This window comes from Cucurbita pepo, chromosome 10 (assembly GCF_057944985.1).
Source record: "Cucurbita pepo subsp. pepo isolate OVF chromosome 10, ASM5794498v1, whole genome shotgun sequence".
NCBI lineage: Eukaryota > Viridiplantae > Streptophyta > Magnoliopsida > Cucurbitales > Cucurbitaceae > Cucurbita > Cucurbita pepo.
In genome coordinates, this window is record NC_141807.1 from 17,684,257 (window position 1) to 17,827,216 (window position 142,960).

A 142,960-nucleotide genomic window follows, 5' to 3' on the forward strand; every position below is an offset into this window, starting at 1 on the left:
TATGATCAAGTGTTACTTGTGTGGAAAATACGGTCATTATGCGAAAGAGTGCCGCAACAAGGAGCGCAATAAAGAGCAAACCTCATGTTCTTGGAGGATGAAGATCCCACATTGATGTTGGCCAAGGAAATGTCCAACGCGTTGATAGAAGAGAAGGTTATGGCGAACCCTTTGATGGAAGGAGAAGACTAAGTGGAGACCAGCACGTGGTACCTAGACAACGGAGCGAGTTACCACATGACCAGAGAGCGAGCAAAGTTCAAGGAACTTGATGAGAAGCTCGTTGGAAACGTGAAGTTTTGCGAGAGATCAATTGTAGCTATGCAACTTGACAGACAATTATTTACCGGCTCGGTAGAGAAACCCATAGTCTATAAAAGTCCATCTTTCTCTCTTTTTTTTTTTTCTTCCAATTAAACCAAAAAAAAAATAATATTCTTTTATATCTTTATATACTATAAATACATTTACCTAACAACATTTTTCTTTCACATAACCTCTCTTTTATTATTATTATATTTTCTCTAAAAATGGTTTAAATTATAACAATTTTACTTTTCCATAACTTCCATCCCTTTATCCATTTTCTTGATAAGTTTTAATGATCTAATATTTTTTATTATCATTATATTTTTCACAACCAATTTAAACTATATTTTATTAATTAAAAAATTTTACTTACTTAGATGGTTAGAAATTTTAGCTCTTCAATAACTCTGTTACCGGCCGCCGTGGTTGTTACTTGATTTTCGATTTTTTAATTTAAATTTTCAATATTTATTTTTTGTAGTAAACTTTAATTTTAATCACGGTTATATTATAAAAAAAATTATTTTATATATATATATGAACTCGATGCATAACAGATTAGGCCAGACCGATAGAAGATATTATTATCGTAATTAAACATGTTTTCATTGTTTGAAAAAGAACATTTTTTACTTTCTCTCATAATTAAATAAAGAATAATACTATAATTTTCGTTGGTAAGTAACAACATTTTGAATCACTTTCCCATCACCACCATCCTCATCCTTCTACTCGTTGATTCAGTATTTTCCATAATTATATTTTACATAACCTCTTTAACTATATCTTATTAATTAAAAGAATTTAATTTTACTTACATTTACTAGAAATTTAGCTCTTACTATTCCGGTGTTGGTTGTTCCTTGATTTTCGGTTTTTTCATGTTGTCAAAGAGTTGAACAATGGTTTTTTTTGTGTTGTCAAAGAGTTAAACAATGAAAATAGATGGCGAGTGCCTAATCGAATTGATCGCGTCAGGTAGGAATCTACCGGTCTGTTCGAATGCTTCAACTGCATACATCATTGGACACCTATCGTGATGATAAACGGCTCATCTTCCCGTGATCTTCTCTTGAATTCTCAAAACTTATGTAGCTCCATTCTCGTAGGGACAGAGAACCCATCGAAGTTTAGATTTCCAATATTTATTTTTTCATATACTTAATCAAACCGTTAATAAAATAAATAAATTATATTATAAAAAAATTGGAGTTTAGATTTTCAATATTTATTTTATTTATTTATTTATGTTTTGATCGTGATCAAGCGCAACAGTTAATAAAATAAATAGATTATATTATAAAAAAAATTCGAGTTTAGGTTTTGAATATATATTTTTTTTAATGTTTTAATCTTGATCCTTAATAAAATAAAAAAGTTATATTAAATAAAAAATATTGTATAGTTAAAATTGAAACTTTTTTTTGGTAAACGAATAATGTTAGTAGCTATATTGTTTGGAATATTGAGTTATGTATCTTTTATATAGATTATAATGCAAGGAATATTATCACTAGCCTAGTTAAGCCCAATCATTATAGGAGAGATTAGGATTCAACAGACACTATATTTACAAAATTAGGATTTTAATAATAAATTTAGTAAAATGATTTAGGAATAAATTTAGAAAAATGATTTCTAGAGTGTTTTGTAAATCTCTCCCAATTGTTACAAAATTATTACAAATTCATTTCAATTATAAGATTTTATTTAGATTTATAAAACTTTTAACTATTTTTAAAAATGTTACTCACACTTTTTATTAACATTTTTTTATTTATTACATTTATATATATATATATATATATATATATATATATATATATATATATATATATATATATATATATATATTTAAATGAAACATTAGTCTATAATTTTTTACGATAAATTTAAAAATAAATAAATATTATTTTTCGTGGTCACATTTTAATGGTCCGCTATTTAAACTCATCAATATTTTTCACACCACAACACACAGAACATTTGTTTCCTCGATCTAATTTTTTTTTAAAAAAAGCTCCATTATTGCTCTCTCCAAACTTCCAATTCTATTATTTTTAATCTTATTCATTAAAAAAAAAGAGTTTTATCTTATTCATTAGAGAAAAAAAAAAAGAGTTTTTATCTTATTCATTAGAGAAAAAAAAAGTTTTTATCTTATTCATTAGAGAAAAAAAAAAAGAGTTTTTATCTTATTCATTAGAGAAAAAAAAAAATGTTATCTTATTCATTAGAGAAAAAAAAAGAAGAGTTATCTTATTCAAGAAAAAAAAAAAAAGAGTTTTTATCTTATTCATTAGAGAAAAAAAAAAGTTGTTTATCTTACTGAAAAAAAAAGAGTTGTTTATCAGAAAAAAAAAAAAAAAAAGAGTTGTTTATCTTAAACAAAAAAAAAATTGTTTATCTTATTCATTCGAGAAAAAAAAAAGAGTTTTTATCTTATTCATTCGAGAAAAAAAAAAGAGTTTTTATCTTATTCATTAGAGAAAAAAAAAAGTCGTTTATCTTATTCAGAGTCGTTTATCTTATTCATTAGAGAAAAAAAAAATCGTTTATCTTATTCAGAGTCGTTTATCTTATTCATTAGAGAAAAAAAAAAGAGTCGTTTATCTTATTCAGAGTCGTTTATCTTATTCATTAGAGAAAAAAAAAGAGTCGTTTATCTTATTCAGAGTCGTTTATCTTATTCATTAGAGAAAAAAAAAAGAGTCGTTTATCTTATTCATTAGAGAAAAAAAAAAGTCGTTTATCTTATTCATTAGAGAAAAAAAAAAGAGTCGTTTATCTTATTCATTAGAGAAAAGAAAAAGTGTTGTTTATCTTATTCATTAGAGAAAAGAAAAAGTGTTGTTTATCTTATTCATTAGAGAAAAAAAAAAAAAAGTGTTTTATCTTATTCCTCAAAAAAAGAAAAAAAAAAAAAAAGTGTTTTATCTTATTCCTAAAAAAAAAAGCCTATTACTTCATATTGTTGCTCTCGGGAAGCTTCTAATTCTATTTTTTTTATCTTATTCCTCTCCAAGCTTCTAATTCTATTTTTTTTATCTTATTCCTCTCCAAGCTTCTAATTCTATTTTTTTTATCTTATTCCTCTCCAAGCTTCTAATTCTATTTTTTTTATCTTATTCCTCTCCAAGCTTCTAATTCTATTTTTTTTATCTTATTCCTTAGAGAGTCTATTACTTCATAGTGTTCAGTGTTGTGGTGTGTTGTAGATGTCTATTACTTCAGTGTTGTGGTGTGTTGTACTGGTTTGATCCTGAGTCGTGGAAAGGATTGAGTTTGCTCTTGAACTCGTAAAAAGAGCGGTGTACCGGTTTGATAGGTCGAGTTTGACTGAACTACTATAAAATTTTAAGTTATGTATAAGTTTTCCTATTTTAAATTCTAAATTTTAAGTTATGTATAAGTTTTATTGTTATTAGAAAAAAAAAATTAATAATTACATTGTTCAAACCCTATTCACCCCTCTGGGTTGTGAGGGTTGTCGTATCGATCCAACAATGTAATTATTAAATTATTTTTTTGAATAACAATAAAACTTATAACATCCAAATTTAACTTATAACATCCAAATTTAAAATTTAGAATTTAAATAGGATTTTTTGAATAACAATAAAACTTATAACATCCAAATTTAAAATTTAGAATTTAAATAGGAAGGGGTTAGAAAATATAACACCGTAGTTTTATAGTGGTTCGGTCAAACTTGACCTACCTCACTCCCCAAGCACCTCTTGAAAATTTGAATATAACTTTTGACTCTTTCCTCGGATCAGAGCCCAACCGCTACACCGCTCTTTTTACGAGTGCAAGAGCAAACTCAATCCTTTCCACGGTTCATGATCAAACCGGTACACAGCTCTTTTTACGAGTTCAAGAGCAAACTCAATCCTTTCCACGATTCAGGATCAAATCGGTACAATTGTCTGAAATCTTATAGAAACACACCACAACACTCTAAATAATAGACATCTCTATCGGGAATAAGAAAAAAAAAAACACCACAACACTAGATAATAGACATCTCAATCACGAATAAGAAAAAAAAAAAAAAAAAAATATATATATATATATATATATATATATATAGAATTGGGAGCTTTCTAGAGAGCAACAATGTAAGCTTTTTAAAAAAAAAATTAGATCGAGTAAACAAATGTTATGTGTGTTGTGTTTTGAAAAATATGAAGAGGTGATGAGTTTAAATAGCGATCAAGTTGTAAAAATAGGAATTGATACGGACCACTCAAACGTAAACCGAAACGTGGACCACGAAAAATAATATTTATTTATTTTTAAATTTATCGTAAAAAATTATAGACCACATGTTTCATTTAAATATATATTATTTTAAATAAATATTAAAAAGATTTTAAATTCATTTTTATTATATATATATATATAGATATATATATATATAACATATTTAAATGTAATAATATGAAAAAAAAAATGGTAATGAAAACGGTGAGTAACATTAAAAGTTTTATAAATTTAAATAAAATCTTGAAATGATTTTGTAATTCAAATAATTATCCTTATGAAAACTAAATGAAATCTTTAAAATTTGTTTCCATTTAAAAGTAACCGAAAACTTTTATAAATGTAATTGAAAACTTCATGTGTTGCTCTACCAAATTTATAAATGTCATATTTCGATTGGTCTATGATGTCAATTTTGCCGCTGGTCCATGATGTCAATTTTGTCACTACATTATCAATTTTGTCACCATATCATCACGTCAGGTATCTTATTTTGAATTTGATTGGTCCATGATGATATGAACCAAGAGACATCAATCATACAATATACTTCAATGAAGATGTGAAGAAAAGGTTGTCAAAATTATCAAAAGATGTTTCAATTCATGCTACATTGAAGAAGAATGTTTGATTGTTGTAAATTTTGGGTGGGTTACAATTTAGAATAATTTAGAGTTACTGTATTTTAAGACTTTTTATTTACGTTACATTTACATAATGGCTAATTATGGTCATTAAATATGAATGTTACAACTTTTGGTATGCCTTTAATAGTTTAATTTTGAGGCTATATAAAGCCATGTATGTTGTATTCGTAAGCAGGCTTGAAAAATATAGTAAAAGAAGCATTTGTGCTTTCTTTAGCCAATGGCTAAGTTTCTTTGCAATTCTATGTAGTTTAGGTTGCATGTAGAATCATTCAAGCTCGACATGATCAATCTTGCTTGTGGAGTGATTCGAATCTCAATCAAGTGTTCTTGTCTTGAGATATTTGATCAACAAGAATCATTCAAGTTATACATGATCGATCTTGCTTGTGGAGTGATTCGAATCTCAAACAAGTGTTCTTGCCTTGAGATATTCGATCAACAAGGTAATCCGAATCTTATTCCCCTTGTATTGATTCCTTATCTTATCACATGATGTCAATTTTGCCACCACATCATCACGTCGGGTATTTGTTTTGACTGGAACTTCTTCGTTTTATCTCTAATTTGAGTGAACCAAAAAAGACGTTGAAATCGTTATTCCTAACCTTACACTGTGGACAAAAATACTCAGAATTGTTAATAATTAAAGGTAGTTTTGTTATTATCAAAACATCAATTAATTAATTAATTTGAGATTAAGGCGAAAAAGCCAATAGTGTTCAAACAATCTGGTATCAGAGCGAGGTTAGTGTAGGTTATCTGATCTCTTGGAATTCTTAGTATGTTATGTGGTTGCGGCTCTGTCTGATCTTCGACATCAGAAACGATTTCTTGAGATTAGTAGTGAGTGAGTTTCTTTTATGTCGTGAGTAGTCTATGACTCTACAAGTCTTGTGTCAAAAGAGCTTGTTTGGTATTACTAATGTATAGCCAACATGATGGGTGATTTTCAAATCGTCGAAGGAATCAAGAAACACAACAATAACAACTACAACACGTGGGCAACATGCATGATGTCCTATTTACAAGGATATGATCTTTGGGAGATTGTTGGCGAGTGCGAAACTACCCCGTCAGAGGATGATTCTATTTAAAAGCTCTCTCCTTCAAGTAGTCTTCTTTTATTTGTTTCGACATATTTTGATCGTGGGTCATATCCAACATTTAGTATAGAGCTCCCAGGATGTCGAAACAAATGTCATCACCATACAAAGTCGCTGGAGCGTGGGGAGTGTAACGCTCCAGTACCCATTACTCACGAAGAGTAACTACGCAACATGGTTGATAAAAATGTGTGTTCACTTACACAGGGTGTGTGGAAAGCCATTGAACATGGTGATGAAATTGAGGAGAGTAAGGACAGGATGGCTCTTGCCGCCATCTACCAAGCAGTCCCGAAAGGTGTCCTCATGTTGGAAGAGAAGGACTCGGCAAAGGCAGCGTGGGAAACGCTGCAAACAATGAATGTGGGTGTGGAACGTGTCAAGTGTGAATGTTTGCTGAATCACCACACCTAAATGGGGTGAGAGTTCTATTATTTATAATCATTTACATGATATAGAAAATGGTAAATTACAAATAATATGGAAATAGTAATAAAAGGAAAGAATAATAAATGAATGCAATATATTTGCCTTTAATAAGAGGGCAAATATGGTAACCCGTAATGTAAGGCAAATATCTAGATATTTGCCTTATAATGAACGGTCAACTATCCTTAACACCCCCCCGCAAGCTGAGCGTCGGATTTGAACGAACGTGAAGCTTGGATCTGAAAAATTCAAAGAGAGGTCGAGAAATACTCTTTGTGAAGATGTCAGCAACTTAGAGATGAGAGGGTACATATTGTGTGCGAAGTTTGCCAGCGATAACAAGTTCTCGAAGGAAATGATAATCTAGTTCAACATGTTTGGCCCGCTTGTGAGAAACGGGATTAGAGCTCAAAAAAATAGCACTTTTGTTGTCAAATAAGAGTAAGGGCTACTGTGAAATAGGGACCTTGAGGTCATGCAAAAGATGCGTAACCCAAAGAAGTTCAGCAGCGGTTGTGGCAAGAGCACGATACTTAGATTCACAGCTGGAGCGTGAGACAGTAGGTTGCTTTTTGGCACTCCAAGAAACCAGATTGTTACCAAGATAAATAGAATAGCCGGATGTAGAACGACGAGTATCGGGACAACCAGCCCAGTCAGCATCCGAATAAGCGACTAGCGTACTAGGAACAGTGGATGGACGAAAGGTAAGACCAAAGTGGAGTGTTCCTTTGACATAGCGAAGAATACGTTTGACAGCAAGAAAGTGATCTGCAGTAGGGGGATGCAAGAATTGACTGACAGAATTGACAACATAGGCAATATCTGGACGCGTAATAGTCAAGTACTGAAGGGCGCCAACAAGAGATCTGTAGAGAGTAGGATCAGAGAAAGGAGAACCATCAGCAGTCAGGTGTTGAGAAACAACCATGGGAGTGTGAACTGGTTTGCTATCGAGCAACTGAGCACGAGTAAGAATATCTCGAGCATATTTTAACTGACTAATAAAGAGACCATCAGGAGTGGGTGAAGCTTCAAGACCAAGAAAATAACTGAGAGAACCCAAATCTTTGGTAGCAAACTCAGAATGAAGCTTGCAAGTAAAGCTATCAATAAGAGATGAGTTGTTGCCGGTAACAATAATGTCATCAACATAAAGAAGCAAATAGATAATGTTAGATTGCTGATGAAAGACAAAAAGGGACGTGTCAGCACAACTGCAAGAAAACCCAAGTGTGAGAAGAAATGAGCTAAAACTCTGAAACCAAGCACGAGGAGCTTGCTTTAAACCATAGAGGGCTTTCTTTAATAGACAAACATGAGTGGGAAATCGAGGATCAATATACCCAGGAGGTTGTTCCATATGAACACGTTCAATAAGAGTTCCATTGAGAAAAGCATTCTTGACATCAAGTTGTCGAAGAGGCCATTTATTTGTGACTGCAATAGAAAGCACAACACGGACAATGGTAGCTTTGACAACCGGACTGAAAGTGTCAGTGTAGTCAAGACCAGGAACCTGATTATAACCTTTGGCAACAAGACGAGCCTTGAAACGCTCGACGGAGCCATCAGGCAAATATTTAATACGAAACACTCATTTAGAGCCCACCATGTTGGTGTTGGCAGGGCGAGGAACCAAAGTCCAAGTATCATTTTGTTGTAATGCTCGAATTTCTTCATCCATGGCAGCCTCCCAAGCAGGATTCTTAGCCGCAGATTTGAATCCTTTTGGCTCAGTGGATGCAAGAAGAGCAGAAAGAAGTTCAAATGAGCCCAAAATACCAAGATTTGCTGGATGACGAGTCTTGAATATACCAGCTTTGGCTCGTGTGATGATAGGATGAGTGCCCAAAGAAGAGAAATCAACAGGAGGTTCAATAGAGGTCGAATTAGAAGTCGAGGGTGGCAAAGTGGAACCTGCAAGAGAAGTATCAACCTGCACAGACTCATCTACAAGGTCAGAACAAATATCACACGGGGATGAACTGGATCGAGGAGTTTGCGGTGATGAAGTGGTAGGGGGGATGAATCAATATGATGAAAATGTGGTTCTAAGAAATTTGAAATAGGAATAGAGGAAAGAGGTTGGGTCTCGGAGCTAGGGATAGCAGGAAAGTGAGTTTCATCAAATTGAGCATGACAGGTGATATATAGCTTAGTGGTGGCGGGATCAAGACAGCGAAACCCTTTATGAGCAGGACTATAACCCAAAAAAATACAAGGAATGGTGCGGGGAGAAAGCTTGTTAGGCATATAATCACGCAAATAAGGATAAACACGACAACCAAAGGGAAGAAAATTGTCATAATGTGGAGTGTAGCCATAAAGGAGTTCAAAGGGTGACTTACCTCCAAGAAGTGGAGTAGGCAACCGGTTGATAATATAAGCTGCAGTGCTGAAGGCGTCAACCTAAAAACGAGAAGAAAGATGAGAGTGAAAGAGAAGGGCCAAGCCAGTCTCAGTCACATGACGATGTTTTCTCTCAGCACGACCATTTTGAGCAGGTGTATATGGACAAGAGAGTTGATGGTGGATGCCAGAATTACGTAAATGAGTTTTGAAACAAGTACTAGTAAATTCGGTACCACCATCGCTTTGAAATACCTTGATACGAGAAGAATATTGATTTTCCACAAATTTTTGAAATTGAAGAAAAATATCAAAAAAATCAGATTTAAAATTTAAAGGGTAAAACCAAGTGAATCGAGAATAATCATCAATAAAAATAACATAATAAAGGAAACCCGAATTTGATTTGACGGGAGAAGGACCCCAAAGATCACAATGAATAAGATCTAACACATGAGACGACCTACGTTCATTGCGGGAATAAGGCAATCGATGACTTTTCGCAAGCTGACAAGTATTACATAATGATGGAGAAGGCAATAAAGACGTAAGAGAAAGATGACATTTTCTATTTAAAAAAGAAATAATAGAATGATTCACATGACCTAGACAAGCATGCCATAACTCATATGAAGCACGTAAAGATTTGTTTCTAAGGGCTGAAATAAAAGCAGAGTTGCCGCGCTCCAGCACATATAGCCCTCCATCTCTTTTACCGGTTGTCACCACCCTTCCTGTTTGACGATTCTGGATAGTAATAAGATTATTAGTAAATGTAACGGAGAGAGGAAAATCAGACGTTAATTTACTTATGGAAAGAAGATTTTTAGTGAGGTGAGGGACAACCAAGACATCTAACAAGTGAATATTTGGAACAGGAGAAAGAGTATCGGTGTGGGTAATGGGTAGGGATGCACCGTTTCCTACAATCACAGAGTCCTTACCCGTGTAATTTTTAGACTGATCCAAAATAGATGGGTCGGCAGTCATATGGGCCGAAGCTCCAGTGTCCAGAAACCAATCAGCAGCATCGGGTCCAGCAATAGAACATGACGTGTTAAAGGCTTCAGCAAGGTGAGCATGAGAAGAATTAGGTCGAACATACCGTTGGTTGCATGGTCAGCATAATGGCCCTCTTTGCGGCATATTTGGCAGTGAGGTGGTCGACGACCTTGACTTGAGTGGGTTCGTCCTCGATTAAAAGAGTTGTTTTTGTGAGAATAAGAACGACCTCGCTGGTTGGTAAAGAAAGCAGGGTGACTTCCATGGGTGCGACCACGATTAGTGACTGTGAATGCTGTAGGAGTGGAGTTAGAGGACTCAAGGAAGAGTTGAAACAACTCAAAACTTTCAGCTTTAGAGACTAAATCTGCAAAACAGGGGATAGAGGTGAGCCATCTGAGCAGTAGAAAAAGCTGAAAATTCGGTGCCGAGTCCACGAAGGAACCAGTGCACTTTATCAATGTCCTCGACCGGTCTGCCAATGGCATGAAGTTGGTCACAAATTTTTTTGAAGGCACGGGCATACTCAGCAACAGGTTTGGTGCCACGTTTCATCAACTGCAAGTCATCCTTGAGTCTCAGTTCACGAGCTTTCGACTGATGGCTGAACGTAGTTTCCAACGCAAGCCAAACATCACGTGCAGTAGAGAGACCAACGACAACATCCATGGCTTTCTCAGTGAGAGAGGAGAGCAGAAGACAGAGAAGTCGTTGATCGGCTGCTCTCCATGCCAAATATTTGGGGTTGAGTGTTGAAGAGGTTTCTGGTTCAAAGCGAGGTGGTGGAACCATAGTTCCATTGACATAGCCCAGCATGTCTTGACTCTCAAGAAGAGGGAGAAGTTGGCTTTTCCAAAGAAGATAATTGGAGGAAGAAAGTTTCATGGTGATCATATGGATTAGAGTATTGAAAGGAAGAAGATGATAAGAAGATTCGGAAGCCATAGAGAAGAAAGGATCAGGGTTGTTAAACCGAAAGGGCTCTGATACCATGTGAATGTTTGCTAAATCACCACACCTAAATGGGGGTGAGAGTTCTCTTATTTATAATCATTTAGAGGATATAGAAATATGGTAAATTACAAATAATATGGAAATAGTAATAATAGAAAATAATAATAAATGAATGCAATAAGAGAGCAAATATGGTAACCCGTAATGTAAGGCAAATATCTTATAATGAACGGTCAACTATCCTTAACATCAAGGATACAAAGGTGTTGACCTTGAAGAGTGAGTTCGAGGCTATCTGCACAAAGGACGGTGAGTCAATAGATGACTTTTTCCATGAAGTTGACGACGATCGTTAGCGGCATTTGTTCATTAGACAATGCGGTGGAGGAGAGATTTCGTGACTAAGAAGACAAAGAGGAGAAGAAATACCTCTTACTCACACACGAGGAGTGACTCATTCACACTGACGAAAAAGAAAGAAGCATATGACTCTTCTTTTTCAAGTACGAGGGAAAGTGGCAGCCATAACAAAGAAAACAAAGGTCGTGGACGTAGTCATGAACGTGGCTGCGAACGTGGTGGCAAAGGAGGTCGTGACAATACCTCACAAACCCATGAAAATGCCAACCCTTAAAGGATAAGAGTATGATCAAGTATTACTCGTATGGAAAATACGGGCATTATGCGAAAGAGTGCCGCAACAAGGAGTGCAATGAGGAGGCAAACCTCATGTTCTTGGAGGATGAAGAGTCCACATTAATGTTGGCCGAGGAAATATCCAACTGGTTGATACTCAATAAAGAGAAGGTTATGGCGAACCCTTTGATACGAAGAGAAACTTAGTGGAGATCAACATGTAGTACCTAGACAACGGAGTGAGTAACCACATGACCGAAAATCGAGCAAAGCTCAAGAAACTTGATGAAAAGTTTATTGGAAAAGTTTATTGGAAACATCTAGATCAATTGTATCATACAACTCAAATATCTATCTTATTTAGACATAAAATTATTTACAGGCATAGATAAACCATTCTCTATAAAAGTCCATTTTCTCTACTCTCTTCTCAAATTAAACTAAAAAAATAATATTTTCTTTCTTATCTTTTAGGTTGTCATCTTCCTATTGGATACTATCAATTTTTTAACCAATACATGTACCTAACAACATTTTCTTTCACATAACCTAATTTTTTTTATTATTATTATATTTTCCTTAATAAATGATTTTAGATTAGATTTTTAATTTTTTTTTTCTTTTCTAAATTTTAATTTTGATAAGTTATATTATAAACAAAATTTAGAAAAATAATTAATTTTATATATAAGCTCTGCACCATACAAATTTCTCACTTTTTTTTCAAAATTTAACCCAAAAAATAATATTCTTATCTCTTCTCCTTTACTAATTATTTAATCTAATTTTTATTAATTATTATATTTTTCGCAATCAATTTAGAGTATATTTTAATTTTATTAATGAGAAGAATTTTACTCTACTTACCTTTACTAACAGGCGCTGTGATTGTTACTTGATTTTCGATTTTCAAGTTTAAGTTTTCAATATTTTTTTTCTTAAACTTTAATTTTAATCAAACTTTATATTATAAAAAAAAAATTAGACAAACAATTAATTTTATATATGAACTCTTAATAATATGCCCAGGCCAAGACTCGGCCAATAGGATGTTAATATCGTAATTGAACTAAACCAAATTAAACATGTGTTCATTGTTTGAAACAAAACATTTTTCTACTCTCTCTCAAAATTAAATAAAAAATAATATTATAATTTTCGCTATCCCGCTATTGTTACTTGATTTTCGAGTTTAGGTTTCCAATATTTATTTTTTTCATATACTTAATCAAACCTAATAAAATAAATAAGTTATATTGTAAAAAAATCGGGTTTAGATTTTCAATATTTATTTATTTATTATTTTTATTATTATTTATTATTATTATTATTTATTATTATTATTATTTTTTTTTTTTTTTTTTTTTGTGTATGTTTTGATCTTGATCCACAGCTACCGTTAATAAAATAAATAGATTATATTATAAAAAATTCGAGTTTAAGTTTTCAATATTTTTTTTATGTTTTAATCTTGATCGGTTAATAAAATAAATAAGTTATATTAAAAAAATTGAGTTTAAGCTCGGGACCTAGACCACCTACTAATTTTGTATCGTTGAACCTATTGAAACTCTATTTTGTATCGTTGAACCTATTGAAACTCTTTTTTGGTAAACCAATAATGTTAGTAGTTATATTGTTTGAAATATATAGTTATGTACCATTTTTTACCTACATTAATATAAAAAAATTATCATGTATATATGGTTAAAATATCATAACTAGCTCAATAGAGTTAAAGCTCCGTTAAACCCAACCATTGTCTTAGTGACTATATTTATGTTAAGAAAATGATTTAGGATGGTATCAATAAATTTAGAAAAATATTTAGGTATTTTAGAAAAAAAAATTGAGAAATTTTAGGAATAGATGTACTATAAATACCCCTTCATCCCAAGATATCCAAGCAATACAAAGTAGTAGTTATACAAATTGTTTTGTAAATCTCTTCTCTATTGGTCTTAACAAAGTGTGCAAAGTATTTCCCACACAAGGAGTTGTGTTCAACAATCTGGTATCAGAGCGATGTTAGAGTAGGTTATCTGATCTCTTGGAATTCTTAGTATGCTTTGTCGTTGCAGTTCTGTCTGATCTTTCTCATCAGAAACGATTTCTTGAGATTAGTAATGAGTGAGTTTCTTTTGTATCGTGGGTAGTCTATGACTCTGCAAGTCTTGTCTCAAAAGAGTTTATTTGATATTACTGAGGTATAACCAACATGACGGGTGATTTCTAAATCATGGGAAGAATCAAGATACTCAACAACAACAACTACAACACATGGGCAACATGCATAATGTCCTATTTACAAGGACATGATCTTTGGGAGATCGTTTGCAGGTGCGAAACTATGCCGCCAGAGGATGATTCTAACGGCGCCTTGCGCAAATGGAGAATCAAAGCAAGCAAAGCAATGTTTGCCTTAAAGACCACAATCGGAGAAGAGATGTTAGAGCATATTTGGGATGACAAGACACCGAAAGAAGCATGGGACACGTTCGTGATGTTGTTTTCAAAGAACAACGATACAAGGCTACAACTTCTAGAAAATGAGTTGTTGTCAATTTCACAATGTGACATGACGATTGCTCAGTACTTCCATAAGGTCATGTCGATCTATCGGGAGATTACTGAACTAGACCCAAAGTCTGCAATTGGAGAAAATCGAATGAAGAGGATCATAATCCACGAATTGCGACCAAAATATCGAAGCTTCATTATTGCTGTACAAGGATGGCCCACTCAACCATCACTTGTAGAGTTCGAAAATTTGTTAGCCAACTAAGAAGTCATGGCTAAACAAATGGGAGGCATCACACTGAAGGGGGAAGAAGAAGCAATCTACACAAGTGAACGTCGGAGCAATAATAGGCCATCTATCAAATGTGGATACAATGGTGACAAAAGAAGAAGCCACCAAGGAACTGCACAACCTGGGAGAACTCAAAAGAATGAGTTGTCAAGGGAAAAGATTTGAGGGCATTTGCTACAATTGCGGGAAGAAGAGGACCACATGTCTAGAGATTGTTGGTCCAAGAAAAAATCTGACGAAAGCAATGTGGCATCCTCCAACATGGAGATGGAGGAGGAATGTGATGCAAAGGTACTGTATGCCATAGAAGAAGATGAGCTAGCACTCATGGCGATGATGAGAGACCATATCGATTATGAGAATGATTGGATCATTGATTCAGGATACTCAAACCACATGATTGACGATCAAAGTGGAACAATGGAAGAGGGGTGACCCTCAGAGAAGGAAGTATTACCAGGCCATGAGCAAATTGAAGAATTCTTCTGACGGGAGAGCAAACTGAAGAGATTCTTCCATGGAAGACGGGGGAGAAAACTGTACACATTTGTTTAAGTGTTGATGTGCCTGAAGATTCAAGTGACACTAGTGTTGGTGAACAAGAAGTGACTCAACCAAGCGAACCTAGTGCAAATGAAATGACACCTCAACAACTCAAACGGTCAGAAAGAATCCAGAAGCAAAATCTAAAGTATGTCGAAATAGCTATTATAGAGGACGAAATTAAAGAGCCAGAGACGTATGTAGAAGCATCACAAAATACAGCTTGGCAGCAGGAAATGGAGGAAGAAATTATAGCCCTGGAGCAAAATCAAACTTGGGAACTAGTACCAAGACCAGAAGATGTCAAATTCATCTCTTTCAAGTAGGCTTACGAAATAATGTGTCTCTCAGATGGATCAATCGAAAGATACAAGACTCAATATGTAGCTCGAGGGTTCTCTCAAGAATATGGACTAGACTACGATGAAACGTTTAGTCCAGTGGCGAAGATAACTATCATACAAATTCCTCTAATACTTGTGGTAAATAAAAACTGAAAATTATGGCAAATGGATATGAAGAATAATTTCCTGAATAGTGAGTTAAACAGAGAGTTCTACATGGACCATCCAAAGAAATTCGAAATTGAAGTTGGAGTCATTAGTCAATATATGCAAAGTTCGAAGAAGCCTCCTTTGGACGCGGCTCGACGGACCTTGAGATATGTTAAAGGTACAATCAATTACGATCGTTTGTACAAAAGAAGCGAAGATTGCAAGCTAGTTGGATATAGTGATGTGGACTATGCAGGAGACCATGATTCCTGAAGATCAATCACTGGGTATGTGTTTTGAAGGGAATGAACTTTTCATCCACGTAGCGGAAGCATTGGGAACCGTTTTGATTTTTATTATGAATTAAAACAAAAGCAATAAATACAAAAGTAAACAATCTACCTTTGTAGAAACCCTAGCTTGCAAGTCCTTGAAATTTTCCAACCGTGCAAAAGCTCTTCAACATTCCACGAGATCTTCCTTGCTATGACTCGAACACAAGGTCAAGGCTTGTGGGAGCCTCTTAAAAGAAAATCCCTAAAAGATTGGAGAGGAATAGTTTCGAGCATTCGCTGGAGATGTAATTTCATTCTCTAGAGAAAGTGGAAGAAATTGGTGTAATTTGGCTCAATATGAGGGTCCTATTTATACGGGCTTTTGGAGAATATTTGCCAAACAATATATTTGCATATTTGATATATTAGGATGTTATACCTTATACTTATATCAATCATATTTAGATATTATAAGATATCCTAATATATATTTAACCATTTGAATCTCATTTAAATCTCATTTAAATTTTAAATATATTTTTATTTAATCAATACATTAATTGATTTGATACTAATGGAATAAATATATTTTTTTCTTTAATATATCTAACATATTAAATATTAATTTCAAACATTTCAATTAAATATATTTCTTCGGTTTATTTAATATATCTAATATATTAAATATCAATTTGAAACCTTCAAATTTTCTTTCAAATAAATAGAACTTTTTAATGTTACTATGAACTAGCAAGGGGACCTTATGAACCTATAAATTATAAGCTTCAACGACACAAAATTAATTAATTAAACTCTTTGATTAATCAATTTTCATTTATTAACTATAGGTCACTCCACTATAGACTTAGAGTTGCACTCTTATGCAGTGTAGGACAAGTTATGTCCATTGATATAATAATTACAAGCAAGTCGATCCTTCACGAGTTGTTCATAATTACAGCTGGGTCAAAAGTCCGTTTTACCTCTGTAATTATATCTTTCACCTTAAGTACCACTAGTTCTCTAATAAACAATTTGGTTATGATCCAATCATAAACCAAGTCCCTCTCGGGCCAATGAGAGGGTGGGGCCCATTGTGCAAGTCCCGAAATCAATACTTAAGAGAACAACTCATCTATTTTCCTTATATGGAAAGGAGTGAATTCCATCTCATGATATTATGTTCTCAACTCCCTATTTGGTCAAGTCCCAAAATGGTAGGCATATTGAATCGGCTAAGAGAGTCATTCTCACCCAGGTAAATTAAAGGACAAGCCCTCACAGGCCGGAGTTCATAACTCGCTCAAGATTAAGATCGAGTCGCATATGATCAACATGTGAAATATTAATCTTCTCAATTAACGGATTTATAAAGAGAGATTAAATATTTCTTGGTCCAGTCTTATACAAACTCATTGTATAGGATACCCCCACTTACATGTCTCCACATAAACGATTTGGATCAAATCATTTGTAACGATTACAAAGTGGGTCATATCAATAGTGTTACCAAGATAAGACACTCAACCTTATCCATATACTATAGACTCTTTAGGTTATTACTTGAACATGATTTCTTGTATGTTAACCACATACTATTCAAGATCACATTCATAATCTTGGATTTTCATACCATGGATAACAATTAAATTACAAATAAAATAATAAAAATTATTGTTAAAAACTAAATAATTAATTACGAGGCTTTAGGACATAAATCCCAATATGTTCAAGCTCGGTTCGAGAATAATTTCTTGGTGTAACAAAAGACAACCAACTATATCATTGTCAACTAGAGAAGCAGAGTACAGAGTGAGTAACGGCAGGAGCAGCTCAAGAATATACATGTCTGAAAATTATTTAGGATTTTAGGAATAAATTTAGGAAAATGATTTATGTATTTTAGAAAAAGGTTGAAATTTTTTAAGAATAGATTGAATACCGTTTGTATAAATACCCCACCCTACTTACGTCATCATCCCAAGAAATACCAAGCAATACAAAGTAGTAGTTTGTACGTGTTTTGTAAATCTCTTTTCGATTGATTTTAATAAAGTGTGCGAGTATTTCACACAGAGAGTTGTGTTTATATATATAAAAAGCTAAAATTTTACATGAGAGTATTTTATGATATTTTACATTTTTATAATAAAAATTATATTAAAAAATAATATATATATCATAAGATACTGTAGTGGAAAATTTTAGATTTAAGATTTATATATATATATATATACGCGCGTACGTATGTATGTACATAAGTATGTATGTATGTACGTATGTATGTATATAGGAAAAAGATTTCTACGAATTCTCTTTATATAACCTCCGTCTTGGTCCCTTTAAAAATAAATGAAATTTTTTACGTAGACTAAGAATGAAATAGGAGGCACAGACGGAAACAGATAAAACTTTCTCGTCCTTGCCTCGTGGATATTTTTAACCTAACTTTGTTCATCATCATTTTAAAAAGTTTTGATAATTAGTGGCCATTATATTTAAAATCTAATTATTACAAAGTTTTTAATGGTATGATAATTTATTTTGAATATATTTGTTAATGTAGTAACGTGGAAATATATTATTTAACATAATTATTATTAAATAAATCTGACACGTCATCAATAAAATATTATATTGACTTCAGGTACCCATCTAACTTCATCATGATATTTTAAAAATAATTTTGGTGCGTTACATAGTTATTGTATTAAACATTATTGTATAACTTAATACAGCGATTTTGATGTTTAAATAATTCAAAACGTATTTAAACGCAAGTATACAAAGCAACTTCTAACCAGGTAAGACAAAGCGGGCTCTAAGCAGCCTCTTTCAAAAGAGAAATTAAAACCCAAGATGCAAACAAAATCTCTTAACGATATTTTTTTCACACCATTATAAAAAGTGTTTCGTTCTCCTCCCCAACTAATGTGAGACTCTCACATTTCACCCTCCCCTTCGGGGCCCAGCGTTCTCGCTGACACTTCTACTCCTTGGGCTTTCCCTTTCGGGTTTCTCCTCAAGGCTTTAAAACGAGTCTACTAGGGGAAAGTTTCCACACCCTTTATTAAATGGGGTTTCGTTCTCCTCCCCAATCGATGTGGGACATCACAATCCACCCCCCTTTAGGGCCCAGCATCCTTGCTAGCACTCGTTACTTTCTCCGGGGACCCCTACCAAATCCACCCCCTTCGAGGCCTAGTGTCCTTACTAGCACACCGCCTTGTGTCTACCTCTTTCGAGGAACAGTCTTCTCGCTGGCACATTACCCAGTGTCTGACTTTGATACCATTTGTAATTCATTACCGTGATTAAGAAAATATTAAATTTTTTGAAATCTTTCCTCTTCACTTACTCATAACTACAAAAATCATAAATTTCGTAACATTTGTCCCATTAGAAAATATCCCATAGGACATATTTCCCCACAAGCATCATTTTTTTTAAATGCAAATTAAAAAAGAGTACCATAAAGTCCCTTACAAAATAGAGTACCATAATGGATGGGAAGAAAATGACAGCCTACAACAACTTTTTGGATATCATAATAATTCTCCCATCATCAATTTCAACACAGCTCACACGTCTCATGATTTTCCTCCCTATCTCGGTTTGATTCATTTTTTTTAGTGTTAGCCTTTACTTGGAATATAAGAGTAGCACAAGACTTGCATATTTTAAGAGATACTTGGTACGTGACCCCACATGCAACGTGAATGAGATCTATCATTTAAAATCATATTCTCTTAGGTGGTCTCTAGTCCGGATAAATTTGGATGTGTAGTACTTCTCTACACACAACTTACATGTGCGAGTGTGGGCCCACCAGGCGGGCTAGCACACCCCCTAGGCCTGCTCGTCGAGCTAGTTTCTCTGGGCTGTAGTTGGACGTCCGTGCTCGCATACCCCCTAGGCCTGCTCGTCGAGCAAGTTTCTCTGGGTTGTAGTCGAATGCCCAGAAATACAAACACCGTCATGCACCATGTCAAAGAACCTCAGAGTCACTCGTAACTACCACATTGAAGCTTAGAGGAAATCTTTGAAACATTGTCTTCCTTGGCTCCTATACTTGAGAGAACCTTTGTTTCCTCAAGTGTAACCCTTGTCATTGTTACCTTCGTCAGTTCCTTATATTCAACAAATAGCTGCATGGTCGGATCATATCCTCTTATGAAAACTAATGCGTTTAATAAAAAACGCTAAGGTGTCAATACTAATGCTAGAAAACCTTAAATACTTCATTCAACCGTAATTCCCAACTTTCCCACTTCCCTCAATGTGACTTACCGTTTAGGTACCTAATTGTGTAGTGAAGACTTTGGTCTGGAGTTTTGAGCTATTATCCCTTAGACCCTCCCCGGAGAGACATGTGGGGTACTATGCTAACTGAACAACTCAATTCTAACCTGTGCCTAGGGCTTCATGCATTCTCTGGACATAGTCTAATACTTGCATCCAAGGCTTCATGCATTCCCTATGATACAATATGTGTACCTATATCCAAGACTTCATGCGTTCCTTGTGACATAGTCGGGGTACCATCATACATCATACAATTCTTCAAACTCCAACTATAAGGTCACTTGGTTGGCCTAGGCCGAAACTACTACGACTCCTTAATACTAGTTTAACGTTGTTCTCTAAAATTTAATTCTACCTAAGTAATCCCACAATTATAAATTAGAATTCTTCTATGGGAATTAGCTCACCTCGTTTTGCATCAGATAATTTAAACTTGACTCCAAATAATTTAAACCAGCTAAAACTAACCTACCCAAAAGATAATCAGACTAACGTTAAGCGTTTCCAAAGAGTTAAAACTAGTAAGAAAGGGTTCAACCGTATCAGACCTAAGCCAGACCACCTGAAATGTTGACCTAGAGGCGTCAAAAAGTGTATTCTCCAACTCGGTTCGAACCATTCAAATGGGATGAAAAGAGCAATATATCCGATGTGGGACAACTTTTATTTTGTTTTCCTTTTGTCTTTTTTCTTATCTTTCCAATTTTAGGTTATTACATCATACACATAACTTTATGTCATCAAAAGTGTCTTAATCTTGGAATTACTTGGGTACTTCTCCATCATCCCTTTCTTTTATTCTCACATAGGGGATGGTTTTGTAAAGACCATTTTCCTAGTATAGAAGACCTTCACTTCCCAGGCTAAATTTCTTATTGATCTTCTCTCTTAACTTATGTCATAGTCTATCTGTAAGGACTCGTAATCTACCACGTGAGTCAGGTTATCCAAGTATTTGCAAAGCATAGATACATGAAATACGGTATGAACCACGAAGAGAGATGGTGGTAGGACTAAATTGTATGTCACCGATTCGATATGATCTATAATATAGAAGGGTCTGATAAAGCATGAGCTCAGCTTCCCCTTTCATCCGATCATTAAGACGCTCTCATTAGAACACCTTTAAGAATATCTTGTTGGCTACCTCAAATTCTAAGTTGCTGCGCCTCATGTCGGCGTAATTATTCTATCTATTCTAAGTCGTCCACATTCTATCCTTGATCTCTTGGGCCTCACTGGTGACTTGGACTAACTCTGGGACCAATAGTTCACATTTGCCTACCCTGTCCAAGCACACCAGGGCCTTCATTGTTTCAATATCAAGTTTCGAAAAGTATCACACCAATGATTGTCTAATTTGTGGCTGTAAATGATTTTCGTAAGATCTAACTTGAAATCCCAACTGCTTACGAAATTGAGGCATTGCTGCTACTATTAACACTAACATCACACAGTCACGTCTATTCTCCAAGACTGAGATTTTAGCCGAAGTAACCTATGTAAACATATGGGTGCAACTATCCACCCCTACTTGAATGCCAGTGTGACCTTTCACTATCTTAGGTAAACCTAGAAGGAGTTCCATGACATAACCTCTCAAGCTGCTGAACCTTTTAGTACCCCTCAAATTCACTTACGAGTGGTTTGGACATATCCTTTAACAACTTTTCACCTGATCTACCACCGTGAAGAACTTAACCAACCTGGGATTCACTCATTGTGCATCAATAATTTAGTGTAAAATCAAAATTAAGGATGAGTAAAAAAATCTCATGTTCCTTTGGTAAATATGATGTAGGATGCTTACTTTTTAAGTTGTGTTAGTACTCTAACTAGTTATTTCTTCGTAACATCATTAAATTATACTAACTTTTATAGATCCTCCGACACATCTTTATGCCATGGTTGAGGCCAATAAATTCCTAAACTTCCAAGAGCTCTTCTCACGTGCGAGTTGTGCTCGCATGAATTGATTAGTTAAACTCGAAACATTTGAACAAACCTTCTACATTGTCAAAGCGAGGGAACTTACAACTTAATATCTCCAAACAAGTCTAGATCAACTACAAACCGTCCCTCGTTTAAAATGGTTCACTAGGCTACATTCTATAACATTCAATGTCTAAAGGAAATGTTTTTGTTCAACGAAGACTCATAATCGGAGAGCTTGACATAACGCTCACTCCATAGAGATATCAAGTTGGCTTAAGAGCTCATCTTGTTATCCTAGAAACCTCCATGAATATCTGATTCATGGGTATTACTTAAGCTAGGGGAAATTAGTGAGTCCAACGACAACACTCTAATTCACACAACTATGTCGAACTCGCCCTTCTTGGTTCATATACTTCACGGAACCCTTGTTTGTGCATGTTTTTTTTAGATAAGCTTTTAATGTTCAATATATCGCCGCGTGACCCAATTCTTTCCTCTTAATGACCAGAGCTACTGTGCTCTCTGAAAAAATGCTAAGGAGTGTGAAGTATTAACTTAGTAGCTCATATCTCTATGGCTCGGTCTACCTCAACTCTGCCAAATTGTCATGTACATAATCTTAAGAATTGCAACTAGATCACGACTTGATTAGTCTTTATGTATTACTTTATCTTTCAAGTCACACACTCCAAACCTTGCTAAAGTGTCCGATCATTAACCAGTTTGCCTATACATAATCAATTTATACATACATTTTTAAAATTTTTATTATTATTTTATTAATAAATTATTATAAATATATAAGATTTATAAGTATATCTCATCTAATATAATTTACTTCGTCATATAAAATATTTAATTTTTAAAATATAAATTTGCCCTAAATATTTAAATTAAAAATTTAAATAATTTTATTAAAAATATTTATTTGTTGATAATTATCCAGATTTATTATAAAATAAATTTAAAACCTAACATTTTAAGGTATATGAATCAAAATTAAATTAAAAATTCAATTAGATAAAATTATTTTAAATAATTTAATTTAATAAAAATAAAATAATTAATCACAATTAATTATCTAAAATTTTGATAGTTTCTTGAATGGAGAGGTGAGAGATCATCAGACCAAACAAACTAATTTCTAAATTTAGGCGGCACTCTCCGCTGCCGCAGTCTCCGGCTTCCGACGAAATCGCCGCCCCCCTCTCCCCTCTCCGAGCAATCACAGTGGATCCAGCCCATAATCCGCGTCGTTGATGAGATTGCGCCGCCGCCGCCGCTCATTTTTCAGATTCTCGAGGTTTTATTTTTTGTTTTGTTGGGTTATGTTGGTTTAATTTCTTCCATGGAGAAAATTGTGAACAATTTTTTTCTTGTTTTTTGTTGATTTCTTCTTCATTCAATGTTCAACTAGTCTAAATGAAAACATAAAACTAAGAATGTATATACATCACAAGTTAGTACAAAAAACAGATTGAATCAATAAATAAAAAGGAACAGTAAAACATTGAATCAATAATAAGGAGGAAATTTTGTTTAAGAAAATTTGTTAGGAACCGCTACACTCCACCATAGCATGATATTGTCCACTTTGTATAAGCTCTCACGATTTTGTTTTTGGTTTTTCCAAAAGGCCTCGTACCAATGGAGATGTATTCTATACTTATAAACCCATGATGATCCCCTTAATTAGCCAGTGTCAGACTTCTTCACGATAATCCTCAACATGCTACCCTTTCGACTATATATGTAGATGAATAGCTGCAGGGAGTCATTTAATTTTCATATGAACTGCTGTAGAATTGTTAAATGTTCGATTAAATTCCTCTTGGAATGTTGCATTGTGTCATTATTTTGTGAAATGGTGTTGGCATTAACAAGTGTGATGAAATGCACTTTAGAATGTCAATTTGCATTGCATCATTATTTTACTGTTTATTGTTTGAAATTATTCATGGCCTGTTCTTTGTCTTCTCTTCTCAGAATTCCTGGATTCATGTCTAAGAATCAGATTGAGCACTTGTTAGAGTTTTGATTGAAAGCTATGCCGAACCGAACACGACCTATGACTGCGCTTCTTGTATTTACTGGGCTCAATGTTTTGCTAGTATCAACCATCACTCCAGTCTATGATTTCATATGCTTTCATCCATATTGGGAAAGAAGGGTATTTTCCAAAATCACTTGCAAGTTATTTGCATTGTTTTTTTCCTCGTGTATACAAGCTTGTTATACTTATGATAAATATGCATTGTTCTGTGTTGGTGTCTATTCTCATTGGCATAGTTACATAGTTTAGTTATGCCCCCACAATCCCACCATCCCACATTGGTTGGGGGAGGAGGACGAAACACCTTTGTAAAGGTGTGGAAACCTTCCCCTAGCAGACACATTTTAAAAACCTTGAGGGGAAGCCCGACATCGGGCCATGTGCTAGTGAGGAGGTTGTTCCCCGAAATGGGGTAGACACAAGGCGGTGCGCCAATAAGGACGCTGGGCCCTGAAGGGGGGTGGATTTGGTGAGGGTCCCACATCGATTGGAGAAGGGAACGAGTGCCAGCGAGGATGCTGGGCCCTGAAGGGGGGTGGACTGTGAGATCCCACAATCCCACATTAGTTGGAAGGAGAACAGAACACCCTTTATAATGGTGTGGAAACCTTCCCCTAGGTTACGCATTTTAAAAACCTTGGGGGGACTCCCGAAAGGGAAAGCTCAAAGAGGACAATATGTACTAGCGGTGGCCTGGACCGTTACACATATTGTGAGATCCCACATCAGTTGGGGAGAAGAACGATTGTGAGATCCCATATCGGTTGCGTGAGAAAACGAAACATTCTTTGTAAGGGTGTGGAAACCTCTCCCTAGCAAACGCGTTTTAAAAACCTTGAGGGGAAGCTCGAAAGGAAAAGCCCAAAGAGGACAACATCTACTAGCGGTGAGCTTGGACCGTTACACATATGAAGGGCTGATGTTCTTTAAAGCTTTGACTATGTATTCTATTTTTTGCTCTATCCACTTCGATAATCAATTACTATCAGGCAACAATTACTTGATGGGGCCATTGTGTTGCATTTTTTGTAAAAGAACAACGAAGGATCTTGATCATACTCTTTTAGTTTAGTGGGTAGGTCATGTATTACCTTTCCTGAGGTTGAAGATTTGGTCTCCTACTTCATTTGTTGAACTCAAAAAAAAAAAAAAAAAAAAAAAAAATCATCAAGAAACATTAAAGGCATTAAATTAAAGATGTAGGCTGCTTGAATTAAAGAGAGAGATTAAGATTATAGGCTTTAATGGACAGACTACTGTTAATACCCAATAGTAGGAGTTGGACCAACAAAATCTTTTTAAGAGGAATAAGAGGAAGATGGAGGACGAACGTGAATCAGTATTGAAGAAGGGAACATTTTCCTTTATGGTTAATATCGAACCATAGTAAGGAGGGATAACATTGAAGTTATTAATTGTAACAGCCCAAATCCACCGCTAGCAGATGTTGTTCTTTTTGGAATTTCCCTTATGGGCTTCCCCTCAAGGTTTTAAAATGCATCTACTAAGGATAGGGATAGGGAAAGGTTTTCACACCCTTATAAGGAAGGTTTCGTTTCCCTCTCCAACCATTGTGGGATTTCACAGTCCACCCCTTTTGGGGCCCAACATCCTTGCTGGCACACTGCCCGGTGTCTGGCTCTATCCTCTTTGGACTTTTCCTTCTGGGCTCCCCTCAAGATTTTAAAATACGTCTACTAGGGGGAGGTTTCCACACTCTTATAAGGAATGTTTCGTTCCCATCTCCAACCAATTCGGGATCTCACATTAATTTACAAATTTTTTATTTGAAAACAAATTTTGTTTAGAAAACATTGTCATTTGTGAGAATGATAGACCCCTGGTCCTTAAGATGCATGTGTGTGCAAGAAGTGGTTAAGGGGCCTACTGCAGAGTAGTGAATGTTGTGTTATTGTGTGTCTTGGAATTCCATAGTTAGTTGTTTGGCATCGTTATGGTTAAGGGAGGGAGTATATGAGTTGGGCTGCTGACCGCATTAGGTATATTTTGACACTTTTGGCTGAGTGAGTATTGAGAGTGATAGGGAGCTCTCGGATTTTGTAACAGCTCAAACTCATCGCTAGCAGATATTGTCCTCTTTGGGCTTTCACTTCTGGGCTTCCCCTCAAGATTTTAAAATGTGTCTACTACGGAGAGGTCTTCACACCCTTAAAAGGAATGTTTCGTTCCCCTCTCCAATCGATGTGGGATCTCACAATCCACCCCCCTTGAGTCTCCAGCGTTCTTGCTGGCGTGCCGCCCGGTGCTTGGCTTTGATACCATTTGTAACAGCTCAAACCCACCGCTAGCAGATATTGTCCTCTTTGGGCTTTCCCTTCTGGGCTTTCTCTCAAGGTTTTAAAACACGTCCACTAGGGAGAGATTTTCACACCCTTATGAGGAATGTTCCGTTCCCCTCTCCAACCGATGTGGGATCTCACAATCCACCTCCTTGGGGGTCCAGTGTCCTCGCTAGCACACCGCTCGGTGTCTGGCTCAGATACCATTTGTAGCAACCCAAGCCCACCGCTAAAAGATATTTCCTCTTTGGACTTTCCCTTCCGGGCTTCCCCTCAAGGTTTTAAAACGCGTCAACTAAAAAGAGATTTCCACACTCTTATAAGGAATACTTCATTCCCCTCTCCAACCGATGGGAGATCTCACAGATCTCCTTCCGCTTGTTCTTATTTTTCGTGAAAATGAATTAGTACTCATCAAGAACATACTAAAAGGAAAACAAGAAAGAGTGGCAATGCAATCATGCTTTTATATAACTTATTGCTATAAAACAACGTAAAACTGTCCTGAAAACAGTTTTCTTCCTGGATTTCTTTGTGTTCTAACCATCCTGTTTCTTCTAACATTCCTGAGTATGTAAGTAAGCTGGCTTTGCTGCTGTTTTGTATTACACTTACCTAGCCATCTGCTTAGACAGCAAGTTCATGAGTTTTTTGCTTGACATCCACAAACATGTTTATAACAAGAACATTTATTATTATCAGATCAAAACTTCAAAAAAAGACATCTCTGTTATTTTGTGATAGATGTTCTTATATTCTAGCTGCAGAGAGAACAGTGTCGACAGCAACTCGAAGCTGCGATCGGGAAGAGCGTTTAGCATACAGACGAGCATCTGCATTGCATCTAAGTTCCCCATACTGTGATCTTTGTAGGTGAGATTTTCTCTTATCCTTTCAATCATTCAAGAAATGAAGATAAGAATGGGATAAGAAAGCCCTTTGGTTGCCAACTGCAGGATTTATTGTCCACTGATTGCAGAATTGGACCATTAGATTCACAAGCTGTCATGATTGATATGTCATAATCAAACTACCTTCTCTTCTACACCATTTTGATTTTGTTAATATCTGCTTTGCTTGAGAAGTTTGCTCATCCAATGATATTGATAGTCTACTCTAAGTTCATATGTTCTTCCACATGTTTTGAAAAAGTGGGTCTGAGAGTGATGTTTTTACTAGTTGAGGTGTGTCTGCAATTATGTTGAAATGTAAGGTTATATTTGCAAATAAGGTTGCTATGTGGTTTTACGTCGTATGTCACCGCGTGATCAAAACACGAGTATTGGTTTCTTAGGTTTGAGATTGATATTTATTTGGTCCTTGAAGTTTCAAAATGAACGATTTTAGTCCTTAGATTTTGTAACGATGCAATCCGTCTTGGGCGAAAGAGAGGATACCTCGATCGAGGAAGATCCTAGATTTCGTTCGATTTTCTAACTCTCTGACTCAGATCCGTTTGCTACTTTGTAACGCCCAAGCCCACCACTAATAGATATTGTACTCTTTGGGTTTTTTCTTTTTAGGGTTCCTCTCAAGGTTTTTAAACCGCGTCTACTAGGGAGAGGTTTCCACACCCTTGTAAAGAATGTTTCGTTCTCCTCCCCAATTGATGTGGGATCTCACAATTCACCCTCTTTCGGGGCCCAGCATCATCGCTAGCGCTCGTTCCTTTCTCTAATCGATGTGGGGCCCTCCAATCCACCCTCGTTTGGGGCCCAGCGTCCTTGCTGGCACACCGCCTCGTGTACACCCCCCTTCGGGGCTCAACCTCCTCGCTGGCACACCACCCAGTGTTTGGCTCTGATACCATTTATAACACCTCAAACCCACCGGTAGTAGATATTATCTTCTTTGGGTTTTTCCTTTCAAGCTTCTCCCAAAGCTTTTAAAACGTGTCTGGTAGGGAGAGGTTTCCACACCTTTATAAAAAATATTTCGTTCTCCCCAACCGATGTGAGATCTCGCATACTTCCTCTTACTTTCTTCTTTTTGTTTAACGTCGCCGACGGGGTACTAATGCTCGAGTTTCTCTTCTTCCTCCCTTTTTGGTTTCCCTTTTTTTTTCTATTTCGTTTCTCTATGTTTTTTTTTTTCTTTTCTTTTTGCAGGTTTACCATGGTGGGACTTGCAGAAGGGCGTTATGTAGGCGTGGGTGAAGCGGGTTTGAGATTGATACTTATTTGGTCCTTGAAGTTTCAAAATGATCGGTTTTTTAGTCTCTAAGTTAGAAAATTTTGTTTTAAATGGTCTCACTTCATTTCATCGTTAGTATAGCGATGATATAGCGATGAAAATGACATGGCATTGACATCATTTTTTTTTTTTCCAATTATAGACTATTTTAATATCATGTGGCATTTTTTTTATTAAAGTCAAAGATTCATTTTGGACCCTCACTTATCCTTTGCTCCCCATTGTTGGCCATGGCAGCCTTTCAACACTAGCTTCTATGCTACATGAGAATTTCAATGGCTATAACGAAGAACTCACAACTAACCATCACTGGTCTTCGAAAAGGAAAGGATTAGGAAGAAATTTGACCATAGTTGTTTAATGAATTGTATTCATAATAACCGATTCGTACGTAAATTTCCCGACGTGGCTCTTAAGCTTTGGATGCTCGAGTTCTTCGATCTTTGGTTTAACGAATTTGAAAGTCGTATATCTAGAGAGTGTTATATTTTGACCATAGTACTAACCGCCGGAGCGAATTTGTAATTGCTCTATAACTATTGTATATTGTTTTCTTGACGTGAATTATCTTTTTCATTTCAAACTTATCATTTTATTGCCAATTTGAGCATAATTCAGTGAATAAGACACACGTTCCTCGCAATTATGAACCATGGTGAAAGGACATTTCAAACGATCTCTCTAAAATCATACCAAAAAAAAGAGTAGGGTCTCGTTGGTGCTATTTGGAGTCATGCTTCTCTCCTTTTGGTGTCTTTATAAGGGATGGAGACATTTGAATTGTATTTTGTACATAAAAAAAATTAATGTTGACTTGATACACAAATTTTAATTTTAATGTAACAAAACAACATCGCAAACGCTCTACCTTTGATCGTAATTGAATTTAGGAGCGTTCGTGGGTTGAGTTAAGTCGAGTCGAGATATTTTTAGATCTAATCTAATTGTTCGGATCGTAAATTTTAAAGAATGAATTCAACCCTACTTAACTCAACCATTCATCTTTTGGGTTGGATTGGGTTGATTTAGGTTGTTCATGTCGTTTATTCAGTGAAATATTAGTTCGTAAAATATTTATTTATTTATTTATTTTTAAATATTTAATTAAGATTTAGAATTTAACTTAAATATATATTTTGAAAAATTACTTTCCGAGCCGTTAAAATATTTGTAAGACACGTTGGAGAATAAATAAGTTATGAAATTAAATAAAAATAAAGTAAATATATGTATATATAATTTGGATTGGTCCCGTTCCATCCAATCTAATTTTAGCAGAACCTATGAAACCAAACTAACCTATAAAATTTTCATTTATTTTAATCCAACCCCGTGTTTCAGTCCGAATGAGTCTTCGGGACCCCAGGACATTGGCTTCCGCCAACAGTGGACTATTAAGAATCGCATTCCGTGCATATTTTTTAGGTCAACTCAAACCCTACGAGTTGGGTTGGGTTGATCATGTTTTCTGGGTCATCGAGTTTTTTGAAAACCGCTAATTAAACTATTTTATAAGGTTGATAATTATTTGGAATGGGGTTAATTTCTATGTCTAGGATTTGTTACTCAAGAAAGTCACCATGGAAAATGATTGTTCTAAGGGCCAAAAACTTGATTTATAACAAGAAATCAATGACAATTTTAGTATAAATATCCTTTTATGGAAGAAATTTCTTTCATTATACAACTTGTTTCCGTCGTCTCATATCGTTATGGTAGGAGAGTTCAAAGACGATAAAAGAGATCACTCGGTTGGTAATCGAGTTTCAAAGATGGTGGACCTCTCATATCGTTAAACGACAAAAGAAACAAATAACAATGCATTTCACGACAGTACATAATAAAAAACAATAAGAATTAAATCAGTCTAAACGTACCTCTCGAGTCATTAAATATTTATATCTCAATTGACAGATGGTACATTTGTGAAGATTCAAGATATAACCCATATTGAGAAAGATTATCTAACCCATTTGTCATGCTCGGGTTGATTTTTTTTATTTCAATTTAGTTCATTTTACCCTTGATGTGAGATATCACATCGATTGGAGAAAGGAACGAAACATTCCTTATGAGGGTATAGAAACCTCTCCCTACCAAATGCGTTTTAAACCCGTGAGGCTGACGACGATACGTAACTGTTTTAACACGTGAACATACCTCTCGAACGTTACTCAACTCATCCACCGATCATTTTAGTTTTGTTAATTGTACAACTTGTTCTTTTGAAAGTCTTTTGGGTGAAGTGATCTTTGAGTTGTGCTAAGTCTCTTTTAAGCAAAGGAGTTGTGGGTGGTTCAAACATGGTGGACCTCTCATTTCCCTTTGTGCCAACCTATCTCTCTTCTAATCAAAGTCATTTAGCTTTATTTTTGTTTAAAAAAAATATCAAATATTACAGACCAACGCGAAAAAATGACCAATTTGAACATAGTTTAGCTTAATAATGTATTAATTCAAGTAAATTTGAATGCTATTATCTCGATTGTTTTTTTAGTTCACCATGTAAATAGAGGGATTCACATCTCTGACCTAAAAAATTCAAACTTCAAAGCCAATTAAATCCACAAAATTTTTAATTATTTGAACTTAACTTAACTCCAATAAATTAATAACCCGATCTAAATCATACAAATTTGATTGGGTTGTTCGAATTTTTTGAATTGAGCTCTATCTATATATATATATATATAGATATATATTGTCACAATCACACTTTTAATGGCAGCGGACTTGCGATTGTGCGGCACTTACTTTCCAACGACAAGTGAGCTAAGCCGATTCGTTCTAGCGTTGCCTACGTCCAAGCGACGTACGCTCGAGCCTCTAACCTCGATTTTAAGAGAAGGTTTTAGAAAACGAGAGCAGAGAGAGATTTTTTAAAAAGATGTTATATAAGCAAGCAAGAGAGAAATAACAACGGCTCACGGTATATAACCTTGGGTAGGGATATATATATATAAAAGCCCAACCGTTTATGCTTTTCATATTCTAGTGTTTTACTTTTGTATTTTGTATTTCTAGGGAATATGACGTTTCAGAAATATCATGTCTAGGCCTGTCAGACATGAAATGCCTCAGAATATACTATAGGGGGATATGACTAGTTGTCAACTTCTCCCTACCCAAAGTTATATAATGTAAGCCGTTGTTATTTCTCTCTTTCTTGCTTGCTTATATAACGTCTCTTTCAAAAATCTCTCTCTGCCCACGATTTCTAAAACCTTCTCTTAAAACCGAAGTCAGAGGCTCGAGCATACGTCGCTTGGCCGTAGGCGACGCAAGAACGAATTGGCTTAGCTCATTTGTCGTTGGAAAGTGAGTGCCTCACAATCGTAAGTTCGTTGTCGTTAAAAGTGCGATTGTGACAAGTGGTATTATATATATAGATATGAAAGTTACAAACTTTAAAAGGAGGGATACAACATTGTCTTACAAAACTTAAAAGAAGGACAAAATAGCTCACAACGGTTGAAATAATGTGTGGACCACATTAAAAGTTGTAAACTCAAATGAAATGGCAACCGTTGGATGTGTTTTAAAAGTGGACATAATTTTGAAAGAGAGAGAGAGAGTGGGAGCAGGTATAACGGTAGCTGCCCCACCAGCCCTCCACTTGCATTTGGAAAACTGGTTTCATTTGGTGCTATTAAGGACCACTCTATTTGCTCCCCTCTTTCCCCATTTTTCAACCTTACTCTTTCTTTTCAACCGGATAGTGTTTATATAACCGCTCGAGTCAATTCCTAGTAGATATTATCCGTTTTGACCTGTTACGTATCACCGACAGCTTCACGATTTTAAATTGCGTCTACTAAAGAGAGGTTTCTGCACCCTTGATGTAGGATCTCACCGTTTACGATCCATCCCTACCCAATCCTCTATTTTCGAGTTGTTTTTTCAATTATTTTAAAATTTTATATTAATAATGTGACACCCAAGTAAATTAGGGGTACATGAATGAACTGAGATCATATTCAAATGAGAGCGATCCTGAGGATATGATGGTTAAGAAAGACTTAATTTTTTTTTTTTTCCTAAAATGCATGTGAGTGAGGATAAAATATGCTGGAATGGCTCGTGTTGGTATGTGGGGATAGTTTTCGCTTTTAAGAAACAAGGAGTAGGTAACGTGACCATGTGATAAGGGATTTAGGAGAATGTAATAACTAAAATCTCGGGTATCACTAATATCCATTACAAAAATCAAATACTTTTAATCTTCATAACAATCTTAAAAGGTAGGGTTAACGAGAAACCCTATTTTCCACAAAAAAAAAAAAAAAAAAAAAGAAGAAGAAGAAGAGTAAACCCGCAAATTAACCTAATTTTTTAGTTTTCAAAAAATTCGACCTATTCTAATCAGTAAAAAAAATCTAATATGACTTTGAATATATTAATTAACGTGCAAAGTAAGAATGCACGGAGTTAATAAAGACTGTGCGACTAAAATTTACTTGAATAAGATTAAAATTAATAATAAATAATGAAGTCGATTTGGATCTCCAACTTTAAAAAAAAAAAATTAGTCTCACAATTAGTTGGAGAGGGAAACGAAATATTTCGTGTGGAAATCTCTCTTGGGCAAACGCGTTTTAAACCCATGAGGTTGACAACGATACGTAACGGGCTAAAGCGGACAATATCTGCTAGCGGGGGGCTTGAACTATTACAAATGATGTCATAGTCAGATACCCCACAGTGTGCCAGCAAGAACATTGAGCCTCTAAGGGAGTGAATTGTAAGATCCCACGTAGGTTGGAGAAGGGAATGAAACATTCCTTATAGCGAAAACCTCTTCCTAGTAGATGTGTTTTAACGCCGTTAAGTTGAGGTGATACATAACGAGCTAAAACTGATCAGTGAGCTTATATCAAATAGTTTCCTATCCCTATCCCCGTCCATTTTTTATTTTTCATCCCTGTAAAAATTTTCATTTATTTATATGAGATTGGATGATTATTCGAAATAAACCAAAGAAACTTTAATAATGCATCATTTTCATTTAAAAAATATATATATATATTTAAAAGATGTAAACAAAATATGACATCATGTTCGCAAATAACAATATAATATAACATGATGATCTACTGACTTAAATTATTTAATCTAAAATTAACTAATATAATAAACCTATTAAAAGTAATTATGAAAACTATAAAAATAAAAATAAAAATTATTATTTTTATATAAAATTGGATAACATTTTATTTTTTAATTTATTTTATTTTAGATAAACTCAATTAATTATTTATTCTGAATTTACAAAATTATTATAATTAATTATTTAATTGTAACACATCAATAAATAAATAAATAAATTACATATTATTATTTAAATTAAATAATGTAAGAAAATGGTTTAAAATATTTTATTGGTATAAAATTCCGATAACATATTCCATATAATATAAAACACAAATATCTTATTCTCAATTTTTTTCCGTTATTATAAACAAAATCTTCAACCAAACATTCGCTATAATATATAAATAATAATATTTATAAAAAAAAAATTAAATTTATTGTTTTGGCCCCAATTTTACACCATTTATATTTATTGGCCAAAATAAAATATAATATACCGAAATAAAATGATAACTCATATATTAAAAAAAAAAAGATTTATTATAATTTATAATATAAATATTTATTTATAAGTGTAAAAAAAAGTGGTTATGGTGGGGGAGCCGGGGAATTGAGCAGGGACGGGAATGGGAACATAATCCCTATCTTTGGTCTCATTTATCTAACAGGGAGAAATCTCTCCTTACTACTGTCTCTATCAGGAAGGTGTGTATTCTGTATATTGATATCGTTTAAATAGGATACAAACTAGCAATTAATAGAGAAAAAAATATAAATTAATTAAATATTAAAAATAAAATAAAATATATTATAAATCAAATCATAAATAATATATCTAAGATATATTTTATAAATAATATATCACGGTAGTAAATTAACGTCCCACAATAAGATGATGATCGTTAATGAGAGGAGATCAGACGGTACCAAATAGTGGTCCTAATCGGATCTCACCGTACAGAATCATCTCTCTTCTCTTCTTAAGCTCAAAGTTAATCTTCATCTCTCTCTCTCGTTTAAATCCCTGCTTAAACCCCATTGCTTAATCTCCTTTTCTCTCACTACCCATTTCTTCTTCTTCTCTCACCTCCATCTCCTTCTTCCCCTGTTCCCGTTTCCCCTTCTGGATTTCGCCATTTCTTAGCTCAGGTGCTGAGGAATTCGCTTTATGACAGAGGGCGGGGAAGTTCTGAGCTAGATCTTTAATGGCGAGTAGTAACCACATTAACTCCACCGCTTATGCTGGAGATGTTCTTGACTCCGCTAACCTCGGTCTTTCCTCCTCTGCTTCTTTCAAGGCTTCTCGTAAGAAGTCTAATGTTGCTGCTCCGCCAATTTCACGTGTTGCCTCTGATGTGGATGACATTATTACTCTCTTGCACGGCTCTGATCCAGTCCGCGTCGAGCTCAATCGTCTCGAGAATGAAGTTCGAGGTCCTTTTTCTCTCCTTTCTCTGTTTTCTTTTGTTTCGAATGCTGGTGGTAATCGTTGTTGTTCAAATGAATTTGATTTAATTTTGGGATTTTTGTTTCTTTCTTTTGTTTCGTTGGGATTGAATTTGGTATTTTTCATCCGCGGTTTGTGTTTTGTTCTTTGTTTCCAGATTTGATTTGTTTGTTGCCTTCAGATGTTGGATCGATTTTGAATTATGTTCATCTACTTTTTGGATAATTTTACTGTTCTCCTGGAAATGGAATTCTGCAATGTACATCGTTATAAAGATGTATTTGTTGGCGTGCTAACAAAAATTTCTGCATCAGTAAATTAGGTCTTTTGTATACTTATATTCTGGGTTTATCAGTTAATAGTTGAGGGAAACCACTTGATATGGTTTGAAGGGAGTTTCATTGTGTTTTTCGTTGGAGGAAGGAATTCTTTATTTTCTAGCTTAATGATAAGATCCCACGTCGGTTGGGGAGGAGAACCAAACATTCTTTGTAAGGGGGTGGAAACCTCTCCCTAGCGGACACGTTTTAGAAACCTTGAGGGAAAGCCCAAAGAGGATAATATCTGCTAGCGGTGTGCTTCAGCCATTACAAATGAGCCAGACACCGGGCAATATGCCAGTGAAGAGGTTAAGCCCCGAAGGAGGTGGACATGAGGCGATGTGCCAGCAAGGACGCTGGGGTTCGAAGGGGGATGGATTAGGTGTCCACATCGATTGGAGAAGGAAACGAGTGCCAGCGAGGATGCTGACCCCTGAAGGAGGTGGATCGTAAGATCCCACATTGGTTGGGGAGGAGAACGAAACATTCTTTATAAGGGTGTGAAAACGTATAAACCGAGCATTTTAAAAACCTTGAGGGTAAGCCCGGAAGGGAAAGCCCAAATAGGACAATATTTGCTAGTGGTAGGTTTGGGCAATTACATTTTGGAGGATTTTTTTTTCCCACCAATTTTGGATTGGAAAAAAAAAAAAAAAAAACAGAACAAAACAATAAAACAAAAGAAACGCCAGCACTCTATTAATGAGCATAAAACGAGAAGTCAACTTCTGAAAAAAAACAAAAGAATCTTTTTGGAAAGCATTCATTGGGCTAACGATCAAATTTCTTTGTGTGCTCTCCAACTGGAAGCTGTTAATCGTGTAATATTTTTTAATAATAAAAATTTTACAAAGTTCCTATGGTTGCCAATTGCCATTACGCCCCGGATGGTATAGCCGATTCCTTCTATATTTGTGCTAAAATATGTCAAACATCAATGTTGAAGGGGCCAACTCATTTCTCGTTATTTTGTTTCATGCTCAACTTTTGAACCTAACCTATTAGATTGTATTGACGGCTGTTATTTGTCAGTCTCCCAATTTTACGTTTTGAGTATGGGTTATAGCTTATTCACTGGCGGCGTGTTGACCCCTACGCCTAGGGAGCTTGAAATTGAACTGCCACCAATTAAGTCTTTTTATCTGAGGTAGTTATCAAGAGGACTAAATTGTTTGAAAGGTATATAAGGTAAGGTTGGCTGTACCTAACATACTCCAATAACAATTGGAATCAACATTGATACGTTGGAAATAGAACTAATTGGCCTTTTCCAAGAGTTTACCTTGAGAATAGAACTTATTGGCTTTTTTTTTCCTTACTCATAACTGATTTTATGGCTCACATTGCATCTTTTTTCATGCTAATCCGTTCCACAATGATTTTAAGCACATCTTGTTGAAAATTGTTGGAGTCCCACATTGGCTAATCAAGGAGAAGATCACAGGTATATAAGTAAGGGACACTATGTTTATTGGTATGAGGCCTTTTGGAGAAATCAAAAGCAAATCCATGAGAGTTCATGCTCAAAGTAGATAATATCATACAAATGTGGAAGATAATTGTTTCTAACATAGTATCAAAGCCATGTTCTTATCTTAACTTAGTCATGTTAATAGAATTCTCAAGTGTCGAATAAAGAAATTGTGAGTCTCGAATAAAGAAATTGTGAGTCTCGAATGTGTAGTCATAGTGACTCAAGTGTCGAACAAAGATGAACTTTGTTCGAGGGCTCCAAAGAAGGAGAGACCTCAGGGTGTATTTGTTCGAGGAGAGGATCCATTGTGTGTTGGAAATGTTAAATAGTCTTTTTTTTCATGTCCTAAGAAGGAAGTATTGACAAGAATGAGAAGATTCTTAGGTTTCTATCAAGTACAAAATAAGGAGCATATGACTTTGGTTTTCAAATCATTCCAATTAAAAGCTTAAGTACTAACTCTAGTTTTGTGATTGATATAAATCTTTTAGAGTGTTTTTGTAATTGAAGTCGGAGAGAAAAATTTGTGTGATTATAATTATTCAAATTGTGGATTTTTTTCTGGTGAGTTGTGGTTTTTCTCCAGTTTTGGAGCTTGTTTTCGTAAATTCTTGTGTTTCTTATTTTTGCTGTTTTCCTTTAGTTTCTCAATTTTTTTGTGTGCATATTCTGCTATAAAAGTGGGGGTTTTCTTTTCCCCCAACATATTGTTATTGGATCATATTGAATATATATTTTCTTTTATATACGCAGATAAAGATAGGGAACTGGGAGAGGCTCTTGCTGAAGTTAAGTCATTAAAAACTTCAGAACGGCTTAAAGAGAAGGCTGTTGAAGAGGTACTATTTTTAGTCTTGTATCATCTTTTGTAGTTCTCTGTTGATCATTAACCAAAATGGAATGTCAGCCGGTGCAGAAAAAGATGCAAAAATCTGTGTTTAGAGTTATTCTTGTGCCATATTCCCACTTCAACTATGTTTTTTCACCAAAAAAAAAGAAAAGAAAAAAGAACACTGCCTAAGAAATCCTTAACCAAAAGTTCTTATGTTCGAATCTGAACTAAGAAAAAATGAACGAAAAATCTACAAATCGCTGCTTCAAATGAAACAATCATGGTAGCTATCCTTTATGGTATATTCTCATAAAAGTTAGTATAGATTTACAAATGTGATGATTGCTCCAGAAAAGGAAAAAAAAGAAGTGATACTCGTTCCTAGATGATGGAATTCTTTGATATGTGATGGCCCATAGGTTCGAAAGTATCATCAAGTATCTTAGATCCCCCACGTTTGGTTTTGATATATAGCTTGTTAGATATCCGATATTACTACAGTAAACACAGGAACCTCGAAGTTAGTTGTACTTACAGCTCAAGTCCATCGCTAGCAGATATTGTTTGCTTTGACCTGTTATGTATCACCATTAGCCTCACGGTTTTAAAATGCGTCTACTAGGTAGAAGTTTCCACACTCTTATAAAGAATGTTTTGTTCCCCTCTCCAAACCGAGGTGAGATCTCACAAATTTAATTAGTAGAAACCATATGTGGAATGCATTCTTTGATTTTCTCTTCCAACATTAGTTTTTCCATATCTACCCTCGTACATTCAAATTAGTTCCTACCTATAATTCATTCTGAAAGTTTTTGCCAGTCTCAATAAACCACGTAAATATCAATGTCATGTTGATATCGATATGTCAAATTTATGATATTGATGAATATTACAAGAAAAAGAACACGTGTTCAACACCTAAATTTCGAGAAATAAGATATATTTTTCTTCCAATTTTGGACATGGCTGGACACAACTTGGACACGACTTTGGAAAATATTTCACCTAAAAAGTAGGAAAATTCGAGATTCTCTTATAGATTGAATCATTATATATTGATCGTCCTAAAGTATTCGATATTCGTATAAGATTTCAAAATTGACTTAATTTTATATGTTTCTAGTGAGGTATACATTTTTTTATGTTAAATTTACATGTTTTATCTATAAAGAAGTATTGATATATCAATATAGACACTTATATTTTGTATAGTCTCCAACATGTCCGAGTCCTACTTTTAAAGAAATTGATGTGTTGCTGTGTTGGTGTCGGTGTTTCTTAGATGAAAACTTTCAAAAAAATTTGGGAATTCTTAAATTAATTTTAACAATAGCTTTTTAAATCATAACTATAATTTCAAGCACATATATAATTTAATAATGAAATAATTAAACAATATGATATTATTCAATAGAAAGAAAGAATTAATAAGAAGTTTTAGAATTTATAAAATAAAGGTGATGATTGAATTTGCAACAACGGCAAGCCATTCTTCAATGTATTCTTTTATGAGCATTCTTTATTGTTTATTTGACAACCTTTGGATAAGTGATATCTAACCGGTGACGGGACGAAACGAGGTAGTAGATTTTACTCATCCGCTCTATTTGGTTCATATTCTCAGTTAACAGATGAGTTGAAGAAAGTAGATGAAAAGCTCAAGGCAACTGAAGCTCTTTTGGAAAGCAAGGTAATATATGAAGTTAATATTATCTAATGATAAGTGTTCATATTCCCATATCCATCCCCTATTAGTACATCCACTAATGATATTATGATTATTGTGACTGTAGAACCTTGAGATCAAGAAGATCAATGATGAGAAAAAGGCTGCATTAGCTGCACAATTTGCTGCTGAAGCCACCCTTCGAAGGGTACACGCAGCTCAAAAAGACGATGAAATGCCTCCAATTGAGGCCATTATAGCTCCATTGGAGGCAGAGCTTAAGCTAGCTCGGCTGGAGGTAGAATTAAAACTTGTCTTACATTTTTATCGAGTGTACATTTGTAACAGCCCAAGCCCACCGCTAGTAGATATTGTCCTCTTTGGACTCTCCCTTTCGAGCTTCTCCTCAAGGTTTTTAAACCGTGTCTACTAAGGAGAGGTTTCCACACCCTTATAAAGAATGTTTCGTTCTCCTTTCCAACCGATGTAGGATCTCACAATCCACCCTTCTTCGAGGTCCAACGTCCTCGCTGGCACTCATACCAGCACCCTTTATAAGGGTATGGAAACCTATCCCTAGCTGACACGTTTTAAAAAACCTTGAGGGGAAGCCCGAAAGGGCAAACCCAAAATGAAAATATCTACTAGCGGTGTGCTTGGGTTGTTATAACATTGGTACGTCATTACATCATTTTTTTTCAGCTCAATGTATAAGTCATCGGTGAGTAAATTATTTTCCATACGTGTCTCGAAAAAGATAGAAGGATCTTTTGAACCTTGAAATGTTTGTCTGGTTTCTAGGTAGCAAAGTTGCAAGACGACAATAGAGCTCTCGATAGGCTTACAAAATCCAAGGAGGCTGCACTGCTTGAGGCTGAGAGAACCGTCCAGATTGCTTTGGCAAAGGCATCCATGGTTGATGACTTACAAAATAAAAACCAAGAGTTAATGAAGCAAATTGAAATATGCCAGGTTTCTTGATCACTCAATAGTTCTTGTGTCGTTTTCGGACCACCTATTTAATTCATGGTGTACACTTAGTTGTTAAATATGTGACAGAATGCTTAATTTAACTTATATTCGTCACGATGTTAGGAGGAGAATAAGATATTGGACAGGTTGCACAGACAAAAGGTTGCCGAAGTTGAAAAGCTAATGCAAACTGTCCGTGAGCTCGAGGAGGCTGTCTTGGCTGGCGGTGCTGCTGCCAACGCCGTGCGTGATTACCAACGGAAAGTGCAAGAGATGAATGTAATAATCCTGATTTAACTTTTCGATTATTTTAATTCTTCGGTACATTTTATCGATTTGCCGATCAACTTAAAGTTTTGTTGCTTGTATAGGAGGAAAGAAGAACTTTAGAACGTGAGGTCGCTCGTGCGAAAGTTACTGCCAACAGGGTTGCTACTGTTGTTGCTAATGAATGGAAAGATGCAAATGATAAAGTGATGCCAGTAAAACAATGGCTTGAAGAAAGAAGATTTTTTCAGGTATGAATTTTAAGTTGAATTTATAGGTATTGCAATATTGAGAAAGCTATAAATAATAGAATGAACCCAAAAGAGTAAGAATGAACCCAAGAGTACAAATTCTTACGTAATCGTTGTTGGATGATGAAAGACCCACATCGACCAATTTAGGAAATGATCATGGGTTTATAATCAAAGAATACTCTCTCCATTGGTCTGAGGCCTTTTGGAGAAGCCCAAAGCAAAGCCATGAGAGCTTATGCTCAAAGTGAACAATATCATACTATTGTGGAGAGTCGTGTTCGTCTAACAATCATTAATAATCCCTAAGCTTCATTTTTAAAAATTTTTTTACACATGGATTAAGAAAAACCTCCAAATATGAATATCTTTCTCATGATTAAACAGAAACACATTTTCTAGAACCAAAACATCATCAAAGTCCAAATGTTGATTGCACAACAACCACACACTCGATCCAGATGAACACAAACAATAGCAGAAAGAAAATGCAAGGAGAAATATTGGTTAAAGGTTTATATTGATGACTTCAAATATGTACGGTAGGAGAGATACAGAGAATGCTACGTTTTTAAAGCACTGACTAAGGGGTATATATATGGTTCAGTTTATTATATATAGGTTTACTAGATATAATCATCTACTATATATAACTATCTACCATATATAGCTTTACCAGATATATTCTTACTCTAGTTGTTTATTATATGACCATTTACTTTATATGTCATTTACCGTATATAGTTTTATTACGTATAACCATTGAGTAAACTATACATAAGCCGTTGGCTCCATAACCAACATCTACGTCTATCCTTTTTTATTATATTTAATTTTATTAACAGGGTAAATTACCTTTTTGATTTATGAGGTTCATCCCTATTAAATACTTCAAAGAGATGTTGACGTGACAATTTTTAAAATAATAATAATAATAATAATAATAATTAAAAGAAAAAATAATAATTTTACACAAAATCTCATTCTCTCCCCTTCCCCTCTCCCTATGGTGAAGCTCACCGCCACCAGCCCCCATCTTACATTGTCGCCATTACTGCTACCCCTTGGACCATGATTGTTTGTTGCAATATTGATGACACTATTTAGGCGCAACCCAATACCTAAAGCCTTCTTTTCTTTAGCAGAAATTGAGACATCTACCCTAATCTCTAGAACAAACACTGAACGCTTTGAAATGAAATCAAAACTGCAATAATTCCTCTTATTAAGGCTCGAATCGACAGAAGAAAACACAAATTTGAACAAAAAAAATAGAATCAGAAATAGAATAAGAATGCATTTTGCTCCGTTTCGATACATCGATAAACCCACACTTCCTAGAGAATTAGAAGCTTGAAGAATGGGAAAACATTCATCTATGCATAAATTTTTCCCCCAAAGGAATTTGTTGAGGATTGTTGGAAGAGAGTCCCGCATTGGCTAATTAAGGGAATGATCATAGGTTTATAAGTAAGGAATACATCTCTATTGGTATGATGCCTTTTAGGGAAACCAAAAGCAAAGCCATGAGAGCTTATACTCAAAGTGGACAATATCATACCATTGTGGGCTCTTTCATAGAGAACTTAATAGTTGGGTGGCAATCATTGAAATGGTTTTTGAAAGGCTTACTAATGAAGTATGATCCAAAGAAAGTTTACATTTTGGGATCCTCTTCGTTGGAGTGCAGATTATATTTGAAATACGTGGTAGATATTGACCACTTGTTTCTTATTGCTCTTTTGCATCTAAGTCCTAGAACTTTATTTTGGAGAAGTTGCTTTGGAGGATATTGATCACTTGTTCTAGAGTTGCCGGTTCTTGTAGTTGGTTTATGTAGTTTATTTGGGACTGTTTTTGGGCTCCTTTGGGGTTACGTTTAAGCAGAGGTGTTGTTCCCTCCTTTTAAGGATACAGTGAAAGTTCTTCCGCCGGCCTTTTTTTTTTGTTTGTTTTTGTTTTTGTTTTTGTTTTGTTCTTGTGTTTGGGCTGCAAGAAATGGCATGATCTCTTGTTTCTTCTTCTTCTTGAGAAAATTCAACCACCCTCGCCACTTAGCGTCAGACTATCACAATCGCACTTTTAGGGAATGCGTGCAAGTGATTGTGCGGCACTCACCCTCACCACTGAGTGAGTCAGCCAACTCAAACTCGTGTCGTCCTCGATCGGACAACGTATACCCAAGCCTCTGGCCTCACATTGAGGAGAAAGTTTTAGAAAACAGAGGCAGAAAGAGTTTGAAAGTAAGGTTGAAAGCAATGTAAGATAGCAAGAAAGACAACACAATAACTTAAATAGCATATAACTCCGGATAGGAAGAATTGACGACTAGCGTATCCCCCTATAGTACACTATGAGACGTTTCAGGTCTATTAGACGTAAACTTGATTTTGCCGAAACGTCATACTCCTAGAAACGAAAATAAGAAACTTAACATCATGAAAGCGGTAAAGGAAAGCGATAAAATAGCACAACACGAGGGATTTGACATGTAACGGGGACAACACACCTTGGACAAGCATGACTGTGAAACAGAGCGCTGTTGAGAAATTGCTCGGGAAATCAAGAACTCAACAGCAAGTGCTTGGATGCTGTCCACTAGGGTAGTACTAACTAATTGCAACTACCAAGGAGGAGCAAGCAGTGGTGCTGCTCAGAAAACGAAAGGAACACTTTGAACAATATTGATGGAGTAGGCTTTTGTGTGCAGAAATGGGAGTGAATCTAGCAAGTATGTAGGGAAACTAATGTATAATGCTCTTAATGTACTTGTGTAGTCCATTTTTAAGTGTTCTAAAAGAACCAATTTGAAATATCATATATTTTCCCTCAAGATTCAGCCGAACAATGAATCACCAAATACAGAACGAGTCGACAAAAGAATACTATCTTCAATCATTAGGGAACCTTCTAAACCGATCGGAACAAGTAGACTAATTTGAATTACAACAATGATCAACAAAATATTCATCTCTAAAAATTTAGTTATGCTCATGTTTTCGCTTTCCCTCCACTGGTTGTCTTTAAAATTATGATTCGAATTCTCAACCTGTCTTTCTTTATGTGTACTAAACCTCAAATGTATTTAGTCTCACTCCAACTAATATCATAAAATCTTGTTAAAACATTTAATTGCAACTCATCCTTTGGTGGTTCCATTATTCTTCTTTCTTCTTGCTGCTATAACGTATATACCTTGATTGAAGTGGGTAGCTTTAGAGATTGGGAAATGGAAGTAGAGATTGGGAAATAGAAGAAGGGGATGAAGAGGCTATTGAAGAAGATAGAGAAAGAGAAAAAAGGGAAATTGAGAAATATTAGGTCATAGATTAAAGGAGAGAGAGGAAATGGAAGAGTGAGGTGATGGATTGTAAATAAATGGTTTCCATCTATATACTAATGGGTGGGTTAGTACCTCTAACAGAGCCCAAGCCCACCGCTAGCAGATATTGTTTGATTTGGCCAATTACATATCGCCGTTAGCCTCATGGTTTTAAAACGTGTCTACTAAGGAGAGGTTTCCACACCCTTATAAGGAATGCTTTCCCTCTCCAACCAATTTGGGATCTCACAATCCACTCCCTTGGAGGCCCAACGCCCTTGCTGGCACACTGTTCGGTGCCTGACTCTGATACCATTTGTAACATCCTAAACCCACCGCTAGCAGATATTGTTTGCTCTAGCCCATTACGTATCGCTGTCAGTTTCACAATTTTAAAACACGTCTACTAAGGAGGGGTTTCCACACCCTTATAAGAATTGTTTCGTTTCCCTCTCCAACCAATGTGGGATCTCACCGTCCTAGTCCCTCATCTCTCTTGTAACAAAGTCACTTTCTTTTGTTGCAATTCCTCTTAATGACACTTTTAAAGTTATAGTTCCATAATTCAGAACCTTTTTACTCCTAAAATTAAGTATTTTGGTTGCCATAATGATTTGCAAAATAGAACTTGATGGTAACTACATTATTGGAGGATGCATTTGTGATAGTAAAACGTGTAATTTAGTTTCATGAATAATACCTATATTACACAACTTAATTATTGTTGTCTTTCATACACAATGGCAGGGAGAAATGCAGCAACTTCGTGAAAAACTAGCAGTTGCCGAGCGCACTGCAAAGGCCGAAGCACAAATGAAGGTGAGGAAGATTAACTTTTGCAATTATTTCTCAGTTGTATGCGCCTCTCAAACTATTTACAAATTTTGTTGCATTTGTTGATCGAAAACTCAGGAAAAATATCAATTACGCTTCAAAGTTTTGGAGGAAAAGCTTAGATCATCTAATGGCAACCCAAAACTTGCTGCTGAAGGAAGAAGCATAAGCACTGGACCTTCCAGACGGCTATCTCTTGGAGGAGCAGAACTGTCTAGACTGTCTTCAAATGGCTATCTATCCAGGAGAAATACAAGCTCACACACGGGATCGCTCCAGTCGAATAGCGCCAGTGCATTGTTGAAGACTACCAAAATCTCTTCTAGATCATTTGACGGTGGTAGTAGATCACTGGAAAGAGATAAGCTTGTACAGGATGCCATAGTAAAAGATAAGCCAGCCACAGTAAGCAGTGGTGAGATTCAATTTTCTGAGACGACTGCTTCGTATGAAGAGAATGAAGACGGTATCGCAGTTGAAAAGACCAAAACAGAGCAAGAAGATTTCGTTTCTGGAGTACTGTATGACATGTTACAGAAAGAAGTGTTGTCTCTTAAGAAAGCTTGCCATGAAAAGGATACAACTCTCAAAGACAAGGATGATGCCATTGAGGTTAGTTTATAAACTGAATTTCAAGATTATCTATCCATCTCTTGTTGTCATGAAGAATAGGTTAATGCATCTGCTATGCATGTATTAGTTTTTATTTGGTTCGTAACTCTGATTTATTTGGTTCATAATCCTTTTAGTTTATCTTCCATTTTGATACACGAATCATCTTGATTCATGTATGATATTAATGCTTCTATCCCTATATAAAGGGTTGTTTGGGATGATTGAGATGCATTGAGTTTGAGTATCATTTTTATATTTGTTGAGTGACATTTGAGAGGAAATTTGTTGAGAGACTGTATAGTGTGAGAGTGTGAATTACACTTAGTAAATACTTTGATTATTGAGATTGGTTGCTACCTGTGTAGGGGAATTTCTTCCCTCCGAACCATGTAAATCTTTGTGTCTCTTTGTTTAATTTCTGTTTGTGGGTGCGTGAGTGCGATCGATCTTGCTTTTACTTCCGTCACAATATCTCTCTTCTCCAATATTTCATGCATGGCTTATTATACATTTATTTTGGCCTTGTATAGATGTTGGCAAAGAAGGTCGATACTTTGAATAAAGCAATGGAAGTAGAAGCCAAGAAAATGCGAAGAGAAGTAGTTGCAATGGAGAAGGAACTTGCTGCTATGCGTGTAAGTAGGGAGAGCGATCAAAGGCCACGACGCCCGAGTGCTCAGAGGGGGGCTGTAGTTGGTTCTCAGTCACTTCCTGTCAGGTGAATTCCTATTTATGACCTGTGTAAGGGTTACTTTTTGAAACAAAGCACGTTAGGAATCGAGGATCCTCCATAATTGTATGATAGTCTAATTTGAGCCCAAGTTCTCGTGGCTTTATTTTTTGTTTCCCCAAAAGGCCTCATATCAATGAGGATGTATGCCTTATGAACCAATGATCTTCCTCTTAATTAGTCAAAGTCGGACTCCCTCCCAACAACCCTCCCCTTGAACAAAGTACACCATAGAGTCTCCTCTAAGGCGTATGGAGCCCTCAAATAGCCTCCCCTTAATCGAGGCTCGACTCTTTCTCTAGAACCCTCGAATAAAGTACACTCTTTGTTCGACACTTGAGTCACTTTTGACAACACTTTCAAGGCTCACAACTTCTGTATTCGACACTTGAGGATTCTATTGACATAGCTAAGTTTAGGGCATGACTCTGATAGCATCTTAGGAATCACAGACCCTCCACAATGGTATAATATTCTCGATGTATTCTTTATTTATAAACCCATGATCTTCCCTTTAATTAGCCAACGGAGACTCCCTCCCAACAATCCTCTCAATAAAACACACAAAATGCACAGAATATGCAGCCTGGCTACCCTTTCGACCATTTCGGTGCCTTATTTGTTTATAAAATGGATAGTTTCTTACGAGTTCATATTGTCTTCTACGTCTTCTGATTTCAAATTAGTGTCATTGTGATGTATTCACCTACCGTCTTGATGTGAATTCCGAGCATATTTACTGTTCTTGCATCTGCAGTAGATCCATTACTGACCTGTTTCTCCTAACCCTTCAACTCTCCAGGAATATCCGAAACAGATAGGGCGTCGACACGGGATTAAACATCGATGGAATGACTTTTTCTTATGACTCTATTGTCAATATAATTGTATTTTATCATGTCATAAAACTCTACCCGAGCAATTCTGCCAAGTCTTATCTATTTGTAAAGAAACTAACACGAGTTTTTCCAGGAATTCATCCTGTTCTGTATATTTTTGTACCATTGGTATGAAGAACAGCAAATGCAAGTTAAAAGGGGATGTCATGAATTCTATATATTAGGTGAAGAATAACTTTGTATTCCATCTCCTACAAATGGATTGAATTTTTGACCTGAAACTTCATACACATTAAATGATTAATATATTATTATATTTGTTTTGATCATGTTTTCTGTTCTCTAATTTTCAAAGAATTTAGTTGGATCTATTATTTATTGTTTTTTAGTTCAAGCCCACTACTAGTAGGTATTGTTTGTTTTGGCCCGTCACGAATCGTCGTCAGTCTCATGGTTTTAAAATACCTCTACTAAAGAGAGGTTTTCACACTCTTATAAGAAATGTTTTGTTCTCCTTTTCAACTGAGGTGGGTTCTCATAATATGTAACGACCCTAATTTTATACTGAAACAGAATCACTACCTATGCATGATGTAACCTTTTTACGTGGAAACATTCATTTAAAATACAATTTCATAAAAAGATATCATAGATTTAAACGTTGATCTACTAAGGTTATTTCATATTGGAGACATATTTATAAGTATATATGGAGAGTATAAAAGGACTACACATAAATATAACCATGTACAAGAAACAAGGAAGCTTTACTGAGTCTCAAGCAAGGTGACAAGGCTGTGGAGGAGTACGATCTAAAATTCAACGAGTTATCCAAGTTTACCGTAACACAAGTAGACACTGAAAGGAAGAGAACCCTTTGCTTCATCATGGGTCTCTCGGAGGATATCCAAGGGTCGGTGGTAGTCCATACATCTGCTACCCTACTAGATATGCATCGTAGAAGATCAAGAAGATGGAGTAGACCTACTCAGGACAAAAGAGGAGATTGGATAAGAACTCCTCTTGATCGCACTAACAGTCACAGAAGCAACCAGACAACCGTCAAGCATGAGAATATTTACTAAAATTACTATACTTAAATGGCAGTGAAATTCTCCATTTATAATCATCAAATAAATTACAAAAATAAATGGAAAGAGTAATAAATAGATACAAGATATTTGCTTACAATAAAAGATCAAATATGATATATATGATAAACTATAATTCAGAACTAAATATCCTTAACAAAGCAGAGCAAAGGTAGAAACCTCTTTAACCCAAAGTGTGAGAGAAAGCATGAAGGAGAATACTTGGCTGAAACAATGTCTTGTTTCAACCGCAGACAAAATGACACAAATGTGTAGAGTACTCGTATAAAAAGAACCAATGTAATAGAATAACGGGCTAAAACCATAACCATAACCAGCGAGACCGAGGGGTACTACAATATGGGCAAGTGATCGCTTGCGATAGTATATATATTAAAATTACGTAAAAGTTTACAAATATGAGTGCAAATATACACAGTCACAAGTAATAAGTAAATTACCGATTTCACAGACCGTTACAATGAATTTTCTACTCAGATAAAAGCTATAAGAATTATGTATTCAATCCATTTAACCTTCCTTTTTACGACGACCACGACAAAAAAAAAAAAAACAAAAAAACAAAAATATTCCACGGTGGAATCCCAATCAATTGGAGGGTGTTCTTGAAAAGAACAAAACAAACTTTCAAACATACATTTGATATTCAAACATTTTTCAAAAACACTGATGGGGTCAACAAACTTTCCAAGGTTCTCCAAAATCACCACTACTTTATCTAGATTTGACCTTCTCAATCCAATCCCACACTTTCTTTCCCCATGTGCCATGTTTCAAGGGGTAAAATTGTCTTTTTACCTTCTTCTCAACGTGTCTCCATTTCAACCTAACATATTTGTCAACATACACGAAACGTCAAATTTATTAATATATCGAGAACACTCATCCGTCTTATAAACATATTTGTCAACATAGTTACCAGTCTTGTTCAACACCAAAACATTGTACGAGAAAGCAAAACTTCTATCATTACCGATGCAGAGGACTAGCACTAGATTCTTATTTCAAAAAATACCCATCATCTTAAATAAGCTAAAGATACCCGTCAATCACTTCAATAAATAATTTTTTTTTAATGAATTAATTAGTCGCTAATTAAATTATATTAATATATTTCACATAGAATATGCCCAAAAAGACCACTAAATGAAATTTGGGAGATGTACCTACAAGACATAGTCCCACTTTAATTTTTAATATTCCATTTATATTTTAAAACTTTTCCTTATTTATTATTTATTTATTTTTAAAAAATGAGATTAAATTATACAAAATAAATTAATATTTAGTAAAGTTAACTTTAAAATAAAAAAATAAAAAAAATAGACATAAATTACAAGAAAATAAAAACGGTAATAAATGGAAACAACAATATATGAAAAGATAATTATGGTAATAAGGCAAATATCTAAGTATTTGCGTTTAATAAAATACCTTAATTTATTTGTTAGGATCAGAACGACTGCACGTTACATCATAGCAGCACGACAAAATGAAGGTGAAAACCCGGTTGGGCGTTCCTACGCACCTGGCATCCTGCAAGAAAAAGTCTGTGACTCGAAAATAGCTGTCACTTTTTTTATACAAAAAAATGGTATTTTATTGTTAAATGATTATGTTCCGCTAATAAATTTAAAAAATACGATATAAAAATTTTAATTTTGTTTATGATGGGTAAGAAAATAATGCGTACAAATCAAATAATTGTATTTAATGTTGTACTCGAGATGATAATTTAATACTATTATAATAATTTATTAATAAAATGATTATAGGTCTTAAATTTTAATTTAATTTTTCATTATTAACAATTATACTATAAATAATAGATATTAAACTTTTAGCGGTTAATATAAATAATTGTTCTCAAATAAATACCATCACAATATTTATTTTTCGTATCTTATGCATGGTATACCTGATAGTGATGGAGCATCGACTTACCAATAGGCGTACTTTGGAACGAGATTCCAATTTCTGTAGATATATATTAGCACATGCATTGTTCCGAGCTAGCTTTACGATGAAACTACCTTTAGTACTTGTAATACAGTCTCTACATCGTATCCCGTAAAAGAATTTAGTAGTGGAGCATAACTCATCGTAGATTTAACCTTACATGCTAACGATCTTAGTACATACCGATTATTTTTTAAGAGAATGAACTCTACGTTTGTAGAAATTGTTGGATGCAGGCTTCGCGAGTGTATTCCAACGACGTAGAAGTTTTTCATGCAAGCCTCCTAGGTGTGTTCCAACACGTGTAGGAGTCTCTTGAAAGAAAATTTCTAAGAGATTGGAGAAAAAGAGCTTTATCAAGGGTTCTCGAGAAATTGTGGAATTGGATTTTGTTCAACCCAAGGGTCCTACTGATAGACATTTCGAGAGAATCTTTCCGAAATAAATTATATAAATATCTAACCTATTAACACATAAATATTATATTTTATTGACTTATATTTTATTCAAATTTCAAATATATATTCTTTCTATTATATCTAATATATATTAATTGTTTTTAACGGAATCAAATATAATAAAAATATTTTTATCTTTTAATATATCTGATATATTAAATATTAATTTGTATCCTTCAAATTAAATAATTTTTTTATTTATATTTAATATATCTAATATAAAATTAACTTGTCCGTTATGGATTATAGGACAAGTTGGGTCCATTAATATAATCATTACAAGCAAATCGATCTTTCAAGAGTTGTTTGTAATTACACATAGGTCAAAAGTTCGTTCACTCTGTAATTACATATTTTCCCTTAAGTATCCCTTCTCTCATAAACAATTGGTTTATGATCCAATGGTAGGAGGGTGGGGCCCACTCTTCTACTTACTGTATATGGTAAGAGTGAGTTTCATCTCATGAAATTATGTTTCTAGCTTTCTATTTAGTCAATTTCCCAAAATGATAGGCATATTAAATCGACCACAAAAGTCATTCTCACCCATGCAAATCAAAAGACAAGCTCTCACGAGCAGACGTTCATAACTCGCTCAAGTTAAGATCGAGTCGTATATGATCATCCTATGAAATATTAATTTTTTCCATTAACAAATTTATAAAAAGAGATTAAATATTTTGTAAACCTCCACTCAGATGTTTCACATGAACGATTTGAATCAAATAATTTGTTATAAACTGGGTTGTAACAATAGTGTTGACAGACACTCAACCTTATCCATTTATATCCTAAAGCTCTAAAGAACAAGACGTTTAGATCTAAATAATGTAAGAACTCGAAAAACGATAAGGAATCAACTGAAGTGAAAGTTTTAGAACGAATTACCTTGATGATCAAGATAAAAAAGTAAAAAAAGAAGTGAAAGTTTTAGAACGAATTACCTTCATGATCAAGATAAAAAGTAAAAAAATCTCGTTTCTAAACCCATGATTCAATCATTCCCCTAAATGGTTTGATTAAGACTACTTGAATGACTCTAGCATGCCAATGAATACACAAGAAATGCAAAGAAACAAGCTCATGACTTGGTAACATGCCACTCTCATTTTAATATTCAAAATCTTTCGTACTATTTATAGCCTTGAAAATAAATTTATAGTAAAGGTTGTAACTATCCGTCATCAATACCATAATGGCTACTATCTAACTGTATCTTATAATGTTAAAGATAATTCTCTGTGACATTAAAAAATATAATAAAATCTCGATCTTGTCATCCATCACGAAATCTTTGTGGCGTGATTAAGGCATCTTATTTAATATCATGTGCTTCCACCAAGTTTCTTCAACATTGATGAATCTCGATCGGGAATCATTGATACTAGAAGCTACCAAATTTTCTTCAACATAAAAAAAAAAACATAACAAAACGATACCCGATGATAACATGCTGAATCAGTAATATATGTATTTAATCAAACACACCAGATAAGTAATTCACGGGAATATAAAAAATTTAAAAAAACCGAAAGAACCCTAAAATCGATTCAAATTAAATAACTTTTTCAATGCACTTCCAAGTCTGAAGTCAGATTAAAGAGTTGAATAAAACGACGATGTCATCTTACACCGGGAAGATGGAGGGAATCAACGGTAAGAGAGAAAAATCGACGTATTTGAATTTTGGCGCTCTCTATGTCGGTGAAGCGAGGGCATAAATGTCTTTTCACATTCAACTAGGGCAAAAAAAAAATTAGGTTTTTGTATGGACCATGGTGGGAAGTGGAAAGTAAATTGGCTCTATCTTTTGGAATTTCCCGAAGAGTTTCATATGATCGTTTGTAATTAGACAAACTATGAAAGATTTGAGCTTCCATTGTCGCCCACCCACCATAGACGGCCAATGCTGCCCCACCATGGCCGCACCATCATCATCCTCTGTCATCTCCTATCGTCCTGTGCTCTTCATCTTCCCCATTATTTTCTTTCTTCTTAACGTGAGCACCACATGGTTCCCCACTTCTCGCATTCAATTCTCCACCAGTTGGGTTTATATTATAATCAGGTGAGGAGATTGAGAATTTCAATACGTTTCGTTTATCTATAGGACCTTTAATACGAGATTACTGTACAAAACTGCTTTAACTCTTTTATTTGGTTTTGATCTTGGACAATTATTGGCCATTCGTGCTCATTCCAGTGGGATTGTTTTCGATTATTGGGCAGGAATAATGATATTCTTCTTTGATTTGTGATTTATGATTACAATGCTTGCTTCTTTGATTTGTTTGGAATCTCAAGCTCTTGGTTATTGGGTTGTTTTAGATTAAGTAAACTTCCATATTGACAAGATTTTGGGTTTGTTGGCCCTATGTTGGGATTGAAAAGAATAATGAATTTTCTTTATATTAATCTTTGATGCCCTAGGAAGGTAGTTGATTTTGATTGAAGCTTTTTGATTTGTTGGGAGATCCCACGTCGGTGGAGAGGGGAACGAACTATTCCTTATAAGAATGTGGAAACATTTCCTTAGTAGACGCGTTTTAAAACCTTGAGGGAAAGCCCTTGAAGAGAAAGCCCAAAGAGGATAATATCTTCTAGCCGTTTAGGTTGTTACCCATGGTATCAGAGCTAGACACTGAGAGGTGTGCCAACAAGGACGCTAGCCCCAAGGGGGTGGATTGTGAGATCCCATGTCGGTTGGAGGAGGGAACAAAACATCCCTTATAAGGGTGTGAAAACCTCTCCACAGTAGACATGTTTTAAAATATTGAGGGGAAATTCTTGAAGGGAAAGTCCAAAGAAGACAATATCTGCTTGTGGGTGGGCTTAGACTGTTACAAATGGTATCAGAGCTAGACACAGGACAGTATGCGAACGAGGACGCTGACCTCAAATGGGGTGGATTGTGAGATCCCACATCGGTTGGAGAGGGGAATAAAACATTTCTTATAAGAGCGTGGAAACCTCTCCCTAGTAGACGTGTTTTACAACCTTGAAGGGAAGTCTTTGAAGGAAAAGTCCAAAAAGGATAATATCTACTCGCGGTGGACTTGTACGGTTACAATGTTATAACCATTGCTTAATAGAATAGAATATGTTTCAAATGGTTGATAGGTAGGTTTGAGAATGAGATAGTCAATATGAACAGAGTTCATTTGGCAGATCAAACTAAAAGGATAAAAAATGGTGCGAAAATTCCCGTTGAAACAATAAACGAAACGTAAAGGAGATTTATGACTAGGAACAGATGTGGGGTACAGTACTTGAACTTGATGATTATTGAAGTTGCTATTAATGTCTTAAATGTGAGCATGATCAAGTAGCTCAACTTCTCAAGCAATTAGGGAATAAATCTGTCATGTCAAAAATGTGGTGAGAGAACCCTATAAAATAACCTAAAAGCTCTACCAATTTAGCAGAGAAACCATGGAGAGGAAGCAAAAAGAGAGAAAAGGGCATTTGGTGCTTGTTCCTTGCCCTTTACCAAGCCACATGTCTCCTATGCTTCACTTAGCCAAACTTCTTCACTCTCAGGGTTTCTCCATTACCATAATTCACACACAACTTAACTCTCCAAATGAATCTCATTACCCTGAATTCTCCTTTGAATCCATTGGTGGTAGCATGTTGGAGAGCTACAGTGTCTTTGATGGGGATGTTATGCTTTTTCTTTCGAAACTAAACATGAAATGTGAAACCCCATTTCATGAATGCTTGGTAAACATGCAATTGCGCTGTCAATTCAATCCAATCTCCTGCATCATATATGACGCTGTCATGTATTTTTCTGCTGCAGTTGCTGATGATTTGAAGCTTTTTAGAATTGTTTTGCGGACAAGTAGCGCCGCAAACTACATTGGGCTGTCAATTCTTGATGAGAGTGACTTTGTTTCAGAACGTAGAATGGAGGAACCAGTAGCTGGGTTTCCCTTTCTGAGAATTAAGGACATGCCACTTTTCAGCACACAGAAACACACAAGGGAGGTTCTAACGTGTATTTACAATGGAACAAGAACTGCTTCAGCTATCATATGGAATTCCCTTTGGTGTCTTGAACATGCCTTGTTTGAGAAAATAAAAAATGAAACCTTGGTTCCTGTCTTTCCTTTAGGGCCTCTTCAAAAGCACTGTAGCAGCTTCTCCACTAATGCCTTAAATGAAGAGCAGGGTTGCATTGCTTGGTTAGATAAACAAGCTCCAAGTTCTGTGGTGTATGTAAGCATTGGAAGTGTGGTTACTATGACAGAAGATGAACTATTAGAGATGGCTTGGGGGCTAGCCAATAGTGGCCGGCCGTTCCTGTGGGTGGTGAGGGCTTGTGTAGTCAATGGCTCAGACGGAGTTGAGATGTTGCCTAGAGAATTTCATGAGGCTACCAGAAGTCGCTGCAGGATTGCTAGTTGGTTGCCACAGCAAAAGGTCTTAGCACACACATCAATTGGATGCTTTTTGACGCATAATGGCTGGAACTCAACAATTGAAAGTATAGCAGAAGGCGTTCCGATGCTTTGCTGGCCTCGAGTCGGGGATCAAAGGGTGAATGCACGGTTCGTGAGCCATGTCTGGAGGGTTGGCTTACAGTTGGAGGACAGATTGTTGAGAGAGGACGTCGAAAGCGCCATTCGAACTCTCTTCATCGACGAAGAGGGTATCGAAATCCATAAGCGAGCCAAGGAGTTAAAGAAGAAGGTTGATATCTCCTTGAGACAAGGTGGTGCTTCAAGTGAGTTCTTAAGCAGATTAGTTAAGTACATTAGCCTTCGAAGAGACAATGATAAGGTTGTCAAATGCTTGATTAGCCTATGATAATGTAAGCTATGATTTCTCTTATGTAATTCTGCACATGTTGAAATGGTATGTGAAAGCTGTTGTACTTGTTCTGTCACATCACTTTTGGCTCTGCTTTTTAGCTGCTCTGTAAGAGCCTTTCGAAACTTGGCCTTAAATTTTATCAGAAACAGTGAAGCACGTGGAGAAAATAGGACAAATGCTACTACTCAGCGTATGCTTCCCAACAGAAAAATGATGAAGACAGCTCAGACTGGCCCATTGCTATCTGTTGGTCTTTAGTAATTTTAACTTTTTCAGGTTCTTTTCTTTCATTTCTATTGCCTTTGGGTTCATACTTGGTTCTGTAAATTCTCTTATTCTGACCGTGCCATGTTTTACTTGTGTTGGTATTGGTAAAAGTAGCTGTCTGGGGGGAATCACTTGATGTAGCTGAATCATCCAATGAGTGCTGGTGACGACTGAGTCTTGTTGAACAATGTAAGTACTTTCTTCCAACTGTATTGCTTACGAACTAGACAAGGCTAGGTCTCCAAACTCGTTATCGTACTTAATCGTCGTTTTCTACTACGCATGTTTCTTGTTTCATTGTCTGTTTAGGCCCGTTACGTATCATCGTCAGCCTTGTAGTTTTTGTTTCGTTGTACTAGCCCAAGTCCACTGTTAGTAGATATTGTCCGCTTTGGTCTGTTAGATATTGCTGTCAGCCTCACAGTTTTTGTTTCGTTGTACCAGCCTAAGTTCACCGCTAGTAGATATTGTCTGCTTTGGTTTGTTACATATTGTTTTCGGCCTCACGGTTTTGCTTTCGTTGTAACAGTCCAAGTATATCACTAGTAGATATTGTCTGCTTGGGGCCATTACATATTGTTGTTAGTCTCACGATTTTAAAATGCGTCTACTAGGGTGAGGTTTTAAACTAGACAAGGCTAGGTCTCCAAACCCATTATCAAAGTTCATCGTCATTTGCTACTACGCATGTTTCTTGTTTTGGTGTACCAGCTCAAGTCCACCGCTAGTAGATATTGTCTGTTTAGGCTCGTTACATATCGTTGTCAGCCTCATAGTTTTTGTTTCATTGTACGAGCCCAAGTCCATTGTTAGTAGATATTGTCTACTTTGGTCGGTTATGTATCGCTGTCAGCCTCACAGTTTTTGTTTCGTTGTACCAGCCCAAGTCCACCGTTAGTAGATATTGTCTGCTTTGGTATGTTACATATTGTTGTCAGCCTCACAGTTTCTCTTCCGTTGTACCAGCCCAAGTAATATCGCTAGTAGATATTGTTTGCTTGGGGCCATTACATATTGTTGTTAGTCTCTCGGTGTGAAATGCGTCTATTAGAGAGAGGTTTCAAACTAGACAAGGCTAGGTCTCCAAACCCGTTATTGTAGTTAATCGTCGTTTGCTATTACGCATGTTTCTTGTTTCGTTGGACCAGCTCAAGTCCACCACTAGTAGATATTGTCCGCTTTGCTCCGTGCGTATTGCTGTCAGCCCACAGTTTTTGTTTCATTGTACCAGCCCAAGTCTATCGCTAGGAGATATTATCCGTTTTGGCCCATTACGTATTGTTGTTAGTCTCACAGTTTTAAAACGTATTTACTAGGGAGAGGTTTCCACACCCTTACAAGGAATGTTTCGTTTCGTTTTCCAACCGATGTGAGACCTCACAATCCACCCCCTTAGAGAGCACAGTGTCACGGTCATGCCTGTCCAGGGCCTGTTGCCCATGGCCGCATGCCCATGACAAGCCAAACCCTTGTCATGTCTTTTCATTCTAGTGTTTTTCCCTTTGTAATTCTTGAGCGTATGACACCTCAAGAAAATCATGTCTAGGCCTGCCAGAACTAAAATGGCCCAGAATGTACTATAGGGGGATATGACTAGTCGTCAACTTCTCCCTACCCAAGGTTATATATGCTAAGCCGTTGTTATCTTTCTCTTGCTTGCTTATATAACGTCTCTTTCTAAAATCTCTCTTTCAAAAATCTCGCTCTCTCCTCGTTTTCTAAAACCTTCTTTTAAAACCGAGGCTAGAGGCTCGATCGTACGTCGCTTGGCCGTAGGCGACGCAAGAACAAATTGGCTTAACTCACTTGTCGCTGGGAAGTGAGTGCCGCACAATCGCTAGTCCGCTGCCTTCGAAAGTGCGATTGTGTCAAGTGGTATCAGAGCTTTGTTAGCTCCGTAACGTCATACAGACCGAAATCATGTCGACGACAAAGTCGACACCCAAAGCACAAGCCGATCGGCTTACGCTAATAGAGGAGGAAATGCTGTTCCTCAAAGAAGTCCCTGACACCCTCCGTTTCTTGGAAACACGGGTGACCGAACTGAGTGAGAAAGTCGTCCAAGTCGACGCAATGGGCAACCGCCTAGATGGGTTGCCAATCGCAGAACTGTTGTTTCGAGTGACCTCGCTCGAAGAAAGAGTTGCTCCTACGAGCAGCCCAAAACCATCTGATAGTCCGGATAGCTCTGTCGCACACAAAGAGGGACGTGGCGAAGAGTTCGACATACTACAAAACACAATGATGAGTTTGTTCAATGGATTGGCTGATGAATTCAGATCAACAGTCGACGACCTCCAAGAAAGGATGTCCGCCATGAGCACTCGAATTGAAGTTACCATGAAAGCCGTGGAAGGTGTCACGGCTGGACAAACTAGTACAGGATCCAACAAACTAAGGTTCCCAGACCCTAGAGCCTTCAAAGGGAATCGGGACGCCAAAGAGTTGGAGAACTTCATCTTCGACGTCGAACAGTACTTCAAAGCCACAACGGCTTGTACCGACGACAAGAAGGTGACTGTAGCTGCGATGTATCTCGTAGACGACGCCAAACTGTGGTGGCGTACGAAGGTGCAAGACATCGAGGATGGATTGTGCACCATTGACTCATGGGAGGACCTCAAGAGAGAGTTGAGGGAACAATTCCTCCCCGAAAACGCAGGACACATAGCAATGGAGAAAATAGTAGCCCTGAAACACACTGGAAACATACGGGACTACGTCAGACAATTCTCAACCCTGATGCTGGATATCAGGGGTACAGCAGAGAAGGACAAGGTGTTCTTCTTTATAAATGGTCTACAACCGTGGGCCAAAACAAAGATACATGAGAACAGGGTCCAAACTCTAGCTGCCGCAATGGCCTGCGCCGAGAGACTCGTGGACTGTGGGAACGAAGCAGGATCCCATAGAAGAGCGACGCCAGCCCCAAACAATGGGGGCAAACCATACCGACCACCAGGCCATCGAAATGGAAGCCCCAACAGATCGAATGGATGGACAGATAGACCTCCTCAGAACAATCAAGCGGGGACATCTCGAGGGCCTTACCACCAAAAGAACCACCCGACGACGCCTTTACAATGCATGCTATGTAAAGGCCCCCACAAGGTATCCTACTGTCCTCATCGGGCCTCTCTCACTGCACTCCAAGTGTCCATCCAAGAGAGCAATGAAGCAAGGGTCGAGACTTTGCTAGACAAGAAAGAAGATCACGACAACCCCCGAATGGGTGCACTCAAATTCTTGTCAGCCCTCCAACGGAAAGTCGAACCGAAGGAGATAATAGAGAAAGGGCTTATGTTCGTAGATGCCACCATAAACTCTCGACTGAGCAAGAGCACTCTGATAGACTCTGGAGCAACCCACAACTTCATTGCTGATCAAGAAGCCAGAAGATTGGGACTCACCATAGGAAAGGACCCGGGGAAAATGAAAGCTGTCAACTCCGAGGCCTTGCCTATTGTGGGAGTTTCCAAAGGAGTCCCCTTCAAAATAGGGGATTGGACTGGAGAGCTAGACCTTGTCGTGGTTCGCATGGACGACTTCGATGTGGTACTTGGGATGGAGTTCCTCCTAGAACACAAAGTCATCCCAATGCCATTGGCAAAATGCTTAGTGATCACCGACCGTAACCCCACAGTAATACCTGCAAGCATCAAGCAACCAGGTAATCTTCGGATGATCTCGGCCATACAGCTGAAAAGGGGACTCGCACGAGAGGAACCTACCTTCATGGCCATACCACTGATAGAAGAGGCAACCACCGAAGAGACTGTCCCAGAGGAAATCAAGGATGTATTAGACAGCTATACCGACATAATGCCAGAGAGTCTGCCACAAACACTACCACCTCGTCGAGGCATTGACCACGAAATCGAACTCCTCCCCGGGGTTAAGCCGCCCGCAAAGAATGCATACCGGATGGCTCCACCCGAGCTAGCCGAATTGAGGAAACAACTAGACGAATTGCTGAAGGCGGGATTCATTCGCCCGGCAAAGGCCCCTTATGGAGCCCCCGTACTATTCCAGAAGAAGAAGGATGGGACGTTGCGCCTGTGCATAGACTACAGAGCCTTAAACAAGGTGACAGTACGCAACAAATATCCTCTGCCGATAATATCTGATTTGTTCGACCAACTTCACGGGGCCAAGTACTTCACGAAATTGGACTTACGATCGGGATATTATCAAGTACGTATTGCCGAAGGGGACGAACCCAAGACGACGTGCGTAACAAGATATGGGGCCTTCGAATTCCTAGTAATGCCCTTTGGCTTGACAAACGCCCCAGCTACGTTCTGCACGTTGATGAACCAGGTTTTCTACGAATACCTGGATCAGTTCGTCATAGTATACCTCGACGACATTGTTGTTTACAGCACAACCCTCGAGGAACACAAAGTGCACTTGAAGTTAGTGTTTGACAAGCTCCGGCAGAACCAGCTGTATGTGAAGAAGGAGAAATGTGCATTCGCACAAACATGCATCCACTTCCTTGGACATGTCGTCAGATGTGGACAAATCAGTATGGATAGCGACAAGATAAAAGCTATCCAAGAATGGAAGGTTCCTACTTCCGTATCTGAGTTGAGGTCCTTCTTAGGACTAGCCAACTACTATAGGCGGTTCGTCGAAGGGTTTTCACGACGAGCCGCCCCATTGACAGAGCTGTTGAAGAAAGACCACCCTTGGTCGTGGTCGAATGATTGTCAAATGGCCTTTGAAAATCTGAAAACAACCATGACGAGGGGTCCTGTCCTCGGGTTGGTTGACGTCACAAAGCCATTTGAAGTGGAAACCGATGCTTCCGACTTTGCTCTCGGTGGGGTCCTTATTCAAGAAGGCCACCCCATCGCTTACGAAAGTCGAAAGCTCAATGATGCCGAACGAAGATACACTGTCTCCGAGAAAGAAATGCTGGCTGTAGTCCATTGCCTTCGAGTCTGGAGACAGTACCTCTTAGGATCGCAGTTCGTAGTGAAGACGGATAACAGCGCCACTTGCCACTTCTTTGATCAACCAAAATTAACAGCAAAACAAGCCCGGTGGCAGGAGTCGTTGGCTGAATTCGACTTCAAGTTCGAACACAAAGCGGGAAAGAGTAATCAAGCAGCCGACGCGCTGAGTCGGAAGGGCGAACATGCGGCCCTGTGCATGTTAGCCCATATTCATTCAAGTAAGATCGATGGATCGATGCGCGACATCATCAAGGAACATTTACACAAAGACCCATCGGCCAAAGCCGTTGTCGAACTAGCTAAGGCTGGAAAGACACGGCAGTTTTGGGTTGAGGGGGACCTCCTGATAACCAAAGGAAACAGATTGTACGTCCCAAGAACGGGAGAACTGAGGAAGAAGCTCATTCAAGAATGTCACGACACCTTATGGGCCGGACACCCGGGATGGCAAAGAACATACGCCCTAATAAAGAAGGGGTACTTCTTGCCAAACATGCGAGACGACATCATGCAATACACCAAGACGTGCCTCATCTGCCAACAGGATAAGGTCGAGAAAGCCAAAGTCTCTGGACTCTTGGAACCTCTACCTGTGCCAACACGACCCTGGGAAAGTGTATCTCTGGACTTCATAACACACCTCCCAAAAGTCGGGGAATATGACGCCATCTTGGTTATTGTGGACCGGTTCTCAAAATATGCGACGTTCATCCCCACTCCCAAATTATGTTCGGCGGAACTCACAGCCCAACTGTTTTTCAAACACGTTGTAAAGTTATGGGGCATTCCGTCGAGCATCATCAGTGACAGGGATGGCAGATTTATTGGGACATTCTGGACTGAGTTATTCGCTTTCTTGGGAACAACCTTGAACATCTCCTCGAGTTATCACCCTCAAACCGATGGACAGACAGAACGGTTCAACTGCTTGCTCGAAGAATACTTACGTCACTTCGTCGACGCTCGCCAAAAGAACTGGATACAATTGTTAGATGTCGCCCAATTTTGCTTCAATTGTCAAACAAGCTCGTCTACGGGGAAGAGTCCCTTTGAAATTGTAAGTGGACGACAACCGGCCTTACCCCATATTATTGATCATCCTTATGCAGGAAAAAACCCTCAAGCTCACAACTTTACAAGAGAATGGAAGCAGACGACAGATATAGCCCGAGCATATTTAGAGAAAGCTTCCAAGCATATGAAGAAATGGGCGGACAAGAAGCGTCGCCCCCTTCATTTCCGTGCAGGAGATCAAGTCCTTATCAAGCTGAGACCAGAACAGATCAGATTTCGTAGCCGAAAGGACCAGAGATTAGTTCGTAAATACGAAGGCCCGGTTGAAGTCCTTAAAAAGATTGGGGCTACCTCCTACCGAGTTGCACTCCCCGCATGGATGAAAATTCACCCCGTCATTCATGTGAGCAACTTGAAGCCCTATCACCCTGATCCAGACGACGACCATCGAAATACAACCACAAGACCGAGCATCGATCTGAAACAAAAAGAGACAAAGGAAGTGGAAGAGATCCTAGCCGACAGGGTTAGGAAGATAGGAAGACCTGTACGGACGATTCGTGAATTCCTTGTCAAATGGAAGAATCTCCCTACAGAGGAAACAAGCTGGGAACGCGCCGAAGATCTGAACTCCGCCGCCACCCACATCGCAAGGTATGAAAGTAGTCGGTTGACGGGGACGTCAACCAATTAGGTGGGGGAGGATGTCACGGTCATGCCTGTCCAGGGCCTGTTGCCCATGGCCGCATGCCCATGACAAGCCAAACCCTTGTCATGTCTTTTCATTCTAGTGTTTTTCCCTTTGTAATTCTTGAGCGTATGACACCTCAAGAAAATCATGTCTAGGCCTGCCAGAACTAAAATGGCCCAGAATGTACTATAGGGGGATATGACTAGTCGTCAACTTCTCCCTACCCAAGGTTATATATGCTAAGCCGTTGTTATCTTTCTCTTGCTTGCTTATATAACGTCTCTTTCTAAAATCTCTCTTTCAAAAATCTCGCTCTCTCCTCGTTTTCTAAAACCTTCTTTTAAAACCGAGGCTAGAGGCTCGATCGTACGTCGCTTGGCCGTAGGCGACGCAAGAACAAATTGGCTTAACTCACTTGTCGCTGGGAAGTGAGTGCCGCACAATCGCTAGTCCGCTGCCTTCGAAAGTGCGATTGTGTCACACAGCATCCTCTCTAGCACACTGACCGGTGTCTAGCTCTCATACCATTTGTAAAGAGCCCAAGCCCACCACTAGTAGATATTGTCCGCTTTAGCCCGTTACATATCACCATCAACCTCACGGTTTTAAAAACGCGTCTACTTGGTAGAGGTTTCCACATCCTTATAAAAAATACTTCATTCTCCTCTCCAACCAACATGTTTTGTCAAAACATGTTGCTTCTTAACAACGTTGTTTGTTTGTTTTTCGTCGTTGTGAAACCAAGACAAAATATCGTTGTCTTTTGCTCTAAGCTGTGCATAGGTTTGATGATGCTTTTGTTTATTGCTCCAAATAAGTTAAAAGAAAAACATATCTATACAGTGCTTTTGGAGTACAAAAGTTTCTTTAAGAAAATGGTGATGTGATTTGGGTGAAAACTGTTAGCTGCAAAGAAAGATTGGAAGTTGTATTTGATAATGATGCTTTAAAGTTCATGATTGTTATCCAAAACTCTCCCATTTATTCACTGTCACTCTGATTCCAATCATTTATTTGGGAACAAAATGGACGTTTGTGGGTTCACTAGAATCTTTTGTAGAATTATCCTTATTATTTCCATTCATTATTTTATACCAAATGCTTCTAAACTTTAGGGTATACTTTTAACGCTCAAATTCTTAATTTGTTTCGAAATAATATTTTCATCTATTTTCAGAAATAGAAATGTAACGACGTGGTGGAGACTTGTTCGATACAGAGTACTCGAGTGTAAGTGATTTCAATCATGTGAATCTATCTACTTCACTCTCTAATCAACGAGAAATTACTCTAGAGGAGATAAAAACAAATGTATGGTTGTGGGATAGCAATTGTGCGACATTGTGGACACTTGTTCTAATTCAGTGAACATGTCAGCGGTGTGAAATTAGTAGTTTGTGGATAATCGAGCATGCTCGAGTTTCGGGTCACTTTTTAGAGTAGTGTTTTAGAAAACATGAGCAAGAAAATATGCTTAAAACAATTTTAAAGAAAGTAATTGTATAAGCTAAAAATGAGTAGGCAACAACAGTGGATATAGAAAAATTGACAACTAGTCATATCCCTTATAGTGCATTATGAGGCATTTTAGCCCTTGGATGTAGACATGATTTTGGTGACCGATCATATATCTCGTATTAACACAACATGAAATAATACAGGTCTATCTAACATGAAAGTGAGTAAGAAAGTATTTAGAACGGGCTTATTGACACTGCATGAAATAGTAAAGGTCTATCTAGACAACATGTTTCGGACAAACATGATCAAGACATCCGACATTCCGCTATAGGTAACACGTCTTGGACAAGCATGGCCATGACAAGACAACATGAAAATACTAACGGCAACTCCATCAACGAAATCTATATTAAAACTAGGTTTAACATGGAAATCAAGATCCCAAGACCATTAATATACTTGTTTAAAATAACATAAACATTATTGAGTGCGAACATCGTTTCATGGACTCTAGAGAAGTGATCATCATCCGACTAAAAGTCTGAATGATGAGAGATATATTTAATTTGAAGTATTCAAATTAATATTTAATAGGTTAAATTATTAAATACAAACCGAAAAATATATATTTAATTTGAAAGGTTCACATCACTTTTTAATATATATATATTAAATATAAATGGAGAAAAATATTTAATATATTAAATATTTAATATATTAAATATTAAAATAAGGACCATACGAAGGAGATTCAACCCGACTTTATAGAAGAATTTAACCGATAGAGGAATTGGAGCGTAAATTTGCTTAAACCTTAGTTTGGTTTAATTGTAAATAAATTCAAAGTTGATTCCAATACTTTTGCTTTACAAATGAAGTGTTTATTCCCGACCCCTCATGCATAATAAATGTTACAAGTATGAGATACTTCTTCAATATCTTTTTTATACAGGCGCTACACCATGATGTGACACACACTCCTTCCCTTCCATTGATTTTCAGTAGCTTGAGCGTGCACTAGCCCATAGTCAGGTTTAGGGGTACGTATATAAGCCCATCTAGTAGATTCATGCATACGTGCATGAAATCGTGTGTAGATGAGCACTACACATCCAAGAAAAAGAAAGTAGAGCCCAAGGAACAGTCACAAAAAGATAGGTCCCACCATTGACTATGATGACATGCAATTACATTTTTCGATCCCAACAGTTTGACTAACTTACTGAATATTTTTAAATACTCAACCCACGATGACGTCAACCATGGAGGCTATGAAAGAAGAGTCAAGATACGTGATGGGGGCATCTGCATTGGTTTAAAATTTGACAGGAGAGGTCGTTTTTGTCCTATTTTTAGTTACACTATTTCTTTGACGTTATTTTTCAATTTTAAATGAATTTTGTGAACGTTTAAGTTCATGACAATATTTAAATTCGAATGATTTTTCGAATTAGCAATCTTAACATGCATGTAGTAGCGGCTTCATTACAATTTCCATCACTATAATTTCAATTAATTACAAATAGGCTAAATTAATAAATACCTTTAAACTTTGAACCGTCTAATAAAAATATAAAATTTCAAAAATTTCAATTATACCCTAAACTAAAAAAAAAAAAAAAAAAAAAAAAAAAAAAAACTCAAATATGGTTTAAAAAAGAACTTTTAAAATTATTTTTAATATTTTTTTTAAACTTCAAAAATACTTTTAATCTTTTTATAAAAAATTTAAAAATACATTTACGATATATCACGTTCAAAAAATAACATTAAAAATGTTTGTATAACAGTTTTTGTCTTGCAGGTAAATTTTTTTTTTAACTTTTATTTATAAAGGTAAATTGTGTTAATGGTACTCGAGTATTTTTTAAATATAGTATTAATAATAAAGATTTTTTAAAATATTTTTACAAAACTTACCCGTTATCCCAAAATGTTTTGGGCTTATTTTGGGCCGGATAAATTTGAAGCCCATTATGTGAAGCCCATTATGTGAAGCCCATTATGTGAAGCCCATTATGTGAAGCCCAATTAGCCGATACAAAAGGGGTTTATCCTCCTGTAGTTCTCATCAGCCAAAACCCCAACCTCAGACCTCCCTCCATTTTTCAGCACAAAAAGACCTTTCATGGCGCTTCGCAATCTTCTTCTTCTTCTTAAAACTCCTCCTTATCTTCACCTTCGCCTCATGGCTTCATCAACCTCCCTCTTCCCTTCCTCTATTCACCTCCGCTCTCTTACTTCCGCCGCCTCTCGAGCTCCTTCCTTCAGTTTCCTTGAGTTCAGGTTCTTCCTCTTTACTCTGCTTTTCGTTGGATAATATGCAGGAATGTTCAGAATGTGTTTCTTTATGTTTTTCTCATGTTGCGGTGTTTACATTTTAAGATAATGGATTGAGTCTCGTTCTGTTTTGGTGTTTTGGGTGTGTTGTGATTTGAGGTGTTAGCTTTGAACTGCATTTTAATGGCCTTAGTAATCAGACGTGCTAATGTGATTATTTTGGCTCTTGGTTTTGGTTTTCTTGAATAGTTTTGCGCGGTCAACAATGCTTTTGCTTTATTTTATTTTATTTGAATTTTTTCTTAATCTTTGTCATTTTAATGGAGCCAGTGGGACGAGATTTCGAGCGAGGAAGATTCCCACTAGCTTGCGGCTGGCACAAAATGTAGTAGTCTCTGCGAAGGCTTCCATGTCATCAAGTGCTGCTACTAAAACATCGCCGGGAAGTGAGAGTTTGAAGGCTTATGGGTCAGAGCAAATTCAGGCAAGTAATTGGGAATTTCAAATTCTGAGTCAAATGTTTTTACGTTTGATGTGTTATTGTGTTAACATTTGTTATTGGGTTCATGCAAAAGATGAACATATGCACATGTAACTTCCAATTTATATTATTTGTTAAGCATCATATTTCGTAAAAGGCATTGATCATAGCTATGCTCATCACTCCTCTTCCTTCCTGATTTTTGGAATCTTTTAAAGGATTTTTTGATTAAGCCTTGGGCTTGAATCAACGAGTTAAATTGCAATTTAAATTTATGAATATACTGTTGAAATGTTAACGATAATGGGCACTCATATTAAATCATGAAAATTACATGGGCTTGTAAAAATGTTTGAACTAATCAATAAAAGTTAAGAGTAGTTCTTATGTATATTATAAATTGTTATAATTTACTTTTATCTTGATATTTTCAATATTTTCTCGATAGTTGAATGACATTTTGAAAATAATTAAAGCATTTCTCTCAATTGTTGTCAAACCTTTTCCACTACAGACATGTTGGCATACCAATGGAAAGTTTACTTCATATCGTAAGTATTTTATAGTACAGATATTGTGTGGGGTGGAAAAATTAGTTGGACAAATTCAGCTGCAGACTGTTATTGTTTTGTTTTGTTTTTTTTGTTTTTTTTTTCTTTTTTTTTTTTTTTTTATGAGAAACAAAAATATATATACCAGAAAAAAGAGAAACAACCTAAGATCTTAGGGAGAGGGATTCCTAAGCCTATGGAGAAGGAATCAGACACAAGGCCTCCAATCTAAGGTGTGAAGAAAATATGGGCTATTACGAAAAGATTTATGGAGGGCACTCAAATTTAAGACTGTATAATGAAGTCTCAGCAATTTATAAAAAAATTTAACTTATTTGAGAATGACCTTGAATTCTCAATTTTTGAAGGAGCCAAAGTAGAGCTCTCATGTGGTTGTCCATAAATATTTGTCTTCATCTTTAAATTTGAGCAAACCATCTTCCACACTCTTAGGATGGACAAGATCAAAACAGTCGAAGGTGTATTGCCAACCTTTGAAAGCGTAGAGCAATGAAGGAAGAATTGGTCGATAGATTCTATACCACCTCTGCATATTAGACAATTATCAGGAGATAAGAACAAATGGAAAAAAAGTTGTTTCCAAAGGACTGCTGCCTTTCCATATCATTTTGCTAAGCTGCTGATCCAAATAAGAAATCATAGATGGAAGAATTATGCTCCCCAATTTGACCGAGAAAGACCTAGATGGGTTGGGGATCCAAATAATACCATCTGCTTGCTTTACGTGGAAACATATTTCAAAGTAAGGATGTTAGATTAGGCCATTCTTCCACTGCCTTGCCCAGAAGTTGTCTTCTAAGCTTAAGATCCCAAGCTCAAGGCCAACTAGTTTCTGTGACCCAAAGAGACTTAGAACATAGACTTGCAATAGCATTAGGAAAAGGAAAAGAAATGTGAGGCCAGTTATCTTGCCAAAATCTTTTTTTCCTTCAATTCTTGAAGTGAAATTGGAATTTTCCTCGAAAAGTTTTTTTCTTTGATAATGTCCTTCCATGGGTTGCTACTTGCCTGAATGGGGTCCATTTAGTGTTTGCCTACTGTAATTGCTTATGATAATGCCTTTCCACAAAGACTTGTCCCCATGAGAATATCTCTAGCCCTTTTAAAAATAAAGCCTTCTTTTGATTGAAATCACCTATGCCGAAACCCCTTGAAGTGGAGAGTCTGCAACCTTGGCCCAAATGTTATGGTGACTACCACCATCATTGTCGTTTCCTTTCATGAAATGAATGCATGTACATCACACCTCCTATGGTGGTTGCCAAAGCTTCTTGTGAACTTGAAACCTGCCATGGACTTGGATCTACCATATAATAAACATGCCTTAAAGATTCAATCATAAGTCACTTTTCCTTGGTTGTATGTAAACCTCCCTTCAATCCCACCTGCTAAAGTGTTAATGAAGGGCTTTTTAGGGTCTCATTTCCTTTATGTCTGAAAAGACAAAAATTTAGGAAGGTATGGTTCTTTGATAGTATTGCTTGCAATTTTTTGGAATGGGGCGTCAACAATGGCTGCCTCATGCATAGATGTCTCACTGTGATCTTACTAGGACCGATCTTTAGTCTTTGGTTGTTATCTTGGAACCAATGGTTAGAAGGGTCAACTATGTATCAAGACGGAAGCGGAGGTTACATATGGATGGATGAATGTCGAACATCTCACTTGAACGAATTCTCTACCAATATCATGATTCTTTAGAGAGAAGATATCCTTGACCTGCCTATTATGTTGAAGCCAATGCCCAGTAAGTCTAATGATTTAGTGATACCTAATTTATCAAGGTAAGTCTTTCCCTTTTTGAAATAGGGAAGCGTCACCAATTTAGTGAGCTTGCTTCAAATGGTATCAGATACCAAAAAGAAAGGATGGAGAACCTTCCCTAGGAAGCAAACCTATGTAGATTTGAGGGAGAGATCCATTGTTGCATGCCAAGAAGGCTGAACTTTCAATCCCTTCCATGTCAATATTCAGCTTATCAAATGCTGCAGCCTAAAATAGTTGTAGGCTATTTTTTCAGAAGTCTGGATGACACTTGTTACCGTTTGAAAGTACGATCTTTAGACTTCCTCATGCTCTTTAATGGAAACTATTTCTTTAGTTTACATGTAATCGTGGCCTTTTATCCATTTTTTTTTTTGGAGTTCACTAAATGTGAAGTTCAATAGAAACTTTGTTCGTTATTTATTTAGTTGTTCTGATGCACACAACAGAAAAATGTTGCTTATTGAGATGATGGTCTTTGGAGAATATACTTTATTGTGGGGCGTTGAGATGCATGCTTGAAAAGCCATGCTTTCCAAAACATTGATTTTTTTCCCTTTTTTAATTGATATCCAATTTTCTTATTGTATATGATAGAGCATTTAGTTCCCCTGTTTTTATAATGCTTTTTCAGAAACAAACATATGTACTTTAAGATTTTTGAGCTCCCTTTATGCAATTTTGTGTTTAGTTTTGCATGCTCAAAAGACATTTAAAGTTGATTGATCATCAAACTTAAGTGTTTCAATATTTCAAGGTTTTAACCTAAGAGATAGTCTGTACCTAACTTAAGTCCCTTGATTTGAATCACATTGACTTGTAGAGTTTAGTATTAGTGTGCTAGGAGTTTGCATAACCAATGGGTTCTTAGGCCAATTCACAATGGTTCTCAGCAATAGGGTTTGTTCTAAAGAAGGCTTTGCCACAACACATTTAAGTGAAAGGATATTTCAAAAAGATGTATTTAACACTTCCACTGTTAGATAGCATTGAAAGCTAAAATTCTACGACCATTGCTGGAATTTTGAACCAACAGATCGGTTGAAATTTCCTCTTCCGTTAGCCAACCATTGGGTTGAACATTGTAAGGATAAAAACTCTTAGTCTTTGAAGTAAATACATGTATAAGTGCATATGAAGGAGACATTGTTACCGAAGCATAATCTAGGATTTGTTTCCTGGTTAAGTGTTTGTGGTGCATACTTCCTGATTCTGATCTTGGTTCTTGCTGGTTGCTTGAAATTTTTAGGTACTGGAAGGCTTAGATCCTGTAAGAAAGAGGCCTGGAATGTATATTGGGAGCACGGGACCTCGTGGACTGCATCATTTGGTATTTGACTTTTCTAATTCTAACATGGAGAAAATCCACCCCCAACAGAGAATAGTAAAAGTTTGATGAGATGTCTTTATTGATCTTGGCAGGTCTATGAAATATTGGATAACGCTGTTGATGAGGCTCAAGCTGGTTTTGCCTCAAAGATAGATGTTGTCTTGCATGCAGATAATTCTGTGAGCATCACTGACAATGGACGTGGGGTATGATTTATCATTTTATCTCAATTCTTTTCAGCTTGACAGCATAAAGCTCAGATTACTGCATTCAATTCATATTCCTATTAACTTGAACAGTGTTCTTCAAATTGTAATCATTATAATAGGTGTTTAACATTTTTCTTAAATTTTGATTTAGTTTATTCACAATCTTGATACTCAAAATTGTATGATTTGTTTCACTATAATCTTTTTCTAGTTTGCAGGATTACTTTTTTTATTTTTTTATGAGAAACATACTATCATTTCAGTGATATAATAAATTAATAGAAAAAGAGAGGATAATCACTTCCAAGCCAATCAATGCTACAAAAAGAAGAGGAGTTTTTTAATAAGGTTTTACTGAATGCATATCTGTAGAAGGAAATGTTTTTTTTTTTTTAATAATTATAATAATTTAGAAATTTAACTTTTGGCTTCATGCAGAATGTGCTATTAAGATTGAAATGCTGCTTTTGGACGAATGTTTTCAAGTTAATAATATGTAACTGTTGTGAACATTGTAGTTACTTTTTCCTGTGTAAACTTTTGAATTATATGTTGCAGATCCCTACTGATTTGCATCCTGCTACGAAGAAATCTTCCTTGGAGACTGTGTTGACGGTATTGCTTCATGAACAACATCTTGCTCGAGTTACCATGGAATAGTTTTTGCTTGCATGTATTAATTGTGTATTCTTGGAACAATAAAAGGTGGAATATTGTCCTATGATTCATACAACTTAAAATTTATAAGTAGTTTTCTGGGTAAAAAGCATGAGAAAAGGGAGCAGAGTAATTTTGTGCATACTTCATGTTTGATTTGCAATTAGCATTTATTTTTTTCTAAAACAACAATGAACTATCGGCCCTAAAATGTTACTGAATGATAATTCTTTTAATAATAAAATACCAAGTAACGAACTGAAACAGCACCTTAATTTTGAAAATGATTTTAGGTTTTTCATTTGAATAGAATCCAAGTTTTCGTCAAAAAAATACAAAAGGATTCAAATTTTAAGGTTATTGTAATCATATATGTTTATGAATTTAGATGGTTTTGTTTTCATAGGAAACGACTTGTATATTTTATATATACAAGAATAGAAAAAAGGAGATGCTATCCCCACACACCATGGAGATTACACAAGGATTCCTAATTGGGATAAACTTCTACAAAATCGTAATACAAAAATCGTTATAAAGAGAGCATCATAATAAAGAGTGCACCCTCACATACTTCATATAGTTTTAATATTCAACTTTGTTTATGGTGCTTTCAAATACCCATACAAAAAGAAATCTTTCAATAATCGTTGTTTGGATCATGACCCTGTTCCTTTTCTACTTTGCAATCTGATTTTATTTTTGCATTCTGTGGCTGTACTGCTGCCATGGCAGTTAACCAGGTTTTAATGAAGTTGCTATTTCTAACAACTGTGAGCACGAGCAATTTTTCCTTTGTAATCCTACCAAGGTGGCGAGACTGATCTGCTATTGAATTGTACAGGTATTACATGCAGGTGGCAAGTTTGGTGGTTCCAGCAGTGGCTACAGTGTCTCAGGTGGACTACATGGCGTGGGTCTGTCCGTGGTTAATGCCTTGTCTGAGGTTTGTCTGTAATCCATTTTATAGAGTTTTGTCTGAAATTAAACTCTTGGATGCATGGTTAGACTATAACTTGTAGTTTCTCCTTTCTATATTCATCGGTATATAACCGGCAGCTTCAATCTCCTTTTACTGGTGAGACAACAATGAACAAACAAATAACTTGAAATAATCTGTGCATAAAACTCATGTCACCATTGGTGCCTGAACAGATAGAAATTGAAGGGTGGTTGAGAGTTTCGACTTCCTGTTAGTAGTTACTTTAAAATGACAAATTTTTACTTGCTTTGCAGTCGTTGGAAGTTTGTATTTGGCGTGATGGGAAGGAGTTCCACCAAAAGTATTCCCGTGGAAAGCCGGCAACCACTCTAACATGCCATGTTCCTTCAAATGAGTTGAAAGATCATCAAGGAACTCGCATCAGATTTTGGCCCGACAAAGAAGGTTTTACTTGACCATCATGGTCTGAAATATTTCTGTTGTTATTATGTTAATTTATATTTTTCTTTTGGTTAGCGTTTAACAATGTTGATTTAATTTTCAATTATTTACCAAGCATAAGAATTTTTCTTGTTGGTCTTTCTTTCGACTTTAATTCACGTGTTCCTTGTAATTTTATCCAGTCTTTACTACTGTAATACAATTTGACTACAACACAATATCTGGACGAATTAGGGAGCTAGCTTTTCTAAACCCCAAGGTACTTTTTGTATTTTTTTTGTTTTTATTTATATAAAATGATGCCTTCCTTGATACTAGTCAGCCTTTTCTGTTTTCTGGAAAATCATCGACCAAGCATATGTGGCAGGAGATAGCTTATTGGTTTCTATTACATGTTGGAAGCCTCTGAAACAATGTATGACTTACCACCCCTGTGATATGAACCCTTGCAGTTGACTATAACCCTTACAAAGGAAGATGATGATGTGGAGAAGAACCAATACAATGAATACTGCTATGCTGGTGGCTTGGTTGAATATGTGGCATGGTTGAACAGTGATAAAGTATATCATCTTATTGTTCTTCCCTTTGTCTTCTTATTTTTATTTTTTTAATTTTTTCTTCAGTTCTTGTCACAGGTCTTCCCTAATTTTCATTTCATGTTTCATACACTATACATTATAAAGCCAACTATAATCACTGCTAATGCTCATTTTCGTTTCTCCAGAAACCACTTCATGATGTATTTGGTTTCAGAAAAGAAACGGATGGAGTAGCCATTGATATTGCACTTCAATGGTATGTCATTTAATCTTGGTGTTCACTGGATTTTCTCAAATCTTCTATTATTTTGTGTGAACAATGAGAATCCGTGAAACTATTACTCTCAATGCCTGATTGATTGAAAATCTCCATACTAGAAATATGTTAATTTTTTTTTTTCAACTGTTGCGATTTGATTCTTACCTGGTTATTGGACTATCAGGGCTTTGCAAAGTCAGAATTGTGAATTTTGATTGCCAGTCATAGCATGAGATGATAAGAATCATACGGCAACTAACACTTATTTGGCAAGAATCTTAATATTGTCTGCCTTGTTGATTGTTTACTAGGTGTGCAGATGCATATTCAGACACAATTCTGGGATATGCTAATAGCATACGGACTATTGATGGTGGCACCCATATAGATGGGATGAAGGCTTCATTGACGAGAACTCTAAATAATCTTGGAAAGAAATCAAAGATTATTAAGGTGGTATTGTTTCCAGAGTTTTATCTAGTTCATAATGTGTTTGTACGTGTATTGCTCATTTACATGGTCAGAGATTTGAATATAACCTTTGCTCGATAATGGCATATTTTGCATTAACTTTATGGCTGCTTCATGTTCTGGATTCTTGTGGTCAAATACAAAGATGGAGTAAATTACTTTTCTGCTTTATTCAGAAAAATCTTCTTCTTTTCCTTGCTCTCTCCTTCCTACTTCCTACCAAATGCCCAAACCCCCCATTCCTAGGTATCATAAAAAATGGAAAATAAAAGGTAATTAAATTATCTTTCTAATAACCGTAGGGTCCTTCCATAACCAGGCTTCTTTTTGTGTCAATTGGGTTTTGTTCTGGTACCCAATTGTCTTCAAGATGGAACTCTCTCCTCTGCCCCATTCTTTTGTAGCTTCATACATGGTAAAACTGTGTTTCTCATAAAAAAAAGAGTTGTGGTCTATATGGTCATACAGAACAGAAACTTGATGTGATATTTCTAAACAGGGTTAAATATTTTTATTATATGCCTCTATGAGTCCTTGAACCAGAATGTACTTTGCAATCTCATGCAAAATTTGTTTGTGTCATGGAAATCTTATATTTAAAATCCAGAAGAGGAATCCTAGTTCTATGTTTGTGCTCCAAAAATCTTGGAGACTTCTTGTGTGGCAAGCTTATGGTCATCATTCGAAAGAAAATGCTGAAATGCTGAGGACTAATCTCTATCATCCTTTAGCGTAAGTGAAACGAAGGAGGCCATATATTTTTCTGATGGGAAGGAGGATAGGCCAGTGTAGAATCATATTAGCTTCCATGTTACTTTTTGGGCTGCTACCTCTAATTATTATGGAAGTTATGATTATTATTATTTTGGTTCTAACCAACTATATGGTCTAGGGTGAATATATTTAATCTTCCTCGTTTTGTAGCTTTTTTGGCATTAATTGATTATTTTCAAATGCGCACACACCCTCATTCTCTTGTCATGTGAGGTGCGACAAGAATATTTGATTTTCTTATAGTCCAACTAAAGAATTATTAATAGAAGGAAATAAACTAAACACAATTATGTATTTCTTCCAGGACAAGGATATCAGCTTAAGTGGTGAACATGTTAGGGAGGGATTAACCTGTGTTGTCTCTGTGAGGGTCCAAAATCCAGAGTTTGAAGGACAGACTAAGGTACCCTTCCAAAATGATGTCAATATGAATTTTAATTTTGATCTCTGGGCCAGTTTATACTGCTATTATCTATGCTTTCTCCTCTATAATGTGTGTCTTACTTTTTTGTCTATTCCTAAAAGACAAGGTTGGGAAATCCTGAAGTGCGAAAAGTAGTTGAGCAATCTATACAGGAGTACCTAACTGAATACCTGGAGTTGCACCCTGATGTCCTTGATTTAATCCTTTCAAAATCTTTAAATGCTCTCAAGGTGATTTTCTGTAAGACAACGAAGTTGTATGCATGATTCATTCCTTTCAAAAGTGCTCTAATTGTGGGATTCCATTTTGTCATTCCTCTTAACTTGAAGTAATTATTTTCTTCTTATTATTCTTATTTTCAGGCAGCTCTGGCTGCTAAGAGGGCAAGGGAGCTTGTGAGACAAAAAAGTGTCTTGCGTTCATCATCACTTCCCGGCAAATTAGCTGATTGCTCATCAACTGATCCTGAGGACTCAGGTATTGAGCTTACGCTTGGATGGAAATAGAGAAACAAGTTTCCATTGATGTAATATTTTCTATAAGAATTCCATTGATATGTATGGAATTTCCAGTTTCATCTAGGCTTTATAGCATGGAGATTACTTAATAGTATTTTACTGGCTTTAGTCTAGTCAAATATTGTCTAAAGTCAATTGGTTTACTGCCCAACTTTTCCAGTTATTTGTAACATAGCAACTCTCCCAGTGAGACCTTCACCATAGTTAGAGGCCATTAGGCACCCTCACCAACCCACTCTGGAATTTAAGATGGTTATAATATAACATATCTAAATATTCATTCTATATATATATATATATATATCTGAAGTCTCGTGTTCCATTCTCTCGGGAAAAAAGCATCTTCAATGTAGGCACTTAATCATAATTTGAGTATCCAATATCGCCATGGTTGGCCTAATGGTCATTTAGTATCAAGGTAAAAATAGATGGTTTAAAGAGAATGAGTTTAGGCTATGGTGGTTACTTACTTAGTATTTAATATTCTATGAATTTTCTTGATAACAAATGTTGTCGGTCAAATGTTGTTCCTAAGTTGAGTATGCAAGTTGACCTTAATACTCAAAAATATTAAAAAAAAAAAAAAAAAAAGCAGTTGTCGAACTTGTCATAGACTAAAAAATATTGAAAATTTTCTTGGAAATGTTCGCATTATGAGTGCATTTTATTCTTTTTTCCTTTTTTTGAGAAATATATTTTTCTTTAATCTCATTTTTCCTCCTCTGCCGCAGAAATTTTCATTGTTGAGGGAGACTCTGCAGGTGGAAGTGCAAAACAGGGCCGTGATAGGCGCTTCCAGGTATGCTCTGATTGCTAATGATTGGTTTGCTTTGTAAATCCCAAATATTAGGATAGTTTCTTCTTCTTCCTTTTTTTTTTTTTTTTTTTTTTCTCTTTTTTTCAAAATAATGTGAAAAGAATTGATTTTAAATGAGGAAGGCCTAAAAACAGAGCACTCAAGTTCTCTTTCCCGAGGATCTATAATATCACAACTTCTAAAGAGAGTTGGTTTATCAATGTTGGTCTGAATCCTCCAGCAATTGGGTTTTCCTATTAGAAGAAATTTGACTGATGAGGAAGCTCTGGAATAGTTGTCTTTATAAAATGTGTTGGTCTTTCCAAAATGATGGTTAAGATTCTAAATCAATTAGAAGAAATTTGTCCTTATCAATTAAGCCGTCCAAAAGTTAAGATTCTACATCATGGTCTCTCCAAAATGATGGTTGCTTCATGGTGTATTCCTTAATTCCTGTGTTGAAACATGGCCCTTTATCGATTGAGATGACTAAGGCCATCTTGAAAGCTAAGGTGTCAAAGAAGGTGAAGATTTTATTGTGGGTTTTTGTCCAAAGAAAAATTAATGCCAGGGGATCTGCTTCAAAGGAGATGGCTGAATTATTATAGGAGTTAGTATGCGACATTAATGAGTTATAGGAGTCAATTAGACTCCTCCATTTGGTGTTCTTTCTCTAGATCTTTTTGTAATTATGATCTTGTTCATATTGCAGCCATGTGGGAGTCTTTTTTGTTACCCTTTCGCTACGTGGGAATATCTCATTTTCCCTTTTGTATAATCTTCTCAGCCATATGTATTCTTTTGTTTCTTATTAAAAAAGTTAAAAACTAATAATTTGACCTATGGTTTTCTTTCCATATCCTAATTTGTTGTGAGTGGTTTAGATTTTGAATGGGTCTGAATTCGAAGTTTTTGATAATATAGGGAGAAAGAAAATAGAAGGGAAAAAAAGTAGATAATTTTATTTTTGTGCCTTCTCTTCATGATAATTGGTTGATCAACTACATCTCTGAGGACAAAGTACTTTTTGGGGCGGTGTAAGGTTTATGTGAGATCCCACATCGGTTGGAGAGAACAAAGCATTCTTTATAAAGGTGTAGAAACCTCTCCCTAGCAGATGCGTTTTAAAAACCTTGGGGGGAAACTCGAAAGGAAAAGTCCAAAGAGGATAATATCTGCTAGCGGTGGGCTTGGGCCGGAAAAATATTAGAGTTGTTATTAGGATACTAAAAGAGCATACTCAGTGATCAACTACGGAGTTTGTTGAAAAAGTAGCTATGCATACAATAGGGTGAAGGGGTTTAAGGAACCCGATTATGTTTTATTTTTAATATTCTTGACAATTCTGCATGTCCTAACCTACACGTGATGTAATATTCTTAAAAAATGGATACATATTATTTTTATACCGTATATTTTGTCCTTTTCCTTTTTATAGTACTCCAGTCCTTTAGTCACTTCAGTTTTTTCATTTTTAATCAGCGAAATCAGGATTGTACGAATGTTTATCGTACAATCTATAGTTAAGTACTTGCATGCTTAATAATACAAAAATGAATGTACTTGCATGATGTCCTTAATTTGTTATAAATGCTCAATGCAGGCCATTCTCCCTTTGAGGGGAAAAATCTTAAACATTGAGAGGAAAGACGAGGCTGCAATGTACAAAAATGAAGAGATTCAGAATTTAATTCTTGCTCTTGGACTTGGAGTCAAGGTTTATAATATTTTTTGTCCTTAAATTGTTTAAAATTATTACTTTTTCCTTAGATTTTGCATTTACTTTTGGCGTCAGGGGGAAGATTTTAAAAAGGAGGCTCTTCGTTATCATAAAATAATCATATTGACGGATGCTGATGTAGATGGTGCTCATATCCGAACTCTGCTCTTAACATTTTTCTTTAGATATCAGGTACAGTAATTGTCACTATGATTTATTGCTAGGGACATGTAAGATGCAAAAGCAAACTTGAAACGCACAATTTAATGGAACGAGAACGAATTTGATGTTTTGTTCTTGATTACAGAAAGCTTTGTTTGACGAAGGTTGCATTTATATTGGAGTTCCACCTCTTTACAAGGTTCGCTTTCCCTCTTGATGGGTCAGAGATGCAGAATCATGCTTAGTTTTAGTTCTTTTTGTGGTTAATTTCTTTGCCTTTTTTTTTTTTTTTTTTTTTTTTTGGAAATCACCAGGTTGAGAGGGGGAAGCAAGCTTACTATTGCTATGATGACAAGGAGCTAAAAAGGCTTCAAAGTTCCTTCCCTTCAAATGCATCATATAATATTCAGAGGTTCAAAGGTATTCAAAGTAGTATTGATTCCACCTCATTGATGTCTTCGATGGATCCGTTGCCTCTTTACATGATATCATACATACCATTTGGTGGCTTTTAATCCTTGTTTTGTGTTGAGTTATGCTAATGTTTGAGGGTGCTTTAGGCATCTCACACTTAAAATCACCATGGTTGGGTGTAAGAATAAAGATACTTAAAATCACCCATAAGAATAAAGATGCTTTCTGTAACTGCCAGCCCACCGCTAGCAGATATTGTCCTCTTTGGCTTTCCCTTTAGGGCTTCCTCTCAAGGTTTTTAAAACACGTCTGTTAGGGAGAGGTTTCTATACCCTTATAAAGAATGTTTTGTTCTCCTCCCAACGGCCATAGGATCTCACACTCTTGGTAAAAGTTAAAAGCACTCCTAGAGTGCTTTTGGCCCAAGTGCTTGGTTGAAAGCATTTCAAAAGGTACTTGAGAGAGTAGAACTAGACACCAAAGTCATTTGTAAGTACTTCAAGTGAGATACATTGGCTGACCTTATTTCTTTTAAAAGCACTCCCATATATTCTCTACGAGGACTTGTCTTCCCATTGGTGCAAAATGTATAAATAATATAGTTACAATAAGTGGTGATAATGCTTGGACCAAATGGGCAGCTACAAAATGAAAATTTTCTCAAAGGAAATCCAAATATTTTATTCTCTACTTACAAAGTTTTTCCACTACGCTGGCTGTTTTGTTTTTTGTTTTTTTTATTTTATTTTATTTTTTATTATTTATTTGTTTATTTATTTATTATTTTTAAAGGATTAGGAATTCTGGAAGAGAGAAAGTGAAAATGTAACTGCCCAAGCCCAAGCTCAAGCCCACCGTTGGTAGATATTGTCCTTTTTGGACTCTCTTTTAGAATTTTAAAATGCTTTTGCTAGGAAGAGGTTTCCACACCCTTATAAAGAATGTTTCGTTTTCCTCCTTAACCGATTTAGCATCTCACAATCCACCTCCTTTCGAGGCTCAACGTTCTCACAAGTACTCGTTTCCTTCTCCAATCGATGTGGGACCCTCACCCTTGGGGCCCAGTGTCCTTGTTGGCACACCGCCTCATGTTCACTCCCCTTCGGGGCTCAGCCTCCTTTCTGGCACATGGTCTAATGTCTAGCTCTAATACCATTTATAACAGCCCAAGCCTACTGCTAGCAGATATTGTCCTCTTTGGCTTTCCCTTTCGGGGCCCAGCGTCCTATCTGACAAGTTTTATAACCTTGAGGAGTAGCCCGAAAGGAAAAGTCTAAAGAGGACAATATCTGCTAGCGGTGGGCTTGGGCTGTTGTAGAAAAGTGACCTAAGATCTTTGGGGGTGAGGAACCCCTAAGCCAAAACGGGAGGGATCAAACAAAATCCTCCAATCTAAAGAGTGGACAAGAGGGAAAGGGATGTTACAAAAGGAATTTTGTAAGGCGCTCCAATTTTAAGGCCGTGTAAAACTGATCTAGCTGTTTTTTTACTTCACATTTTGTGATGAAGGTTATATTTTCCTGTAATGAAATAATGTTAATACTAATAAGCTGTTGTTATATAATAGTGAGTTAGTACACCCTCTAAAGTTCCCATGTTAGTATGCTTTTAAAATATTCAGGTTTTGTAAGTACGCTAAATATTCTTCCACTTCAGGTTTGGGAGAGATGATGCCTGCCCAACTATGGGAAACAACAATGGACCCAGAACAAAGGATGCTGAAGCAGTTGGCAATTGAGGATGCAGCAGAAGCAAATGTCGTATTTTCATCTCTTATGGGTGTCCGAGTAAGTAGCTCATACCCACACAACTGCTTAACTCCAATCCAGTTCAGAAGTAGGCACCATTTGGATCAATTTGGTATTTTCTTACACGTTAAAAGTTGCTCAATTGACAAATAAGAAACCATATCAACAGAAGTATATTAGATACTGGTCAATCCATTTAAACTCGAGAAGATTAGCATCGATTTCTTTTACTTAACAAAGCCTCCATAGTTTTTTTTTTTGCCTTTAACATCGTATTTGTCTGTTGTCCATGCCCATCGGTTATTCGCTAGGTTTAGGTGAAAAGTGTAACAGCCCAAGCCCACCGCTAGCAAGGTTTTTAAAACGCGTCAGCTAGGTAGAGGTTTCCATACGCTTATAAAGAATGCTTTGTTCTCCTCCCCAACTGATGTGGGATCTCAACAATCCACCCCAGGGTGCAGTGTCTTCACTGGCACTTGTTCCCTTTTCCAATCGATGTGGGACCCCTCAATCCACCCCTCGTCCTTGTTAGCACACTGCCTCATGTCCACTCCTCTTCGGGGCTTAGCCTCTTCGCTGACACATGGCCCGGTATCTGGCTTTGATACCATTTGTAACAGTCCAAGCCCATCGCTAGCAAATATTGTTCTCTTTGGACTTTTTCTTTCGGGCTTCCCCTTAAGGCTTTGAAAACGCGTCTGCTTGGGAGAGATTTTTACACCCTTATAAAGAATGCTTCGTTCTCCTCCCCAACCGATGTAGCGTCTCATAGTCCATAGTTCTGGAACACAACAAATTGCATTAAAAACACCTAACAACTACTAATTAAATTCAATGATATTGCTCTATCATTATCTATCTTGACTTCCATGAGTTTAGTTTAAAAGTATTTATTATGAATTTCCGCATATGTGATTAATGCATGCATGACTGACGTCACTAATTAGTCTAAGCAAACTAGGGCCCTTACAAAAAGGGTAGGCTTTTCCTTTTTCCTCTAAAGAGGTTACAAGCATAAAATTTACCTGGCGTAGTCGAAAAAAATCTATGTTCTAATCAGTGAATTTATATGGTTTGTTTTTCTTTTTCCCAGGTGGATTTCCGAAAGGAACTTATTCAGAAATCTGCAAATATGATCGATCTCGGGCATCTAGATATATAAGTATATGATATTAGCTTCTAATCCAAGAAAAGGGTAGGAACAGGATGGTCAGCTTTGGAACTTGCTTGGTTGAAGTATTTATCTAATTGGCATTCATCATGATTTACATCGTCGTCGATGGTGTTCGGCAGACGAACATAGCTTTGAATCAGGGCCCACACCATGGGAGTGCTGTGCTCATTGGTCTGTATAGAAGGAGAAAAATTTAGGGGACTTCAGGGTGGTACAGTTGAGATGTCATTTTGATGCATGAAATGTTGTTGGAGCAAGTTTTGGATGTTTCTGGCTTGGCTCCATTCTGCGTTTCTCCTTTTTGCCCCACCCTGATGTTGTATAATTTTACACATATTTAGACAACTTAGACGACCCTGTTTTCTCATTAGCTATCTAAGAACTATCGAAGTTTGGTTTGAAGTATCGAATTGTACCACTCGATTTATAGGAGTTTATCTTAACCCATAAGAGTTTATTCGGGGTTCTTGGACTATCTAACCACTCAATTATTATCTTTATAGTCCGTTCAATCCTTGCGTGATCTCTGCATAAGTTTGAAGTGTACTCACATCAATCTAGAGTTTAGGATTCCTAAGACATATATCGTCCATGTCTCTTGCGGCAAGTCTCCTATTGTGACTACTCGATAATCTCTCTAATAGGCTTTACCACACTTTTTATCAAACGGACTACTCGACAATCTCCCTAATAGGCTCCACCACAATTTCTATCAAACGTTAACTATATTCATACAAAATTAAATTAAATTAAATCCCGATAAACTAAAATTGAGTCTAAATAATTTTTGAACAAAAATTTAGAACATAAGTATTATGATGAGGTTGCATATCACTGTTTTCTCAGAGATAGAGTGGGCGGATTCCCCACCCCAAAATTTGTGGGAATCTAGTTTCCACCGTCAATTTTTTTCAATTTATTATTCTTTTAATAAAATTTTTTTCAATTTATTATTCTTTTAATAAAATAGTTATTTCAAAGTTTTCATTTTTTTTTAGTATAATTTTTATTAAAAAAATGGTAAAAAAAATATAATAAATTAATATATTTTATAAATAATGTTATATCAATATAATTTTTAAAAATTTAAATAATAGGAATTCCCTCTTCGTTTGGGGTGGGTCCCGCAGTACGCTAAGAACAAAAAAAAAAAGTATATATATACATATTATTCAAAAGAATATGTTTGGGTATGTGTGAAAATTCCCCCAAGTGGAATATCCATTTGGAGTATACGAATCTAAATCCCATCCCCCAGGACCCAAATTTTTCATAGGCGATCTTCCGCCATGGGAGCACAATCGCTTATCATAGAAGTAAGTTTAATCATCTCCTTCATATTTTCGTCTTTAAACTCTGCAATTCCCTTAGGTAGTTCTGCTAAGGTTTTCGCAGAATAATGTTGTATGCAAGGCGATACTGTGTTAGTTTTCCACTTCGAATGCACGGTCTTAATCGTATTAGGTGTTTATTAGCATTACAATCCCCATTGCTGCGAGGTTCTGTATTTCTAATGAAGCATGCGCTGGAGATGTTTGATGCATTGTCAGTATGGTTGTTTTATTTTGTGCGCTGTGTTTGATGGAAATGATGATCTGATGTGAGGGATGATAGTATCGTTCGGTATTCTACATTCTCATGAAAACTGGTTGGGAGTTGTTCGTAAGTTCAGATGGTTAGGGATTCAGATTGACTGGCAAGATATGTTTTGCGTTACTGGTTTTGATCCTTGGACGAGAAAACTTCTTGGGATTTTTCTCTTTTTTTTTTTTATCAAAGGACAGGATCATTAGTTCAATGAAAGTACATTTACCAAACTTGTTTTTCAAACCTTGATTAAAATAAGCACATAATTTTAGTTCTTATTCTGTCACTTATATGTATAGTACAGTCCTACGCTATTATTCGTTTGATCTCAGTTCCTTGTATGTAACAATTCAAGCCCACTGCTAGCGATATTGTTCTCTTTGGGCTTTTCACAGCTAGCAGATATTGTCCTCTTTGGACTTCTTCGATTTTGGACTTTTTCGATATTGTCCTCTTTGAACTTCTTCGATTTTGGACTTTTTCGATATTGTCCTCTTTGGACTTCTTCGATTTTGGACTTTTTCGATATTGTCCTCTTAGGGCATTCCCCCACTAGCAGATATTGTTCTCTTTGAGCTTTCCCTTTCGGGCTTCCCCTCAAGGTTCTTAAAACGTGTTTTTTATGGAGAGGTTTCCACACCATTATAAAAAAAAATTTGTTCTCCGCCCCAATCGCTGTGGGATCTCACATTGTAACTTCGTAAAATCATCACTATTATAGTCTCATCTCAGCTTTGTAGTCTCATCTTAGCTTTGGGAATACATATCAAGTAGCCAAGTAGGTTCATTCCCAGATTTCAGTTCTAATTTAATTGGATTTTTAACAAATGAAAAGATCAAAAGTGATGAAGTATAGGTGAAAGAAATGTAATCTAGATTAAAATTCAATGAATAGTAAGCAACCCACAGTTTTAAGGGTCGCTTTCTTAAAGAATGTTAAAAGATTTCAGGTTTTTAATGAAGGTTTCCCCAACAACGGAGCCAACCTTGATAAAGACAGCAGGATAGGCAACTGGAGCGTCTACTTTAATTTCGCAGCCGGGTTTAGCATATATCTCCCCTGTCCATATATGTTGCCATGAAGAACTTTCTCCCAAAGGAAAGTAGGCTTTGACATTGTTCTTGCCTTTGTCAAGGACAGGCACAACTAGGATCTCAGAACCAACCAAAAACTGCTGGTGACCCAATGTGAGCACATACTCATCTTCTGGGTAGTGAACAAATAGGTGGCGGCATACGGGCAGGCCCCTTTGAGCGGCTTCCTGTATTGTTTAGGGTCATAAGATCTGCGTGGAGTTTGAAAATATAGAAGTTGCAGATTAAATGTAAAAGTTTTTCGTATTTACCTTCACAAGTTGGATTCTGTAGAACTTCCAAGCACAATAGACCTTGGCAAAGCGAGCAAACTGAGACAATGTTCGGTCGTTCGAGTAGAATTGGCTGTTGTAGGTAGGTTTGTTTCCCTGCATGCAGAAGACAGTTGAAAACTGACTTAACTAGACTGTGTATGTTGGAAATTTGTAAAGGATAATGATACTCTAATGCAAGTTTTGCATAGTTGTAAGAGTATATATATGATAACTAAGTCTTCCCTTTCATTTGGATGCAAACCATAGTTGATTTGATATAAATCTCGGTGGAGGTTTTAAGCTTCCATTTGTTTGGAGAATTTTTAAGAAGATAAGATAATGCAATCTTGAAAGCTTGCTTCTTATGCATTCAGCATTTTGTGCTTTGATGGTAAATTTGATGTCGCACATAATGTTTTTTCAGGTTTTGATCCTTGTCAGAGAAGGGGGCAGAGAAAACAAGGGAAAAAAAGTAAAGTTTGTTTGTAACTTACTTCATGGGTTCTGAAAACAGTGGTAAAAGCATTTAACTCCATCCATCGTAGAAGCAGTTCCTCACTTCTTCGGTACTTGATGAACGGTAAATTTACTGCACAGTACCCTCCTATATCACTGTGATTAAAAGCATACCCTGAAAGTCCACTGCTTAAAAGGCCAGTGACAGCACTCTTTATCCCATCATTGGCTTGCCAGCTTACCATTTGGTCTCCTTCCCAAAATAGCATACCCCATTTGGGACTGTTTCTGAAACCAGCTCTCATGAAGAAAACTAAGGCCTCTTGTGGGTCTTCTTTCTCCTTACCAACAAGTTTACTTTTCCATTCATCTGCAAATTCTCTGTTTATCTGCGCCCACATTTCTGGGTATCTGTTATGTGCAGTAATAGGATCTTCACCTGAAATTATGGTTCTAAATCCGTGAGTAATAGTAATATCTCACAGGTGGGGAAGTACATTGGTTACATCGATTTTCACAAAAAACTGAATTAAGTTACTGTCCAGGATGCAGACAAAAATGTAGAAAAAATAGGGAATCTGGAACTCATGTGATGACCCTGCTTTGTGGGAATTACGAAATTTCATGTTCATTTCAACTTGGAAGATCAATATTCAAGAAACTATGCAAGATCGATCAATGCATATAATTCCTTCCTTTCCAGTTCATCTCTAACCAGGGAAACGACTTATCATGATTTCTGTGATAGATTTTAACAAAAGAGTACTATACATTATAGAAGAATCTCTTTTCTTGTCATGGATATTAAGAAAATCAAGGTAAAAACTCCCCCTTAGGTAGTTATTTTGAAATTAAGCACCAATATTAGCATTGAACAGTCATTTTTTCTTAGTATAACCTGAATATAGGGTGGCATCTATGGGCAAGCCTTCGCCAAAATCTGCCATCCATCCTCTCACTCCATCATTCACCATTTCTTGTAGAATTTCCTTGAACCAACTGGAAGTATTTGGGTGCGTAAGATCCAACATTCCCACATCAAAAGCTGTGTTGGGAACCATGTAGGGTTCTCCATTCTTCTTTACCAAGATCCCCAACTCCTTTGCTTCCTCATAAAGGTTTCTCCTTCTGTTCTGCTTCTGATCAATCTAAAGTCATGCAGAAATTTGAAACTGAAATGATTAGTCTTTAATATTTTATTTCAATTTTGGTGCTCATTGCATAGCAAGCTTTCTACTTATGTAGCCATTAAGAAGACAGTGTCAATGTCTCTTAGCTGAAAAACAGGATTTACAACATAAAGGGGGAGAAGAAAGAAAACTAGATGAAGATCCATGAGTGTAGTAACAATATTTCTGATTTGAGTGTTGAAGAAGAGAATACCGGAGCTAGGCAGGGATTGCAGTATGTCATTACTTTGATATGCTGAGCATCAAGATCTTTAATTAATTGTTTCCATCCACAGTACCTTGTTGTGTCAACTTCCCAGTTCCACCACAGTTGTGATCCAATTACCGTTTCTCTCTGCCCCACCCAGTCCTACATTAAGTTCTTCTTTTAGATAAGAATGAAAGTAAAAGAATGTGTTGAGGATTGTTGGGAGGGAGTCTCACATTGGCTAATTTAGGGAATGATCATATGGGTTTATAAGTAAGGAATACATCTCCATTGGTATGAAGCCTTTTGGGGAAGCCAATGTGGGGAGAGTCGTGATTTTTAACAGAATATCTATGCATTTTAGAAAAACTATACCATTTCAAAAACATGTAATATATAACTGTGCATCATTAGGTTTGATCCAGAAATCTAATACTAACTTATGGAAATGACAAATTTGTACTACCTGCAACCAAAATGCAGAAATAGGAACTTCATGAGCTTTTAGCACATCCCAGATTTGGCGGACTGCATCAGTGCCACCCTGCATCCCTACCACAGCACCTGATATTATCCATCCAGGAAGCTCTGGAGGCCTCCCAATGGTCTCAGTGAAACGTTCAATAAGCTCTGATGGCGAGTTCCCATGCAATATCCTTCCTTGAATGGAATTTCCATAAATCTGCCATCTCCGGTTCCCAGAAAATAGGAAAACTGTAAGTTTAAAATTCTTATATGAGCGCCTTACTTGTGCTTTTGGGGATATCCTGAGATGAAGAATTTAGATCTTTTCTCTTTACATTATAACTTTGTGTTAAAACAAATCTCTTGCTTTTATTTTTGGTATTTGTTATGTTTCTTTTTTACCTTCTACTTTTCAAATATTTCATGGCTTCTTAGGTTGAAGAAAGGCAGTAAAGAGCTATAGATATTGAAAGAGTACCTGAATCTGAACCGTATCGTTCTTTGTTAGATCAAATACAGAGTACTCGTATCCTTCAAGGTACAGAGACCTCATTCTGGATGTTATGTAAAATGGAGAAGGGGCATATGTAGTACTCCAATCACCTCCAGCCCTGAGGTCAAAAAAAAAAAAAAAAGTTCCAACTAAGTTTTAGAACTAGGAGGTTAGGAATCACGACCGTACACAATGGTATACCGTCCACTTTGAGCATAAGCTCCCATGTCTTTGCTTTGGGCTTCCCCAAAATGCCTCATATTAATGCTTCCACTAAATTAACCAATGTGGGACTCACACCCAATAGTCCTCAACAATCCTCTTCTCGAACAAAGTACACTATAAGCCTCCCCTTAATCGAGGCTCGACTCTTTTTTTAGAGCCCTCAAATACAGTACACCCTTTGTTCGACACTTTAGTCACTTTTGACTACACCTTCGAGGCTCACAATTCTTTGTTTGATATTTAAGATTCTATTTCATGGCTAAGTTTAGGGTCATGGCTCTGATACCATGTTAGGAATCACGACTCTCTACAATGGTATGATACTGTCCACTTTGAGCATAAGCTCTCATGGCTTTGTTTTGCTTTCGGCTTCCCCAAAAGGCCTCATACCAATGGAGATACCCATGATCTTCTACTAAATTAATCAATGTGGGACTCACACCCAATAATCCTCGACATAGGATATATATATATATATATATATATATATATGAAAGTATACTGTTAGTTTATCTTACCTGTAACTAACCAGATTAGCTGCAAAAGTGATAGGTTGATCTCCTCTACCAATACCCTGTTCTTGAACTAAGATTGGCACTCTTTTTCCCTTGAAGTCCATGTGAGAGAACTGCTCTCCAAAACCAAAGAATCTCTCCTTCTCTTCACTTGAATAAGTCAAGCATACCCTGTTGAATGCTTCAAATTCCTCGGGTGCTTTCAAGTCTTCTCTTTCCTTTTCTGAAGAAGAAACTCTGACACACCCTTTCAGTTTTGCCAAAGACCAATGCCATTCAACTTTCCCTTTCCTCAGCCGATGCAATCGAAACTTAAGCCTGCTGAGTCTCCCTCTTGAATGATATTCATAGCTGGGTTGCCCAAGCATCACTTGAAACCCAATTTGGCTGCTGTTTTTCTGTTCAAACAATACCCAATACCTTGCAGAAGCAGGCGGAACATTGAAACCAGTTTCTTGAAGACTGTTGTTGTTGTTCTTCTTTATCATCTTCTTCTTGGTATTGAATATTCTGCCATTAATGAGCAACATAGGGAACTGGGCATCTTTTTTATGGCTTTTCTGGTCCAAATCCAAATACCCAGATGGAAAATGATGATCCCTAACCTCCAATTCATAATCGCAGCCATTGATCTCCTTAATGTCATCAATTGTTTGATGATTACAAACCAAACGTATAGCCCCATCTTTGACAGCAAACGAACCTCGGCTTTCTTCCACCTCAGTTTCCACCATTGCTGCAGATACGAAAGCTCGCCCTGGGATTGTTGACCAGATTGATCTGCTGGGTTGAGAGAGATGATGAATTGAGAGAGACCCACCATTTTCGGACCTCCATAGAAGCTGGAAATCCTGTCCGATTGAGAAGACTCTGTACGGAGGAAGTGCTTGAAAGTTTGCAGAGAGGTCCCCCTGCACTAAAGGAGATGAAGTTGGAGGAGAAGGGAAAGGGTTGTTGAGGTGTATGTGATGCTTTTTGGTGATTTTAAGGTTTTTCATGCTTGTGTTGTGTTGGAATAAGGAGAAGAAGACCATGGAAGTTCCGAAAGTTCATATACACACTGGAAGGCTTTTGAAATCTTACGAGGAAGAGAAGTCCTTGGTTGCTTCCATTTCTGGGATGGTACGCATTTCTCTATTGCATCATTAGAATATATGACTAAATATACTAAATTGCCAATAGGTTTTTTATTTTCAATTTTTTTTTCTTAATTTTTTTAATTTTTAATTTTTTTTAATTTGTTTTTTTAGTTCGGAGTAGAGTTAGACATTGATTGAAAATATATATCTTAATCAATTAAACTATGTTTAGGTTGACCATTGTATTTATGAGATCCCACATCGATTAAATAGAGGAACAAGTGTCAGAGCGAGGACGCTGGGTCTCGAATGGGGTGGATTGTGAGATTCCACATTGATTAGAGAGGGGAACGGATGCCAGCGAGGACGCTGAGCTGCGAAGGGGGTGGATTGTGAGATTCCACATTGATTAAAGAGGGGAACGGATGCCAGCGAGAACGCTGAGCTGCGAAGGGGATGGATTATGAGATCTTACATACGGGAACAAAACATTATTATAAAGGTGTCATTTCTCTATCCGTTTTAAAAAACCTTGAGAGGAAGCTTGAAAAGAAAAGCCTAAAGAGGACAATATCGGCTAGTGGTGGGCTTAGGTTGTTACAGTATGGATGATGAGATCCCACGATGGTTTTAGAGCAGAGCGAAATATTTTTTTGTAAAAGTGTGGAAATCTCTCTCTATCAAACGTGTTTAATAAAAATAAAAAAAAATAAAAAAATAAAAATAAAAAAAATAAAAAAAAAAACCTCAAAGGAAAGTTTAAAAAATGACAATATCTATCGACGGTAAACTTGGGTTTCCGATTTTTGTAATATGAAATTTGGGTAATAAACTTGGGTTTCAGATTTTTGTTGGTTTAATAATTATTCCATTATTAGTGTTTTTTTGTAATAAATTATATTTATAATTTGTTTTTCTTTGCTTTCTAATCTACTCTTCTTTTTAATATAAAATTTGGGTATAAATTATAATTAAAAATGAATTAATTATAAAATTGAGCATGATTGTGTTGAATATATATATATATATATATTGATAAAAATGAATTATATTTGCTTAATACACAAATAAATCATCTCTGTACAATTTATCTTTTTTTAATTATTAAAAAGATGTTAAATTAATAAAAATTACCCCTACACTATATATTTTGAAACTCATAAATTTTTTAAAAAATCTAAAAAAAATATTCTTAGAGTTATTAAAATATCTTTGAATTTTAAAAATTTTCATTAATACCTTTTATTTTTTTAAAGAAAGTTTAAATATATATTTTATCGAGTACTATTATTTTAAAGAAAATTTAAATATATATTTTATCGAGTACTATTATGTTTAAAAAATATCTATGAAATTTTAAATTAGCATTAACATATTTTACCTTTTTTAAAAAAAATTCTTAACTTTAACCTAAAGATGAAAATTGTCCTCATAAATTATCTACAAACATTTTAATTTTTTTTTAGGTTTAAAACTGATTTTGAAATTTTTAAAAAGTTCAAATATATTGCGTATTTTTTTAATTTAAAAATATTTTTATTAATTTAACCAAAAATAAATAAATAAATAATAATTGGTCTCCTCCCTTTAAATATGTATTGGAGATGCATTTGGTGAGATACTTAGCCTATGTTCATTCCTATGAATCATAACATTTTTAGTGTCCCAATTCATTCACATCCGTAAATCAACTTTAAAAAATTCAATTTTATATCGATTTTAATACATTTTTAAATTTTTTATTTTGTTTCCAATAAATTCTTAATTTTTTTTTTATTATTTTATATCTAATATGAAATTGATCTAATTAATATATTTATTTAAATCTACCTATCTATTAAACATGAAAAATGAAATTTTAAGGTTCGACCTAAAATTCAATTTTATATCTAATATATTAATTGACCATTAATTTTATTTTTTTTAAAAATTGAATATAGCATAGTTTTATTAAATAAAAAAATATTTAAATTTAGATGGCATAATCGCACTCGCAACAGATTTGCAATTGTGCGGCACTCACTTATGCAATTGTGCGGCACTCACTTTCTAACGATAAGTGAGCTAAGTCAATTCGTTCTTGCGTCGCCTACGGCTATGCTCAAGTCTTTGGCTTCCGTTTAAGAGAAGGTTTTAGAAAACGAGGGCAGAGAGAAATTTTTGAAAAAGAGAGATTTTGGAAAGAGATGTTAGATAAGCAACAACAACTCACAGTATATAACCTTGGATAGGGAGAAGTTGACGTTAAATACAAAATTTAAAGTTTGAGACTTATTTGACATAAAACTAAAACTCCAAAAACTAAGTAAGTAGAAAACCGTCTTTTAGGCTCCCGATTGATTTTATCAAAGTTCAAGTTATTCCTCTTCCTCAGCCAATTTCCGACCTTCTTATCACACCAATCAGAGAAGAGACATGATTGAAATCTGGGAGACGGTCGAAATTGAAATTTACTTCTTTTCATATTTTCTCTTTTATTGGAATTTTCAAATCTCAAGTAAAGGCGTTTGCGCATTCGTAAGTTAATGAAAACGCTTAACATTGCGTTGTAATTCATAGATGAAAGGGTTTGATGTGTTGGGTGTAGTTTTGTCTCTCACATGCATCAATGCATCTAGCCTTCTTTTCTTGCCATATTCAAACAAGACACCTCTTTCAAACCCTTTCATGTCATGTGTTTCCACATAAACTTTGCCTTGTACACTTCAAAAACCCTACAAAATTACAAATAGTTTGATGTAATGACCCGACTTTTCGTTCCTCGAAAAAAAAAAAGGTGCTACTTAAGAACAACGGAGAAAAACGATTTGATTTATACTCAACAACTTTAACAATCGTACCTACATACTTAAACATACCTAAACGATTTCTGATTAAGTAACTCGTTTGTTTTTGTTAGCTTTCGAGTAGACGTCACTGTCAATCACATGTGCCTTAGCTGATAATTGTAACAACCCTAAATTTATGCTAGTTTAAAGTCGCTATTGTCTTCATAACATGACTTCTTATGCAAAATAATTGTAACGACTCAGATCCACCGCTAGCAGATATTGTCCTCTTTGGGCTTCCCCTCAAAGCTTTAAAACGCGTCTGCTAGGGGAAGGTTTCCACACCCTTATAAATGGTTAATCATTTAAAATATCTTCATAAAATATTCCATGGACTTACATGTTTAAGAAAAGGTCTTTGAAGCAATACAAACAAAAGCTAAATAAAGCAAGGTAAATATTAAAAATGGCAATGACCTGTATTAACCTAAGGTCTAGGAATTTTAAGAAATACTCAATAAGTGACCCCATTATTGGGATTAGGGAATGCAAACACATGCAACTCATGATTAGCGACCTATCATTTAAAATCATCATAGAGGTGGCCTCCAGTTCGGACAAATTGGATGTGTGGTACTTCCATACACACGGCTCACACGTGCAAGCGTGAGCCCACCAAGCGGTTTGCACACTCTCTTGGCCCATCATAGTCATGCTAGTTGGATGTAGCCGAATGTCTGGAGGTACAATAAACCCTTGAATATCAGGCATGATATCATCATCACCAAAGTGTACGTGTCCGTATTCATCATTATAAATCGAGAAGTAACCCGATGTAAATGAACATACAATATGCATGAAGTTCCTATAATTTTCATCTTAAATCATTCTTATGACACAACCCTATACATCCTTCCCCTATTACTCTAGCTAACATGCATGCATAAGCCTTCATACATTCATCATCAATAACAACAACATCATTTAGGGTTGTATGTTAGAAAAATCTTCATCATAATGCAACATGGCATCTTGTACATGCGCATCATCATAATATGAGATATCATCATATTGTGTCATATCGTCATCATACATCTTATGTCATCATGCATCATTTGTTGAGTTTTATGTCCTAAAACTCATAGTTTGTAAACAAAAACATATTCTATTTTCAATAAAGTTATTATTGTTGTTTATTCAGTAAAGATTGTTATTGAATAAAGTGAACTTTACGATCATTAATCTAAATCCAATAAACTAAGAACACTAGCTATAGTATGATTACTTGAACTATATGTAGAGACATAAGAGTGGATCAAGTTCAAGTATATATAGTCAAAATTATCTATAGTATAAGGATAAGGCTGAGTACCTTATTCAAGGGACACTATGGATGCGGCCCACTTTTGTATATGATATAAACAATGTGATCACTAAATTGTACATGTGGAGACATGTGAGTGGGGGCGTCCTATGCAATGAGTACTGCATAAGATCGAACCATGAAGAAAACCACTCTCACTTTATAATGTCATTTACTGTTGAGACTGATTTTCTTTTCATTCGATAACCTAGGTAACTCGGTTTTAATCCTAAGCTAACCATTAACTCCTGTTTATTCGGAATTATCCTTAGATTTGCATGGGTGAGAGTGGCTCTAGTTCGCCGACTCAATAGGCCTCCCATTTCAGGGGTAAGACTGAGTGAATGGCTGGGGACGTGGGGTGCAAGATGGAATTCACTCCTATCCACTTTTAGGGATAGAAGAGAGGTAGTTCCCTTAACCACTGGCTCTAGGTCTTGAACAAGGGGCCCCACCCTCTCATTAGCCTGAGAGAGATTCGGTTTACTGGTTGGACCACAAACCAATTGTTCATTAGAGGATCAGTGAGACATAAGGAACAAGAAGTAACTTTAGGGGTAAAATGGTAAATTGACCCAGCTCTAGTTACGAACAACCTGTGAAGGATCGACTTACTAATCATAGTTATATCAAATGGACAGGAATATATCTATAGTGAGGGGAGTGCAACTACTAGGCTATAGTGGAGTGTCCTAGTAGTTAACGAATGTTGGTTAACAAGGTTAATGAGTTTAACCGGTTAATCTTGGATCGTTGGAGACCATGATCTATAGGTCCATTAGGTCCCTCTGCTAGCTCATATCGGACTAAACCATAGAACAGTGTGACGAGTGAGTTCGAAGTGTTCGAATTCAAATTAGGGAATATGCGCTAAATATATACGATATATTTAACCGCTTTTTTGTTTTATTTACAAATTAAACAAAAAGAGAGAATCGGAGATATTTAAATAAGATTTAAATATTTTTATCAGTATGTGTCGGAATTGATTGAGATTGACATTTAAATTAATATTAAATATTAATTAAATTGTTTAATTAATCATTTAATATTACTTTAATTTAAAATTAATTATTTAAATTAATTGTTGAATGAAAATGGAGAAAGTCAAAATGTTGACTTCACTCAATGGAAAAATTGATGGAGTTAATGGAATTTTGAGCGTGAAAATTTGGTGATCTCAAATTTGCATAAACATGCAAACATGACTCTTTAAATAGAGTGATCATGGTACATAGAAGGTCTTATTCTTATTGGTGAAAAACCTTGAGAAAAAGCCTCTCACAAACACTCTCTTCATATATACAAAATCCCTCCCAAGTTTAGTCACTCATCGGATTCCACAATCCCGTTCTAAGGCCGAAGGATAGTGGAGAAGACACTAGTGGTGGTTCGAAACCGGTTCGTGAGGAAAAAGGAGTTTGAACTACAAAAGGTTAGTATCTAAACTCATTAAGTTTTAAAACTTATGAACATGCTAGTTATTTACTATAATTGATGTTCTAAAAGTGCCTAAGATCCAAATTGCTTCCGCATGTGTTAAATTAACACCATCACCATCATCATATCGTATCAATTTACATCATCATATCATATAAATTCACATCATTATAATATTATATAAGCCTACATAACACGAACAAGGGCCACTAGACACGTGTCATCATACATAAAACAAGTCTTCCGATAGAGGCGATAGTAAAACCACTTACTTGGTTGGCCTTAGTTAATGTTCTCCCTAAACTTGAATGCTCGGTTTCATCCCTCGAAGTTGTTCCAAGTATCGTCGAGATGTTTGGCCCTATTAGAATATTCATTCAATAATCTTAGTGACGTTGAATTCTTAATTTAATTTAATTTAAACTAAGAGAATAGACTCATACTTACCTTAATTGCCTTAGATAAGGTCAAAATCAGCTCCATGAGGGTCCTAAACGTAGGAATTGATGTCTAAACTACCAACCCGAGCTGAATAAGCCATTTTTGAGTCGAGGAGCTAAGTGAAGGCGAGGGAGCCGACAGTTGCAGATAAGATACGTGTGGTTGTGGGTCGGTGCAGATGGGTATCCTGTTAGACGAACACGACTCTCTACCATGGTATGATATTGTCCACTTTGAGCATAAGCTCTCATGGGTTTGCTTTGGGCTTCCCCAAAAGGCCTCATACCAATGGAGAGAGTATTCTTTGATCATAAATCTATGATCATTCCATAAATTAGCCGATGTGAGACTTTCATCATCCAACATATCCGACCCGAATCTGAGTCCAATGGACTCCTCCTTCTTCACTTGATAATTACGTAGAAAAACCCTAATTTTCTCTGTCCACCAAGACGTCATAGTGCCTCGTGCGTTCCTACAACGTAAATTTATTGACATCTCGCCTTTACATGAACTCAAGTTTACCAACGATGAAAGAGAACACAACGGAGTAGTATGGAATGTGAATGACTTACCTTGGTGTACTCAGATTTGATGGTCGTCTTTCCTATGCTGGGGATAGCTCTCGGTTGAACAATACACTCGAATCGAGATGTCGTCGATGTTGCACTCTAAGGAAACGAAAATTGTTCGTCTTTCGTTCTCACTTTGTATGTCACGTTCTCAAATGGTACTGTAGTGTTGGTGGACAGAATGGGTGTGTATAGACAGTTTAAAGAGGTCGGAGGGGAGCATGGACTGATTCATGGCTGAAGGTTTGGTCTTTTCTTGCTGGAAATCACGAGATTTTCGACGAGGTTGAATTTTCAATATATATTTTTTTTTTCATAACCGTTATAATAACCTATTTATCTCTAAGTTTTTAGTAAAGGATAGAAAATGTAACCTCCCTCGATCCCTCGATCCAAAAATCTCTTCCTTCATTTCTCTCGTAAAAAAACAGAATTCCCACTCATATTTTTCGTCTACTTTAAAAGTTCGTTTTGGTTCGTCTCTCGGTATAGCACAGATTGAAGCTCACCAGAAATAATGTTATCGTTTCGAGTCATTTTGGTAAGTCAATTACCAAATTTACTTTTCGTCGTAATTTCATCATTTTCATTAAAAATTTCTCTATTGTGCTAGACAAGAAATACCAAAATGATCCATTTAGATTTTAGTTAGAAATTAAAACGGTGTATTCCACGAAAAATAAAAGAAAATAAAAAAAATAATAAAAAAACATGTAAAGAAATAAAAGAAAAGATGTGAAAATTGTTAAACATATATGAAAATAATATTATAATAAACATATATAAACCTTTCCAGACTTTAATCATGCAAAATGTCTAATGTCTGCATGAAGTCTAACGTTCGTGTAAAATTTAGCTAAATAGATTTGCAAAATTTAAATTTGAAATTGAAGTCGTGGACTTGCATAGGTTGATTTGGATTTCAAATAACAAAATCGAACTTTCATTGTGGATAAATTGGTGACACTAGCTTAAGCTAATTAAGTAAGTGACCATACTATCGGCACGGTCGGAAAACTTGTCTTGATGACACGTGCCTAGTGGCCCCTGCATGTGTCATGTATGTTGATATGATGTATTATAATGATGTGATTGACTATGATGTTATGATAAGCAATATGTTATGATGATGTGATGTATTATGATGTTATGATACGTTATGATGATGTATTATGATATGATGACACGACATAATATGATGAAATCTCATGTTATGATGATGTTCATGTATGAGATACCATGTTGCATTATGATAATGAAGAGTTTTTTGATACACAACTTTTATGTAATCTTATGAATGATGAATGTACGAAAACTTATGCATGCATGTTACCTAGGGTAATGTGTGAAAGATGCATGAAGTTGTGTCCTATGAATGGTTTAAGATAAAAATATAGGGACCTCATGCATATTGTATGTTCATTTTCATCGCATACGCTATGATGATGGTCATCATCATTATGCCTTGCATGATTTTCGAGAGTTTCCTGTACCTCCTGGCGTCCGACTACATCCAACTAGCACCTCTATAATGGAGACCACCTCTATGATGGCTTTAAATGATAGGTCTTTATTCATAATTGCATGTGTTTGCATTACTTGACTCCAATAATAGAGTCACTTACACAGTATTTCTTAAAATATTCAAGTAACGTTCTACTTTTACATTTCAGGTAAAGACAAGGCACCCTTGTACAGTTGATGGCGGTATTGCAAGACCATAAAACTTACATAGGGTGTTACATTTAATTTCATAGATTTTAGGTTAATATAGGGCATTGTTGTTTTATATTTACCTTGATTTATTTTAATTCGTCTAAATTCATGAGATTGTTTTAAATGAATATTTCTACCTAAGAAGTTATGCCATTGCCATGTATATGGTAGCTACTTTAGATTAGTAATACGAAGTTATGCCATGCATATGGAAGCTACTTTAGATTAGTAGAAAGCTAGGATGGTTACAGTAGTACTAGGTTATAGATTTTATAAACTAGCCTACGGGATAGGTTTGACATGTTTTATGATCTCACTGATACCTCGTCGCCATCAAGTATGTCTTACAAAAGATAATTAATGACGTTGTTTCGTTATGGTATGATTTACCTTCCATGAAATGTGAATGTTAATTAATGTATGGATGATGTTTAGATTTAGCAAGGTATGTACAGTGAATGGGGAGCTGCTCATTGATAGTATTCATCCTCGCTGAGATTATAGATTCAAATCCTCGTACTAGAAATTCAGCATAATTGAGATTATTTGTTAGTGATTTAAGCATAACTCAACCAATCACGATATTAGCGTTCTTTAAGCTTCCAAAATTTAGATCGTGATAAAACAGGAAAAGCAGAACGGTTTGGAAGATCAGTAACCAAAATCGATAAATAAAAGCAAGCACAGACGTTTTGAATGAAACCTCCACAGAATGGAGTGACAAATCTCAAAATCATTGTTAACAAACAAAATCTAAGAACATTTAGAAATGAATCCTCAGTCAAGCAAATCTGAAACTGCTGTCTTTCTAAATACACTAACCTGAGCCAGCATTGTTGACAAAGCCCTATTGATATTTATATTATCTGCTTTCATTCGCTCGCCCATGCCATAAGCTGGCGCCTTGGCGTTGATGTAAGCCTGTAACAGAGAATGAAACTGGCGAGGCCTACTCACATACCCTGCCTCTCTCATCATGTGGAACATCTTCTCAGCATTATGAACATCTCCCCTTCCTGCATATTGATCTAAAATAGTCATGAAAGAACACTGCATTGGCTTCATCGACTTCTGCTGGATCGCCTTTTGTAAAACGGAGTCCGCCTTCTCCACGTCTCCTGCTTCCACGTAAAGCTTCACGATTGCGTCCCATGTCAAGGGGCCAATGTGACAACCATTGTCGCCCATACGCTTCACCAGATCCTTGCCCTTGGCTAGCATTTTATGGTCTGCATAGACCTTTAGCATCACATGGTATTGCCTTGTCGACAGCTTCCATGTTTTTAACATATGATCGAATACTGCTTCGGCTTTTTCAATATTGTTCACCTTCCCCCAAGCAACAATGGCAGACATGCATTCTTCAATTCGAGGATCTGACTTGCAGACGTTCCAAATTCTCTCTACTTCATCAGTCATTTGCATTACTCCGTAGAGAGGGAGTAGGAAACGGCAAACCCAACGCTTCTCATTCAGGTCATTTCCCTCAATCTCCTTGAGAACTTCCACAGCTCTCTCTTTAAGTCCACTATAAGCATAGTGCTTAACCATGATGGCTTGTGTGTTGATGTCCGGTTCAATGCCATCAGCTTTCATTGTCTCAATAACTTGGTCCATTCCTACCATGTCGTGGGATCGACCTTTAGCGTCGATTAGTATCTTATAAGTGAAGAGAGTAGGCTTGACGTTTGCTTTCTCCATTACTAACAAAATATCTGCGATTTTCTTCTTGTGGTGTCGCTTGTAAAGAAGAAGCAACTGGTTGCAAGAAAATGCAGTAATTGGAAATCCTAGATCCTTAATTTTGTTGAACACGTCCTCTGCTTTCTTGACATTGTTTGCAATAACACAATTCGCCAATAATGTTCGGTAAATTGTCTCACCTCTGAAAGATTTTGGGATTTTCTCAACGTAATGCTCAGCCCTCAGTAAGCCACGTACCTTTGCTATCAAGTCGATATGAGAAGCATAATCTCTCTCAATAAAGTCAAACTGCTTATTTGCCTCCAGCCACTCTGATAACTGCAAAACCAAGCATGACCGGTTTATTTAAACCACCATTAAAAATTCTTCGATACGACCTTAAGAATAATTATAATGACTCATCATCACAGTTGAAGGAAATAATGACATTGTTAGTTTCTGAAGCATTATTATAGCATTCATAGGATGCAAATTCAGATTCCAGAGTAACAAAGGAAATAATGACAATAACAATAATCTTCATCTGAAGCCTATGTCATTATTGAAGGCTAAATATTGTAGATACGGGACATAAACTAAAGAAGAAATACTGTTTTAAGAAACTTCAAATGAATAACAAATGATTCTTGAACGTGTGTGTGAAACTACGTTTCAGGTTTGCACCAAATTTTTTTGACACAACCAAGCTGGTACATAGAAGAGAGTATAGAAATTAATCACAGTAAACTCTACCGACAAACAGTAACAGCCTAAGCCCACAGCTAGCCGATATTGTCTTTTTGGAGCTTTCCCTTTCGGGCTTCCCCTCAAGGTTTTTAAAACACATCTGCTAGGGAAAGGCTTTCACCCTTATAGAGAATGTTTCGTTCTCCAGAACTGATGTGGGATCTCACAATCCACCCCCCTTCGGGGCCCAGCGTCCTCACTGGCACTCATTCCCTTCTCTAATCGATGTGGGACCCCCAATCCACCCTCTTTCGGGGCCTAGCCTACTCGCTGGCACATCGCTCGGTGCCTGGCTCTGATACCTATTTGTAACAGCTCAAGCCCACCGCTAGCAGATATTGTCCTCTTTGGGCTTTCCCTTTCAGGCTTTCCTTCAAGGTTTTTAAAACACGTCTACTAGGGAGAGGTTTTCACGTCTTTATAAAGAATATTTCGTTCTCTTCCCCAACAGATGTGGGATCTTACACTAACCCTCATGCAAACTTGGAAAAATAGAAAAGTCTAAATAATAGGACTATCGGGTTGTGGAATCACAAAGTTTCCACTACAGAACTTGTTAGCGCAGATATAATCTGCAGCACAAGTGTCCCTTTGGGGACATCAGATATGCAGCACAAGTCATACAACAAGCAACCATGTTGTTTTTCAACTGCCACATGATTGAATAATCATGAGGTAGCAGCAGGACCAAGTTCTTCCCTGATTTGATTCCTACTCAGGCAGATCTTTACACATCATAAGGTGCTGCAAATAATAGCTACTTGATGGAATGCACAAGCTTTTAAAATGTATGCTAATTACTCCCTTTTGTAATGAGATACACTAAAAATGCATATCTTTTTCTTATTGAAACTAAAGGAAGCTGACTTTTCACGTGTAGACTAAGCCTGCTGTATTCTACCTGAGACTTAAACCACAAGACAAAATCAGCAAGCTTCTAAACAAATGAGACAATAAATAAAATGATGAAAAATCACCTGTAATGCCCTTCCATAAAGTCTGCGTTTGCGAAGATTAAGCATGGTTAATGATATCTCAGATCTGTTTAATTCCTTTCCTTCTGCCACCCATTTATCAAGAACATTATGGATAGATAAGCCTGGACTACTCATTATGGCCTGAAACAGTTCCGAGTAAGCCCTTCTATTTATCGGTCTCTTTTCATCCGCATCATCTATAGCCTCTGATAAATCCAGATCATTTTGAGAGGGCCCAACTGAATCACCAGCATCATCTTCAATAAGTTCTGGATCAATAAACATGTCATCTTCCTCAGCAGTTTGAGTTGGCATTATTTTTTCGGGTTCAAGTTCAGAAAACCCATCTTCCAAGTCATCTTCCTCGCCGCTACTTCTCGGACCAGCTTGTGAAGAAAGACTGCGTCTGTCTACACCATGTCTTGAAGGCCCATGAATCGCATAGTGAAACCAATTTGAAAGTAGACAACTATCAGATGAGACATGGGAAGTAGCCATGCCCCGTTTTACATCTGTACAAGCTGTCAATCCATCTAATCTAAGAAAAGTATATGAAGCCCCAATTCCAAATACTTGGTTCCTGAAAGGGATAAAAATAGGCAACAACCAAATCAGACAATCTCTAAAACATGAAATATGAGCACGACAACGCATTCTTAGATATATTTCTACATGTACTCGAAGACAAACGAGAAATTGGAAGATAAAATAATCCAATACTCAATGTAATAATGTAAGTAAAGATTCAGAGTTCATTACGACACTATAATTTCAAGGCATATGTATCAAGAATTGGCAAAATGAAACAAATTTACAGACACGGCCGAATACTCTCATTTTCCTTTTCATTTCTCTAAATTTAAGTTTAAACCGTATCATCCTTGCAAAACTCTACCTCGGACTGTTCGTCCTAAATCTGTGAAGGCCATTGCCACTCCTAAAACGACGCTTACGGTTTAAGAATAGGAGAATACCTGATCGGCGTAGAAGCTCGACGAATAGCCCACATGGTGACCGGAGAAATGGGCGGAAAATAAATGAGTTGCTGTACCGGCGAGGATGAGAGATGATCGGCGTCAGTGGTTGGAGAAGTTGTTAGGTTGAGGGGAAATGAAGCATTGGAGCTCCTAAACCCTAAGCCCTAAAACCCTTAGGAGGAGCCGGGGATTAAATTTCCCAAAATGTATTTAATAATAATTGGAATAATATAATTATCCTCAATTAATTAATTAACTAATTATATAATTATTAATATAATTCTCTACTTAAATTTTTAAATTCAAAATTTGGATATTAAATTTTACTTTACCCAACAAAGACATGGACACTAATTTGCTAAAATACGATGAAGACTTCAAACCACCATCTCTTGAATGTATCCACTCCTTTTAGGAGCCTAGTGTCACGGTCATACTCGTCTAGGGCCTGTTGCTCGTGGCCGCATGCTCATGCCACACCAAACCCTTTATTTTCATTCCATGTTGTATTGCCTTAGATTTAAAGATCTTGTCGTTCAACAAAGTTAATAGATCAAATCTCAAGAGTTTATGAACTAATATTATATGTGAAAGAAATTATAAACCAGTGCTAAGATACACTAATAATACGGTTATATTTGAAATTATATTTTAAATGATCACTAATGTTGTGAGATCCCATATTGGTTGGAGAAAGGAACGAAACATTCCTTATTAAAGTGTGGAAACCTCTCCCTAGTCGACGTTTTTAAAACTATGAGGTTAACGGTTACATGTAATGAGCCAAAGTGGACAATATCTGCTAGCAGTGGTCTAAGTACATCTGGAAACATGAATACACCCTGTAAATAGGAGCAAGTGAGGTATATGAACCTTAAGAGTCTAACAAGGCTCGATTAGAACTAGAGCCATGGAATTGACTAACTTTAGGATCTTGATTGAGCACGATGGTGGGAGCATGGAGAGCCGTGCAATTATTTTAGTATCATTTTATAAGAATATTTTGTAAACAATTATGGGTAATTTTTATCATATTTGATTAGTTTTGGAATGAAATTAAGGACATATAAGAATAAGATGGTGAGGACACACAGGTTCTTGATTGGACACATGGCCGTTAGTTGAGGCACATAATCACAGACATCTTTTGCTTCTCAAATTTCTTCGATTCAAAGTTACATATCAATCAATCAATCAATCCATAATAATATACTTTACGATTAGTTTATAATTCTCAGTACTCACTACGATACTTGCTCGATCCAAGTTCTTGTCCTTCACCGGATGCGATCTATTAGCATCCCTGTTTGCGCCGAAGATTACAATCTCTCTTCCACTCTGCAATTTCCATGGCGATTCACAAGACCCAGAAGGCAAAACCCAAACCCAGATCCCCATTCCTCTTCTTCTTCGTTGCCCTCGCCGTCATTGCGTTTCTTTTCCTATTTTCCTCTCTGATTTCCACTAATGGGGTTTCTTCTTCTTCTTTTCCATCATCAAATTCGATTCGTGAAATCTTCAGATTCAAGAATTTGAACCAGAAACAGAGACGTAATCGGCACGTTTTTAGTACGAACGACAAGTTCTTGTACTGGGGCAACAGAATCGACTGTCCTGGGAAGCATTGCGAGTCTTGCGAGGGTTTGGGTCACCAGGAGTCCAGCTTGAGGTGCGCCCTTGAGGAAGCCATGTTCCTCCAGAGGTAATTTTCATGAAGTTTTTCTGATTTCTGGGGCTTAATCTTTACATGAACATGTTTTCTCCTAGTTTAATTTGGTGGATTGGCATGTTAAGATTTCTGTGTGAAAGGGGTTTGGAATTGGATTAGCAGTAACTCATCAGCACTCGGGTGGTTCTATCACTAAATGTAGAATTAACCGTTGAGGATGGTTGGGAGGGAGTCCCACGTTGGCTAATACATCTCTAGAGGAAAGCCATGAGTGCTTACACTCAATGTGGACAATAGCATACCATTGTGGAGATACGTGGTATTAGAGTCATGCCTTTAACTTAACCATGTCAATAGAATCCTCAAATGTTGAACAAAGAAGTCGTGAGCCTCAATTAAGGGGAGGTTGTTTGAGGACTCTATAGGCCTCAAGGGAGGCTCTATGGCGTACTTCGTTCGAGGGGAGGATTGTGGAGATTCGTGATTCCTAACATTATCATATTGTGAAACTCACGAGTTCAAGAACTTCTGTTGGCCCCTTGCTTGATCTTTATGCTGTGTTATTGCTATGAGGTGCCATTTAGCTTGTCTCAGCTCTTTGTAATGGTAATGGATTGGTCCAACGCCCTTAAATTCAGCATAATTTATTGGTAGAATGCTTTTGCATAACCTACTTAGACAATTTACTTTACTTTCTTTTTGGTGCAGAGTATTTGTAATGCCCTCTAGAATGTGTATCAACCCTATACACAATAAGAAAGGGATTCTTCATCAGTCAACCAATGCAAGCTCAGAGGAAAGGTGCTTCTTCCTCTTTGCTAATCCTATAATGAGTTATACTTGATGATAGTTGAAACGGTATTCAATTGATTCGCTTCATGCTTCAAACTAAGACGCGAACTCCCTTGCATAAAAATCTTTGTTCTTCATGTGTTTGTGATCTTTTCTAGAAAGAACACAGAATCTGAATTTGTTCTCTGCATTGCAGATGGGAAACAAACTCTTGTGCCATGGATTCGTTGTACGATATGGATCTTATATCTGATACCGTACCGGTGATTTTAGACAACTCAAAATTATGGTATCAGGTGCAGTCAACTGGTATGAAATTAGGATCTAGAGTGGTTGCCCATGTTGATCAAGTTAGTCGTATTGAACTCAGAGACGACAGCCGCTACTCCAATCTTTTGCTAATAAATCGAACTGCCAGCCCTCTTTCATGGTAAATCAAACTTGGGGTAATAAGATTCTTTTATGTCTTTTGCATGTGTCTGTGAGATCCCATATCGGTTGGAGAGAGGAACGAAACATTCCTTATAAGAGTGTAGAAACCTCTCCCTAGCAGACGAGTTTTAAAACCTTGAAGGGAAGCCCAGAAGGGAAAACCCAAAGAGGACAATATCTAGTGGTGGTGGGATTGGGCTGTTACAAATGTTATCAGAGCCAAACACCGGGCGGTGTGCCAGCGAGGACGTTGGTCCTCCAAGGGGGGTGGATTGCGAGATCCCACATCGGTTGGAGAGGGGAACAAAACATTCCTTATAAGAGTGTAGAAACCTTTCCCTAGCAAACACGTTTTAAAATATTGAGGGGAAGCCCAGAAGGAAAAACCCAAAGAGGACACTATCTACTAGCGGTGAGCTTGGGCTGTTACAAATAGTATCAGAACCAGACACCAGGCAGTGTGCCACCGGGCGGTAAAAGCTCAATTAGGCTCGTCTTTTTAATGTTTTGTTTTCATGCATTTCTTTGCAACTTGGTACGACGGATATTTCAATTTAAGATCCCAATTTATGAATGATTAGGGCGTTAATGCCGTGATAACTCTTTAGGTTTATGGAATGCAAGGACAGAAACAACCGCAGTGCCATATTGTTGCCCTATAAATTTCTTCCTTCTATGGCAGCAGAAAACTTGAGGGATGCATCTGAGAAGGTATTTTTTGAAACCATATTAGGTTCTTTCTTTTGTTATTCATATTTGCAGTCTTCTACGAATCATGACATACGGTAGAGCCTATCGCTGTTAACTCGCTGCTTACGAAACCTAGCTTTCGTGCATTTCTTTATTTCTACGTTGCTGTTGAATAGTTGTAGTAGATGCTCAACTTCAGTGTTATAAGATAAGGCATTTTCTTTATTTGGTCTTCCCGGATGCTTCTTAGCATAAACTCACCCTCTTAGAAAATATAATTACTGAACTCTTGATCGACCGAAAAGACTTCACTTTAGATACCCTGACACGAATAACGAACCCTAATTTAAAGACTCACGAGGGAAGTAGGCATAATTTTTAGAAACAAGAAACTAAAAACATAATGGTTACCTATTGAGGCCTAATTTTCCTCTCCTAGGATGACCCTAGCCAGTTCCCTTGCCGGGCTTGGAGGTTTGATTGAAAGTAGCGCTCGAGGATTGTAATTGGAAATGGAAGCTCGGTTCCCCTCGCACTCCACTCTATTTTGAATTAGGGATTTGCCTCTTTCTTTCTCTACCGCCTGTGTCTATCTCCTGTCAGACTTTCCACCCGTAGGATCGCTTCTAAGTCCAATATCCAAAGTACTTGGAAATTCGTCTTTTTCCGTCTTTGATGAACTTTGAAGTTTTGTCATCAGGCCATGGTTGTATAATGGTGAAAGGCAGAAGAACATAGAAGGGCTTGTATGCAAACATTTGCAGAAGCAAGCCAGTTGTAACCATTATTTATGGATAGGTTTGTAGAAAATCTTGGAAGTACCTGAAACTTTATGGTTTTGGTGCCTTGGAAACTGTACAGAAGGCATATTTCTTTATTTCATAGGAAAATTCGATAAATCCGAAGCGAGTAATTAGCTACAGTGAGTGGTTGGTAAGCCTTGTATTAGCTCGAGACCGAGTTTGTTTGCAGTTCTCTGTTTCTGTTTGGGTTACTTATATGTTATACTGTGTGTAATAGCTGTGAGAAAAGATTACAAGTTGTTTCTCATTCATTTTGGAATATAGTTCTATAAGTAATACTGAAAAGAATGTCTGATCAATAGATTAAAGAGCTACTCGGTGATTACGACGCCATCCATGTTCGTCGTGGAGATAAAATAAAGACCAGAAAGGACAGGTTTGGTGTTGATAGAAGCTTACATCCACATCTCGACAGGGATACACGGCCTGAGTTTATGCTAAAGAGAATAGCAAAGTGGGTTCCGCCAGGGCGGACACTTTTTATTGCTTCAAATGAGAGAACGCCGGGGTTCTTCTCGCCCCTCTCTGCTCGGTGAGTCCATCTCACTTACCTTTTTAGTTCACTCGAGTTAGAGCTGAAATGTTGGTTAGACTTCGTTCAAAAGATCGATCTTCTTGTGTTCTGATAGCGATATTATAAATCATTGAACCGTCTCTCATTTAGTCCTACCACCACCACCACCACCACCACCACCTTGATTCATGATACCCCAATTTTGCAGGTACAAGTTGGCTTATTCCTCGAACTATAGCCATATTCTGGATCCTGTGGTTAAGAACAATTATCAGTTGTTCATGATCGAAAGGCTCGTTATGGCGGGTGCCAAGACATTCATCAGAACGTTCAAAGAAGACGATACAGATCTTAGCCTCACCGATGACCCAAAGAAGAACACGAAAGTGTGGCAAAAACCAATCTACACAGATGACGAAGAAAGTAGCTGAGGATTTGTTATTTCACTGAGATGTCATTTTGATCCATGCTAATGCCAAACCAACAAAAGCCTTTCATTGCTCGTTGTAAAGCTTCATATGAATGAATGGTAATAGAAAGGGTAGATTCTTGGCCGATGATGTTGTATATGTGGTATAAATTATGATCCTGGTTTCTGAATTTCATTACTTCCATTTCTTTAGCGTCACGTTTTTTTTTTTTTTTTTTTTTTTGAATGGAATACATCTTTCATTACTTTGAAACTTGAAATTTAGTAATTTTTTGATGTAGCGCGTAATAACTCTAGTTGTTCGTTGTTCAAAGATTCTTGTTTAGAATTATATTTATTTCTATAGTCCATAGCTTAATAGAACACAGCAACGAGGGACAACCTACCCATTATAGTCTAGCCAGTGGAGAGGATGACACTACTGACAAAGACCGTCTGATAAAAACATCACAAGCACAAAGCCTGAGCATGTGCCTGTAGCATAGGCGGGAGGAAGGTAGTCTAGACGGTGAAAGAGTTAAGAGAGGCTGTCGTTTGACAGAAATTATGACAGAAATTGAAGACTTTTCTCCTATTATCAAGAGATCTTAACTAAAAAACATTCGAACTTTTTGAAATACCCAAAAGACGTAACCATACCCAAAATAAATTTCAAACTAAAAAACCGAACTTTTTGAAAAACCAACCTTTTTGTTTGCAAAATTTAATGGTGAAAAAAGAATCGAGAAAAGAAGCCTACATTTTAAAAATGAAAAACAAAAAAACCAATGCATAGAAAGTGGGCAGTCAATCAAGGAATTGGAGGCAACCTGATGATCTTATAACCTTCATAAATGCATAAACCCACAATCCTATGGTCTTAAGGGGAGGTGGAGAGGAGAATAACATAACGTTAAAGGCTGTTGAAAGCACATTCAACACAACTCTTGTGCAGCAACAACATAAACAAAAGATTCTCATAACAATTTCATCAAAGCACAGAAATAATCCACAGCTGATGACGAACAAGCTTAAAGACCTGAACAAGCTTAAAGACCTAATCCAACCGTTCGACCGTCTCTTCTTCGAAGTCCAGCAGTGTATTGTTTTTCTAAATCCATCTGGAGCTCCTTTTGCTTTTCGGCACGGAGAAGTTCGCTGCCATCTTGGTTCGTTGGTTGGGGCTCCGTCTTCAGCTCGCCCTTCACACCCTACAAGTGGCCATAGGCACCAAGGCAACCTCAGACTCTAAAAATGTGTTAGTAGGTGACGAAGAAACTGTAATGGACTGAGTCACGACTAAGCAATGAAAGCTTGCTAACATTCAGGGATATATCGAGTAGATGAGCGGGGAGGGGAGGGGAAGAGTTTACCATGAGTTTGTTGAATTTTTCTTGCCGTTCGCGATCGGTAAACAATGCTGTATCCCACTGGTGGTGTCCGGACTGTAACCAATGGAAAAGCATTATGAAGAACACGGAAAAGTATCCATATATGTCATTCTGTGGCTAGAGCAGTTCGGTTCTTCGAAGTCTCTAATTATGAACCAAATGCACAACTATTTCATGCCAAACAAAATGAAGAAATGATTAAGCATTAGATGATTGTGTATACCTCCTCTACAGCAGAACTCTTTTTGCTCCCCCACAGCAGCTTCTTCTTTTGATCGGTGGTCATATAACCCACGCCAACAAGGTTCTTATTAACTGTTAATGGAACAGAAACCACAAATTTATAAAAGTTCGAAGTGAAAAGTTACAGATCATTCAAATCTGAACTATTGCCATTGTAAATAATCTACGCCATAAACCAGAATTAAAGTGATATGTAACCTTCAAACGGAATTTTGTTCCAGTTTCAGTCACTGAACTAAGAAAACCAAACTACGATTGTAGAGAACCAAATCCAACTAAAACCAGGAAAAGAAAAGATCCCAAGTAGGCGAGCGTTATTACTTTGTGCACTAAATAGCTCCAGTAATCTTTTCTTTTTCTTTTTTTCAGTTCAACAAGTAAGAGAGGGAATTCGAATCTCTAACTTCGGGGGCATATTCCATAATTAGTTGAGCTATGCTCTAAAACTTATTGATATTAAAAGAAGCCATGCAGATTTGGTAAACATATTCTTTTAGAATTGTAAGTAGAACAATATCAGAATGCAGTCAACTATCTTCAACAATTGAAAAAAAAAATCAAAATTATGTGCAAAGGTCCAACAAAAACTTTTGAGAACAACCATCATCTAATTTAGAATAAATTTTTGAAAGGGAAGAAAAATAGTCTAAATTAGACGCTTGTAGTTCTCAAATAAAATTTGTTAGACCTTTGCTCATAATGAACTGACAAACAATCAGAGAGGGATTATTGATCTTAGGTTAGCATGAATTTCTAGATAAAGAATTAGATTTTACCTAATTCAGCAGCTTTCATGGCAGCAACTTTTGCAGCACTGAAGTCAGCAGCAAAATCAGAGTCGCCACTTTGGGCTTGTCCTAAACTCATTTTTCCATCCTGTTCTTGCTTAGAGGTTGAAGATTGATTTTCTTCAGCTGCATAATCAAATTTCATAACTGGTAAGGACAATAATGCTAGTGTGAAGCTAGCATGTAAACAACTTGAAATAGGACATGATAGAGCACTTACCATCCTGTTCGTGGTTAACTTCTTTTCCCAAGCTAACCAATTTAGGTTTCTTAGCAGGCAATCCTTGATTTTCATTTACCAAAACAGCTTTACCGTGGCCCTTGTCCCAGTGAGTTTCTCTGCCATCATATTTCCTCTCATCCTTAGCGAACTTTTCATCATCAAGGTCCTTCTGGTCACTCTTATGAATTTCTTTTGTACAGTGCTTGCTTTCATCCCTTCCTAAAAATGAGTCATACTGGTTCCCCCTAGCATTGTCATGGGAGAGCACTCGTTCATTTTTGTAGTCTCTAGAATGCTTCATATTGTCTCTCTTCTCATCTCGACCATCTCGGTCTCTAATATTCCTATGTTTCTCCATTTCTTTAGAGCTCACATGCCTTCTACTACCAGAACCATGTTTCTCAGATAAGGAATCCCCATCCCTACTTCTATGTCCAGAACCATCATATTTATCTCGAGAGCTTTTTTCTACATCCCGAGAGTAGTCTCGTGAACGAAAATGTTCACTATCTCGTCTTGTATGATCATAATGACCACCACCTTTTGACTCCCTACCAGAACGAGAGGATAACCGTTCATAATCTTTGTCTTCATCCGCATATTTGTCATGTCTGGCATAATCATCATGCCTAGAGTAGCCATGCGAAGTTCTTGAGGATTTCCGATCAGAATATCTATAAGAATCAGAATTTCGACTATGATGATTTCCTGAATCCTTATTCAATTCTCTTTCATCCTCTTTTCTCCTTGGTTTTCGTTCAGAGTCTTTTGAAGCATCATCTCTCGAGAGCTTTGGACTATAACTGCGGTCTCGTTTAGGACTTTCTGAAAAAAAAAAATATATATTTATAATGAGCATGAACATACTAAATATAGAAAAGAAAAAGAACTGACAGACCACACAAAGATAATTGAGAATCATGTGATAGTTGTCTTCGGAAGGAACTTTCACTCCACAAAAAGAAAAACCCAAAATCAAATCAAACTAACCATCTGATGACGACGACCCACTAACAGAAGATCGACGTCTATACTTCCTGCCAACTGTTTCAGAAGAAGGCTTACGAAATTCAGCTTTTATACCATTGTTTTCCATCGTAGGAGGCTATAAGTTCAATCCACTTAATGAACCTGATTTCAAATGAAACTAGAATAGCCAACAGAGTGACCTGAAACACAGACACACACTGTCAACAAGTCACTTACAAATCCCGAAAACTTGATACAAAGACGCAAAAGGAGCAAAAATTGCACATCATCCAATCAAACCAAACACTCGTTGCCACGAGGAAGAGAGTAGAAGATTGCAAACAAGTAAAGCAAGTGGCCGATAATGCAATTCATAGTGGCACGAACCTCAGCAACCAGCGTTTACGATCAACACAACATTCCCACCAAAATTTTACAAGCTACCAAAACAACAATTAATACCACATCCACAAGAACACAACGACATCACATTTCAGCTTATAAAAGTTGCAGCTAGTTTTGTTCTCCCAGAAGAAAGGGAGCGAAACATGATAATACAAAAACCCAGAACATAACTAACGGAACCGAACCAAAAAAGACCAAAAGAAAACCCTATTCAAAGCTTGAGGAGACAAAACCTGCAACCTCTCCCCCAGTTCCTGAGGAAATTCTCCCAGAAGACAGACCAACAAACAAACAAACAAAGAAAACATCCAACCCTAGGGTTTCAAACATCGACGAATTCGAATTCCAAAACAAACCCTAAACCAAAAAGCGAAAGCAAAATGGAAAAATTGAAAGCGGAAATGGAAATTCATACCTTGTGAGGAGATTCAATAGCAAACGATTGAATTCATTCACTGCACTTGAATAATTTTGTAGGCGATTGTTTGTTCATTCCCCCTCTTCGATTCCAGCATTAATTCCCGTTTGTCTGCTTGAGCGATTTTTATACGAAGGAATGAGATTCAATTGCGCACTGCATACGTGTCATAAATCTTTTTCCCTTATCGAACCCAAAAATTATTACAAAAATTATAAATATGCATTTACGATATTACCCTTAATACGGACTTTTCTTTTGCAGTCATTTAATCTCTTATCCATAATTGTTGAATTAATATATATATATATATATTTTTTTTTTTTTTTATTTAATCTTTAAATTGTTGGATGATAAAAGTCCCATGGTTTATAAACAAAGCTATGAGAGCATAAAGCAAAGCTATGAGAGATTATGTTCAAAGTTGACAATATCATACCATTATAGAGAATCGTGTTGGACTAACATAAATAATATAGAATAAATTTTAATATATATATATATATATATATATATATATAATTTTCCAAAATTTTATCTTGTTTGTATCTCATTACATGCATAATATAAAACTTTTTTAATGGTATTTATTAGTTATTAAATGGTAAGTTTAAGATTATCTTTTAACTATAATTTAATAATGAGTTATTTTAGCAGTATGTCACTTTTTGTGTTTTTTTTTTTTTTTTCAAGAAATACTTTCAAGGGGATCCATAATATTTATAATATATATATTGAAAATTATGACGTCATGACTATAACTAATATTTATTGTTAATTATGTAATAAATCTCTATTTTACTTTTCAATTATATAATAAGGTATTTTATTTTTTGAATTATATATTTATTTCCAATTTGGTCATACTTGAGCAAAAGAGACAAAAAAAGAAGGCAATAAAATCAAATCCTATACACAATTGTCTTGTAACAATTGAGTATGATCAAATAGTTGAGATTCAAATCTCCAAAACTTTACTAAGAAAATAAACAACTTTTGAGGTCCTATATCGGTGAGCAAGAAAACTTCTCCCTAATAACCTGTTTAAAAACCGTGAGACATAATCGGTAGGAAAATAGGAGAGGGGAACGAAACATTCCTTAAGAGTGTGAAAACCTCTTCCTAGTAGACGCGTTGAGCGAAACGAAGCATTCCTTAAAGTTTGTAAACCTCCTCCTAGTAGACGCGTTGAGCTTTAAGGTTTGAAAACCTCTCCCTAGTAGACACTTTTAAAGCTCCAAGAGTGACAACGACAAAGCGAACAATATTTATTAACAATGGACTTGGGCTATTACAAATGGTATCAAAGCCAGACACCGAGTGGCACAAATTGCTAACAATAGGCTTGGACTATTACAAATGGTATCAAAGCTAAACACCAAGTAGGCTTGGACTATTACAAATGGTATCAAAGCCAAACACCAAGTACTATTACAAATGGTATCAAAGCCAAACACCAAGTACTATTACAAATGGTATCAAAGCCAAACACCAAGTAGGCTTGGACTATTACAAATGGTATCAAAGCCAAACACCAAGTAGCACAACGACACTGGCCCCCTAGTCCCCAAGGGGTGGATTATGAGGTCCCATCACGAATGGAAGGGAAACAAATCATTCTTTATAAGATGAGAAAACCTATCCCTAGTAGACTCGTTTTAAAACCATTAAACTGACAATATGTACCAAACCAACTAAGTTGTTACAACTCTCTTCTCCAAAAACTATCCTTGAAAAAATAAAGTATGAGGTTGATGCGGTGATGTACAAAAAAAATAAATAATAATAATAATAATAAGTCTAGGCTTAGAGCTTAGAGTTCTTTTGTATAGTTTAAGCTAATATGGTACTTTGCCATTCAGCAAAGTAATATCAAATTGAGGGATGCATAGATATCTTGCCAACATGAATGATATGACATAATGAAATCCAAAGTAGTGACGATGCATTAATCAGGTTGATAAGCTTCCAACTGATTTCGAGAAAGTCGTTACAGTGAAATCAGTAGACACGCTACGCTACTCCTAGGAAACAATACTAGAGCATCTCAATTCGACAGCATGCCATTTTATATTATAACTATAATATAAATTGTACTTTTTTTTTTCTTGTTCAAAAACTAGGAAACTAAAGTGGTTTGCTTCGAAGACCTTAAAACTTAGCAGACAACTCAAACACAAGATGCATGACCAAAATAACGCAAAAAACAAGCATCCCCTTCCATTAAGCAATGAGCAAAAATCCACAATTTTGCATGAGAAAAACTTGGTAGCATCAAAACTCAATTAAATTACCTCATCAAAGGGTCTTGAAACAAACTAGTCACTGAAATCCACACTTAAAACAGAGGTAACAATATGATGACAGCAACAGAAATCGTTCTCCATCAACGCAACCTCCTAGCTTCCCTCTCGGACTCGAGTAGGGTAAGAATATCGCCTTCCCTGACTGGTCCCTTGACGTTCCTCATAATGTAACGATTCTGATCATCAAGAAACTTGACTCTTACTTGAGTCACCTGCCCTCTTGATCCAGTTCTACCCATTACTTTCACCACCAGAGCATGTTTGATCTGTGATTCCATTCCTACACAACCAAACCAATAAACAAGAAAGAATCTTACAATTAGAATGAAGTCCCACTAATGACCCCTCCCCTTATAGATGTGTTTTGAAGTGTTTTCAAACAAACTGATTTGAGCTTGATTATAACTATTTTCGTAATGGTGTTTATTGAAAAATCACTATCGTATTCGGTTTTGAAGTTCTTTTTAATAAATATGTCCGACTCTACTATCTTTGGTTGCCGAGGTGATTAATATAGCTTACACGCACAAGTTTATTTTTTCAAAGGTGACTAACTGGCCAACCCAAGGTGATTGCTTTTATGTAGTACATTGATAATCATTTTGGTCAAAAGTGCTCCAAAAGTGTTTCCTCACAAAAACTTCAGATTATTTTCCCAAAAATATTCATAAATCACTTCCAAACCCAATAGGCAATATTTGGGAGTAATGTATCATATTCAAAAGCATTCCAAAACACTCAGAATCAAAATTGACCGTATGTCCATGTCCAGAAGTTAAAACCAAACATTAAAATGCTTTTGAATGATCAACGACATGTTTTGAAGTGATGTTGAATACAACAAAGGTAATTTTAACCAAAATCACTCCTAAACATGCTCTAAATTTGTGTGGCATGGGCTTTTAATGATAGCAAAAGTGACGTTAGTCATGCTAAAACAATCCGCCACCATCTACCGCTCATACAGTTCCAACTTACCAATTCCAATGGCCTAATGCGTAGAAGCCAGTTCAACAAATTACAGAAAACACATGGCAGACGTTACGATTCTAATAACTTGATAAAATTTCAATCAAGGCCATTAAAACAAAATGTCGGAATAGCATGGCCAGATTTTTTAATTCGCAAAAAAAAATCATATCATTATTACGAAGACCTACAGCAGTTCTTAAGATTCCCGTTTGGTTACTATTCGAAAATTACATGTCGAGTAAGAATTGAATCGTAGAAACAAAAAAAAAATGGCAACAAAACTAGGAAATTCTCGAACTTTTCGTCAACTATCTGGCAGATAGTCAAGAAATTCAATTCTACTGGAAATTGAACACAAGCAAGAAGCAGAGAGATGAGAGTTTAGAGAGAGAACCTGAGAGCAAGAGAAGGAAGAAGATCGACGAAAAAGATTGAGCGGCAGCGGGGGAGGGATGAACTTGGCTAGGGCTTACGTTTATAATAATCCTTCTTTCACTTTTTTTTTTTTTTTTTTTTTTCCTTTTTCTTGTTAAATAAAGTGGATTGGGCCGTGTGGGCCGGTAAATGGGCTGGAATGGGCCACTGAGGAATACGAGAATTCCATAAATTAGCATGTAAATGACTAAATTAAATAGGTAAAAAATAACCTTAAAACTTTAAAATAAATAAATAAATAATATATATATATATATATATATATATCTAAAGATTTGGAATCCACGTTCTACACTTGATGACCTCGACATTTTCCTACATTGTTTGCAATATGGTCACATTATCTACTTCTCGTTTTTAAAGAGCAAAGACCCCAAATTCTCCTGTATCTCCTACGACATGGTCACATTACCTACTTCTCGTTTCTAAAGAGCGGAGGCCCCGACATTCCCTTGTATCTCTTGCAACATGGTCCACATTACCTAGTTCTCATTTTCTAAAGAGTGAAGGCCCCCGACATTCCCCTACATCTCATGTGACATGGTCGCATTACCTAGTTCTCGCTTTTAAAGAGTGGAGGCCTCGACATTCCTCTACATCCACTGCGACATGGTCACATTACCTACTTCTTGCTTCTAAAGAGCAGAAATCCTGACATTCCCCTATATCTCTAGCGACATGGTCACATTACCTTCTTCTCGTTTTCTAAAGAGTGAAGGGCCCCCGACATTCTCTTGCATCCCATGTGACATGGTCACATTACCTACTTCTCGCTTCTAAAGAGCGGAGGACCCCACATTCCCCTATATCTCCTACAACATGGTCACATTACTTACTTCTCGCTTCTAAAGAGCGGAAGCCCTGACATTCCCCTGCATCTCATGTGACATGGCACATTACCTATTTTTCTCGCTTCTAAAGAGCGGAGGTCTCGACATTCCCCTGCATCCACTGCGACATGGTCACATTACCTACTTCTCGCATCTAAAGAGTGGAGGCCTCAACATTCCCTTACATCCCCTACAATATGGTCACCTTACCTACTTCTTGCTTCTAAAGAGCAGAGGACTCGACATTCCCCTATATTTTCTACAACATGGTCACGTTACCTACTTCTCGCTTCTAAAGAGGGGAGGACTCGACATTCCCCTATATCTCCTATAACATGGTCACATTACCTACTTCTTGCTTCTAACGAGTGGAGGACCCGACATTCCCCTATATCTCCTACAACATGGTCACATTACCTACTTCTTGCTTCTAAAAGGCAAAAACTCCGACATTCCCCTATATCGCTTGCGACATGGTCACATTACTTATTTCTCACTTTTAAAGAGCGAAAGCTCCGATATTCCCTCCGACATAGTCACATTGTCTATTTCTTGCTTCTAAAGAGCGGAGGCCTTGACATTCCACTACAACCATTTGATCATATATGTAAAGGATGGGAACAATCATAATGTGTCACTAACCCACATTCTATACAATGCTCTGAATTTCAAGTTATCAAAAAAAAAAAAAAAAAAAAAAAAGACAGAATTGTTTGAAAACTTGAAACAAACTATGTTTCACAAGACAGAAAAATTGATGTTGTCTGCCTCTTTTCTCTATGTTTGAAGTAACGAATTTCTCGGAGCTGCTCGAGTCGGGTTTCGTATCATCCCCTCAGCCATTTTGGATCAAGGAGAATCGATAGAAAAACTTCGTGTAAGCTCCGAGCTAATGTCACGTCTTTTTATTCGTACAAGACGGGACTTCATTCAAAAGTTTGATGAATCCTAAGAAACTAAGTTTCCCGTCTGACGGTCTTATCCAATCTTGAAGAACTACGTGAAGTGGAATGGATGGCGCCAATCCCAGCTCCTGTGGGCAAAAAACTCGATTTCAATTAATCTAAGCATCTCAAAGGTTGATGGTTCGATCTAAACAAAAAAAAAAAAAAAAAAAAAAAAAAAAAAAAAAAAAAAAAAAAAAAAAAAAAAAAAAAAAAAAACGGTAACAGCCCAAGCCCACCGCTAATAGATATTGTTCTCTTTGGGCTCGCTTCCCCTCAAGGCTTTAAAACTCACCTACTAGGGAATGGTTTCCACACCCTTGTAAGTGTTTAGTTCTCCTCCCTAACCAATGTGAGATATCACAATCCACCCCCTTTAGGGCCCAACATCCTCGCGGGCACTCGTTTCTTTCTCTAATCGATATGGGACCCCCACCAAATCCACCCTCTTTCGGGACCAACGTCCTTACTGGCACATCGCCTCTTGTCTAACCCCTTTAGGGATTAGCCTCCTCGCTGACACATAGTCCGGTGTCTGGCTCTGATGCCATTTGTAATGGTCTAAGCCCACCGCTAACGGATATTGTCCTTTTTGGGTTTTCCCTTTCAGACTTCCCCTCAAGGCTTTAAAACGCGTTTGGTAGGGAAAGATTTCCACACCCTTACAAAAGGTGTTTCGTTCTCCTCCCGAACCAATGTGAGGTATCACAAAAACGCTTTTATAGGAAGAAAGAGCGTACCGAAGCAAGCTCCTCTATCATAATTGGTCTGTTTCCATACTCATCAAAGAGGTCATAAGCATATCTTGCATGCAGCTCCCAACTTTCAGCGCCTTTCAACTGATGAACACTTATAGCAGCTGCACAAAACTCTTCAAAATCCAACCTTTTATACTGCGTGGAACTCACCTGAAACATTCATAAACGAACCGTTCGACCTCGATTTTGTTCCAAAAAATTACGCTTACGAACACTACTTTGTGAGTATTACCATGTCGACATACTCGATCACCCCCGAATCGTTCATTGCATCGGTCGAAGCTTTCATCAAAGCCTGTTCATGTATTCCAACCGTCAGTAGTAAGAAATTTAAACATTGGTCTTGAAGAAAATCAAGATGGATAAGAAGCTGACCGTTTTAAAGTTTCGTAAAGAAATGAACCCGTCTTTGTTCGGACCTAAGAGATCGAATTGTTCTCGGAGATAAGCGAGCTGCACGAAGGATAGCGTCTTTGCAAGAGCCTGTAAAAAATGTTTCATAGGGTGATCTCTGAACTTGTATTCGGACTCATTTTGAAATGAGCTCTGAACTTATATATCATTATAGTTTAACCACTCGAACCATCAACTCGTCCCGAGTATTCAGACTCATTTTGAAATGAGCTCTGAACTTACATAGCATTATAGTTTAACTACTCGACCACCGACTCGTCCAATGAGCTCCAAACTTATTTTGAAATGAAAATCCTCGTTGTCTCTTCGAGTCAGGGGGGTCGAACACATGTATACTAATACTCGAACGTGGGATTGAAGAGTAAAAGCTTTGATTTAGAATCAAATATGTGAACTTAAAAGAGTACTTACGTTAAACGCTAATTTACGCAAAGACGACGAGTAGATATACGCTCTAACGAGCTTATAAACTATGATATCCAATGGAATCTTGACATGTGGATGATTTGTGAGCCAAGGATGACCTGTAAAGACAATTTGGATAAGAGGCATTAGAATGTTTAGAGCCACTGTCCTTAAGTGTCCATTTTCAGCTCCCTAAACTTACATAGAGCCTGTGCAGCAGTTAGTCTTTTATGTTGGTTTTTATGTAGTAATCCCTGGACAAAATCTTTTGCATCAGAAGATAACGACGGCCAAGGATCGTCGTCGAAGCTCGGATCTTCCTTTAACACGGTTCGGAATATGCCAGATTCCGTCCTGGCCCAGAAAGGTCTGCTTCCACATAAAAGAATGTATGCAATCACACCGATACTCCACATATCCGCCTCGGTCCCGTATGATCTATGCAGGACTTCGGGCGCTACGTAATATGCACTGCCAACTATATCCTTCAGTTTCTCGTCTGCAAGATTTCGAGTACTCATATGTCAACTCTAGTCACCTAAAAGATCAAAGACGAAAACATCACGGCTCCGATAACGTATTTGATAGTAGTAGGTTTGACCTGGATTTACGAAGTCCGAGAGTCCGAAGTCTATAACCTTCAGTGGTGAATCTTCCTCCTTTGTTGTGAAAAGAAAATTCTGCACCAAGAGAATCGTCATTCGTTGATCGTCGATCGTCGATCGTCGTCGTAAACATAAAGAAAAACCGGAACATATCAAAGAAATATGAATGTGTCATCTCAGCTCCTCCTCTCCAATAAACAACCCAAGTCCACCGCTAGCAAATATTGTACTATTTAGGATTACTGTGAGATCTCACATCGATTGGAGAGGAGAACGAATGTCGGCGAGGACACTGGGCTCCGAAGTGGGGGTGGATTGTGAGATCCCACATCGGATGGAGAGGGGAAGGAAACATTCTTTATAAAGAGTATGAAAATCTTTCCCTAGCAAACGCGTTTTAAAAATCTTAAGGGGAAGGCCCAAAGAGGACAATATCTGCTAGCGGTGGGCATAGGCTGTTACAAATAATATCAGAGCCAGACACCGAGCGGTGAGCCAACGAAGACACTGAGCTTCCAAGGAGAGTGGATTATGAGATCCTACATCGGTTGGAGAGGGGAACGAAGTATTCTTTAAAAGGGTGTTGAAACCTCTCCCTAGTAGACGCGTTTTAAAAACCTTGAGGAGAAACCCGAAAAGAAAAGCCCAAAGAGGACAATATTTGCTAACGGTAGACTTAGGCTGTTACAAATGGTATCAAAGCCAGACATCGAGCGGTGTGCCAACGAGGACATTTGACTCTCAAGGAGGGTAGATTGTGAGATCTCACATCGGTTGGAGAGGGAAACGAATAATTCTTTATAGGGGTGTGAAAATCTTTCTCTAACAAACGCGTTTTAAAAACTTTGAGAGGAAGCTCGAAAGGGAAAGCACAGTATCTATTAACAGTGGGTTTAGGCCGTTATAGATTCAATACGACGAGAAAGAAAGAACGAAGAGTACCTCCGGCTTGAGGTCACGGTGGACGACGCCTTGGAGATGACAAAAGGCAACCGCGCTTAAAATCTGAACAATCACATCCTTAGCATCTTCTTCGGCATATATTCCACCCCTAAAGAATCGAAAGCTTATCATCACATCAAAAACCGATATCTAAGACGCAACATTCATGTCGAGACCGATACCTCGAAAGCATCCGATCGAGTAGTTCGCCTCCTTCGCACAACCTAAAGAACACGACACAAAGAAGAAGATAATCAACGAATTAGCACACAAATCTTTAATCTTTGATTCATACTTACTCCATTAATATGTAAACATTATCATCATCTTCAAATGCTCCATGGAACTGGACTATGTTCTTATGCCCATTCAACGCTTGCAATATCTTCACTTCTCTTTTCACGTCATCCACAGCTATTGCTGTCGTCATCTGAGAAAAATCATATTTAATTATAATTAATTAATTTACTGTTTTTTTTTTTAATTATTAATAAAATGAAAACTATGAATCTCCCTCCGTTGCTCTCGGCTACTACGTTTTCTTATTTGAAATTTCAGGTCTGGTCTTCATTGGTATTTGCTGCTCACCCACTACGTTTTTTTTTTCAGTTTTTCCCCCCGCCCGGTCGAGCTGTTTGAGGTCGATGGTGCATCCGGTAAGCTCTTTCGGTATTCATCTCTAGAGCCCGGTCAGATGCTTCAATCCTTCATTCATATTCTGTCTCCTTTTTTTTTATGTCTATATTGCGAGTTTACAGCTCTAATCTCTGGGCTTCTAGTGAATCGAGAAATAGGTTTGATTGTCCATCTTTTTGATATAATAGTAAGAAGCGAAACCGAAAACCTCTTAAACTTTGGAAGTCTGAATACGCGTTTCCAACTTAAATTGCGATAAGATAAGAAAGGAATTCATTGACTTTGAACAACAAAAAGGGGGAGCGCAAAATCCAAACCCGGAAAAGATCAGGGTCAGTGGTGGGCATTTGGGAAAGTCGGGCCAATTGGGTGTCTTCATTCAAGCGACGATACAGAAGAACAACGAAATGAAGTGAGAGGCCGGGAGGCAGAGAAAAGAGTGGAGTCGATCATGCTCGACAACCGGGAAAAGCAAAACGAAATTAGGATTTGGCCGAAAAAGACAGCGTGGCTTTATTTATTTACCTAAAATTAAATTTGTTCTCCTATCTATCTTTTGGGGTCAGTGTCCTCACTAATACACTAGTGTGTCTCACTCTGATATCATTTTATTTTATTATTTTATTTTTTAAAATTTAAATATTATTTTGATTTTAAAATGGAAACTCTAATTTTGAAAATTAGAAAAAAAAAAGAAAAATCGAAACCTTGGATTTGGGGATGATCTTGACAGCAACATGGCGACCCTTGAGGCTTCCCTTCTTCGCCTTAGCTCTGCAAGTGAACCCAAAATGGCCGCGCCCTACTTCTTCCCCAATCTCATAATGCGCCACAAATTGCTTCGAATATCCAAACTCCCTATTCACCTCAACGACCTCGCTGTCGCCGTTGCCTTCTTCAGGAATCGGGGCCTGATTCGGCTTAGCAGAGCCATGGCGTCGTGCGAGAAGTTCCTTGATGTGTTTCGCCGGCGAAGGCGGCGGGAACGGCCTGGACCGGCGTTTGGCACCGCCGGATGGCGAGTTCTTGAACACGCTAGACAGAGGACTCGGAGTGAAGAACGGAAAATTGGAAGGGGAGTTTCTGGTGTGTGAATCGGCGTTGTCCTCGCATTTCGCCTTAGGGTTTGCGGTCACCTTCGAATGGCAAATTCCCATGGATTTGGAACCCCAGGAGCACAATCGAAAGGGGATAATCAATCACTGAGATGAAGGAGCTTCTTCCATGGGAGAGAGACCTCGAAGGTACCGTTTCTTTGAACTTCTCTAATAATGGCAATGGCAAAGGAGAAATCAATGGCGAAATTAGAAGAAGAAGAGAGAGTTAGTGAGGATCGTAAACGTATTGTTTTCCTTAATGGTTTATTCTGCAATGTTTGTGATAGGTAATCCCAACAAGAATCACTACAAGACGAACATCATGGGAGCAGAAATCAAGGCAAAGAACAAGCAAAGAGGGAAACCAGAACACGTTAATGAGGCCCAGGTGAGACAGAACATAATACAAAATTCTATATTTCATTGCAACTTACAAGTTTAATACTCAAATTTCTGATGATTGTGTGGCCCTATGCTTTATAAATTACTATACTTTGGACCCACCAATGCTTATCTGCTTTGCTTTGTTTAAAACGTACAATATAGTACCTATGGTAAACCGTAAAATACACCTTAGAGTCCGCATTCTCAGATTTTGCCCTCTTCTTCCTTTCTTCCTCTGATTGTCACCACGTCCACCCTTCTTTTACAGCCACCATCGAACCCCTCGCTCTTGATTCTAAAACCTCTGTCTTGAGTCTCTATAGCCCATAACCCATGGTTGTTTCTCCGATTCTACTCTCTATAGACCTCTTTTTTAATTTTTCAGTTCCAAGTTTCACATTGGTTCAAATCCAATGCTCAATTTGCGGGAGGTGTTAAAGATATTTAGCATTCCATTACGGTTTACTATAGATACCATATTTGATCTTTTATTAAAGGCAAATATCTAGATATTTATCTTCCATTACCGTTTACCATAAGTACCATATTTGACATTCTATTGTAGACCAATATCTTGTATCCATTTATACCTTTATAATTTATTTGATGATTATAAATAGAGAATTTCACCACCATTTAGGTGGGATGATTTTAGCAAATATTCCCAGTTTCAAGATTTAGAGTCTGTTTAGAATGACTTTATGTTCATAAAGTCATTCTCAACGTGTCCTTAGATCAAAAAACAACATAGTTTTGACCATATTTACATCATAATCTAATCATCGAAGTTTAGAAGTTGAATTTGCAACGAGTTTAAACCTAGTTTTAAAAATGTTGGAGCCTAAAGTAGGATATAATCTAATCATATACCATTCAACTATATGAAATAAAAAGGTGGGAAAGTGAGGAAAATGGTTACCAATGTTAGGCAACACATATTATCTCCACTTTCTCTTCTTTTTGTAAGCTTTATATGTGGTGACAAACGAGTTATATTTTATTTTGGTAACAAAGAATGGAAGAATAATGGAAGTGGGGTTGAGGTTTGGCTTGGATCCTTCTATTCCAGGCTGTCTTTGTTGGGTTATCACAAACACCAAGAAAGATAGAATATATATATATATATAAGTTCAATTTCTTGCTTGAGCTTTGCAACAAGATATATATAGTTTATTGAATGACCTTTTGTTTGTATATGAGCTTTTCAGACCTGCTGCCTCCTTTCTCTTTTTCTTTTGTGATTTCAAAAGCTCTTGTTCTTATGTCTTTGGTGGATTTGAATGTGAATGAGGTTCGTGAAATTGTTTGAATTTGTCGATATCATTGTATCGTAGTTTTACATAAATAATTTTAATTCAACTCATCAAACAATACCATGTTAGAGATTATGAGACTTTAGAAGCGTAGATTGAAAGTTGAAGCATCACTTTTTAGATTCCGTTTGATGACCATTTATGTGAGATTCCACATCAGTTAGAGAGGGGAATGAAACATCCTTTAGAAGGGGTGTGAAAACTTCTTCCTAACAGACGCGTTTTAAAAACCTTGAGGGGAATCCCAAAAGGGAAAGTCTAAAGAGAACAATATCGGCTAGCGGTGAGCTTGGCTGTTACAAATGGTATCATAGCCAGACACTAGGCCACGAAGGGGGGTGGATTGTGAGACCTCATCTCGGTTGGAGAAGGAAACAAAGCATTCTTTATAAGGGTGTGGAAACCTCTCCCTAGCAGACGTGTTTTAAAAACCTTGAGAGGAAGTCCAAAAGTGAAAGTCTAAAGAGAACAATATCTACTTGCGGTGGGTTTGAGCCGTTACAAAATGGTATCAGAGCTAGACACTAGGCAGTATATCAGCGAGGACACTGGGCCCCAAAGGGGGTGGATTGTGAGACCTCACATCAGTTGGAGAGGAAAACGAAACATTTTTTTTCTTTTGGTTGTTATCTACCCTCTTTACGCTAATTTTCCAAAACTAAGAATTGTGGATGATTTTGCTTCAAATTTTTAATAATTGTGGTCATTGCTGAAACATCATTTTTCTCATTGTCAGAAAGGTGAGATCCTAGTCCAAGGGAGAAAAATGTAGAATTCTTTGGTTTTGCATCCAACTACCACATGGATGGTATAGACTTTGCTTTTTTAGACAAAGAGTGGATAACCTACCAATTTTGATCAACATCTTCCCTCTCTTCTTCTTCACCACGTACTAGAACAACCAATCCAAGCTTAACTTGACGAGTCAAGTAAAAGAAGAGGTATACGAGAGATCACATTCGAATGATAGCGACCCTTGGAATAAGATAACTAAGAAATACTTAAAAAAATGAAAATTACTAGCTATAGTAATAAAATACACCTTTATTTTCGATGACTCAATGATAGGAACTTCATGGTTAAGAATGCTATACTTAGAGCAATTTTATGTCAAGTGACCTCTTAGGAATGTACCTAGGATACATGCGAGTGATGACAAAATTTGCTGAAAGAATTTGTATTGGTACGTGGAGTTTACCTAGTTCAATCTGTCAAAGGAAAAGGGTGTCGGGTGTCGGGTGTCGGTTGAGTCTGATTTGCTTGGGGATAGTCTTCACTTTTAGAAGTGAGTAGTAAGTAATGTTGGGGTCATCTGTGCTAAATCCAGACTCTAAATTCTTATTCAAATTCTGGGTATGGACCATGACAAGAATTTAAATCTTATATTACACTATAATTTAAATTTTGATTTTGGTAAGTTTCTTATACAAAAGTTCTATCGTTGGGAAATTTTATGTCATGTTCAAACAAAATCTAATCGATAGACGTGAATTATTTTTATTAATTTGAAATTGGATTGAAAATTTTAAAGTATATTATAACTAATGGAGATGTCAAAACATACTTTATTGAAAGACCTAATAGTTTTGAAATTGGTGTATGTCATAGAAGGCTAGCTCATTAAATGTTGGAATAAAATTATAATTTAAAAATTCATATAGGATTATTTTAACATTTTGTGTATACATTTATATCCTAAGTTTTGTCTTTTCATCTAACACTTCATTATTAAGTATCTTATAAGATCTCAGGTGACAATGTTCTTTTTTATAATTAAATTAATTTTTTTTTTATATATTTTAAAATAGAAATATATTCTATAATTTCTAAATTAATTAATTAATTTTTTATTTTTACTTTTTCTTTTATTTAATTTATCTTTCATTCTTTTCCCTTTTCCCATCTCCTCCATCCTCTCATCAATGGTCATCTTGACTAAGGGAAAAAGTGAGAAAAAAAGGGAAGAGAGGGAAAAGAATAATAATAATAATAATAATAATAATAATAATAATAATATATATATATATATATATATATATATATATAAATAAAAATGAGGGAGGAATCTTCCACCAGGCTCTATTTTTAATGCCAATTTACTTTTTTTTTTTTTAATTTTATAAAAAAGGAAAACTTATTTCAAATTTAACATAATTTGGTTTAGATAAAGTCCTTTTAAAATTCTAATCAATTAGGTTTTTGTGTATAATGTTTTGGGGTTTGGAAATTACTTTAAAGACCAATTTTATTAAATTTTTTAACCAATTATATATTTTAGCAATATATTTTTTAAAATATATATATATATATAAAAGCACAGGAAAGTATAAGAAAATGAAAAGTAAAGATATTTTTTTAAATATAAGTCAAGCTTATTGACTCACAACTAGTTCTTTTCTTAATGATCTCTTTCACTTACGAATATCTTCTACAGAAGCAGACCACCACCTTTTGATCGAGATGCTACCGTTCCTCCCATCAATCGTCGAGTTAGACTAGTAGCAGTCGGTGGATACACACTCTTTCATGATCTCTCTCTTACCCCTCACCCTCATTTTTTGCTCCACCATAACACAATCCTAAACGATGTGGAATGCCTAATCATTGTTGAGAGGGGTGTCATCGCTGTTAGTACTGTACACTGTGTGAAGTTTTAGAATTGAGCTATTTTCTTGTTTTTTTTTTTTTCTCGGTAAGAAACCATCGATCTTAATGTTGTTACTAATTCTGAATCAACACTTGAATTGAATACAAATCTATTTAAGTTGAAGTTTTCACTTTAAGGTAAGTAGCTCACTTAATCGACAACCTAAAGGTCAGTTAGAAATATGTAAAATATTTTAGTTTGATTAATGCGAGATTTCATACCTCTCTATGAGACGCTGTCATGCATATCACATCATTCTAGTAATTATTCATCAATTGGGATAAAGTCCTTTAAGACTCTCAATAATGCGCCACGAGGTAATTGCTACAACTCAAAACACGAGTTAACTATAATTTAGACCCTGTTCCACATTGGCAATGTCGTATGATCTTGTTGTATTTCTGTATATCTAGCTCTATTTAGTCGATTCAAATCTTCGATTTCTTATGTTTCGTTCGTTTATAGTTAGATCAATTTGTTTACGAGGAGGAATCACGTAACAAAATTCATCAATTTAAGGAAATAATCCTAAAATTCATAAAAATTTAGACATGTGTATTTAAATAATTCTTTTCAATTATGTCTTTTTTTTTATTTGCTCCTAAACTTTTAAAATATCTATTTTAGCCCCTAAAGTCTTTCAAAATAATGGCAAAGGCCCATGAACATTTTGGGAAAGCTTATATACAAATAGATGAACCTAAGGCCCATGGACATTTTGGGCCCAAAAAAATTTATTTCATCTCCCCAAATTTTTAGATAATTTTTATTTGCTCCCTAAACTCTCACAAAATTTGCATTAGGTCTAGAGATATACACGAATCCAGCTCGAGAAATTTTTTGAATCAACTCTAAATTTTGGATTGATTATGTTGGTGACTCGAGTAATTCGAATAAAGTTTACAACCGAATCCAAACCTATAATTTCGGGTTCGGTTGAGTTGGGTTGTTAGGTAATTCTTTCTTTTTTAATTAAAACTAGTACTGTCTTTGATATCAAACATTATCAATCACGAGTCATCACTAACATCAGTTACAAATGTCAAAAGTTGAATTGAGTTAGATTTTTTTTTTCAATTTGAATTGGATTAAATTTTTAGGTAGACAAGATTGATCGGGTTATTGAGTCATACGAACACCTCTAATTAGGTCTTGAATTAAAAGTTTTTGAAAAATTCGTTTCAAAGGGAGTTGTCCTAGTACTGTCTTTGAAATACTGGGACAACCGTGTCACCTAGTATTGTCTTTGAAAAACTCATTTCAAAGGAAGTTGTCCGAGACACTCGCTCTCATTGTGAAACACACATATGCCACAACATAAGTCGCTTAAGCTTCAGGGTTCATATGCGATGGAAAAACTCATTTGAAAGGAAGTCGTCCGAGACACTCGTTCTCACTATGAAACACACATATGCCACAACATAAGTCGCTTAAGCTTCAGGGTTCATATGCGATGGAAAAACTCATTTCAAAGGAAGTCGTCCGAGACACTCGGTCTCACTATGAAACACACATGTGCCACAACCATAAGTTGCTTAAGCTTCAAGGTTCATATACGGTAGAAAAACTCATTTCAAAGGAAGTCGTATGAGACACTCGTTTTCACTGTGGAACACATATGTGCCACAACATAAGTCGCTTAAGCTTGCGGGTTCATATGGGGTGGAGAACTGATATCATGTCTCCTCCTGTAAAATATTTTAAGGCATTTTTAAAATATTAAAAAGATGTTAATTGAATTAATAAAAGAGGGTATTATTAAAGATGAAATAATTAAGGGAAAAAAGGGATAAATATAATAAAATGGGATTGGGAAATAAATGAAATGACAAGAAAAAGAAAGAGATAAGAGTAGGGTGCAGGGCGCAGGGCGCAGGCGGCGGGCGGCGGCGGCAGCGGCGGCGGCCGCCATGATTACAAATGACTGCTACTGTGGGCCTTATTAAACCCATAATTTTTTTTTAAAAAATTATTATACACTTTTTTTTTTAATTCTAAATTAAATACATATCACTTTCAAATTTTAGTTTATTTTTTATTTTTTATTTTTTATTTTTTTTATTTAAGAACTTAACTAATCTGGATTATTTAACTGAACTCGGACCCGGACCAAAAAAAGGTGTTTTTTTATTGGGTTGGGTTAAGTAAGTTAGTGACCCGAACAACTCCAAAAAGTTTATAACCAAACTCAATCCAGCTCAATCTGTTGTTGATGTGTTTTTTTCGTTATTCAAGCTTTAGTCAAAATGGACAATTATGAATACAAAATTTGAAAACTTATTTTAAAAAATATATATTTTAATTTTTTTTTTCATATTTTTTAAAATAAAATAAAAGAAGGGATTTTAATCCTATATTTTTATAATATTTATAAAACTGTAATTTCTAAACTAATTTTAAAAAATTATTTATAAATTTGTATTTAATAAATCGATTAAATTTTATTTAAAATAAAAAAAAACGTATCAAATATAAAATTGAAATATTTCAAACATTTAATAAAGGTAAAGATTGGGATGAGTTAGATTTTTTTTTTCCAATTCAGGTTCGATTGAATTTTTTAATAAAAAAAATTTGGTTCGGTTTGCGGGTTGACATTTTTATTTATCGTACCGAAAATATGGTTAGAACCCAACTCACAACCCCTACCTAAAAAAAATAATAATATTTAATATTTGTAACGGTGATGTTTTGTGACTGGTAAAGGTTCATATTTGAATTTTGGTTATTTTATTAATATAACACGTATTATGAATAAGTAGGATTTTCTTTTAAAATAGAGCAATCCAACCCGTAAATATACGGTTAGATTGAGTTGTGAACTCTATTCAATTTGCTTAGATCATCGACCCAACTAACCTGAAATTTCAGGTTGGTCCAAGTTTTATTTTTTTAAATTAATCCAACCGTGTACCCGTGAACCGTCTTATTTAAATGAGTAAAAGTTGAAGAATAGAATCGTAATGGTACACCTTAGTGGCATTAAAAGGTGAGGATATGCACATCTTCAAACTAGATTGTGTATCAAATGGGATTAGATTTTATTGGCTCCTTTACCTCTCATGTCATTCCACACTTCCAAATACCTCGAGTTTTAGTGCGAAATCCCACATTAGTTGGAGAGGAGAACAAGTATTTCTTATAAAAGTGTAGAAATTTCTTCCTAATAGATGCGTTATAAAACAATGATGCTGACAGTGATACGTAACGGGCCAAAACGAACCTTTGCTAGTGATGGACTTGAGATGTTACATCTGGGATTCAACATCTAATCCTTAAATAATCTAGGTTTTCTTCGTGACAAAGATATGCCACTTCTTTTATTTGAGTTGCTTGTAAGAGCGGAAATTGTCTTCACAAACCCACATAAGTTATTTGAACGTGTTTTTGTTCTGAATTAGATTCTTGTTAAGAAATTCTCCTAGGAGGTCACTCGGTTAGTGGGCACATAACTTCATCTTATAGGTAATGCCACGGGAAGCATATATCAAATATTCACAAGTCACTACACATCACTAACATCAGATATAAAAGTCAATTGTTCATAATCTTAAAACGGATAGGATTGAGTTGGGTTGTTACTTTATTTTCAAACTGATCACGTTCAACCAACAATAACAAATATCAATCAACGAACGGACCAAAATTTTTTATTTTTCAAAAATTCAACTCAACAAAAAAAAAAAAAAAGAAGACCCAACTCAATCTCTTACAATTTGGGTTGGATAATCGGAGCGGAATCCTATAAACATCCCTACTAAACGACACGTGGTTAATGGCGATGGCACGATGTTAAGTGACTTCGAAAATGCACTTTCACTAAGAATGGCCATATGGCTATTGAAACTTGAAAAAGGGCACCTAAGAGCCCTAAGAATGTTTCTTAAAAACCAGCCAATGATGTAAGGCCACGTGTGGTGCATATTCTTTGTAAATTAAATAATTAAAAACAATATACATTAAATTTTAAAAAATGGGTTAATCACTTTTGCCACAATCATAACCACAAACCCCATCAACTTTTTAATTAATTAATTAATTTATTTATTTATCCTCAAGAAAAATAAATAAAGAGAAGCACTTTGACATTTTTATTAACAAAAATAAATTACTCTTGTCTTGCACTTTCACTATCTTATAATTATAATAATTATTATTTGGAAATTCAAACTTTTATAATAATTTCCTAAGTTGGAAAATTGTTGTTTTTTTTTTTTATAATTAAAAATAAAATAAAATAATGCATTTAGTACGAATATTATAAGTTGGGTTAGGTTAGATTAGGAGTTTACAGAAGTATCGTAGTGTTTTTTAGAATAAAATTTTCATCAATTGTCTCAACATTATTGTAAGGTCCTATATTGGTTAGGAAGGGAGACGAAACATTTCTTATAAGGGTGTGGAAACCTCTCCTAGTAAACACATTTTACAATTGTGAGACTGACGGTGATACGTAACAAACTAAAACAGACAATATTTGTTAGTGGTGGGCTTTAGGCTGTTAAAAATGGTACCAGGGTGTGGAAACCTTTCCTAGTAAACACATTTTACAATCGTGAGACTGACGGTGATACGTAACAGATTAAAACAAACAATATTTGTTAGTAGTGGGCTTTAGGCCATTAAAAATGGTATCAGGGTGTGGAAACCTCTCCTAGTAAACACATTTTACAATCGTGTGAGCTTTAGGCCATTAAAAATGGTATCAGGGTGTCTCTCCTAGTAAACACATTTTACAATCGTGAGACTGACGGTGATACGTAACAGATTAAAACAAACAATATTTGTTAGTGGTGGGCTTTAGGCCGTTAAAAATGGTATCAGAGCCAGACACCTGACTTTGTACCAACGAGGACGCTGGCCCTAAGAGGGGTAGATTGTGAGGTCCCACATTGTACGCTGAGCTCCAAAGTGAGGTAAATTGTGAGGTCCCACATTGTACGCTGAGCTCCAAAGTGAGTGGGTTATGAGTGTCCCACATTTTACGCTGAGCTCCAAAGTGAGTGGGTTATGAGTATATTGTCCACTTTGAGCATAAGCTCTCATGGCTTTACTTTGGGCCTCACCAAAATGTCTCACTACAATGTAGAGAGTATTCTTTATTTATAAACTCATAATCATTCCTTAAATTAGCCGATGTAGGACTTTCATCATCCAACCGTCCCACGTCCCTTAAAAAAAAAAAGGATTTTTAAAATTATCAATAATTCGAGTTAGATTCAATTTAACTAATATTATAAAATTATAATTTATTATTTTTTTTTAATAACCCAAATGATGAGACATTATTATTTAGAATTTAGGATAAAAGGTCATAATGAGAGGAGATATTGGAATATATAAAAGAAAATTAAAATAAATAAATGAATAAAAAGGTGGCAGAATTAAATGGAAACGAATTATTATAATTTAGCCGCTCCCCCTTTTATATTATCATCAATTCCGTACACTCGCGTGCTCCCCAATGGAGTCTTTTTCAATCTTCTTTATTTTAATAACATTAATAATTAATATTAAATTTAGACTTTTTTTTATTAAAATAAAATAAAAATCTCTTATTTATTTAATGATTAGGTTCTACTTTCGTAATTAAATTTAATGAAATAAAAATTAACCCACTCAATTACTATAAAAAAAAAATATAATTTTATTTTTTTTAAATAAAATAAAATCTAATTAATAAAAATATCTTTTAAGTTATTTAAAAAATATCCATAAATATAAAATCTAATTAATACCTTGAATTTTTTTTTTTTATTTTAAATTAAATAGTTGATAAATAATATATAAATAAGATGACATTTTTAAAAGTTGTTAATACTATTTAAAAAAATTTATGAATATTTTTTAAATATAATAATAATGGTAAGTGTATTTTTTATTTTTTTAAAAATTAAAAATTCAAGATATTAATATATTATGAAAAACGTTTAATTATAATAATAAATTTATTTCAATTATTCTAAGACACCTATTTGAATTAATTAAGAATAGAATACACTTTCCTAAAATAGATTAAATTAAATTATAGTTTAATGAATATTACAATAAAACAATAATTATTAACATACTTAATTAGGTTAATAATTTATCTAAAGCCAAATATATATATATATATATATTTAATATTTGAATTACAATTATTAGTCCCATTTTCAACTTATTATTTTTATTTATTAATTAAGAGAGAATATGAAAAAAGCTTTAATTTACTTTCTCCATCAAAAGAACAAAAGAAATAGAGAGAGCACAAAAAAAAAAGGACAAAAAAATTACAACAAAATCTTTTTGTTTTTAGGTTAGAGAAAATTTGTGTTTCTAGAGAGAGAAAATGACAGATTTGCAAAGCTTCAAAGTCCGAGCAAGATGTAATAAACCAAAGTTATCGGTAAAGCAATCAGCATCCCGAATATGACTCTGCAAGAAAAAAAACCCGAGAAGAAAGCGTTAAAGATAGTAAATCAAGGATTGGGATGATGAGTATTGAAATCGAGATCGAACCCGGTGCTCAAAATGTCAGGATGGACGTTGTATTCTTTGGCAAACACAAAAGGGACAATCCCTTGAGGCAGCGCAGCCTACGTGTGAAACAAACGTTAATTACATCAAATTCTTGGAATTCAATGGTTTGATAAGGACATCGTCGTGTTTCTTCACCTGAACTATGGCAATGTGCAAGAGAACTCCTCGGAGCCCAACAGCTACGGAGGCAGCCACCATCACGGCCGGACCAGTGATGAACCGAACCGCCATGGCGAAGGAAGCAACCGTGTTTCCACAAGCAATGATCTTAGGCTGCAAGGCCATGAACAACCCTACACAATACCAATTATATGTAACCATTCACAATTAACATGAACAACCCTACATGTTACTGTTCGAGTGGAAGAGAATCGATACCGAGGCTAAACATTGCCATCCCGAGCCCAGCATCGGATAAAATGGCGATCGATCGAGCAACAATGGCTGGCATCACAATGTTCCACCTACAAAACGGTATATTTAGTTCGATACCAAGTTCGAGTCGTAATTCCTAAAATGAGGGTTTTTTTCGTACTTGAATGAGATCAAAGACCAAGCGAGGCCGATCAAGCTAGAATACGTATTCGGATTTCTGATCAGTTTCCTCCAAACCATGATCAGAATCAGCCTTGTCATCACACTCGCCGGTGGCATAGCAGTTGGCTTAGACTCCGCCGTGTCGTCGCCAGTTTTCGGGTGAAGTTCAGCGGTGGAGCTCGACCCGAGCTTGGATAGAACAGGACCGCCGCCGTCAAATGCTCCGCCGTTCACGGCGGATTTGTTCCCAAAGCTAAACTCATCCAAATCTAACCAAAATTTCAGTACAAACAGATCTCAATATTCAAAGCTCAATAAAGTCATTCCTTTTTATAAAATCCGACAAATTTGAAAAACAAAAAACAAGAACATTAATTTCCTTTACTGACCCACTTGAAAAAAGTACAAAATCCAACAAAAAAACAAAACCAAATCTTTACTTTTTAACGTTGTACCTTTCTGGTTCATTCCGCCGGCGCCGTCGTACTCCCCGTGCCGGAAAACATGGATTCCACCCTCAGAAACCGGCGACGCACTCGAACTCCAAACAAACATATGTAAATCTTTCCCCCCATCTCCGCCGTTGACCCCTTTCTTCGCCGCCGCCGCCGGTCCAATCACCGGCGAAAAAAGCCCATTACCGAAATTCGAATGCCTCGGACTCGCATTCCCCAAATAGAAATCCGAATGATTAAAACTCGAACCTCTCGGCGTTGGATTCCTCGAAGATTGCAAAGAATAAATCTCTGCATTCGTCAAATTCGACGGCCGAGGCGTCAATGAAACCCCACCACCGCCACCATGCGACCGCCGCGAAAAAACCTCCGATCGAGAACTCGCCGACTTCCTCACCACCACTCTCAATTTCCCATCTTCCCCAATCTCCGCCGCCGTTTGCAGCGGCTCCTTCCCATCTAATGACAAAACATCCGAATCAACTCTGAACGAAACAATCTCCCCTGCAGTATCAGGAAACTGCTCTGCAATCAACAATCGAGCTCCTCTATACTCAAACAAAAACAGCATCAAAGTATACCAAATAATGCACTGAAGAACAACGATTTGGACCATGAGAGAGCCGGTGGCGTCGCCGTACATTCCCTTTAACAGAGGAATCCCCATAACCAGAGTATTGGGCAGAGTAGAGAGGGAAAACAGAGTAATTGACCATTCTAGGGAGCCTTTGGAGGAGAGATGGGACCATAGGATGAGGGCGGCGAGGATGATGAGCTTTTGAAGGGTATCGGCGGCGATGAAGCGGAGGTTCATGGAGAAGGGGTTGTTGGTGGAGATGAAATGGAAGGAAAGGAGGGGGACAGCGAAGAGGGCGACGAAGCGGTTGATGCCGGAACATTGGTCGGGGGAGAAGATTTTCCACCATTTGACGGAGGCGTAGGCGAGGATCATGGCGACGTAGAGGGGGACGACGGCGGTGAGGACATGGTAAAGATCAGAAACAGAGATCATTGTGTTGTTTTCTCTGTTTTTTGGGTTAACCCATTTGGGGAGGAAGAAGGGGGAGGTGTATTTATGGCGGCGGTGTAACGGCGGAGAGAAGGGGAGGAGGAAAAGGGAGAGATTGAGAGAGAAAAGGGAGGATTAAAGTGAGCAGTGGGAAAGTGAGAGTTCAGGAGCTTCATGAGATTCTTTGGGACATTATGCTGTCTCTCTTTTCCTTTTTTCTCTCTCTCTTCCTAATATTTATTTTCCTTTTCTTTTGTTTTTTTAACGGGCACCCGAACATTATGGGACACTTGTTCTAACCGAAATAACTAAAGAGAGGTTAAAAATTCGGAGTTCACAAACAATGTCGTCGTATGCTGAAGCTCGAGTCACATTTGAGAGAAATGTTTTAGAAAACGTAAATGAAGACATTTCATTAATTAAAAAAAAAAACAATATTATAAGGTAAAAGGAAGGAGACGACAACAACAAATTTGATAACATAACACAGTATAAAAAGAAAATGTTTGTTGTTTTTTTAAATTTTTATTTTAAATTATACTCATTACAAAAATCTCATAAACTTCCAACATTAAATATGTCATAATTGATCGTTAAATATTTTTAATATTTTAAAAAATAAGCCGTTAAATTATAACCTTATTTTCTCGACCAAAAAATATGTTAACGTAATCGAATTAAATTTTTTATTTTTAAAAAATTCAACTCAACTCAAATCGAAAAAAATATAATTCAATATAAATTTTATGATTTTGATGGAATATTTCAGATTGATCAAATTATGGAAACATATAAACAATAGTCGCCGACTAATATATATATATATATTGTACTGATTGGTGTTGGTTGTTATTCTTTTTTTAAGACCATCGAGCCGGTCGCCGCCGCCGCCGCCTACTGGGATCTGTCGGAGAGGAGGTTTAGGAGGGGACGTTGTTTGCGAGAAGAGAGAGAGAGAGGAGAGAGAAGAGAATCTTATTTTAATTCTCAAATGGATTATGTTGGTATATATAGATATATATTTGTTTCTAAAATATATTCATTCATTAGGATTTTTTTAAAAATAAATATTTCTTTGAAAGAATAATAAACGAAGAAAATAATGAGCGAGTAACCTAATTCTCGCAAATTCTTCGTGGCGAATTCCGCCTCAATCTCTGGAAAAATAAATAGGAAATTTTGTAGGGATTCTACATCTCTACCCCGGCCGGGTGGACATCTCTAATTTCAAGCAAAACCCACTTAGATGAGATCTATTTCTAAATCATTCACGGGGCTCTTCCTTCTCTCAATCTCTCAGCTCTCTCGATCTCTCTCTTTGATTAGCCGGATTAATGAGGGAGAGATATTTGGAAAATTGAATTAGGATGTTCACTTTCTTGAAAATCAGATGGTTTGTTCTTGTAACACCTGAGCTCGACGAGAAATTTAAAACTTGATTTTTTTTTATTATTTTAAAGTCCAACTTTCGAGATTTTATTGAGGGTCTTACAAACTAATTTCAAGATTAGATAAAAGAGAAAAATGCTTAGAAAACTCCCCTGAATTCAAGAAAAATATAAAGATAGATAGTAAAAATGTGGAAAATTGGTCAAAGTCAACCCCGAAGTAAAAGAAAAAAACAGAGGAAGGGGAAAAGAAGATGGGGTTTAGGATTCTTGAGCACAAACCGCGTCGGTCTAGACACCAGTAATCTCGGGCCACTTGCAACAGCTTCGCCCCAACCGATAACATGGCCTAGCTTCGCAACTCGTGACCCGCACACCTTAGCAATCATCCCGATAACCTACACTTCGACCCAAAATGTTGTTGCACATGCGTCAACTCCTCCCCGTGCCATGTTTCATGCTTGAAACTAGCGACTCCTCGACTTAGTCAACTTGGCTCAGGTCGACACGACTTATCGGTTCAAAAATGCGCTGTTTGGCTCGATTTAAGGAAATTACACCAATTTCCACCTTTTCGACCATCTCGAAGTTGAATTCGACCTTATCAAAGGCGATTAAGGTTAGTTTGATGCTCAATTTCTCAATCTATGGTAAATTGGATTAGGAAATTAGAGTTAATTAAAGGAATTGAGTGAAAGTTCTATAGGAAATACCTCAGCAATGCTTGGAATAAGATTCGAAGGACAAGTGTCACAATTTAGTGCAACTTATTTTAGTTTGAATTAGTTATGAAATATATGATATTCGTAATCTTCCAGAATATATTAGTTAGGAAATATATCTTACATATCGTAATCAGTTGAATTTGAATAGTAGTATATTTTATTTTATTATCAGGATTTAGTTAGTTTATATTTTCTTGGTAGATATTATTTAGTATCTTGTATCCTATTTAGACGTCGTGAATATCAATAAAGATTGAACATTCGATCCCAATTCTTTTTCTAATTCTTAAATATGTATTCTTTCGTTGAGTAATAATATTTTCATATCTATGCACACTTTTGAGTGGTAGATATTGCGTCAACGAGCTCAAGGAATTATTTTAGGGAGAACATTGGCTAAGGCCCACCAAGTAAGTGATCTTACTATCAACATGGTTAGAAGTTTATGTCTGTATGATGACACGTGCCTCGTGGTTCTACACATGTCATGGCTTGATATGTGTGAATTTTGTATGATTATGATATGACTATAATATGATATGTTAATGTTATACGACGTGTTATGACGCGATGTGCTGATGATATATGTTATGGTATGACACGTCTGACGATATAATACATGTTGTGACATGGTTCATGATATGATATGTGCATGATATACGTGTTATGTTGAAGAACATGTTATGTACATCATATGACATAATACGATGTATGATATGAATGATATGGTATTCAACCCCGATACATGTCTTAAAGGGTAAGTTGTAAAATGATATGATATGAAGAAAGATGGAAGGGGTTGATTTACATGATTTAATAAATGATAAATGTTGGGGCCTCATGCATCGAGAAATTTTTTCATTTACGATGGTACGAACACGTACGTTATGAAAAGAAAAATGATCATTATGTTTGTCATAATCCTGCAACGGTCACTAATCCCACCGGGTGTTCGACAACAACACTAGAGATTGCTAGCTCGACTACGAAAGGGGCCCAGGAGTTGTGCAAATCGACTGATGGGTCCATACTCACACGTGTAGACTGTGTGTAGAATAGTAAATACACACCCAATTACCGGCTTAGACGAGAATACAAATTTAAATGATAGGTCCCACTCAGAATTGTATGTGCTTCCATCTAACCCTAATTGTAGGGTTATTCACTGAGTATTTCTTAAAATTCTTAAGTCATGTGCTACTTTTATTTTCCACGTAAAGGTAAGACTCCTCTATACGGCTGACGGTGACATCACAACGCTAAAGACCATGACACATGCATAAGATAGTTGTATTTAATTTTGTAGACTATAGGTTACATCTATTTCTATTTTACTTACGCCTATTTTAATTTTTGTTGAATTGTTTTAAAGACCTCTCAATAAACATGTAAGTTTATGAGAATGTTTTATGATTATGTTTCAAATGATTATTTTCGCATAAAATGGTTAGTATATAGTAGACTTTAGGTTAGTGAAAATTTAGGGTCGTTACACATGAGATCCCCATAACTTTAAATCATGCATATATGTATGATGCAAGTCATACCTCCATTCTTTTTGTAAACAAAGCTTTCATGAAAAAAAAAAAACGTACATAGCTTAACAGTTTCTCATAAACTTGGAGTCAAAATGTTAACACAGTGTGCGTGGCATAACATATAGAGGTTTCGTGCATCATACAACATTGAGTTCTCAACAAGATCTGGTGTAACTTATAGCATAGCGTAACTTATATCATAATATAAACATAAGATAATACATGACAAAACACGAGATGTGTATGGGCCACAGAGCACGCACATTCATATTTCATATAATTTATCGAACCAAACAAACAGTAAAGCTACTTACTAATTATTCTTAGAACAAGCCTGAATCTATTCCTCTGAGTCTAATTTAACCTATGTGGATCCATGACATTGGGATAGAACACATTAAAGGGATTAATTCACCGAACGACATCAATTCATCATCTAACTTAGCTTTAAAATATTTTTAATTGACCAAATAGTTGTCGTAGTTACTTCAAACGCTTCTAACAATGTCAACAACAGCTCTACGACAGTCCAAAATGGTAGGAAAGGGTTATAAAAGTTCAATCCGAGCCGTATAAACTACCTAAGTCAAGGAGAAGCCGCTATATGGTCGAGGAAGCTAGCTAAGAAGTTGAGTAGCCTAGCCGATGAGTGAGTCAAGGTGCAAGCATCAGCTAGGAGGTTGGCTTGGTTGAGCTTCAGCCATTGGTTGCAGCTCGGGTCAGCGTCGCTAGAGAGGGTCGAGCATGGGTCGCGAGTTGAAGCGCTGGTCTGTGGGCCGCTCGGTGCTCTGGTCTGGAGCAAGGGGCTTGTGGGCCGTGAATAGACTGATGGCAAATTGGGCTGAGCTGCATGAACTTGATTGGCCCAAACAAGATGGGCTGGGCTGGCTGTGTCTACTGAAGGTGTATTCCGAACCTAGGGAGGCTCAACTACGAACCTGCAGTTCAGGTAGGTTTTTTTTTTTTTATCGAGGCTCTGGTCTAGTCTTGGCTCAGATTTTGAGCCTGAGGTCCAGACCCGAGGCTATTTATTTATTTATTATTATTATTTTTTTTTTCATATTCTTCTTTTTTTCACCATTTAACTTTTTTTTTTTAAATATTTAATTAATTAATTTATTATTATTATCAACTTTTACCCATTTTAACAGTGGATTTGTAGTGTAAATTGCTAAAAGAGTAAATAAATTTCGGTATTTATTCTTCTAAACCAAACGGTAACAAATTCAAAATTTAGAATAACGACTTACTATGATTTAAAAAAAAAAAAAAAAAAAAATCTTAAAAAATTTATATATTAATGTAGTAACTTCGTTAAACTTTATCGTAATTTCAACATTAATTTCATATCTCATTTATTGCCTTCGAATAAATAAATACAAAAAAAAAAAAATAATAATTAAAGGAAATAATACAAAATAAAATGTCATACATTAATCTATATTGACACGTGCTACAATTAAAAATGAAAGTTTGATTTAAACTAACCTATACTATTAAATGGAAAATACAACTCAATCTACACTAATCTATACTACTAAATGAAATGTAAATCTATCCTATGCATGAGTCACGGTCTCGGGGTTGCGATGCCTTCATCAGCCTTATAGGAGCGTCTTGCCTTTATCTGAAAAATGTAGTAGTCTGAGGCGTGAATATTTAAAAAAATACTCAGTAAGCGACCTCCTATCGAGTTATAATGTAAGGACATGCGAATGCAATGCACCAAACCTGATGGTGTTAATATAACACATGCGGAAGCAATTTGGATCTTAGACACTTTTAGAACATCAATTATAGTAAATAATTAGCATGTTCATAAGTATTAAAACTTAATGAATTATAGTAAATAATTAGCATGTTCATAAGTATTAAAACTTAATGAGTATGAATACTAACATTTTGTAGTTCAAATTCCTTTTTCCTCACGAATCGGTTTCGAACCACCACTAGTGTCTTCTCCACTATCCTCCGGCCTTAGACGGGATTGTGGAATCCGGTGAGTGACTAAACTTGGGAGGGATTTTCTATATATGAAAAGAGTGTTTGTGAGAGGTTTTTCTCAAGGTTTTTCACGAAGGAAGACCTTCCATGTACCATGATCACTCTATTTATAGAGTTATGTTTGCATGTTCATGCAAATTTGAGATCACCAAATTTTGACACTCAAAATTCCACTCAAATTTGTGGGATTTATTTGACAAGCATGCAAGTTTGGTTAAACCAAATTTTGACTAACATGGATTTTTCCATTAAATGAAGTAACATTTTGACTTTCTTTATTTTAATTTAACAATGAATTTGAATAATTAATTTCAAATTAAAGTAATATTAAATGATTAATTAAACTATTTAATTAATATTTAATATTAATTCAAATGCCAATCCCAATCAATTTCGATACATAGTTGATTAAGATATTTAAATTTTATTTAAATATCTCATATTCTCTCTTTTTGTTTAATTCGTAAATAAAATAAAAATGCGGTTAAATATATCGTATACATGTAGCGCATATTCCCTAATTTGAATTCGAACACTTCGAACTCACTCGTCACACTATTCTATGGTTTAGTCCGATATGAGCTAGCAGAGGGACCTAATGACCTATAGCTCATGGGCTCCAACGATCCAAGATTAACCGGATAAACTCATTAACCTTGTTAACCAACATTCGTTAACTACTAGGACACTCCACTATAGCCTAGTAGTTGCACTTCCCTCACTATAGATATATTTCTGTCTATTTGATATAACCATGATTAGTAAGTCGATCCTTTACAAGTTGTTCGTAACTAGAGCTGGGTCAATTTACCGTTTTACCCCTGAAGTTACTTCTTTTTTCTTATGTCTCACCGATCCTCTAATGAACAATTGGTTTGTGGTCCAACCAGTAAACCGAATCCCTCTCAGGCCAATGAGAGGGTGAGGCCCCTTGTTCAAGACTTGAAGTCAGTGCTTAAGGGAACTACCTCTCTTCTATCCCTAAAAGTGGGTAGGAGCGAATTCCATCTTGCACCCCACGTCCCCAGCTATTCACCCAGTCTTACCCCTGAAATGGGAGGCCTATTGAGTCGGCAAACTCGAGCCACTCTCACCCATGCAAATCTAAGGATAATTCCGAATAAACAGGAGTTCATGGTTAGCTCAGGATTAAGATCGAGTTACCTAGGTCATCGAATGAAAAGAAAATCAGTCTCAACCGGCATTATAAAGAGAGAGTGATTTTCTTCATGGTCCAATCTTATGCAATGCTCATTGCATAGAACGCCCCCACTCACATGTCTTCGCATGTACAATTTAGTGATCACATTGTTTATATCATATACAAAAGTGGGCCGCATCCATAGTGTCCCCAGAATAAGGTACTCAGTCTTATCCTTATACTATAGATCATTTGACTATATACTTGAATTTGATCCACTTTTATGTCTCTACATATAGTTCAAGTAATCATACTATAGCCAGAGTGTTCTTAGTTTATTGGATTTAGATTAATAATCGTAAAGTTCACTTTATTCAATAACAATATTTACGGAATAAACAACAATAATAACTTTATAGAATATGTTTTTGTTTACAAACTATGAGTTTTAGAACATAAAACCCAACAGAACCTATCATAACAGTCTATTTTCCCTATGTTTCTATCTTAATGGGCAACTTGAATGTGTAATTCATCTCCTACACACGACCCAGACGTACGAGTATGGACCCACCAGTCGGTTCGCACACCACTGGGCCCCTTGCCTTGATGAGGTCCGAACATTTTTCCATTTTCATCATTATTAAATATAACTTCCACTATCATTTTATTCATATCATATCATTTCTCATATCGGTTTTCATATCATTCATGCGTCTACAGGGATTATATTTCATGTTATTTATCAATTTTCATGTCATCCATATCATGCTACACTTGTAATTCACAAGACTTAATGTAACGTTTACATGCTTCAAAATATAACAATTCATATTGTGCATATCGTACGGTATGTATCATGACAATCACATAATACAATCTGAGCATATCATACAATATAACATTGTGATTCATATCAATTCATCCAAAGACAACCTAACGTTCGCATTGCATAACATTTACGTATTAATTCATAGCGGTCTAAACATATTATTTATGACACGTGTGAAACCACGGGCACGTGCCCACATACAACACACATTTCATAACCTAACGACGGTAGGGCCACTTACTTGGTTGGCCTTTGCCAGCTTTCTTCGTATTAATTTAACGTAAGCTCCCGCTCCTCGAAAGCGTTCCACGTAATCGCCAATCGTCGTTTTCCTATTGAATTGTTCATCATTTTTTGTTAGTATTTCACAATAGTATTAATAAATTCATCCGAAATTATGAAATACAATACTAAAACGATCTTACTTACCTTAATCGAGATCGAAAAC

At 36.3% G+C, this 142,960-nt stretch overlaps 11 protein-coding genes, 2 long non-coding RNA genes and 1 pseudogene across 20 annotated transcripts; 7 read left to right on the plus strand and 7 right to left on the minus strand.

The window, feature by feature from the left end:
- Window positions 1-7,208: 7,208 nt before the first annotated feature.
- On the minus strand, window positions 7,209-10,930 carry LOC147790923 (uncharacterized). Its single transcript, XM_087127870.1, has 8 exons — window positions 10,543-10,930; window positions 10,218-10,481; window positions 10,030-10,176; window positions 9,713-9,846; window positions 9,112-9,172; window positions 8,373-8,713; window positions 8,132-8,279; window positions 7,209-7,531 (listed from the first exon to the last, which is right to left on the minus strand). The coding sequence occupies exons 1-8, from the start codon at window positions 10,928-10,930 to the stop codon at window positions 7,209-7,211; spliced, it is 1,806 nt and encodes a 601-aa protein (XP_086983996.1).
- Window positions 10,931-23,179: 12,249 nt separating this feature from the next.
- On the plus strand, window positions 23,180-28,824 carry LOC111804205 (uncharacterized). Of its 4 annotated transcripts, none has more exons than XM_087127435.1 (4): window positions 23,180-23,374; window positions 24,058-24,241; window positions 27,186-27,297; window positions 28,533-28,824. In XM_087127435.1, exons 2-3 carry the CDS (start codon window positions 24,119-24,121, stop codon window positions 27,240-27,242), a joined length of 180 nt encoding a protein of 59 aa, XP_086983561.1. In that variant the 5' UTR covers window positions 23,180-23,374; window positions 24,058-24,118; the 3' UTR covers window positions 27,243-27,297; window positions 28,533-28,824. The 4 variants fall into 4 exon arrangements, with proteins under 4 accessions (XP_086983561.1, XP_086983563.1, XP_086983562.1 ...); XM_087127437.1 differs by having other exon boundaries at window positions 27,192-27,297; XM_087127436.1 differs by lacking the exon at window positions 28,533-28,824 and adding an exon at window positions 27,381-27,774.
- Window positions 28,825-34,719: 5,895 nt separating this feature from the next.
- On the plus strand, window positions 34,720-47,606 carry LOC111803580 (microtubule-associated protein 70-1). The gene is made up of 11 exons (XM_023688059.2): window positions 34,720-35,142; window positions 37,703-37,788; window positions 39,406-39,471; window positions 39,575-39,745; window positions 40,249-40,419; window positions 40,543-40,698; window positions 40,791-40,937; window positions 45,007-45,078; window positions 45,172-45,705; window positions 46,239-46,426; window positions 47,241-47,606. The coding sequence occupies exons 1-11, from the start codon at window positions 34,914-34,916 to the stop codon at window positions 47,257-47,259; spliced, it is 1,839 nt and encodes a 612-aa protein (XP_023543827.2). The 5' UTR covers window positions 34,720-34,913; the 3' UTR covers window positions 47,260-47,606.
- A 5,393-nt stretch (window positions 47,607-52,999) lies between these two features.
- LOC111804553 (UDP-glycosyltransferase 76B1 pseudogene) lies at window positions 53,000-55,697 on the plus strand (annotated as a pseudogene).
- A 10,397-nt stretch (window positions 55,698-66,094) lies between these two features.
- On the plus strand, window positions 66,095-82,172 carry LOC111804077 (DNA gyrase subunit B, chloroplastic/mitochondrial). Its single transcript, XM_087127727.1, has 21 exons — window positions 66,095-66,304; window positions 66,629-66,782; window positions 70,365-70,445; window positions 70,538-70,651; window positions 71,213-71,269; window positions 72,156-72,257; window positions 72,548-72,698; window positions 72,878-72,954; window positions 73,148-73,258; window positions 73,423-73,493; window positions 73,808-73,949; window positions 75,046-75,144; window positions 75,267-75,395; window positions 75,528-75,642; window positions 76,415-76,482; window positions 78,083-78,196; window positions 78,275-78,391; window positions 78,507-78,560; window positions 78,676-78,781; window positions 80,432-80,562; window positions 81,617-82,172. The coding sequence occupies exons 1-21, from the start codon at window positions 66,147-66,149 to the stop codon at window positions 81,683-81,685; spliced, it is 2,220 nt and encodes a 739-aa protein (XP_086983853.1). The 5' UTR covers window positions 66,095-66,146; the 3' UTR covers window positions 81,686-82,172.
- A 701-nt stretch (window positions 82,173-82,873) lies between these two features.
- LOC111804303 (uncharacterized) lies at window positions 82,874-87,503 on the plus strand. 2 transcript variants are annotated; one of them, XR_015422762.1, is made up of 4 exons: window positions 82,874-83,013; window positions 85,058-85,213; window positions 86,950-87,182; window positions 87,367-87,503. It is a non-coding gene; the product is annotated as an uncharacterized LOC111804303 (long non-coding RNA). The 2 variants fall into 2 exon arrangements; XR_015422761.1 differs by lacking the exon at window positions 87,367-87,503 and having other exon boundaries at window positions 86,950-87,303.
- Window positions 84,142-89,428, minus strand: LOC111804301 (uncharacterized). The gene is made up of 8 exons (XM_023689056.2): window positions 88,168-89,428; window positions 87,410-87,542; window positions 86,933-87,148; window positions 86,473-86,628; window positions 85,988-86,237; window positions 85,128-85,528; window positions 84,631-84,747; window positions 84,142-84,546 (listed from the first exon to the last, which is right to left on the minus strand). The coding sequence occupies exons 1-8, from the start codon at window positions 89,196-89,198 to the stop codon at window positions 84,211-84,213; spliced, it is 2,640 nt and encodes an 879-aa protein (XP_023544824.2). The 5' UTR covers window positions 89,199-89,428; the 3' UTR covers window positions 84,142-84,210.
- An 8,787-nt stretch (window positions 89,429-98,215) lies between these two features.
- LOC111804260 (pentatricopeptide repeat-containing protein At1g80270, mitochondrial) lies at window positions 98,216-102,113 on the minus strand. The gene is made up of 3 exons (XM_023688996.2): window positions 101,925-102,113; window positions 100,951-101,530; window positions 98,216-99,565 (listed from the first exon to the last, which is right to left on the minus strand). The coding sequence occupies exons 1-3, from the start codon at window positions 101,957-101,959 to the stop codon at window positions 98,321-98,323; spliced, it is 1,860 nt and encodes a 619-aa protein (XP_023544764.2). The 5' UTR covers window positions 101,960-102,113; the 3' UTR covers window positions 98,216-98,320.
- Window positions 102,114-103,050: 937 nt separating this feature from the next.
- On the plus strand, window positions 103,051-107,449 carry LOC111804548 (uncharacterized). 2 transcript variants are annotated; one of them, XM_023689396.2, is made up of 7 exons: window positions 103,051-103,300; window positions 103,450-103,629; window positions 104,305-104,397; window positions 104,585-104,818; window positions 105,429-105,531; window positions 106,616-106,845; window positions 107,036-107,449. In XM_023689396.2, the coding sequence occupies exons 1-7, from the start codon at window positions 103,212-103,214 to the stop codon at window positions 107,256-107,258; spliced, it is 1,152 nt and encodes a 383-aa protein (XP_023545164.1). In that variant the 5' UTR covers window positions 103,051-103,211; the 3' UTR covers window positions 107,259-107,449. The 2 variants fall into 2 exon arrangements, with proteins under 2 accessions (XP_023545164.1, XP_023545162.1); XM_023689394.2 differs by having other exon boundaries at window positions 103,054-103,629.
- Window positions 107,401-111,829, minus strand: LOC111804036 (uncharacterized). Of its 3 annotated transcripts, none has more exons than XM_087127755.1 (7): window positions 111,671-111,829; window positions 110,872-111,050; window positions 109,879-110,706; window positions 109,647-109,805; window positions 108,851-108,942; window positions 108,610-108,681; window positions 107,401-108,484 (listed from the first exon to the last, which is right to left on the minus strand). In XM_087127755.1, exons 2-7 carry the CDS (start codon window positions 110,975-110,977, stop codon window positions 108,044-108,046), a joined length of 1,698 nt encoding a protein of 565 aa, XP_086983881.1. In that variant the 5' UTR covers window positions 110,978-111,050; window positions 111,671-111,829; the 3' UTR covers window positions 107,401-108,043. The 3 variants fall into 3 exon arrangements, with proteins under 3 accessions (XP_086983881.1, XP_023544469.1, XP_086983882.1); XM_023688701.2 differs by having other exon boundaries at window positions 108,056-108,447; XM_087127756.1 differs by lacking the exon at window positions 107,401-108,484 and having other exon boundaries at window positions 108,631-108,771.
- Window positions 111,830-113,868: 2,039 nt separating this feature from the next.
- On the minus strand, window positions 113,869-115,483 carry LOC111803063 (small ribosomal subunit protein eS28z/eS28y). Its single transcript, XM_023687322.2, has 2 exons — window positions 115,346-115,483; window positions 113,869-114,259 (listed from the first exon to the last, which is right to left on the minus strand). The coding sequence occupies exon 2, from the start codon at window positions 114,255-114,257 to the stop codon at window positions 114,060-114,062; it is 198 nt and encodes a 65-aa protein (XP_023543090.1). The 5' UTR covers window positions 114,258-114,259; window positions 115,346-115,483; the 3' UTR covers window positions 113,869-114,059.
- Window positions 115,484-116,796: 1,313 nt separating this feature from the next.
- Window positions 116,797-122,077, minus strand: LOC111803057 (CDPK-related kinase 1). The gene is made up of 11 exons (XM_023687316.2): window positions 121,628-122,077; window positions 120,584-120,714; window positions 120,467-120,508; window positions 120,285-120,393; window positions 119,339-119,417; window positions 118,940-119,236; window positions 118,744-118,856; window positions 118,294-118,401; window positions 118,151-118,213; window positions 117,901-118,068; window positions 116,797-117,249 (listed from the first exon to the last, which is right to left on the minus strand). Exons 1-11 carry the CDS (start codon window positions 122,075-122,077, stop codon window positions 117,112-117,114), a joined length of 1,698 nt encoding a protein of 565 aa, XP_023543084.2. The 3' UTR covers window positions 116,797-117,111.
- On the plus strand, window positions 122,027-123,060 carry LOC147790924 (uncharacterized). The gene is made up of 2 exons (XR_015422651.1): window positions 122,027-122,164; window positions 122,305-123,060. It is a non-coding gene; the product is annotated as an uncharacterized LOC147790924 (long non-coding RNA).
- A 9,494-nt stretch (window positions 123,061-132,554) lies between these two features.
- Window positions 132,555-135,075, minus strand: LOC111804420 (putative auxin efflux carrier component 1b). The gene is made up of 6 exons (XM_023689221.2): window positions 133,876-135,075; window positions 133,419-133,689; window positions 133,262-133,347; window positions 133,019-133,176; window positions 132,863-132,939; window positions 132,555-132,778 (listed from the first exon to the last, which is right to left on the minus strand). Exons 1-6 carry the CDS (start codon window positions 134,885-134,887, stop codon window positions 132,712-132,714), a joined length of 1,671 nt encoding a protein of 556 aa, XP_023544989.2. The 5' UTR covers window positions 134,888-135,075; the 3' UTR covers window positions 132,555-132,711.
- Between the last annotated feature and the right edge of the window lie 7,885 nt (window positions 135,076-142,960).

Bases quoted from the DNA above. Each gene is read 5' to 3' on its own strand.
- LOC147790923 (XM_087127870.1), bottom strand. From the start codon at position 10,930: ATGCTGGGCTATGTCAATGGAACTATGGTTCCACCACCTCGCTTTGAA. The intron at 9,173-9,712 runs GTGAATCATTCT...TCTCGTTTTTAG, and splicing joins GGCATGCTTGTCTAGGTCAT to GTTGACGCCTTCAGCACTGC. The intron at 8,280-8,372 runs GTGGGCTCTAAA...GGTTATAATCAG, and splicing joins GCCCTGCCAACACCAACATG to GTTCCTGGTCTTGACTACAC.
- LOC111804205 (XM_087127435.1), top strand. From the start codon at position 24,119: ATGCCGAACCGAACACGACCTATGACTGCGCTTCTTGTATTTACTGGG. The intron at 24,242-27,185 runs GTATTTTCCAAA...CTTATATTCTAG, and splicing joins ATCCATATTGGGAAAGAAGG to CTGCAGAGAGAACAGTGTCG.
- LOC111803580 (XM_023688059.2), top strand. From the start codon at position 34,914: ATGGCGAGTAGTAACCACATTAACTCCACCGCTTATGCTGGAGATGTT. The intron at 37,789-39,405 runs GTACTATTTTTA...TCATATTCTCAG, and splicing joins AAGAGAAGGCTGTTGAAGAG to TTAACAGATGAGTTGAAGAA. The intron at 45,079-45,171 runs GTGAGGAAGATT...TCGAAAACTCAG, and splicing joins AGGCCGAAGCACAAATGAAG to GAAAAATATCAATTACGCTT.
- LOC111804077 (XM_087127727.1), top strand. From the start codon at position 66,147: ATGGCGCTTCGCAATCTTCTTCTTCTTCTTAAAACTCCTCCTTATCTT. The intron at 70,652-71,212 runs GTATGATTTATC...TATATGTTGCAG, and splicing joins TCACTGACAATGGACGTGGG to ATCCCTACTGATTTGCATCC. The intron at 72,258-72,547 runs GTTTGTCTGTAA...CTTGCTTTGCAG, and splicing joins TGGTTAATGCCTTGTCTGAG to TCGTTGGAAGTTTGTATTTG.
- LOC111804301 (XM_023689056.2), bottom strand. From the start codon at position 89,198: ATGGTCTTCTTCTCCTTATTCCAACACAACACAAGCATGAAAAACCTT. The intron at 87,543-88,167 runs GTAAGATAAACT...TTTTGACCTCAG, and splicing joins GCTAATCTGGTTAGTTACAG to GGCTGGAGGTGATTGGAGTA. The intron at 86,238-86,472 runs GTATTCTCTTCT...GCATGACTTTAG, and splicing joins GCAATCCCTGCCTAGCTCCG to ATTGATCAGAAGCAGAACAG.
- LOC111804260 (XM_023688996.2), bottom strand. From the start codon at position 101,959: ATGTGGGCTATTCGTCGAGCTTCTACGCCGATCAG. The intron at 101,531-101,924 runs GTATTCTCCTAT...TATCCCTTTCAG, and splicing joins CGAGCTTCTACGCCGATCAG to GAACCAAGTATTTGGAATTG. The intron at 99,566-100,950 runs GTGATTTTTCAT...TTGGTTTTGCAG, and splicing joins TTTATGGAAGGGCATTACAG to TTATCAGAGTGGCTGGAGGC.
- LOC111804548 (XM_023689394.2), top strand. From the start codon at position 103,277: ATGGCGATTCACAAGACCCAGAAGGCAAAACCCAAACCCAGATCCCCA. The intron at 104,398-104,584 runs GTGCTTCTTCCT...TCTGCATTGCAG, and splicing joins AATGCAAGCTCAGAGGAAAG to ATGGGAAACAAACTCTTGTG. The intron at 104,819-105,428 runs GTAAATCAAACT...ATAACTCTTTAG, and splicing joins ACTGCCAGCCCTCTTTCATG to GTTTATGGAATGCAAGGACA.
- LOC111804036 (XM_087127755.1), bottom strand. From the start codon at position 110,977: ATGGAAAACAATGGTATAAAAGCTGAATTTCGTAAGCCTTCTTCTGAA. The intron at 109,806-109,878 runs GTAAGTGCTCTA...TGTCCTTACCAG, and splicing joins AGTTAACCACGAACAGGATG to TTATGAAATTTGATTATGCA. The intron at 108,943-109,646 runs GTAAAATCTAAT...TTCCATTAACAG, and splicing joins CATGAAAGCTGCTGAATTAG to TTAATAAGAACCTTGTTGGC.
- LOC111803063 (XM_023687322.2), bottom strand. From the start codon at position 114,257: ATGGAATCACAGATCAAACATGCTCTGGTGGTGAAAGTAATGGGTAGA.
- LOC111803057 (XM_023687316.2), bottom strand. From the start codon at position 122,077: ATGGGAATTTGCCATTCGAAGGTGACCGCAAACCCTAAGGCGAAATGC. The intron at 118,402-118,743 runs GTAAGTACTCTT...CATTTTTTACAG, and splicing joins TGCGTAAATTAGCGTTTAAC to GCTCTTGCAAAGACGCTATC. The intron at 117,250-117,900 runs GTACGCTCTTTC...TTTTGCCCACAG, and splicing joins TGATAGAGGAGCTTGCTTCG to GAGCTGGGATTGGCGCCATC.
- LOC111804420 (XM_023689221.2), bottom strand. From the start codon at position 134,887: ATGATCTCTGTTTCTGATCTTTACCATGTCCTCACCGCCGTCGTCCCC. The intron at 133,177-133,261 runs GTATCGATTCTC...GGTATTGTGTAG, and splicing joins GATGGCAATGTTTAGCCTCG to GGTTGTTCATGGCCTTGCAG. The intron at 132,940-133,018 runs GTGAAGAAACAC...TTTCACACGTAG, and splicing joins TGCACATTGCCATAGTTCAG to GCTGCGCTGCCTCAAGGGAT.